General features: G+C 46.0%; 1 protein-coding gene across 2 annotated transcripts; it reads left to right on the forward strand.

Annotated features, from left to right (window-relative positions):
- The first annotated feature begins 41,081 nt into the window (after nt 1–41,081).
- On the forward strand, nt 41,082–119,110 carry SUB1 (SUB1 regulator of transcription). Of its 2 annotated transcripts, none has more exons than XM_085630716.1 (5): nt 41,082–41,285; nt 64,179–64,251; nt 92,438–92,560; nt 93,662–93,770; nt 117,446–119,110. In XM_085630716.1, the coding sequence occupies exons 2-5, from the start codon at nt 64,180–64,182 to the stop codon at nt 117,523–117,525; spliced, it is 384 nt and encodes a 127-aa protein (XP_085486842.1). In that variant the 5' UTR covers nt 41,082–41,285; nt 64,179; the 3' UTR covers nt 117,526–119,110. The 2 variants fall into 2 exon arrangements, with proteins under 2 accessions (XP_085486842.1, XP_085486851.1); XM_085630725.1 differs by having other exon boundaries at nt 41,127–41,292.
- The last annotated feature ends 25,069 nt before the right edge of the window (nt 119,111–144,179 follow it).

The following is a 144,179-nucleotide window of genomic DNA, read 5'->3' on the forward strand; positions in this document are numbered from 1 at the left end:
TCGAGGGGTTTCTTGGGGTCCCTCCCTCATTTGTCTTAGTTTCCGCCGATACGTCTCATCATCCACTCCCAGCCGTTCCATAATACAGCGTTTGATGTCCGAGTAGGGAACCACCCCCTGTACCGTCGCAGCCTGGTATGAGGCCTGTAGGTCTCCTGATAGGAGGGGACCCAGGTATTGACCCCACTTGTCGACTGGCCATGAGGCCGCAGTAGCCATCCGTTCAAAATTAGTAAAGAAATAATCCAGATCTTCTCCTGCTACATAGCGTTGTAGAACCACAGAGGGAAGGGTGGTAGGGCCCCTCTGGTGTCCGAGTACCTCTGTGATTTTATCCATAGCTGCCCCATGTGTCTGGTTTTGACCCGTAAGTACTTGTTGTAACTTGCCATGGTCCTCTTCTACCACAGTCAGGAAGCGTTCCATTACTTTCCCTAGATGTTCCTGGTTTTCTGCCATCTTGGCTAGGGCAGCCTCCATTTTGCCTTTCAATCCCACTTCTGACACCACTTGTGGGAGGGCAGGTTTGATATGCAGACGAGGAGGCTGTATATATTTTCCAAATGAGGTAGTTTTATTTTCTTTAGTGGCAATAAGAGGTAGTGAATAAACAGTTCCTTTTGGTTCTCCTCCTGTTGCTCCCTGAGCTGGACCCAAAGGTGATGTCGAACCCGCAGGGTGGGACTCTTCGTCGTCGCTAGTATCGAGGTCTCCCCGGAGGCTCATAGGAGGAAAGAGAAAAAGGAGCCGTCAGTTCTGTGCTTGTTTATAATCTTTTGGGTAGTTTTATTCTAACCGTCACCACACCCGGAAGTGCTCTCTGGGAATCTCTTGTCTTTAAGGGTGCGCGGGATGCGAGCGTGCATAAAAGAAAAGAAAAACAACAAAAAACAACTGTGACCTTATCCGGTCTGATAGTTAAGGGAATTCTTTCGTCTCAGGAGAATCAGTAACACCAAGAGAGGTTTTTAGGGTCACGCTGAGAACGGTCGTCTTTATGGCCAAGGCACGTTCTACTCAATAAGAGGCTAAGGAGAAATATCTATGGGTCATACGGGTCAGGCACTTTCTTTTACCCCCCCTCCCTCTCTCCTCTTCCCCCTTGAATCCCTGGGGACGGTTGTACTCACAGGCTCCGCCACAACTCTCCAGAGTTGCGGCCGCTCTCCAGCATCCTCTGTCGGACACCACCACTCCTCACACCACTGCTCGTCCGGGTCTCCGACGTCGCCGCCTTCTCTCCACGCGTCCTGGTGTTCGTCTCCGCCATCCGCCGCTGTCGTCGTACCGGGTCCGCTTTCTCTCTCTTGCTCTTCGCGTTGTTCTTCGTCTTCTCTACCGCTGTTCTGCCACACACGCTCTCTGCTACCGCCCTCTTTCATTGGCTCGGGGAGACAACTTCCTGGGTCGACCCCGCCTACTTTCGACGGCTCCCGGATCTCCTTCTGTTGAGAGACAGGGGGGTTGTATGGGTAATGCAGTCTTTGGCAGTCCCGTTTTCCTGTAAGACCGGGAGGATGGCGTGGACTACGAAATGTTCCCTCCCCGGGTGTTCTATGGGTATGTCCGTCCTGCAATCTCTCACATCCCCTTTCCCTTGCTGTCCTTCTACTAAGAGATTGTTCTTGGGGAAACCTGGATAAAAAGTCTACGTTTCCTTGTTCGCTTCCTTTTCGGTGCTTGGTGTGGAATCGGTAGGGTTGAAGGGACAGGAACCACCTAAGGACTCTTTCGTTGTGGCCCTTGTTCCGGGCTAACCATTCAAGGGGGGCGTGGTCGGTATACAAGGTGAATTCGCGACCATCTAGATAATAGCGTAAAGTATCTATGGCCCATTTGATGGCCAGGGCTTCTTTTTCGATCGTAGCGTAATTTTTTTCTCTTGGGAAGAGTTTTCGGCTGAGGTACAGAATGGGCTTTTCTCCTTGTGGGGTCTCTTGGAACAGCACAGCCCCTAATCCCTGGTCCGAAGCATCGGTTTGAAGGATGAAGGGAAGCGAGTAATCCGGACTGATCAAAAGGGTGTCGGAGTTAAGTGTGGTTTTTAAGGCATGGAAGGCCCGTAGAACATCAGTAGGGGGATTCCGTAATATCTCTTCGGTTTTGACGTTTTTCTGGAGCAAATTAGTTAAAGGGGCTGCCAGGTGGGGAAACTGAGGTATAAATCGGCGATAATATCCCAATAACCCTAGGAATGCTCGGAGATCTTTCTTAGTTTTGGGTAGGGATATTTGAGAGATTGCAGCTAATTTAGACGATTGTGGTCTAATAACCCCCTCTCCCAATAGATATCCCAGATACTGAACGGTCTGGGCGGCAAGATGGCTTTTGGCAGGATTTATTTTAAGACCGTATTGTCCTAAGGTTTGGATGACTTGGAAAAGATGTGATAGGTTTTGTTCCCACGTGTCGCTATATATGATTATATCATCTATGTAGGCACCTGCATAGGACTCATGGGGCTGTAAGGCTATATTCATTGCTCTTTGGAAAGTTGCTGGTGCCCCATGAAGGCCAAAGAGTAAAACCTTGAATTGATACAATCCTTCCGGGGTGGAAAACGCAGTTTTCTCCCTATCCTGTTTTCTCAGGGGGACCTGCCAATAGCCTTTGCATAAATCCAAAGTGCTGATATATTTTGCTTTACCTATTCGTTCCACCATCTCATCGACTCTTGGCAGGGGGTACGTGTCAAACTCCGATATTTTATTGACTTCTCTGAAGTCGATGCAAAATCGTACCGATCCGTCCGGTTTCGGTACGAGGACAATGGGTGAATTCCATTCACTTATGGAAGGTTCAATGATGTCCATTTGTAGCATCTTTTGAACCTCTTCTTTTATGACTTGACGCTGGGCCTCGGGAATGCGATAAGGTTTCAAGCGAACCCGTTTTCCTTGGGGAGTTTTCAGGGTGTGCTCGATAAGGGTAGTTCGGCCCGGAGTGTTAGAGAAGGTCTCTTTCAGGGGTTGTAAGACTCGTGAAAGGTCATTAATGCAAGGTAAGAGGCAGGTCGGGGTCGATGCATTGGTCGAACAAGGGAGACTGTTCACCCACTGTACACATCGAGACGGGCAAGGGACCCTCCCATTTCTTTAGCACATTAATATGGTATATTTGGGTCGTATGTCTAGCGGGATCAAGTTCAAGACGGTAGGTCACAGGGGTTACCTTTTCTACTATTCCATAGGGACCCTGCCATTGTCCTAACATTTTCTGATCCGAGGAGGCCATCATGAGTAACACTAAGTCACCCACTTGGAATGACCTGGCTTTGGTTCTCTTATCGTACTGGGTTTTTTGTGACCTCTGGGTGTCTTCCAAATTGTTGCGCACTATAGCCCTAATCTGACTTAAGTGAGTACGTAATGCGGCTACATACTCGGAAAGGGGTTTAGAATTGTCTTTTTCTCGTTCCCACCCTTCTTGGGCCATGTCTAAGAAGGTACGGGGTTTATGGCCATACAGCAACTCAAACGGAGAATAGCCGGTGCTTTTCTGTTCCTTGCACCGAATGGCGAATAAGGCCAGAGGCAACATGTCTTCCCATTTCCGGGTTTCAAGTGCTAACAGCTTCTTAAGTGTGGTCTTAATGGTGGCATTGTACCTTTCCACTAAACCATCGGTTTGTGGATGGTACGCCGCTGTTCTAATCTGTTTGACCCCCAGCTGGGAACAGACCTGTCTCATTAAGCAAGATACAAAAGGGGTCCCTTGGTCGGTCAATATTTCTTTGGGGAAACCCACCCTTGTGAAGACTGTGATCATGGCTTTTGAGATATTAGAGGCATCGGGTCGACGTAAGGGTATGGCCTCTGGGAATCGAGTGGCATAGTCTACTATGACCAGAACATACCGACAACCACTACGAGAGGGTAACAAGGGACCTATGATGTCCATGCCGACGCGATGGAAAGGCTCGTCTATTATGGGGAGAGGTTGAAGCGGAGCTCGGGGAGGATGTTATCTACTGTTCTTTTGACACACTGTACATTCCCTACAATATTTTTGTACCTGCTGGTAGATACCTGGCCAGTAGAACTGCTCCGTTATCATTTTTTCCGTTTTCTCAGCCCCAAAATGACCCCCTAACAAGTGGCTGTGGGCAAGAAATAGTACTTTGTCTTTGAATGGACCTGGAATCAATAACTGGGCCTTCTGGTTGGGGGATCCCTTTCTGTATAGCAAACCCTGTTTCTTAAAGAAGTAAGGACCTACATGTTGTGGATCTTCTTGGTCTAAGGCTTGGTTCCATGCTTCCTGTAATACTGGATCCTCTTGCTGGGCAGCATGGAAATTTCTATCGGCTACCCACTGATTTTCCTCCAGAAGGACGGGTAATGCTACGGGGCTCCTGGATTTTTCGGCTCTCCATTGTTTTCTACTTTTCCTCTCTTTGGAAGGGGGCCACTCTTTATCTGTGTCTTGAGAAAAGGGAGCGGAGGACCACCAATCGTCCTCCCGGGAACTGGTCCTGTGTAATAACTGGGACAATTTAGGGTAATCATTCCCGAGTATTGCTTGTTCTGGCAAGCGTGGTATCAACCCTACAGTAAGGGTTGTTCCTGAATCGTGTGGGTGTTGAATTTGTACTCTAGCCGTGGGATACGGCTTGGTATCTCCATGAACACACCGAATGGAGACAGCTCCGTCAATGGGGCCAAGTCGGTCCCCCAGTTCTTGAGGACGTATTACGCTGTGTAAGCACCCAGTATCAGCTAGTGCAGTCATTGATTTACCATTCACGGATACATTGCATCGATAGGGGCCTTTTCCTTTTTCCAAGGGAGAGCAGTAATAATTTCGCGCCATCCCTATTTCCATTGGTTCCTCTTTCAGGGGACAAAAACGGGCGATGTGTCCCATCCCTCCACACTGGAAACACTGGGGTCCTATTGTCGGAGCCCGAGGGGCTACTCCTCCAGGAACAATGGTTATGGGGTCCGGTCTTTTTACCAACGGAGGCCGCAGAGGACGTTGGGCCCCATGAGCCACAGGTTTCCCGGTAGCTTCCTCGCGACCCTTCTGTACCTCCTGAGCCCTGTTAAAGGCGCTAGCGATTTCTACTGCTGTTTCGAGTGTGAAGTTGGCCTGTTGTCGTACCCACTTTTGGATAGGAGGGTGAAGAGAGGACAAATATTGTTCCAAGTATATTTTTGCCATGATCTCCTCCTTATTTGAGGTGGCTGGCTTTAACCATCGATCGGCCATATCTTTTACCCTAAAATATAAGGCTCGAGGGGTTTCTTGGGGTCCCTCCCTCATTTGTCTTAGTTTCCGCCGATACGTCTCATCATCCACTCCCAGCCGTTCCATAATACAGCGTTTGATGTCCGAGTAGGGAACCACCCCCTGTACCGTCGCAGCCTGGTATGCGGCCTGTAGGTCTCCTGATAGGAGGGGACCCAGGTATTGACCCCACTTGTCGACTGGCCATGAGGCCGCAGTAGCCATCCGTTCAAAATTAGTACAGAAATAGTCCGGATCTTCTCCTGCTACATAGCGTTGTAGAACCACAGAGGGAAGGGTGGTAGGGCCCCTCTGGTGTCCGAGTACCTCTGTGATTTTATCCATAGCTGCCCCATGTGTCTGGTTTTGACCCGTAAGTACTTGTTGTAACTTGCCATGGTCCTCTTCTACCACAGTCAGGAAGCGTTCCATTACTTTCCCTAGATGTTCCTGGTTTTCTGCCATCTTGGCTAGGGCAGCCTCCATTTTGCCTTTCTATCCCACTTCTGACACCACTTGTGGGAGGGCAGGTTTGATATGCAGACGAGGAGGCTGTATATATTTTCCAAATGAGGTAGTTTTATTTTCTTTAGTGGCAATAAGAGGTAGTGAATAAACAGTTCCTTTTGGTTCTCCTCCTGTTGCTCCCTGAGCTGGACCCAAAGGTGATGTCAAACCCGCAGGGTGGGACTCTTCGTCGTCGCTAGTATCGAGGTCTCCCCGGAGGCTCATAGGAGGAAAGAGAAAAAGGAGCCGTCAGTTCTGTGCTTGTTTATACTCTTTTGGGTAGTTTTATTCAAACCGTCACCACACCCGGAAGTGCTCTCTGGGATTCTCTTGTCTTTAAGGGTGCGCGGGATGCGAGCGTGCATAAAAGAAAAGAAAAACAACAAAAAACAACTGTGACCTTATCCGGTCTGATAGTTAAGTGAATTCTTTCGTCTCAGGGGAATCAGTAACACCAAGAGAGGTTTTTAGGGTCACGCTGAGAACGGTCGTCTTTATGGCCAAGGCACGTTCTACTCAATAAGAGGCTAAGGAGAAATATCTATGGGTCATACGGGTCAGGCACTTTCTTTTACTCCCCCTCCCCCTCTCCTCTCCCCCCTTGAATCCCTGGGGACGGTTGTACTCACAGGCTCCGCCGCAACTCTCCAGAGTTGCCGCCGCTCTCCAGCATCCTCCGTCGGACACCACCACTCCTCGCACCACTGCTCGTCCGGGTCTCCGACGTCGCCGCCTTCTCTCCACGCGTCCTGGTGTTCGTCTCCGCCTTCCGCCGCCGTCGTCGTACTGGGTCCGCTTTCTCTCTCTTGCTCTTCGCGTTGTTCTTCGTCTTCTCTACCGCTGTTCTGCCACACACGCTCTCTGCTACCGCCCTCTTTCATTGGCTCGGGGAGACAACTTCCTGGGTCGACCCCGCCTACTTCCGACAGCTCCCGGATCTCCTTCTGTTGAGAGACAGGGAAGTTGTATGGGTAATGCAGTCTTTGGCAGTCCCGTTTTCCTGTAAGACCGGGAGGATGGCGTGGACTACGAAATGTTCCCTCCCTGGGTGTTCTATGGGTATGTCCGTCCTGCAATCTCTCACAACCCCCTTTTGTATCGCTTTGTTTGCCATAACTTGGCAGGGTATGCTCAGACGTGAGTCCCTTGCTCACTTTGCCACTGGATTCAAGCAAGCCTGGCTGAAGACGGCTGAAATGCCAGAAACCGGTCCTAGGAAGCTTGTTTCCGGTCCAGGGAAGGCATGGCTTGGCAGTTCGGGCTGGACTGTTCCCATGAGGCACAGGGTCAGACTGATTTGCATATGGCCATGTCTGAACTGGGGTGGCAGAGTGGGCTAAAGAACGGTGATGGATCAAACCCAGATCTGTTGACTGGGTGTGAGTGTCTGATTGGGTCTGATGCTCCGTCCATCACCACCCCCTTTTGTACCGCTTTGTTCGCCATAAGTTGGCAGGGTATGCTCGGACGTGAGTCCCTTGCTCACTTTGCCACTGGATTCAAGCAAGCCTGGCTGAAGATGGCTGAAATGCCAGAAACCGGTCCTAGGAAGCTTGTTTCCGGTCCAGGGAAGGCATGGCTTGGCAGTTCAGGCTGGACTGTTCCCATGAGGCACAGGGTCAGACTGATTTGCATCTGGCCATGTCTGAACTGGGGTGGCAGAGTGGGATAAAGAACGGTGATGGATCAAACCCAGATCTGTTGACTGGGTGTGAGTGTCTGATTGGTTCTGATGCTCCTTCCGTCACCACCCCCTTTTGTACCACCAACTAGATAAAGCAGACCTTTAACACCACAAGTAAAAAGTCCAGTCCTTATGGGAGGGTATAAATGCAGACATCGCGGTATCAAGAAGGGACTAGTAAGCCTATTCACCAATCAAAAGCAATGATTTTGAAAGGACAATAACAGGAGCTAATTGAAAAGATGGGCAGAGAAATGGGCGGAGCTTCTATTCCATACCTCAGTACAGCATGCCTAGCAGAGCAGTGCATGCGCTGCCCAGTCTCGACCTAAAAATATCTAGTCATGTCAGAGGTGTGTAACCTAGACTATACCAAATACTTTAAAAGAGGACTGTGTCTTGAGCGAACGACGAACTGGCAAAAGCCATAGTTTATTTTACTTTTTAGTTCCCGCCTAGCGTTGCAGCGCAAATGCGCTGTCATCGCTTTGCGAGGCATGCAGTATACACTATAGTGTGGAAGCTTTGTGGAAGCTCTGACCACTCTCCGCCCGCTCTCCGGCCCATCTTATTCACTGGTTTAGGTTCTAAATGCTGCCTTCTGATTGGTTTTAAGCTTGTTAGTCCCTCCCCGTAACAGCCATGTCAGTCATTTGTGTCGTTCCATGGTTACTGGCCCCTTTACAGCACAGGCTACTTTGTTCCTGTACCCCCCTCCCACAGTCCGATGCCTTCTCGCCGCCGCCCCCCCTCGTGCCTCGTCGCCCACACACATTGCTATTTGCAATGCAATAGGTCTCGCGTAAATGTGAGTCCTATTGGATTGCCAATGCTTGTTGGTATTTCTCTAATCTATTTCACGCAGTGCTTTAGGGTCACGACATTATATAACCTACCCTGTAGATGAGACAATATCCGCGGTTCAGCAATTAGATGAAAGAAAATGTATGCTCTCCGGCTTTCCCTTATTCGCCGCGCCAATGTCAGTGCCGACAGAGCCCACAAGAGGGCAGCAGAGCTCCAAACAAAATGACTTTGCAGCAATTTATTTTCAAGACAATCAAACTGTCCATCTCAGAACCATCCTTTCAATGTACGCTGCCGAATATGAAAATTCTCTATTTCCACACATGCGGGCTAAGTAAAATTCATCAGTTCAACACACTTAAGAACTGATTTCAGACATTTTCAATTGTGCGCCCCAGGGAGTATTGTCCTCTTGTTCCGATCACGATATTGCTTCAAGAGGAAAGGTTTATCCATTCGTTAAAAAGAGCGGCTTAATTGTTTTTTACACTGGAAAATATACATCCGGGATTCAATAAAAAGAAATCCGAGATTTAAGTACTCGAACATTCCTTGCTGAGTACAAACGTGTCCCCTACCTCTCCTGGCCCAACCAGTCTCCTGCATGTGACAATCTCTTGGGGCTATAAGAGTGAATGCGTTGTCTCCCGTGGGAGTAACGTCCTTTACTCAGCACTCCGTTGTTATCAAAATTCAAATAATGGTGATCCGATTGATGATAAGTTGTTTCGCAAAATGTTCTTTAATTCAAATTCTGAACAGTTTCTTTAACATTCACACTATTTCTGGCATAGTATAACCCATGTTGATTTTCAACGAGTTCATAACCAAGTTCAAAGAATTTCAGCCCTATGCATTTCGGGCGAACCCTTCTTCAGGGGGCTTACATTTCTGAAAGCATAAAACATTGTATTCAAATAACAAGATACAACACAAATTTCATGAAAAAAGCCAAACATATTATGCTAGCACCCATATTTGATGTTTAAAAAAGTACAATGGATTGTGAACGGAAGAGTACCGGACTATGAAGATGTAAAATTCATGCATTAAAGTAATGCCGAACTTGTGTGTTTGTGCGGGAACTGTTTCAAACAAAAAACGTGAATTACGACTGTAACGGCGTGAAACTGAGAATGGGACAAAACTCCTGTATGAACGTGATTTGTGCGAGATAAAAGTAAAAGAACACACTTGGGTGTTGTGGGTGGTAACAAAACTACCTGGTAAATCAAATCGGGGATCAAACTGACCTGTCAAAAGATGGGCGTCAAATTCTGTCAAACTGTCGTGGCGAACCATAAACATTGAAAATGATTGTCTGGAAAAGAGGTTAACGGTTCTATTTAGTAAACGAAGAGTGTGTTGAAAGTTCTAAAAGCTGTACAAACCGTGAAGACGGTTGTTTAAAGTCTTACCGCAATGGGATATCAGTCAGGTGGCACTGTGAAGCCGTTCGTTAGTAATCAGGAAGTGTTTACTTCCTTGTATATTCGCGGTACCATGAGTCACTCATCACGTGGTAATGAAAAGTGAACAAAGACTGTGCCGTCGTGAATGTAAAAATACCTGTCTAAACAATATTTTAGATAGCAAAAACGTGTGTTGGCTGAAACTGTAATTGTCTTTGCATTGACCTTTTAAATGCGTTAAAATTTAACGGTAATGAATTTCCAGAATTGTGCTCGGAGAATGAAGATGTCTGTGTGTATGTTCAATAAAGTTTTGGGATAATGAAAAGGGGAAAAAAGAGGAATGATGAATGTATCTCCTGCGTGTAGATGTGTAAGACATCTACCACACAAGGATAAATATAATGAATATATGAAAAACTTACAAAGGTACTGCAAAACAGTGATAACGTTCCCTTATCCATGAGTGGCATATAAATAAAATGCGAGAAACAGTAAGGGTGGGTACGTTAATATTTGATATGTACACAATTGTCAAATTCCATGGTGTCAGAACAACGCTAATATAACGAAGTCAAAGTGTGATTGATAGAGGGTAAAAAAACGAGTAGTAAAAAAATACTTGTATCTTGGGACCTGTAACGTCTATGTCAAACTAACAACTAGCAGTGATGGATGTTTCCGTTATACAAACGGTATGCATGAAATCATAGTTAGTTTACAAAAAACAGTGTAATTCAAAACGTTCATTTAAACCTTTCGGTTGAAGCGTATTCAGATGCGTCATCCAAAATATTTCTCTTCTCAGAAGATGTTGAGAATTGTCTCTTCCAGGGAGAATAGGTACCTGTTCTAGTATGCAGAAACGCAATTGACTGGGATTATGATGATGCTCAGTAAAATGTAAAGCAACCGTGGATTTAGTATTCCTGAGTCTGATGTTGCTTTTATGTTCAATAATCCTGGTTTTTAGTTTTCTTTGTGTTTTCCCCACGTAAGGTAGACCACACAGGCATTTTAATAAGTATATCACGTTGCTGCTGTCGCATGTACCTGATATTCGTAGTTTTATTTTTGTTCCTTTTGTGGGATGTAATATTTCACTACCCTTAATTATGGCATTGCAATTACTACAATTGTGGCACTGAATAGTTCCTCGATGCTTAACATTGGTAAATTCCTCTTTGGGTTTGAGCAATTCCTTGAGATTACGAGTACGTTTGTACGCGAATCTGGGGATGTTGTGAAATATTCCTCTAAAATCTTCTTCTTGCGTGAGTAGTGGCCAGTGTTTCAAAATAATTTTCTTAATATTAAAACTTCTGGTGGAAAATTTAGAGATGAATACTGGTCTTTGTGATTCATTTTTGAGTTGAGCTGTCAGTAACTGTTTGCGTTCAAGTTTCCGGACTCTTTCCTGTGCTTGATTTAAGATGGTTTCAGGATATCCTCTATGTCTGAATTTCTGAATGGTAGTGGTTTTGGATTGATTGTAATAATCTGAATTAGAAGAAATTCTTTTGAGGCGTAGCAGTTGTGAAAATGGTAGATGTTGCTTTAGTGAAGGCTGATGAAAACTTGAAAAATGTAAAAAGTTGTTTTTGTCAGTTGGTTTGGTGAATACTTTAGTTTCAAGGTTACCTTCATTGTTAATGACCAAGACGTCCAAAAATGGTATTTCCCTTTTGTTAATGTTATACGTAAAGCCAATTCTGTCATCGACCTGATTCAATTCTTCGATAGCTGTTAACAGAAGAGTTTCTGAGCCATTCCACAGTACAAAAATGTCGTCAATGTACCTTCCATACATAATGATGTGTCTGTGCCAATTTTGATTGGATAAAATATACTCTTGTTCGAATTTGTACATGAAAAGATTGGCATATGCCGGTGCGGCACAGTTTCCCATAGATGTTCCTGATGATTGGATGAAATATTGGTCTCCCCATTTAAAATAACTGTGGTATAGCGTGAAGTGTAATAGTTCCATTAGGAATACTTTGAACATTTCCTCATGGTCGCTTGTGGTTAGGTAATATTCCCCCGCTACCATTCAGAAATTCAGACATAGAGGATATCCTGAAACCATCTTAAATCAAGCACAGGAAAGAGTCCGGAAACTTGAACGCAAACAGTTACTGACAGCTCAACTCAAAAATTAATCACAAAGACCAGTATTCATCTCTAAATTTTCCACCAGAAGTTTTAATATTAAGAAAATTATTTTGAAACACTGGCCACTACTCACGCAAGAAGAAGATTTTAGAGGAATATTTCACAACATCCCCAGATTTGCGTACAAACGTACTCGTAATCTCAAGGAATTGCTCAAACCCAAAGAGGAAGTTACCAATGTTAAGCATCGAGGAACTATTCCGTGCCACAATTGTAGTAATTGCAATGCCATAATTAAGGGTAGTGAAATATTACATCCCACAAAAGGAACAAAAATAAAACTACGAGTATCAGGTACATGCGACAGCAGCAACGTGATATACTTATTAAAATGCCCGTGTGGTCTACCTTACGTGGGGAAAACACAAAGAAAACTAAAAAACAGGATTATTGAACATAAAAGCAACATCAGACTCAGGAATACTAAATCCACGGTTGCTTTACATTTTACTGAGCATCATCATAATCCCAGTCAATTGCGTTTCTGCATACTAGAACAGGTACCTATTCTCCCTGGAAGAGACAATTCTCAACATCTTCTGAGAAGAGAAATATTTTGGATGACGCATCTGAATACGCTTCAACCGAAAGGTTTAAATGAACGTTTTGAATTACACTGTTTTTTGTAAACTAACTATGATTTCATGCATACCGTTTGTATAACGGAAACATCCATCACTGCCAGTTGTTAGTTTGACATAGACGTTACAGGTCCCAAGATACAAGTATTTTTTTATTACTCGTTTTTTTTACCCTCTATCAATCACACTTTGACTTCGTTATATTAGCGTTGTTCTGACACCATGGAATTTGACAATTGTGTACATATCAAATATTAACGTACCCACCCTTACTGTTTCTCGCATTTTATTTATATGCCACTCATGGATAAGGGAACGTTATCACTGTTTTGCAGTACCTTTGTAAGTTTTTCATATATTCATTATATATATCCTTGTGTGGTAGATGTCTTACACATCTACACGCAGGAGATACATTCATCATTCCTCTTTTTTCCCCTTTTCATTATCCCAAAACTTTATTGAACATACACACAGACATCTTCATTCTCCGAGCACAATTCTGGAAATTCATTACCGTTAAATTTTAACGCATTTAAAAGGTCAATGCAAAGACAATTACAGTTTTAGCCAACACACGTTTTTGCTATCTAAACTATTGTTTAGACAGGCATTTTCACATTCACGACGGCACAGTCTTTTTTCACTTTTCATTACCACGTGATGAGTGACTCATGGTACCGCGAATATACAAGGAAGTAAACACTTCCTGATTACTAACGAACGGCTTCACAATGCCACCTGACTGATATCCCATTGCGGTAAGACTTTAAACAACCGTCTTCACGGTTTGTACAGCTTTTAGAACTTTCAACGCACTCTTCGTTTACTAAATAGAACCGTTAACCTCTTTTCCAGACAATCATTTTCAATGTTTATGGTTCGCCACGACAGTTTGACAGAATTTGACGCCCATCTTTTGACAGGTCAGTTTGATCCCCAATTTGATTTACCCGGTAGTTTTGTTACCACCCACAACACCCAAGTGTGTTCTTTTACTTTTATCTCGCACAAATCACGTTCATACAGGAGTTTTGTCCCATTCTCAGTTTCACGCCGTTACAGTCGTAATTCACGTTTTTTGTTTGAAACAGTTCCCGCACAAACACACAAGTTCGCCATTACTTTAATGCATGAATTTTACATCTTCATAGTCCGGTACTCTTCCGTTCACAATCCATTGTACTTTTTTAAACATCAAATATGGGTGCTAGCATAATATGTTTGACTTTTTTCATGAAATTTGTGTTGTATCTTGTTATTTGAATACAATGTTTTATGCTTTCAGAAATGTAAGCCCCCTGAAGAAGGGTTCGCCCGAAATGCATAGGGCTGAAATACTTTGAACTTGGTTATGAACTCGTTGAAAATCAACATGGGTTATACTATGCCAGAAATAGTATGAATGTTAAAGAAACTGTTCAGAATTTGAATTAAAGAACATTTTGCGAAACAACTTATCATCAATCGGATCACCATTATTTGAATTTTGATAACAACGGAGTGCTGAGTAAAGGACGTTACTCCCACGGGAGACAACGCATTCACTCTTATTGTCTTCACCTCCTGGCTCAGGAGGTCATTTACCAGGCACCCTAAATAAATCTAACATCATCTACCATATACACAAGGAGTGCGACGTTCCACAATCCAATTGGAGTTTCACAATCTCTTGGGGCTCCCAGACATTTCCCAGGTCACAGCGCGGGCAAGAAGTACTCTGCAGGAGGAAGAGAGGCTCTGCTGCAGGGTGAACCGTGCGCAGCTTGTTCTAAACCCCACGGCATAGCAAATATGCTGTAAGTATGTTTTAAAAATGACTTAAAAGGTTTCTCTTTGCTACAGAGAACATGCAGTTCTCTTAGTTTATTGACTTGTTCAAGTAAGTGAATTGTGTAGCTGTGGTGCACCAGACCCCTGGACTGCTCACTTCACTGGTGTTACATTTTGAAATAATACAGCCTGCTGTGACCGCTGTGTGTATCTCCCAGCCTCTCCTGAGGCTTGCCCAGCACCATGCTGTCATGACACTGCTAACTGCGCCAGCCGGAGTCCGCGAGTCAGCTGACTCTAATTAATGTACGCTATAGGCTCCAAGGCAGCTGGGCTCTGTGTTAGGGCCTCTCACACCCTGTTAGGTGGTTCTGCAGTATAAACTCAAGTCCTTGCTCCTTTTAGTGTTAATTCTTAGCGGAGCCATGTGACCTGCTTTCTGGCTGTCCGCTTTTTTTTTCCTAGTGGTGACATCTGAGGCTCATATTAGTAGTAAGTCTTACTTTTCTGCTGGCCCCTGCAGTGACAGCTTTAGCGACTTAGTTCATCCCACTCTAAGTGAAAAACCTGTTGTGTTTCGATTTAGATATCCGTACATAGGTTTTCCTAAATCATGTCCTTATATAGGCACAATTCGCATTGCTCTTATCTAGGCATAGAATCCCAGTCCATATTTAGGCATTAGCCATGCTATCCAAATACAGGCATGGTCACCTACATCCGTCCATCCCAACGTCACAACGAGTTCTTAGAAACCAGACCCTTAAGCCTTTGGGACTTTCCCTAGCTAGGATTATTGATTACTCCAAGAACTCATCTATTATGCATGAACTACTATTCCTTGGGGGTTCATTCATGACGTCTTCCTCTGCCCAACTTTACGTCAATGCTAACATTCCTAAGCACCTTCCAGGTATAAATATAACTTCCCTTACCATGGCAAACCACGGCTCGGCTGCACAGCTCAATACGGCTCGCCACGGCAAGTTCGGAAGAATTCGAGTCCCCGCCTGACGCATTGACCAGACGCTGTCATCCCTGCTCGCAGAGAATCCAGCTTCCAGTGTTCTGACTCCCTTTGCGCGGTGTTAGAGTTTGAGACCCGGAAAGAGATTCCCACCTCTCTCATTCTAAGGTATGGAGCTGACTAGAACCAAGAGGGAGTCTTGGCATATCAGACTTGGCATACGCAAAACTATAGCTTACCATACTATAGAATACAGCACCTACTTCTTACCTTGTACTACACCTAGGTTAGGTACACTGGGGTAGAACTATTTGGAAGCATCAGAGTAGTATCCACTTTTTAGCCCATGTTATTTATGTATGTGTATATGAATATATGTCATAGCTAGAAGACAATGCTGTTGCAGTATTATTTCTTCTTACTGCTTACACTGTACGTATTATATCTTGCATACTGTCTTTTGTAACAGCTCATATCTCTTGCATTAGAAACAAGACTGTTCAATAAATCCTTTTATTGAAACACCCGTCTATCTATTTCTGTGTAACTCTGAAGAAACTACGCATGCACGATTGACTGAGTGAAACTGTTATCTTTTGTTTCCACGATTCTGAGACATGTTCCGATTCTAAGGGAAACAAAGTTGTCATGTTTATGCGGTTGCCAGAAACTACTCCCTTCTTGTTTATTCAAGGAGTTTCTAGTGGCCTCTGAGTTAGCTGTCACACAAAGTAATTAAGTTTAATGTACTCGATAGAGGCATACTGACCTCAGTCCTATGCCACAACTATAGTGTATAATATTCCAATGCGCAGAGCCTAGAAGGGAAATAGGAACTACACTACATGGCGCCCAACATGTTTGGTAAGGCACTCATTTAATACTAGATACTGAAGTAACTCAGTCGTGCTTTTCTCAGAGACCCCTACTCATATTACTCCATAAGACGTCTGGAATGGGTAGGGTTAATATCCATATTATATAAATCAAAGAGAGAGAGAGGAAAAAAGGAAGCTTGTTCAATTCCCCTGAGTACAAATGTAGAAAATCAAAAGGAACTAGCCCCACGGTCGAGGGGGATATGTGTATGTAGATATGAAGAAACAGAATAGTCTCTTTAGTCAAGGGAAACCATTTAGGTTTTTAAGAAAGGCCTCACCCACCAACATAGTTGGTGGCATGCTTCATCATTGGCCCCCACTAGGGGACTCATGGAGCCTGTCCCTTTAATCTTTGGTGTAAGCATTCATGGGTTCATTCTAGTTTTTTTGTTCACCATGTTTTTACCATGTCCTTGAGCCACTTGACACATTACCGCGTATTTTTAGCGTGCACCGCCACTTATAGCACCCTTTTGACGCTGCCTCACGTGCCGTACCGATCTGCACCTCTACCGCGGTATACCATGTCACTCATGTTACTTGATATTGCTTGAGGCTAACATTATATGTGGTATGTTTTGTGTATGTTTGTCTTTTCCCTCCCACAGGATTGGAAATAAGAGGAATACCCCCTCTGCCAGTTAAGGCGCCTTAGCGTGCGCCGCACATAGACGGCTATACACACTCTGTTAGACCTGTCCTCTCACCTTCCACTTTCTTGGTCCTGATGAAAGCCAGCCCCAGTTTTCAGGCACTGGCTGAAACATGTTGACCCCACTGGATGGTGGCGGCCATTGATACCTCCTTAGCCATCCCCTGCCTCCTTTTAATGCTGCCCATGGCGCATTATTAAATAATTCTAATTGGTTTTTGGGACCAGAGGGACAGCTTTTAAATATACACGCACTACACCATCACTGGACACTCACCTTGACAATAAACCAGTTCCGCTGCAATTGCAGGCGTCGCAGCACACTTGGGGTACATTCGGTACCCCTAGTGGGGGCCGATGATGAAGCATGCCACCAACTAGGTTGGTGGGTGAGGCCTTTCTTAAAAACCTAAATGGTTTCCCTTGACTAAAGAGACTATTCTGTTTCTTCATATCTACATACACATATCCCCCTCGACCGTGGGGCTAGTTCCTTTTGATTTTCTACATAGGGTTAATATCCGCGATAGCTGAGTAGGACAAAAATCCTATGTATTAGCTGTTTGGTTTGTTCAATGTTGAAGGATACAGTGTTCCAAAATATTGTGCACCTTATCTTTGTTTCCTTGAAACTTGTTCTACATTTTTAAAAAACAATGTCCCAAAACGGGGATAATAATACCGTGACCGGTGAGGCTGCGACTGACCAAGTCGTAATAGCTTTTAATCTTACAGGTTTAAATGAAACAGATGAGGGTGTTATAAACATCCATCCAAATTTAATGAGAGCCATCCCTCTAAAACTTATAAAACATGGCCTAACACCAAGAGGTGGTAGAGCAGTTTTCGTGATAGAGGCACATGAATCTTTTCAAACAGAGGTATTCTATTCATGGATAGTATTCCCAGAATCAAATCCAGTAACAAAAGTGTTTCACTTCTATAAAGAAGATGAACCACCTGAATATAGTCTCTTTGAGGATGTTGAAATTCCACTCACATACCACGAACATAATCTCTGGTTTAAAGGTGCCCTAAAACATTAAAATCACATTACCAGGCTCGGTCCACTAGGTAGCAACATGGCCGATTTTAGCCAGCTACACACCTCATCCTGACATCGAAGAGATGTCAGATGATGAATTACTCACTCAACTTAAAGAGTTAATAAAAATTTACAGACAGTTAGTCCAATATGTCATGCGGACTTTCACAGTCCAACCACCATTAACCATTCCAAATCAAACCCCTCACAAGTGGAGTACATTAAAAATTACTCCACAGAATTTACATGCAGTCATGGGTAAAATGCCCACAAAATGTGAACAAATTCAATTCTGGATAGCTCAAAAAATTACTCAAATCGAAGCAGTATTTCCTAATACTAACCCTTATGAACAATCTGTTTACCAATGGGGATCACACCACTTCTGGAAGACTGCGCCTCTTGGGGCACAGTCTTTGCTGCAATCTATACTAAAACACATGGTGTTCCGTCTAGTGCGGTAATACCCGATGTCCGGAAACAAATTTAAAATGAATACGGGGCAGAGCCTGCTCTGAATTTAGGTATGAAATGACTGAAAAACTTCGACCAGGTCTCAACAATAATATTATCTAATATTAAAGGGGAGGCAGCATCAGTGGCGATCCGCCAATGCTTAAGGGAACTACCCAGAATACTAGAAAAATCCTATGAAGAATTAGGCAGAGAAAGTTTGGGTGGGAAACCAGTTAAATCACAACTGTCTGAAGGTCCTGAGAAGGACTCTATTAAACACAATCCTACATCTTCTAAAAAGAAGTGGGAAAATAACAAACAACATTCAAAAGAGAAACCTTCTCAATCCCGAGGTAGGTCTCCTCAAAAGGAGCCCTCTAAAAGGAGGTATAACCTCAGAAATAGGTATAATTTGAGAAAACCTGACAGGTATTAAGATACTGATACACGTTCCTCTCGTACCTTTCAGATATCGTCACAGACATCCGAAAGAAGAGGACGGTCAGATCACAAAGAAGAACGTGTAAAGTCCAAAGATGAACAACACGTTCAGAAAAACAAATCAAAACCTCAATTCACTAAGAAAAAGGTAGCAGGTCTGAAGATCAGACATTCCGAGAATTCTGAGAACACAACTCAAGAACGGAGAATGGGCTCAGACAATTCTGGACAGTACAGCAGAAGTAACAATAGCTCACCAGAACCTGAAGGAACTTCTGGAGATAGTGGACTTGAATGAGTACATCACAGTTGAGACTGTAGACACCAGGGTTAGTACTCCATAAAGGTTATATGAAATAACACTCAGGATGGAGGGAGACATACCAAGAAAAGTGAGAGCACTCTTTTGGGAGAAACTTTCAAGGCGTTATGATATACTTCTAGCAGAACAGGACTGGCCACCTGAATTTGTCAGGGAGTACCCACAGGGCGAAGACATCATTATGCCAGCCTTCTCCAACCATGTTCCAATATACCTAAAATATACATTTGCCAGGAAATGGGCAGTTGCCCAGGCCCCAGCATTATACAAAAATCATGTAGGATGGGATGAGGACTCACCTCACCACAAGTTACAGTTAAAAAATCAACCTACTGCACATAGGCAGTACCCAATTAAGCAAGAAGCTAAACAAACAGGTCAGGGAGATCCTAGATCAACTTGACTACCAAGAGGTGATTGAAACATGCACCTCATCAATGAACAATCCTTTGTTTCCTATCTCCAAACCAGACAATATATATTGTCTAGTTTTGGATTATAGACACCTGAACACTTGTTCTAAGACATTTGCAGTGCAAAATGCACACAGTACAGCATTAATGAATAACATTGTGCGTAAAAAATATAAAACCACATTAGACATTTCAAATGGTTTCTTTTGTCAAAACATAGCACCTGAAAGTAGGTACTTGACAGCTTTCTCAATAATGGGGACTCCCTCAAGGGTTCAAGAACAGCCAGGGGTTATTCTCAGCAAGAGTAACAGAGTTAGTACAAATTTATGATGAAGAGGCATTGTCATGTGTCGATGATATCTATCTGACAGACGATGACCTAGATAGGCACTTGAACAGGGTGAATACCATTATACTGGGCTCGCCTCTGAGGGCTATAAATTCAACTTTAAAAAATCCAGAATTGCCCATCTCAAAGTCCTTTTCCTAGGATATGAGCTTTCAAGTGAAGGCAAAAGCCTGGCAGCTAACTTTTTTAGAAAAGTGTGCGCTGCTCCAACCTCCAAAAACGCTGAAAAACTTACAGTCGATTCTAGGTTTCCTGAATTTTGGAAGAACTTACATTCTAAATTACGCAGAAAAGGTTAAACCTTTCTACGAATTAATCAAACCTGATTTCAAAATCAAAAATTGGACACAGGAACACACAGATATCCTGCGTTCATTTCAAGCTGACATGTTAGCAACAAATCACTTACAAGCATGCGTGAATACGCACAATTTAGTGACCCGAATATTTTCGGGTCAATGCGGATTCATATACTTAACTTTTAATGAAGGTGAAAAAGTACCATTTGCATACAAATCACATTTGTATACACAAGCGTAAATGCGCTTCACTTCGACAGAAAAAAATCTGACAGCAGTTCAAACTGCTGTAGCAAAAGAAAGAGCTCTAGCTCAGGGAAAACACATTATTGTCGTGACTCCAGTACCAGCCTTAGAGGCAGTTACAAAAACGAGCATTCCAAATGCAAAAGCTTTACATCCAAGATGGAAACAATGGGTTAATTCTCTTGCTGCAACAGATGTTTGAATATGTTTTTAATTCTTATTTAAAAACACAAGCATTCCTACAATATGAACATGAATGTCCTCTGCCTATTGAGATTCTCCCTCTTGATCAATACAAATTTATAATTTATACTGACGGATCCGCACAACCCGCTACGTGAAGTAAGCAAGCTTACAGTGCAGTGTGCGCAATTGTTAAAGGTCGCATGCGCGATGGTAAGTTCCGACCAATGATCACTAAAACACAATCTCTAGGAGATTTTACAGCTCAGCGAGATGAACTACAAGCATTCGAATTGGCACTTGAAAATAAAGATCGCGAATTCCCCACACTTATAGTGTGCGGTTCTTTTTACTGTGTTCAATTATATAATGAATATTTACAGAATTGGCTTCAAAATGGTTTCAAAGATGCAAAAGGTGGCACAATCAAGCATAAAACGCTTTGGGAACAAGTAGTTCAGTTGCGAGACGGACTACAAAACATTCACGTGATACACACGCTGAGTCATCACCGTGATGGCGTTCACGTTACAGGGAATTCATTGGCTGACGAAGCCCCGAAGGGTGCTGTGCAAACGGCATCCGTAGCTGCGATCACTCGGTCAAAAACGAGAATACACAGTGTGATATTATTGGCTGTCAATGCTACAAGCAAAGGCAGTGGTGCAGCGTTGCCTAAAACATTTCCACTCAAATACTCGTCTATAATTGATGCGAACAACGTTCCATTTGCTCGAATCCCTGGAGTGGGGGATAGGGTCATTCCAAACATGGGACGTAGATTAGGACTAATCCTAGCAGCACATGAAGGGATAGCCTCTGCCCATGCAGGTGTTTCTGCCACAGTATCGTTATTAAAACAGAGATATTGGTGGCCCGGCATTAGGAAACAGACCAAGAACTATGTTTTTGAATGTGAAATATGCCAACAGATGAAAGTCTCTACAGTGAAACTTCCTGCGCAGACACCCCTGTTAATTTCAGATAAACCATTAGCTTGTGTTTACCTGGATCACTGCGGTCCCTTGCTAAGGGATGGTAACTATAAACATATCATGGACGCAGTGGATACGTGATCAAGGTTCCTATGGATGTGGCCTCAGCGCTCGGCTGACGCTCGAACTGTTGTTAAAGATTTGCGAGTCTTTATCGGCACATACGCAAATGGCACACTACATTCTGACCAGGGCCCTGTGTTTAACTCTGAAGCTTACAAAGAAGCCATGGCCAGTTTGGGCGTAGCATTGCGGTACTCCTCTCCGTTTCATCCTGAGGGAATTTCTGTTGTGAAAAGTAAAAACCGGGACATAAAGCAGTCCATAACAGCTAGAGTATTAGGATCGGGTGATGGGTGGGTCAAACATCTTTATGGGGTCCAACTCTAATTAAACAATTTGCCAAGAAGTTCTCTAGGGGGGGGGGTCACTCTATATGAGGTTCAATTTGGGACAAGAATGTGGGTTCCTGATCTCGACTGTAAAGGCACAGTGGTGGAAAATAAACTATTTGATATCAAAGATCGTTTGGTTGTTTTACAGGACTTAAATGAACTAAGATCGAAACAAAGCAATGTGTTCCTGAAGCCAACCACCACTGGGGAACTTCCAGCCGTTCCAGCAAGGCCTGTCTGGATCCCAAAGCTTGGGGATCTAGTCAGAGAGAAGATCGCGGACAAGAAGGAATTTGAGCCTTCATACAGACAATCTGTACCCTAGCCATCTACGGAACAAGAACAGTACTTCTGCCACCCCTTGCTGGAAAAAAGGAGAAAAGTTTTTTGTCAATCGACCTCATCAAACCACACTATGTGGCCAATACTAAGCAGTAGGCCTTGTGGACTCCGACCAAGTAGCAGACGCACTCCTCTAGCTACCATTCAAGAGGTTCAAACTGGAAGACTCATCACCATTGAGGAGTCAGCAGTAAGAAATGAAGGACTAAGCAACAATGCTATGGAACTCATTCCTCTTGAAACCAAATAACAGTTTGTCCTGATACACCTGTCTACACCTGGTGCCAACGATTTCAACAAATCCTGAAGCAATTTCAACCATTGACAGAACTGCCTCTGGCTATTTCATTAACTTTGATATGTTTTCTGAGGATCCAAGCGAACCAGAAATGATGCCAGCCAAAAGAACTTTCAAAGAACGAGCACAATACTTTTTTCATCTCCTGAAAAAGATTTATCTGGTTTCACCATGGATTGAACTATGGATTATTTCTGGAATACTTTTCTTTCTGCTTTGGCTAGCTTTAGTAATGACTGAGCATGCTGATAAATGGAAGATATATTCACTTGGACACAGAAAGTAAAAATGTGAACTTACTTTTGAAACCACACAAATCATCCCATTGTGAAGCATCAGCAGTGAACATCACAGCCGTTCTTATACAAGATGATATAATTTGGGACAAAACGTATTATGATATATTCGGCCCGTCTGAACTTTTGAAGATTCCACACTTATTTAAGATTTCATTAAGTGACTTTATTTCCCCCAAGGACCTATTCTGATGATTGGTACTTTGAGACTGTTAATAACATGATGTCTGATCTAGAAAGGTCTGCTGCATTCTCTAACCATGAATACTTAGAGGGTTTAACTGACTATGAACAGCTTTATTGTTACAACCACTATGGTAATCATTTCTTGCATAAATCTGCAACACCTAGAAATGTATTTATGTATAACCAATGGGAACATTGTCCTACACCACCAAGGGGTAGCTCAAAAGTGATTGCAATGAAGTTTCCATATTTTTCAGGGTACAATACATCTAACGTTATGTTCAAAGACAGCATCCAGGGGTAGTAACAACATACAGTGTGGGAAAATTATGCCTTGATTGGCTACAGAAATCTACACTAGAGGATGTGAAACAACACTTATCTTTACTTAAAAAAGACGCAGACCTTAGGGATTTCTTGCTAGGTCCAAGAAAACCGCGTCAAAAACGTTTCATATATTCTGGCATCTAAACTGCTTATAATGAAATATGGAAGGTTACCCAAGCAGATGCCACAGAAAGAATACGAGAAATTGATCGTATTAATTTAGAGAAATTTCTTGCTGTGGTCGACAATTGGTTAACGACTCTGTCATCCAGGATATATTCACTGGGCAACATTGTATCCTCTGCTATAGACATTGTGGAACAAGATTTCGTCCTGCGGCGACAAGGCCAGTCTCAATTACGTTCTATTCTGTTGTTAGGCTGGAAGCTACAAAACCTGTGTGCAGGCTATGTGCCTTGGCTCTTCATCAACACGTCGTCTCTGTTTTCAGAATACAATCTCACTGATAAACAGATCGAACTAGCACAAAGGGGAGCAAAGTATACAGTGCTGAGCATTGAAAAACTGGAAAAATTGCCATTTACAGTAGCAGAAAAACTAGCTACAGAATGGATCATTCATGGCACAATAACTCTGCCTGTTACAACTTTCCATTTTCAGTATTGCCTCAAACAAATGCAAGCAGGCAAATATGAAAGGTTGGGTAAAGAATACATCAAGACATCCTGGGATTACCTTACACACACAGATGTTGGAGTGGGGGCGTGAAGTGTTTCTTAGCAGGACACACTGTGAAATGCACTGAGCGGTTCACTCATATGTCGGGATATTAGTTTACACGGGGCCTGTAGCGGTTCTACTGCAAATTTATCCTGCCACCTGCAAGGTTCACCAGCTGCTGTGATTGATCCAATGTTTGGCCACCTTTCAAATGGGAGTTATTATTTATTTATTTATCAAATTTATAAGGCGCAACAGCTACCCAAAAAGGGTTTCCCGGCGCCTGGACAGTGCTGGAAGAAAAGCATGAAAACAGCGAAAATTAATGATTCTGAAAAATTATTGGTTAAATAGTCAGGTTTTTAGTGAGCGACGAAACTGGGAGTACAAGGTTTCCTTGGGTATAGCAAGAGGAATGGAGTTCCAAAGAGTGGGGCCTAGAACCGAAAAAGATCTACCACCCATTCTGGACAATTTAAATCTAGGAACTAAGAATTTTTCAAGTGAAGCAGAGCGGAGATGATGGGTAGGAAATTCGACCCGCTTTTCAATTCTGAGCCAATGTAGATCCCGAAGATGTCCAGAGATAGAAGAACATCTGGGGACCCTACAGAGGAGTCTTGCAGCAGAATTTTGTACAAGTTGCAATCTGCGGGACACGGCCTTGTTTGCACCCAGAAAAAGAACATTCCCGTAGTCCGGCCGTGATGTAATAAGAGCATGGACCACGGTTTTCTGGGTGGCATTGGGCAACATCCAAAGGATTTTGTACAGCCATTTTAAAATGGTAAAACAAGTAGCAGCGACCTTAACTACTTGGTGGTGCATCGTCAAAGAGTCGTCAATATAAAAATCCAGGTTGCGGACATGGTCAACTGGCCGCGGAAGAACACCCATCTCGTCCGGCCAATGAGAGGAGCCCCAGAGATCTTTCTTTTTACCTAAAATAAGGACCTCGGTTTTATTAGCATTGAGTTTCAAATAATTTTGGCTCATCCAAATTGCGATTTGTCGTAAGCCCAACTGGAGGCCAGAGGAGGAGCATGGGTCAGAATTGGAAAGCGAGAAGATGATTTGAGAATCATCAGCATATGTAAAAAGGGTCAGCCCAACACTGTCAGCAATGTCTGCTAGCGGCCTGACATAAAATTGAAAAGCAAAGGACTCAAAATGGAGCCCTGAGGAACTCCAAAAGTCTATGGAAAAACATTTGAGCTGTCAGAGGCAGAGAAAACCTGAAAAGTGCGGTCGGCTAGGAAAGAAATCAACCAATCCAGAGCTGAACCGGAGATGCCAAAAGATCTCAGTGTATTTATTAATATAGGGTGGGAGATAGTGTCAAACGCCGCGCTCAGATCCAATAATATGAGCGCGACTGTATCTCCTGCATCCAGGTGAAGTCGTAATCTTTCCGTGACCCCTAAGACAGTGGTCTCGGTCGAGAAGCCTGCTCTAAAACCGGATTCTGAGGAATGAAGTATTTGGTTTGTTTCAACAAACTTGGAAAGGTATAAGTGAATATGTCTTTCCAAAATCTTAGAAAAAATAGGCAGAAGGGAAATAGGTCGAAAGTTAGCAAGAACTTTAGGGTCTGCAGTAGGCTTCTTTAGCAACGGGACAACCATTGAATGCTTCCAGGCAGACGGAACTCTGGACTCTTGCAGAGAAGAATTAAGGGCTTTCAGAATAACCTGAAGATGAAGGGGATCAAGTTGTTTTATAATGGAAATGGGTAGGGGATCGTTAGGGGAGCCAGATTTTATTGTATCAAGAATAGGACAGAGATAGGCCAGATCCAAAAGAGGCCAAGAAGCTAACAAAGAAGGATCATTAAGATGTTTCATAGAAATGCTAGCAGAATTTAAAGACGACACCATGCAGGTCGTGGTGGTCGATTGTTGTTGAGAAGAACAAAACAGAGAGGAATTATTTCAGAGTGAATTTTATCTATTTTACATGAAAAAAAGGGAGCAAGATCCTCACACTGGTTCTTATTTAATGGCAGTGGCTTAGCTATGGTTTCAGAACCAGCAAGATTTTTTACTAAACTAAAGAGTTTCTTGGGACAGTTAGTAGCAGTAGTGATGGTATTAAAAATATACGCAGCTCTCGCGGATTTACATAGGTCATGATACATTTTTGGGGATTTTTTATAGACTGCTTTCAAGTCAGGAGCATAGTTTCTTCGCCATTTCCTTTCTAGTGCTTTACATTTAGATTTTTCAGCTTTAAGGGTATCATTGTACCATGGAGCTGGGGGACGATGGTGAATCAATTTTTTCTTAGTCAGAGGAAGGCATTCATCAACAGCATGGAAAAGCCAATTATGAATGTTTTTAGAAAATACATTGACCTGAGGATCGACGATGGGGGTATTTTCATTAAGCAGATTGTTCAAGGCAGTTATGTCAATTTTTTCCCAGTCCCTTTTAGAAAACATGGACAAAGGAAATACAGTTGTAAGACTTACAGGAACAGAAATTATAAACTTTAATAAAAAATGATCCGACCAGAGAATAGGTGTTGCTGGTTCACATTCAATGGAGGAAAGACTAGAAAAGATAGGATCTAGAAAGTGTCCAGCCTTATGTGTGGGGCCAGAGTTACAAAGATTAATATTCATGGCTAAAAGATCTGCAATAAAATTAGTACATGTAGGATTTGAACTGTCCTCCAAATGTAAATTCAGAGCACCAATTAACGAAAAATTAGTGGAACTCAAAAGTAGAGGGGATAACAAACCAGGCAAAGTGGCTGACCACGAAGTAAAAGGGCCTGGAGGGCGATAAACCAATAAGCCCGAGAAAGTAAATTTAGGGGTAAGTGTGAGTTTAAAAAACGCAGCTTCGCAATTTGGAAGGTTTACAGGGTCCAGTTTGCATTGAAAATGTTGTTTAAAAATGATAGCAATCCCCCCACCTTTCCCAATGGCTCTATCCATTCGAAGAATGGCATAATTAGATGGAAGGGCAATAGCAATATCAGGCCCAGAACTTTCATGAAGCCAGGTCTCGGTGAGAAAGAAAGCATTCTGTAACTCATCCAGAAGGAGTTCAAAAATATATCTTTTGTGCTGAGGAAGGGAGCGGCAATTTAAACTAAAAAACCGAAACTTAGAAGGGGGGGGAATCATTTGACATCGTAATGGATCTACGTTCATTATCCAAGGACAAATAAGACTGGGGCAGAACGAAAGGATAGTTAACGCCCGAGCAGGTATGAGTAGCTGCATTGTCAACAGCCAATTGAATGCAATCAGCACTACTGATCGGGCGTAAGGCAAGGAGTTGTGTAGTAGAGTATACTAACATTGAAAAGGACAGCGGGGCATGGGTCATGGCCACGGACGGGCGCAGACGGGCTTGCCTTTGGCGTGCCACCGGCACGCCCGCTGCGCGGAGCGTGATGCATGGAAGTTAAAGCCTCCGCTAGGTCAGATGACCGAGCGCACGCAATTCCCCGCCTCCCCACCTCTAGCCCAACCAAACTGTACCGCGATCTCCCTCACAACAAACGGGAAAGCCCGTGGTGGAACGGGGAGTAAGCGTAGCGATGGAAACGTCCAGGAGCTAAGGATGAGTGAGAGGTAGCAGTACAATGGCAGCAATACAATGTTAAAATAAAGCATCCAAGACAGATTTTTAAAATAAAATTTACACGAGAGGACTAACTTCCAGCGCGCGTACCTCATGTTGAATGATCAGAGCTGTTGTGGCATGTTACCAGGCATCCCATATCTGGTAACGGTTGGCTCCAGGGTCACTTGCTATATGTAAGTTTTGTTCCCCCAAATAGACACAGTCAGGGAGTCGCCTTTATGGCCTTCACTGAACATCTCTTCTATACGAATTGATACTTTAAGCAGAATGAAAGCCATTCTGTTACAACAGACCATGCCTTTGACCTCGGCCAAAGAAACCTATGATCTACAAATTACAAGGACTTCAGCTGAGATACAGGCTTTGTTACGTACAAAACTGCCCTACACATTTCACCGAAAGGTTGGGACGTATCTTAAACATGTCTGATACGAGTGGTATTGTGCATGTATTTAAGACCATATGTTCAGGACTGTTAACACCTTTTCAAGCAGTCCTCGGAATCATTCCAAACTTTGTGCACTCAGTATTTGGTGGTCTGCCGCTAATTCTAGCACTCGTTGCAGGAAACCTGTTTTAATTCCTACTACTACGCTATGGCAAGCCAATCCACCAGCGTCACTCACAGCACCTTGGTGAAAGCTCTCCTGGAAAGGAAGTGTTGTGAGTGCATAGTACAACTTTTGGGCTTACCTTGTCTACGAGAATTAAATACCACGTGGCTTCTGTCATTTAGAACAATCTGGTAAGATAACATCTTACCTGTTCTATGATGCCTGCTTTGCGGTGAAGAATCTGTGCTAAATATCTGTCTAACACTCCCATCAGTTATGCCAATGGATATCGATACTCTGCTGGACCCGATAACGGCCCATGCTCTGTGTTGTCCCCAGAGGCTACCAATCCTGATGACGGCATTCGTTGAGATCTCACAGACACAACATGCTACTGCTGAGGTACGAGATGGATCAACGGGCACACAGGTAACATCGGAATTGAACATTGCTACTGGCGATGCTCCACATCTATGTATAGTCAATCTTCTAAATGAGGTATTCCAACTATCACTGACATCGGTAGACGATCTTTTGTCTACAGGAGTAGAGGATTTCATGTTTCACCAGCTCCTTACACTGACTTTTGATTTGGCTCACAGTGTACCGGGAGAGCTACGAATTTGGCCTTCATTTTTCAAAACAAAGACAAAACCTTGGAACTTTTTCATCCAATTTGTTTTTTTTTCTAAATTTGAATTTTTCTTAACATGGCAAATTAATATGCTTAAAGTAGAACTATTCATAGAGAACAGACTTCGTTGAACACTTCCAGGGACACATTGTCATCTTTATTCACCACAATTTCCTTTATGTACCATGACATAAAATGGCTTTGACCTTTTCTTCTGTAATCGTGAGCTATTTCATCATATGTGTATATATTTCTGTTCATTCACTTAGCATTCACTGTAAACATATGCTTAGAATGAAACATTACTTTAATATGTACAGTATCCTTTGTATTTCATGTCTAGCAAAAACGTTTTTTAACATAAACTTATTTTAGTATGCTTTTACAAATGTTTTTAGCAACATGCGGTTCTCAGTTTTAAATGTTTAGCATTTCATGTTTAGCATTTAGTATTATCATTCATTCGAAAGAGGAGTGGGTGTTGTGTTTCGATTTAGATGTCCTAAATCATGTTCTTATATAGGCACAATTCGCATTGCCCTTATTTAGGCATAGAATCCCAGTCCTTATTTAGGCATTAGCCATGCTATCCAAATACAGGCATGGTCACCTACATCAGTCCATTTCAACGTCACAACGAGTTCTTAGAAACCAGACCCTTAAGCCTTTGGGACTTTCCCTAGCTAGGATTATTGATTTCTCCAAGAACACATCTATTATGCATGAACTACTATTCCTTGGGGATTCATTCATGACGTCTTCCTCTGCCCGACTTTACGTCAATGCTAACATTCCTAAGCACCTTCCAGATATAAATATACCTTGCCTTACCATGGCAAACCACGGCTCGGATGCACAGCTCGATACGGCTCGCCTCTGCATTTTTGGAGGAATTCGAGTCCCCGCCTGACGCACTGACCAGACGCTGTCATCCCTGCTCGTAGAGAATCCAGCTTCCAGTATTCTGACTCCCTTTGCGGGGTGTTAGAGTTTGAGACCCGGAAAGAGAGTCCCACCTCTCTCATTCTAAGGTATGGAGCTGACTAAACCTAGAGGGACTCTTGGCATATCAGCCTTGGCATATCAGACTTGGCATATGCAAAACTGTTAGATTTGGGGTCTCTAGTTGGCACAGGTAGGCACTTGTGACAAATAGGGGCCCTTGCCTCTAGTCAGGGTAAGGGGGTACACTCCTAAAATAACCCCTGCTCACCCCCTTGGTAGCTTGGCACGAGCAGACAGGCTTATCTCAGAGGCAGTGTGTAAAGCATTTGTGAACACATACAGTAATCAAGTGACAACAATACAGATGGACACCACATAAGTTTTATATCAAAAATAAGTATTCTTTATATAGATTTAACACAAGACCATAAACAACAAAAAATCCACAATACTGTACTTAAAATGATAGAATTTAGCTTAGTTCTCTTTAGATTTTAAAATGCGACACTTTGAGTCAATGTACCTTTAGATGCGACACACAGGGCAACAAAAGTGTTGCAAAGATGGTGATGCGTTGATTCCTTACTGCGCTTCCGGGGCGATGCGGCGAGCAACTCCGTGATGCGATGAAATTTTGGTGCAAAGAAATAAAGATGTCGTCTTCTTCTTGATGCGGCTCGCTTCTTTGATGTTGCGAGAAGTCTCGACTCGATGCGTCAGCTGCAGCGTCGACACCCTTGTTCCGTGAGGCGACGACAGCGGCTTTGGTGGCGACACTCTTCTCTGACGATGCGAGGCGCTTCCGCTCGATGCGACAGCTGCAGCGGCGACACCCTTGTTCAGTGAAGCGACGACAGCGGCTCCGACAGCGGCACGCTTCTCCATGGATGCAAGGTGCTTCTGCGGTGCAATGCGACAGCTACAGCGGCGACACCCTTGTTCCGTGATGCGACGGCAGCAGCTGCGACACGCTTCTTCTTCGTTGCGAGATGCTTCTTGTGATGCGGTGCAATGCGACAGCTACAGCGGCGACATCCTCGATGCGACGGCAGCGGCTGCGACGGCGACACACAGTCCCTCAGAAGGCCCCAAAACAACTGCAGGCCCTTCCAAAGAACTCTTGGGGAGCTAGGGGTTGAAGTCGGTTGTTCCTGAGACTTCAGCAGGAGGCAAGCTCTTCTCTCAAGCCCTTGGAGATCCTATACAAGTTGAAATAAAGCACCCAAAGTTCCTTTCTCCTTTCTTTGGCAGTCAGGCAACCACTGCAGGCCAATCCCCCAAGCAGCACTTCAGCTTAGGGATAGTCTCTCCTCTGTTTCTTCTGGTTCCTCTCCTCAGCAAAGGTTTCCTCTTGTTGTCCAAAAGTGATCTAAAGTTCTTGGGTTTGGGTCCCAATATTTATACCAAGTTTCTCTTTATTCTCTGAAGGCAGAGAGGCTTTGCCTAGCCCACACCAGTTCTGGTCAGTCCTGAAGCACTTTGTTTACATGACTCCTTCTTTCCTTCCAGAGTGCACGGCAGAGACATCAGATGCACCATAGGAGGTGGAGCAAGCATTGTGGAGGGAAGGCACAGCCCTATTCAGGTCCCAGATGCAACTCCTCCCACCCATCCAGATGCAGATCTCTCTATTCAGCCCTGTGCTGACTAACCCTGTCTCCTGGAATCCCCCAGCCTGTCACTCAAACTCCAGACAAGGAATACACAGCCTAGCAGAGGCAGGTTTGAATGGTTAGACAAGAAAATACCTATTTCTAAAAGTGGTATTTTCAAACACAGAATGTTAAAACCAACTTCACTAAAAGATGTATTTTATCAGTCAGTCAGTCAAAAAAGTCTTTATTCGATTCACATCATAAAAGACATTCTACACATATAAAATTTCGACTACAGTAATTCATATACAATACAAAACAGACTCTAAAACCTTTAAAATATTACATAAAATAATACATTAAAAATAATCACTGCAAGTTAAAAAAATCCAATAAAGTGCAAATAGGGACGCGCCTTTTAGTCCAGGGACCAAAGAGAATACTAGTTTATGACAGCTAACAACGCAGATCACGATTTAAGTTTCCTAGCCCTAAGGATCCATGCCCAACTGATAAATTTTGCAACACCAATTACTATAGGTTTTGAGGTATCTGTTTTCAAGATTCTACTAGCAACCTGTGCAGAGCGGGTACTCATTAATCTGCAGGCAGGTCGAAGCCAGATACGTCTAGGGAGGTGGTAAATTGGGCAACAAAAAAGGAAGTGATCCATAGTTTCCGTCATGTCTGGACAAAAGGGGCATTTGTCACTACCAAGAGGACTCCAACTTTTGGTGAGTCCTCGCAGTGGTAGGGCACCCACTCTGAACTGGTGATACAGTTTGCGATCGAGAAACTTCAGGATAGTATCCCAGTAGTTTTCGTAGACAGGCTCGTCCTTAAAAACTAGGAAAGTAACAGTCATCGTGGGACCTATAGAGGAAGCACATCTCCTGTTCTTAATATAGCTCCAGTACGCATCCTTAAGGACCTTTTTTGCCGGGAAAACTTCAGTATCGGGGTTAGCCCATAGGTTACGCATCCCGAGATCAGACAACAGAGTTTTGATGCTAGACAACCAGGGAATCCTATGCGACCCCTCTAACCCTTTGATCTCCAAGAGGGCTTTTGCATAGTTAGTTAGATCTGGTGTCGTCCACAGACGGCGCCAAAACGCCAGGGGTCTATACCCTGCCCGGTCCTCTATAGGCTGAATTCCCAGATCATATAGTAGGGGGATACGCGGGGTGGATTGGGGAAGCCCGATAGCTGACCGGAGGAATTTATTCTGGGCGGTCATTAGTTTAGACAAGTTATTGAAACCCCAAATTTCGGCTCCATATAGAATTGCAGGTAAAATCTTGGAGTCATAAATCTTCATGAGAGGAGCTATTGGTTTTGTTAATGAGTGTTTGTGCTCTTTCAGCAAAGCTCCTCCCAATTGAGCATGCTTGAGAGCGAGGAGATCCAGCTGGTGAGACCAGCTGCATGTCTCGCTAAAAGTGACCCCAAGATAAGTAAACACTGCCGTTTGGGATAAGTTGACACCACCCAGACATACCTCCGCCTTAACCCGCCGGGGCCCACGAAACACCATAAACTTGGTCTTCCCAACGTTTATCTCCAGCTCATGCTCACGGCAAAAGGTCTCGAAGCGAGACAGGGCCAGCTGCAGACCCTGTCTCGTCTTCGAGACCAAAAGGGTGTCATCCGCGAACATGAGCAGGGGAATCTTCATTCCTGCCAAGGTAGGTGCATCAGTAGGGCTGTTTAAGAAGTAGTCTACAACCCCATTGATAAATAATGAAAACAAGGTGGGAGCGAGTACGCACCCTTGTCGGACACCTTTGGAAACTTTGAATCTATCAGTCAGCTCCCCGGGTTTACCCCAACGGACACGGGCATACGTATTTTTGTGAATGGTGACAAGAAAAGAAACCAGTTCTTTTGGCATGCCCATATCCAAGAGTACTTTCCATAACTTGTCCCTCGGCACAAGGTCAAACGCAGACCTTAGGTCTACGAAAGCCGCATACAGCTTTCCTCCCCCCAGAAAAACAACCTTCCAGTACAGAAGTACTACCCTGAATACTTGGTCCAGGGTCCCAGTGTGTGATCGAAACCCTGCCTGAAGAGGAGACAACACATCCGAATCGGACATCCAGATTTGGATACGACCCAGGACGAGTCGAGCTATAATTTTTTGTACTGCGTCTATTAAACTAATAGGTCTATAATTGCCCGGGGCAGAGCGATCGCCTTTCTTATAGATCGGCAATATCTCTGCCCCGAGCCACGAATCAGGGACAGCAGCACCACCCGCAAGGGCATTAGCCAGCAGGGTCAGATAAGGGATCCATGCATCTTGCTCCTGAATAAATAAATCGGCAGGGATACAGTCTGGTCCTGGGGCTTTGGCACTCTTGATTGATCGTAAGACTAGCTTAACTTCACCAGGGGAGAATTTTAATGTGTTTTCAACACCTGGGGGACAGAAGATCTGCTTGTCCAACGAATTACCAACCTTAAACTGTTCCTCAAAATACGCTACCCACTGCTGAGGTTCTACTTGATTAGAGGGGCGGATATCTGAGGGGGAATTACCCCATTTAAGGAGATGCCAAAATTGGACCATGTTACGATTGTGGCATGCTTGATATAAATCCCTCCAACGATCTTCATCCCAGTTTTGCTTGGCCTTAAATTGGGCGGTTTTGTAAGCAAGTCTACATTTTTGGATAGTAGAAAGAGAGCCAGATTTAATGGCCTCTTTCAGAGCACTTTGGGCCAGTCTACAATCCTTGTTGTACCACGTACATGGCTTCAACTCTTTACCCCTGCCAGTGGCAGGAGGACTTTTCACAAAAAAGGCTTTAAGCTCAGCAAAGAGTTTGTTATGGGTGTCCCGGATGTTATCCTTGATCAGATTTTGAGATTCCATTTGATTAAGTGAGGCCAGGGTACTGTTAATTAATTTTCTAATGGCCGCTCGTGAAAATTCACAAGTGGCAATTTTCGGCCATCTCACCCTTCTGAGATCATTGGTAAGGATGACATCTATAGGGGAACAACCATCCGAGGGGGAGGGGGAGACTGCAAAGCTGTTATCCTTGATACACAGTGCAAGGGGGTTGTGGTCGCTCTCGACTCTACTTACTACCACCATGTCGTCTATGAGCGGCCACAAATCCAAACCGACTAATATGTAGTCAATTCGGCTCCCTGATCTCCCATTGTCAAATGTCATCTTCCCCATCCTATCGGATTTAGTTCGACCATTGACTGCTCTCATACCCTGATTTAAACATAAGCCCTTCATAAAGAGGGCAGCATGAGACCATTTACTTACTGGTTCCAACTCCAACATGGGAACACCCCAAGTTGAGTCTTCTTCCTCGGTGAAGTCCCCATCGTCGACCCCCAAAGGCTCGAAACATACATTAAAATCACCAGCCACAATCTTATTGGTGAGCATAGGAGCGGTCTCTAAATAATTTTCCAATAGATGGCATGTGGGAGAGCATTTGCCTCCCGGGAGACCTCTTACATAGATATTAATAATAAGGAGGTTGAGGCCGCTACGGGATTTAACCCTGATAATCAGAATATCGGGACTATCAATTGGAACCTCTGTCACGGTGACACCTTCACATTGCCGGACCCAGGTGGTTAAGCCCCCCATGGGTCTGCCTCTGTGACTCTTGCCAGCAGGTTTGTGAAAGTTCAGGAACCCTGTACGAAAGTGGGGAGACAATGCCCAGGTCTCCTGAAATGCCCATATTCCAAACTCATCAACAAAATCGGCCCAATCGGGAATATCAAGCCTTGACCCCAGCCCTGCAATGTTCCAGGAGCCCATTTTTAGTAAAGACTTTTCAGCCCTGGTTCCAGCTGTTTGACCTGGGACAGACTGGGGGACAATCGTTTCAACAGATGGTAACAAATTAAGACCAGATGAATTAATCAAACAGGAGCAATCTTTAGGGGAGGGTGACTTAATGATTATATCCTGGCTCAGATGACAAATCGAACCCATCAACCCTGGAGCAGGCACTGAGGTGTGTAAGGAACCATCCATATGTCAATCATTATCCTCCAATGTAGAAAGAATTTCAAAGCGATTAAAGGACGCAATAGGCTTATCTAACCTAACGGGAAATGTTGTAAAGTTACAGTTATCCCGTAAGGGTTGTATAAAGCCTGGCCTATAAAAAAAAACCAGTGGAAGGATCTTAATTGAGTTAGGAGCTGGGGGAAGGTGATGGGCTACTTCCAGTATGTATTTAACTAGAGCAGGAGACTTAAAACTTAACACAACACAATCCCCTGGAAAAGACTTATAGGACTGACCAATCCATTTAATGCGCCTGACCATATTAAATTCGTCAAATAGGGCCTTGCTATTTCCAATTTTGGAGCTCAGATAATGAAGGGATTTGTTCTTAAGGTTGGACCAGTGTTCGTAAGACCCTTCCAAGAGGGGTGGAACGTTTGCCAAGATAATCGTATAAGGGGTGGCTTGGGGGGGAAGATGCAGGCTGATGGACTGTGGGGAAGGTCCTGCTCCCTCCCCCTCAGTACCATCCTTGTTAACTAGCGAAGGGCGTCTTTGTCGGTCATGATGAGAATTGATACCCCTATCTGTAACAACTCCATGGCCAAGGACGGTATCATTCTCTTCCCCTATAGATGGTAGCAAAGGCACAGCCCCTACAGGCCTTGGTAATTTAGTACACACGCCCGCATTAGGCACCTCCACTGGCGTCACTCCGTTCGACGATATAGGGGGCCCAGGGACTAAAAGCTTGTTGCCTGGGAATCTAGCTTCCAAATGGTCCAACCTATTAGCTACGAGGTCCAATTTTTGATGTACAGGGACAAGGAGACTAGTTAAATGATCTTTGAGGCCAACAAGAAGTAAATCCAGAAGAGGTTGTATCTGGGCCTGACTGGAGGGAATAGTAATATGGTCCAAGTGGCGCCCTTCCACAATGGGCCCACTAGGCTTGGAGGGAAGCGGCTCTACTGTGGAGTTCCTCTTCCCTTGGCCTCTCTGTGATTTGTTCATAGCTTCCTTTTTATTGCCTTTAGCTTTGTGGGCTAACCTCCCTCTTGTTATAACCCTGGAAGGACTCTGGATGGAGACACAATCCTGAACAGGAACCAAAGTCTCCTGCACAGGGGGAGTGTGTGCGGGCGGGGAAATGTTACCATCTATTAGGCTTGAGTGAACAGAGGTAGGCGAGCCAGTCTGTAACTGGGCACATGGGAGGGAAGAGTTGGTAGGATCTAGGGAGAGTCTACGTTCCACCGCTAGAATCTCTAGGTTCAATGCTGACTCTGCTCTTATTAAATAATCGTCAAGTGTCCCCCCCGGCTTATCACCAGCCCTCCTTTTAGACATGCTGCTGGGGCGAATGGGGCCAAACCACTATATGAGCACCCCGCCTTCCCTTGGATTAACACAGCAACTTGGTACAGTACACAACTAACAAGTGGTAGCAAATCTCTCTTGCAACTCACAGTTCTTGAATTGGGCCACTCAGACGCCAAACCCCTCACAGCAACATTGAAGGCAGTGAGGCTGAACAAGGTCCCACCACAAGTGTTAGGGGGTAGGCCCAGCCCAGCCTTATCCGGGCTTTGACGGGCGGTGAGCGTCCTGGGTTTAAAAGGGATTCCCCTCAGCTGTTCACGATTGCGCTGAGTGCGCTAGGCCTTCTGGGGATTGTAGTCTGGGTAGAACAGCCTGCCACTGCTGTTGCCTTCGAGACCCCTGAGGCACCAGCACGAACAAACCAAGAGCAAGGGCAGCAGCACAAGAAAGAACCGTTCCCCTCACGGTATGCCTGGAGACTCCTTCGCGCGTCCCGCGCTGCGGTGAGCGTCCTGGGTTTAAAAGGGATTCCCCTCAGCTGTTCACGATTGCGCTGAGTGCGCTAGGCCTTCTGGGGATTGTAGTCTGGGTAGAACAGCCTGCCACTGCTGTTGCCTTCGAGACCCCTGAGGCACCAGCACGAACAAACCAAGAGCAAGGGCAGCAGCACAAGAAAGAACCGTTCCCCTCACGGTATGCCTGGAGACTCCTTCGCGCGTCCCGCGCTGCGGTGAGCGTCCTGGGTTTAAAAGGGATTCCCCTCAGCTGTTCACGATTGCGCTGAGTGCGCTAGGCCTTCTGGGGATTGTAGTCTGGGTAGAACAGCCTGCCACTGCTGTTGCCTTCGAGACCCCTGAGGCACCAGCACGAACAAACCAAGAGCAAGGGCAGCAGCACAAGAAAGAACCGTTCCCCTCACGGTATGCCTGGAAACTCCTTCGCGCGTCCCGCGCTGCGGTGAGCGTCCTGGGTTTAAAAGGGATTCCCCTCAGCTGTTCACGATTGCGCTGAGTGCGCTAGGCCTTCTGGGGATTGTAGTCTGGGTAGAACAGCCTGCCACTGCTGTTGCCTTCGTGACCCCTGAGGCACCAGCACGAACAAACCAAGAGCAAGGGCAGCAGCACAAGAAAGAACCGTTCCCCTCACGGTATGCCAGGAGACTCCTTCGCGCGTGTATTTTATCATTCTGAGTTCAGGCATACTAAATTCGAATTTCTACCATGTTCCCTGAGTCAGTTAGGATTATAAGATGTAATAATCAAACTGCCCATTCTGGCCTATGGAGAACAGGTAGCCTTGCAATATTGAAAATCGAAAATGGCTGTAATTCACTATTAGGACATGCCACACACATCAGGGCTTGTCCTACCTTATACTTTCAATGCACCCTGCCCTTGGGCGTACCATAGGGGTGTCTGATATGAAGAAAAGGGAAGGTTTAGGGACTGGCAAGTGGGTGCACTTGCCCAGTCAGCATGACAGTACCAGACTGCACGCAGGCTTTGCAATGGCAAGCCTTAGACACACTTTTACATGCTGCTTCTGTGGGTGGCACAACCAGTGCTGCAAGCCCACCTGCAGCATTTGGATAACCAGCCCTAGGCACCCCTGGTGCACGGTACTAGGGTCTGACAGGTAAACCAAACCAACCAATCATGGAATCACTAATTCATACATTAATTTACAATAGGGAGCACTTGCACTGTGGCACTGGACAGCAGTGGCACAGTGCCCAAAGCATCTAACACCAGCGAAAACACATGAGGCAACAGCAAAAATGGAAGGGAGACCCACGCCAAGGTGCCAGGTCTAACAAAAACTATAGCTTACCATACTATAGAATACAGCACCTACTTCTTACCTTGTACTACACTTAGGTTAGGTACACTGGGGTAGAACTTTTTAGAAGCATCAGACGAGTATCCACTTTTTAGCCCATGTTATTTATGTATGTGTATATGAATATATGTCATAGCTAGAAGACAATGCTGTTGCAGTATTATTTCTTCTTACTGCTTACACCGTACGTATTATATCTGGCATACTGTCTTGCGATTGTAACAGCTCATATCTCTTACACGAGAAACAAGACTGTTCAATAAATCCTTTTATTGAAACGCCCGTCTATCTATTTTTGTGTAACTCTGAAGAAACTAAGCATGCACGATTGACTGAGTGAAACTGTTATCTGTTGTTTCCACGATTCTGAGACATGTTCCGATTCTAAGGGAAACAAAGTTGTCATGTTTATGCGGATGCCAGAAACTACTCCCTTCTTGTTTATTCAAGAAGTTTCTAGTGGCCTCTGAGTTAGCTGGCACACAAAGTAATTAAGTTTGATGTACTCGATAGAGGCATACTGACCTTAGTCCTTTGCCACAACTATAGTGTATATTATTCCAATACGCAGAGCCTATAAGGGAAATAGGAACTACACAACAAACCTTTTTTTCCCATCACATTAATTTTTTGCATGGCCTCGTCTTGGACAGCAAACACCACCTGGTAAAAGTGATTTGTTTTATTCTCCTTGTTTTACCATGCTCCTTTTTTTTGTCTAATTGGCATTGCTTCTGCCTTTTTATTCTGCCAACCAAAATTCACAAGTTTATTATATGATCAGCATTGTACAAGAGAAGCAATAAAATAGCAATAGAATAAAACACATACTTCCTACCACTTTTATGAAATATTTAAGTAAACAAGACTCGGTGTCAAGAACAGAAGTATGGGCATGGTCTTCAATGCTATGTCATGTGAAGTAATGCTCGCCCTCTTTCATATCTGCCAAGGTTTCAGATTGCTATGTATGATATTTTGATAACTTTGTTGTAATTATGACTCAGCCACCTCATGAATTTGCAGCAGTTTTAAGATCTTAGAGTTTCTTGTTGCTCAAATGGGTCAGATTTCTGATATTTATGGTTCCCTGATCTTTTATTGGTTGATTTTGCTGGCGAGAAAAGTGTTACCTATAGTGGTTCTAATGGCACTCATAATTACACAGATATTATGTAAATGTCACACATAGCAATCTAAAACCTTGGCAGCTATGCTCTCTGGTAATTTCCGCGTTTCCTGGCTTGTGCTTCAGCTGCTCGGTGTTTCTCCCACCGGGGCACCGGAGCACCGGAGCAGTAAACCCCAAGCCCTGCACCGCACAAGGAACTTCACTTCCATTACAGTCCATTAAAGGAGCAAGTTGGTCATAGCACGAGACCGAAGCACTTCCACACGCGGGGTGCGGGAGCCTGCGAGTGGAATGTGAATAGGAAAGCACTGCGCCACAGTGGGATGAGTGCTGTGTGCATCGTCGAAGGAAAAGTATTTTTCAGATGCGTCAGTGCTTAATTTGTCAAATAATGAGTACCGGTGCCCAAAGCTCTGCTCGGAAGCCCTATTAAATAAATGTCGGCGGGCCGAATACCAGGGCTCTCTAGAATTGAAAGCACCCCAGGCTTCTTTAATCCAGTACCTGACACCCTTGGATCGTTTATTCCTGGTTCCTGCTGTCTCCCTTTGTGACGGTACTTAAGTCTTTCTCATCCTCCTCCTTTCCCCTTTGTCTGTTTAGGTTGAGCATTCGAGACCTCTTGTATATACTTTAGTATATACTTATTATATACTTATATGTGTATGTGTACTGGAGATCACCCCTAGGACTTGTCTGCTTCCGCTTAAGGACTTTTTTTTCTGTTCAACTGCTGCTATTTGTCTCGATAGAAAACGACCAGCAGAGGTCAGTAAAATACCAGAATCACTTTAGCATGCTCTAGATTCCAGTCCATAGAAATTGTCTTCCACAAGCACCCGTAGACAAAAATATTTTTTTCAAATCTTGTATTTTCAGTGATATGACCACCGAAGGCCCTGATTTTATATAAAAAACAGAGCTTTGAACTATACCATTTCCCGCTGAAAGGCAATATTTCTCTCCATGTGTTAACATTCCTGGCATGTCACACAGTTTGTTGCTTACTCTCCCTCCATTTTAAAGAACAGTAGATGTTCAGCCCCCAGGAAACCAGGGTTCAAGCCTCGAGGTCGCGTCCACATCCTGTGATTCTGGGCAAATCACTTAATCTCCCCGTGCCTGAATATGTAATGTAAATACGGTGCTCATGTACAGCACTCCAATACCTTCGGGTCGAGTTTGCGCTATATAAAAGATGCACACAAAAAAAAGGCGAGACCGATTGCATTGCAAATGCTTGTTCTTCTTTCTCGTTTGTATAATCTGTAACATTTAAATATGCAACATTTTCCTCATGTAACATACTTGGTTCTATTGTGAAGCGCTCTGACACCTTTGAATAAAGTTCGCGCTATATAAAAATGCATTGAATAAAAATTAAATAAAAGGGCCATCTGCGATTCTTTTCTAGTGTAGTAGAAGTACAACTTTTCTGCCAATCACAAGATGGTCTTCTGTCTCAGGGCTCCAAAGCCAGCCACAACATGTCCATTACGCTGCTCAGCAGGGCTACGTCCTGACGCACTACGTTACTTCTATAGTTCTGAGTCAGGGCCGCTAGGTGGCCCGTTCTTCCGTTTCGAAAAAAGTTACTTCCGGTTAAAAATTCAATTCTTAAGGAGAAAGAAGGAAAAATAGGCAAAACAAGCTAAACCAAGCCGGGACTTCGGATTACGGTTATCTGTGCTGGTTCCGCAGCAGGTGATCACTGCAGCGCAGGAGGTGAGAGGTGCGCGGCATATACTGCGTCTCTGAATGTTAGTAAGGGGGCTTAGGTTGGTGCTGCGCCTTTTTTTTCCCCGGATACTTCTGCCCTCGACATACGACCACAACTACGGTTAGCGCGCTGGGAGCTAAGGCCTCACTGCGGCTAACACCATGTTGGAAGGAGTCGGGAGAAGAGCTGGTCGTCTCGCAGTGTTCATGTATCCGCATCTTGAGGAAGCAATCCCTGCGGTAGTGTTCGCGTTTACGGCAGCATGTACCTTGCCTAGCTTGCTGTAATCGGCGGCCTTCCCAAGCTCATCCGTTTGCTCTTTTGGAGACAGAAGATTATTAGTCTGCCACCACTTTACTTCTTTTATAACCCGTTTCGTTTATTCATTGGAACTAGACAGTGGAGTAGCTTGTCGCCCAGACACAATGGTCCCCTCTTAAGATTCTTAACACTGAGGGGCACACTGCTTTGTGTAGCAGTGCACGAACAAAGAGTACTTATTAAAAGCATGGAAGATCATATGGAAATGTACTGTAAAATGAACGCCATGGGTTTCGCTGATGGTGAGAACTAGACACCCTATACTCCTTAATCCGGTTTAGATCCGTGTTTATGTGCAAATTTAGATTAGAATACTAGCTACGGCTCCTTATTAGGGTGTGAGGAGCGTTGCAGCCTCCAGTCTCTGCACTAGGAGGCAAGGAATATTTCTGGTGGTTTGTATTTCTCTTGTTGAAATTGTGACTTTTACCCCGGTTTCACCCCGAGCTGAAAATGTTACTTCTATCACTTTGGTCTTTTGTATGGTGCATTTCAACTAATCTCCGGTGCAGAACTCTAATGTTACCAGCTGATAGACCCCAGCTGCTGTAGGAGATGGGGATACCCACATGACTCGAATGACTAAATTTGAGCAGATGGGATACCGAAGTGCACAATGTTGAGAGTGGGACTTTTTACTTAAATTATTTCTTTGTGCACATGCTGTTTGTGGTATCTAGGATACCTGGGGGTTCCAGTATAGACTGGGTAGGATGGTTAGGCATTTGGTGGAGACTTCTGCACTGTAGGATCACTACCTGTTTCCCCAAATTACCACCTTAGCTGGTGTACGACGTCTTCCTACAATTTGGTGAGGAGAATGGGATCTGAATCCACACATGTTAAGGACGTGGTTGGGGAACAGGCAGACAAGGTGTAGCGGAAGAGGCCGGCAGTTGCTGCTGGAGGAAAGTAGTGTGGACAGCTGACTCTCCTGTGGCGAGACACAGCAGCAGAGAGGGACCTTCTTCTGTGCATGTCGGGGGCCATGGTGTGGTGAGGTGTACAGGTCTTATTGGCAGCAATTATATCTGGGCACAACAGGAGGGCACGGGCCGAAGGAGAGTCATTGCGCAAAGGCAACTACATCACTACGCTATGTGCATGCTGCCATCTTGAAGGGACTTTCTCGCCTTTATGCACATCAGTAATATGCACTCCTGCCTCCAGTACAACTTCTGCTGGTGGTTGTTCTTCGGATGCGTGGGACGGTGGCAAGTGCGAGGTCGGCGGAGCGGAGCTGGTGGTTGGGGATGTAGAGGGAAAGTAGTTTGTTGAGGTAGGCTGGGCTGGTCTTGTGGAGTGCCTTGTGTGCGTGGATGAGGAGCTTGAAGAATATCCTCTTGTTGACGGGCAGCCAGTGCAGGTTTCTCAGGTGGAGGGTGATGTGGCCGTGGCATGGTACGTTGAGGATCAGTCGTGCCGAGGCGTTTTGAATGCGTTGCAGTCGTTTGAGCATGGTCAGGGCTCCCGCGTAGAGGGCGTTTCTGTAGTCGAGTCTTCTGTTGACGAGTTCCTGGGTGACTGTTCTTCTTGTATCTATCGGGATCCACCTGTAGATCTTGCGGAGGATGTTGAAGCAGGAAGAGGAGATGGTGTTGGCTTGCTTGGTCATGGAGAGCGTTAAGTCGAGGATGATTCCCAGGTTGCGGGTGTGGTTGGTGGGTGTCAGAGCTGGCCCCAGTGCCGTCGGCCACCAGGAGTCGTCCCAGGCTGAAGGCTTGGAGCCGAAGATGAGGACCTCCGCTTTGTCTGTGTTAAGCTTCAGTCGGCTGGTCTTCATCCAGTCGGTGACGGCCTTCATTCCTTCGTGGAGGTTGGCTTTGGCGGTGATGGGGTCCTTGGTGAGGGAGAGGATCAGTTGTGTCGTCGACGTAGGAGATTATGTTGAGGTCGTGGTGTCGGGCGACGCGTGCGAGCGGGGCCATGTAAATGTTGAACAGTGTCGGGCTGAGGGAGGAACCCTGAGTTAGGCCGCAGATGATCTTTGAGGCTCCGGACCGGAATGGGGGGAGGCAGACACTCTGGGCTCTGCTGGAGAGGAAGGAGGTGGTCCATTCCAGGGCTTTGTCTCTGATCCCTACGGTGTGGAGGCGTGCGAGTGGTGTGCGGTGGCAAACTGTGTTGAAGGCGGCGGAGAGGTCCAGGAGGATGAGGGCTGCGGTCTCACTGTTGTCCAGCAGTATCCTGATGTCGGTGGCGGCGATGAGGGCGGTCTCGGTGCTGTGTTTGCTGTGGAACCCTGAATGGGAAGGGTCCAGGATTCTGTTTTCTTCGAGGTATCGGGTTAGCTGTCTGTTGACTATCTTCTCGATGACCTGGGCCGGGAACGGGAGCAGTGAGATGGGCCGGAAGTTCTTGAGGTCTCTAGGGTCTGCCTTGAGTTTTTTGAGTAGGGCATTGATCTCGGCGTGCTTCCAGCTCTCTGGGAAAGTTGCGTTCTCGAGGGAGAGATTGATAACGTCGTGCAGGTGGGGTGCGATGGAGCTGCTGGCTTTGTTGAAGATGTGGTGCGGGAATGGGTCTGACGGGGAGCTGGAGTGGATTGTGCTCATGGTCTTGATGGCGTCATCGATGCTCACGCTGGTCCAGGCTAGCAGGTGGTCGATGGTGTGCGGAGAGTCTGTTGTGTTGCTGTCTGGGTGTTGAAGCTGTCGTGGATATCTGCTATCTTGTGGTGGAAGAAAGTGGCGAGGGAGTCGCACAGGGCTTGCAACGGCGGGATGTAGTTTGTGTTGGAGCTGGGGTTGGAAAGTTCCTTCACGATGTTGAAGAGCTCCTTGCTATTGTGTTCTTTGTTGTCGAGGTGGTCTTTGAAGGAGGTCCTCTTGGCCGTCCTGATGAGGTGATGGTGGTTGCGGGTGGCGTCCTTGTGGGCTGCTTGGCTGTTCGGAGTCTGTTCACTGTGCTACTTCTTCTCTAGCTTCTGGCAGGCTCGCTTGGAGGCTAGGAGTTCTGGGGTGAACCAGCTGGCCCTCTTGCTGGTGTCTCTGTGGGGGGGTTTCTTCGGCGGGGCGAGGGTGTTGGCGCAGTCGTTGATCCAGCATCTGAGTTTGTGGGAAGCGTCGTCGGTGTTGGAGGATTCGGTGGGTGGGCTGAGCACGAGGTTTGCGTGTAGTTGGTCTTCGTGATTTTTCTCCAGCAGCGGCGAGGGATCTGTTGGGTGCGGTGGTGTGTAGTGGGTTTCTGGAAGGAGAAGTGGATGCAGCGGTGGTCGGTCCAGAGGAGTTTGGTGGTGTGGCTGAAGGCGACGTGGGGGCTTGCGGAGAAGATGGTCAAGCGTGTGGCCTGCAGAGTGGGTAGGCGTTGTGATGAGTTGCCTCAGTCCTAGGTTGGCGAGGTTATCGATCAGGGTTGTCGAGTTGCTGTCGTTGTTCTCCAGGTGAAAGTTCAGGTCTCCGAAGAGGATGTAGTCGGTGGAGGTCAGGGCGTGCATGCTGATGAAGTCGGCGATGGAGTCGCTGAACTGGGGTCAGGGTCCGGGGGTCTGTAGATGAGGGTGGAGTTGGGATGTGTGTGGATCTGGAAATGCATGTGTTCGGCGGTGCTGAGCGTGTCGGCGGTGCTGGTCGAGACCCTGATGCTGTTCTTGTGGACGATGTTGATTCCTCCTCCGACTCCGTTGGTGCGGTCGCTGCGGGTGATCTTGTAGCCGTCTGGGATAGCTATGGCGATGTCTGGTGCGAAGGAGTCGTTCATCCAGGTCATTGTTTGGAAGGCGATGTCCGGGGATGATGTGTCGAGCAGGTCCCAGAGCTCGACGGCGTGTTTGCGTGGGGAGCGGGTGTTCAGTAGGATGCATCGGAGGTGGTTGAGGTTTTTCTTGACGGGTTGTTCAGCGGCTCTGAGGCTGGTGTAGCTACAGTTCCGGCAGGTGAAGGGACCGTGTGTGCGTTTCGGGCGGCTTTGAAGCAGGTGTGGGTCCGTCCGGGGTTGAGAGCCTGGAGTGTGCTGGCATCGTAGCGGTGGTGGTTGTCGTGGAGGGTGCGGGGACCAGGGTTTTGACGCTGGGCGCAGTCCAGGCATGGACGAGCGCAGACAGACTTGCCTTGGGCAGTGAGGGGGGCAGGCCGCAGGGGAAGCAGCGGCTGGAACAGGAGCGGTGAGGGCACCTGAAGGCAATCGGGGGCAGCGAGGGGGATACAGAAGGCAAAACTGGCACAAATCAGGGGCAGCGAGGGGGAACAGAAGGTAAGAGGGCACAGAATGAAGGGGGCAACGAGTCAAGCAAAACGGGCACAGATAAAATGCAGGCAGTACAGGGAAGACAGACAGCGACAGAGACAAACCTAAGGCCTACCACTGGCCACCAGGAATGAGGCGCAGGTGGTAGCCTGCGGGTGCAGGAGGGCCTCCACTTCTACAGCAGTGGCAGCGTCAGGACACACAGGCGGAGCTGTGTTGTGGTTGAGCGACCTACCAGCAAGGTCAAGGGTCGCTCCATACCAGACCCCTTCATTCAAATATTCGGCTATTGTCTGTATTGGTGATGCGCACACCTACAGTGGCGTCAGTTGGCAGTGCCCACTATATTTACCCCTCCAACTTAATTCAAGCCAAGCCAGTAGGCGAATTGAGCGGATTCTCCCACAGGATTGTATTAAAGGAGGTGGGCCATACCAGTTAGCCGTAAGGCCATGCATACACATTTAGGTGTCAGGACTAGTGTCATGGATGATTTGGAAAACGACGGGGTAAAATTGAACCAATAAAAAGTGCAGAATGGTTGGCTCCTGTGGTGGTAGTACAGAAACCCAATGGCAATATTAGACTCTGCATTGATCTGAGAAATCTGAATATTGTTGTGGATTTCCCCTTCACAGAATTGATTATCTTTTTTCCTAATCTAAGGGCTGTGAGTGATTTTCTACAATAGATTTGACCTCGGTTTATCATCAGGTGTTGTTACATCCTTCCAGTAGGAGGTTGACTTTTGTCACTCCTTTCGGTTGCTCTAGGTTTTTGTGCATGCCATTCAATTTAGCGCCAGCGGCTGCCGCTTTCAATGCCTTATGCACAAACTTCAAAAGCACGACGGCAGTGACATATTTCCCGGATGACATTCTGGTGATGGGCCGAGACAGACACGAACACAATTCTAGGTTGAATCTGGTGTTGCATAAATCGGCTTCCATGCTAGTGATATGGGACCAATGCGGACAAAACCAATTCTACATTTCACTCTCCATTGGGGGGACAAGAGGTGCCACAAAAGGTATTGGGAGGATCATAGCATAGACATACTGGGTCCCATTCTGGATATGTGGGGAGAATCCATGTATGTAATTGTTGTTTAGGATCACTATTCGAAATGGCCAGAATAGGAAGTGCCTACAAACATTGATGCTGGCACCATAATAATCTTCTTGGAGAAACATTTTAACGGGAAGACGTACCAAAATCCATTTGAGTGACAATAGGCCACAAGTTAGTGCAGAAAAAAATGGAATATTTTTAGCAAGGAATGGTAAAAAAGAAAGGCAATTATTATATATGATTAACAAATGGCATGTGCAGATGTATCACAAATAGAAAAATTCTGAAAATATATATTCGAGCCTGGAGATAGCGACTGTATAGCAGTATGGTTAATGTAACACTTGCATTGTGATAATTGTACACACATGCTTATGCATCAAAATGGGTGTGAATTGTATTAGCAAGATTACTTAAAATAGTTTGTTTAGAAGAAAAAAAAGAACGGCACATGCCTATTGTCATCCAGCTGGTAATGGAATTGTGGAGCGTTTCAACAGGGAGCTAATAGGAAGTGTACACGCAGCTGTTAGTGCTGGCAAGGATTGAAAATAAGTAATGGGAAAGACTATTTGGGCATATCGACATATGGAGTAATGCACACTGTAACAGGGTACAGCCCCTTCAGAATCCTAAGGGGGAGAGACCCTTTCAAAAAAGTTAGTAGAGCCTGGATGCATTTAACATTGTGCAGTTGATGTCCCCAGCTGTTGTGAAAAAGAATTTGCCAAAGATGCAAGAGATGTGCAAAGAATATTATGACAAAAACGTGCTGTGAAGGAAGTATATTTGGAACCAGGTGATTGGGTAAAGGTGAAATTGGGATGCAAGGTCGGGAAAGGTAACAGCAAATTTTCAGAACGCTTGCAGGTAGAAGTGTGCGAAAGATCAGCACTGTTGAGTGATTGGAAGGTGTGGCATTTTGCCAGGATGTCAAGATGCAACAAAGTGCTAAATTGGAGCCATGAAAAACATGAGGTGAACTTGCCCCCTATCTTATGAGTGGATGTGGGATGAGAGTGCACCTATGCTAAATGCTCCTGGTTCCAATGGTGCATCTAGTAATGAACCAGTTCAATGTCCTAGGGCTGAGAATTCTGGACCGAGTTGTTGGGGGGTAAAGCTACTCGCACAGGCCGATCAGTCATGTTGCCTTCAAAATGTAATGATTTTGTAATGGTATGATAATTTGTATTATTCCAGATTCAGTTTTTCAACCTGTTGTGTGGAAAAGGGAGTGGGTTGAGGTACTTAGATGATCAAATAATATTAATGTTGTACTTTAGTATCCGCTCTTGAAGTTGTTAACCCCTTCAGTGCCCCGCCCTTTCCCCCTCCTGTGCCGGGCGTTACATTAGCGGGCGGGGTCCATGACGAGACTATCTCGTCATGGGCATAGAAGAGGTTAATTGCAGGTTAAACTGTAGTATTGTTGTTATACTGTCCCTTTCTTGTCGTAATATGCGGGTGACCTCTGTATCGAACACCTTTTATGTAAAGAAGGGAGATGTGATATCTAAGTTTCCTGGCAGTTCTGCTTTGGAAACCGGGAAGGATGGTTAGGCAAGATCAGGAGCATAGAGATCTCTGGGCTGTACGGTCGCTACCTACCACCTTACTCGGTGCACCTGGTGTATGGCGTCTTCCTACACTAATTTTCTTTGCATTAATTAAACACATATTCAGAGGGGGAACTTTGCTTGCAGTACACATTTGTATCTGACTCTCAGGATTTCAGTTAAACTATGAACAATACATGTAATGGCAGATAGGAAAAACTCCTTTTAACAATTTTTACTTGCATCTTCATCAGACGTTACTGGAGGGAGCATCTTGAGGATGATAGCTACTGAGTAAATCCTATAACACTTTACATTTTCTGCTCGTGAACACAGGCATTGCCCACTTGCGTGATCTGCACTTAGGGCTGTTCAAATATTTTGTTAAGGACCCTTTATCACAGGTCACACATGAGTTTAATTTGCACGTCTTTTGGGGGAAGGTACTTACTCGTTAAACAAATTACATGCCTGACTTCGCAATAATACTTTCTTAAACCACATTTGCATCCTCCTTAAAGTGCTTTGGTGTTCAGCTGGGACCACTGGGACATGTCTTTAAATGCAAATACAGGAAAGCATTTCGATATTAGTTTCCAGATATTTGTTTTCCATGCACCTTGTTCCTTTTTGTAATACAACCAAAAGCAGATTTTTTTGTGTGTGTATGTGTTAATGTGTGTGTGTATGTATGTATATATAATATACTTATTTATCTACTGGTGGTCGCCAGTAGATAGTTATAGTTACAACCTAGTTTCCATAGGAAATCTCAAAATTCTATTTTGAATAACTTTGGTGCCGGTTGACGAATCCTCGCGAAATTTTCAAAACAAATGGGGCGCTCCGTTCAGCTACTACCCTGAAAGTCTCGGGGTGATTCGTCAAGCGGGGGCCGAGAAAAAGGGGGGGTCCCAAAACGCGTTTTTCCCCTGCATTTTTCCATAGGACCTTTAGTCGCAGCTACAGCCCGAACGGCTGAACAGAATTACGTGAAATTTGGCAGAGAGGTAGCCATAAGGTCAAGGAAGTGCCTTTTGCAGGTCTGGTGTAAATCTGTTCAGTATTTCCTTAGAAAATAGCATTTAAAAGCATATCAATATCTATACGCGCGCACTGTGCGCGCACCCTGCCGTGCGCGAGCGCAATTCTGATTGGTTGTTAGATGTCGGTAAACATTCGAATCGGTCGAAACCAGGAAGTGTCGGCCGCCATTTTGTCTCTCGCAGTCTGAGGGGGTGAAAAAAAAAAAGGTGGAGAACGTGAAAAGGGGGCAGAGTGGACTGTTCCAGACCCCCTAGCCTTGGTCAGGGGGTCACAGAAGAACCCCCAAGGGAGAAGAAAACACATTTTTTTTTAGTTGTTGTTTTTTAAATCGCGAGGTGCGCACGGCACGCACTTCGATCTGTGGGTGCTCGGTGCGCAAAGCGCACCGTGCGCACACGGTGAAAAACCTGAAGAAAAAAAAAATAAATACATAACTTAAACCAGATTGGTCGCACACTGCTACACCTACCAGGCGTGTTCCCCCAATGAAAATGGTCCCTGAAGGTCAGCGTAGGCGGATACACCTATGCTCGAGTGTGAATGCAAGTATGCGTGGCGTGTGCCATCCCTGGACACGTGTTTCGAGGTAGTTGCCTCTCGTCAGCAGGGAGTAGGAAAATGTGTGGGGTTGCTGTGTAAGCTGCTAAAAATCGTATCAGGTCTAGTACCTCTCGTAGAGCGCAGGTGCGTAACCATGAGTCCGTCGACTCCACCGGCTCAAGGGAGCCTGAATAAAAAGTTAAACCAGATTGGTCGCACACTGCTACACCTACCAGGCGTGTTCCCCCAATGAAAATGGTCCCTGAAGGTCAGCGTAGGCGGATACACCTATGCTCGAGTGTGAATGCAAGTATGCGTGGCGTGTGCCATCCCTGGACACGTGTTTCGAGGTAGTTGCCTCTCGTCAGCAGGGAGTAGGAAAATGTGTGGGGTTGCTGTGTAAGCTGCTAAAAATCGTATCAGGTCTAGTACCTCTCGTAGAGCGCAGGTGCGTAACCATGAGTCCGTCGACTCCACCGGCTCAAGGGAGCCTGAATAAAAAGTTAAACCAGATTGGTCGCACACTGCTACACCTACCAGGCGTGTTCCCCCAATGAAAATGGTCCCTGAAGGTCAGCGTAGGCGGATACACCTATGCTCGAGTGTGAATGCAAGTATGCGTGGCGTGTGCCATCCCTGGACACGTGTTTCGAGGTAGTTGCCTCTCGTCAGCAGGGAGTAGGAAAATGTGTGGGGTTGCTGTGTAAGCTGCTAAAAATCGTATCAGGTCTAGTACCTCTCGTAGAGCGCAGGTGCGTAACCATGAGTCCGTCGACTCCACCGGCTCAAGGGAGCCTGAATAAAAAGTTAAACCAGATTGGTCGCACACTGCTACACCTACCAGGCGTGTTCCCCCAATGAAAATGGTCCCTGAAGGTCAGCGTAGGCGGATACACCTATGCTCGAGTGTGAATGCAAGTATGCGTGGCGTGTGCCATCCCTGGACACGTGTTTCGAGGTAGTTGCCTCTCGTCAGCAGGGAGTAGGAAAATGTGTGGGGTTGCTGTGTAAGCTGCTAAAAATCGTATCAGGTCTAGTACCTCTCGTAGAGCGCAGGTGCGTAACCATGAGTCCGTCGACTCCACCGGCTCAAGGGAGCCTGAATAAAAAGTTAAACCAGATTGGTCGCACACTGCTACACCTACCAGGCGTGTTCCCCCAATGAAAATGGTCCCTGAAGGTCAGCGTAGGCGGATACACCTATGCTCGAGTGTGAATGCAAGTATGCGTGGCGTGTGCCATCCCTGGACACGTGTTTCGAGGTAGTTGCCTCTCGTCAGCAGGGAGTAGGAAAATGTGTGGGGTTGCTGTGTAAGCTGCTAAAAATCGTATCAGGTCTAGTACCTCTCGTAGAGCGCAGGTGCGTAACCATGAGTCCGTCGACTCCACCGGCTCAAGGGAGCCTGAATAAAAAGTTAAACCAGATTGGTCGCACACTGCTACACCTACCAGGCGTGTTCCCCCAATGAAAATGGTCCCTGAAGGTCAGCGTAGGCGGATACACCTATGCTCGAGTGTGAATGCAAGTATGCGTGGCGTGTGCCATCCCTGGACACGTGTTTCGAGGTAGTTGCCTCTCGTCAGCAGGGAGTAGGAAAATGTGTGGGGTTGCTGTGTAAGCTGCTAAAAATCGTATCAGGTCTAGTACCTCTCGTAGAGCGCAGGTGCGTAACCATGAGTCCGTCGACTCCACCGGCTCAAGGGAGCCTGAATAAAAAGTTAAACCAGATTGGTCGCACACTGCTACACCTACCAGGCGTGTTCCCCCAATGAAAATGGTCCCTGAAGGTCAGCGTAGGCGGATACACCTATGCTCGAGTGTGAATGCAAGTATGCGTGGCGTGTGCCATCCCTGGACACGTGTTTCGAGGTAGTTGCCTCTCGTCAGCAGGGAGTAGGAAAATGTGTGGGGTTGCTGTGTAAGCTGCTAAAAATCGTATCAGGTCTAGTACCTCTCGTAGAGCGCAGGTGCGTAACCATGAGTCCGTCGACTCCACCGGCTCAAGGGAGCCTGAATAAAAAGTTAAACCAGATTGGTCGCACACTGCTACACCTACCAGGCGTGTTCCCCCAATGAAAATGGTCCCTGAAGGTCAGCGTAGGCGGATACACCTATGCTCGAGTGTGAATGCAAGTATGCGTGGCGTGTGCCATCCCTGGACACGTGTTTCGAGGTACATAACTTAGCATTTAAAAAAAAAACTTACAAATTCACTGAAAAAACCATAGGTTTCACACACGTTATAGTTAGGAATTGGCATTTAAAAAACCTTGCAAATTCACTTAAAACCATAGGTTTCACACATGTTATAGTTAGCTGGACATTTCACTCGTAAAAAACCAATGAAATTCCCCCATTATAGTTAGTGCAGGCAACTATAACTCACGCGGCCGCAATCCTCTGCTGATGACGTCCGTTTATGAAAAATAAATATTTGTAATATATGTATAGCTAAAGATTAATGGAAGAAGACCTGGGTAAATAAGTGTCTAAATACAGTGATGTAATATCTGACGTCATCAGCAGAGGATTGCGGTCGCGTGAGTTATAGTTGCCTGCACTGACTATAACAGGGGAATTTCATTGGTTTCTCACGAGTGAAATGTCCAGCGAACTATAACGTGTGAAACCTATGTTTTTTTAAGTGAATATATATATATATATAATTAGTATACATGTAAAATTTAAACTGGCCAACCAGAAATCAAATCGCCCAGGTAGCCAATGACCCATATATGTTCAGGGTCCACCGTCCCTCTGAAAGTAATAACAGAAAGGAGAAAAAGATCAAATTGCAGGACATGTGTCAACACATCACAGTAAAATAATGTTTAGGTCCATATTTCCATGCATAATGTTCATTCACACCGTGACAAAAACTGTTCCATCTGTCACAATAATATGGGTTGCTTCAATCTTGTTAAATCCAATGCCTTACCTAGTTTAAAGGAGTGGTGTCCACCCTCCAGCAACTGGGTACATCCAGAAGCGCCCAATTTAAAGTAAAGTGTAAATGACACATAGGAACATAGAAATGTAGTGCAATTTAAGTGATAATGTTTTTTTATGTATGAGCCAACATTTGCACTGTGAGTATGGACAGGCTACTCGTATTTTAAAGGGCGGCAATCATAGTTTGACAAAATGACAATAGTCTTTGCACATGTTAGTTGTAATCCCTCCGTGGACCAAAAAGGGCTGGGAGTTAGCAACCATACTCATGTATGTTTATTATTATTATTATTATAGCTTTACAGAATAGTCCTACAGGGAAGTGTTTCAAGGTCTACACGTTGTTGGCCATGATCATGGTGAGTGCAGTAGAATATTGCTCGAACTAACCAGCACCCGTATAAAATATCTGGTGGTGTGCGTTCTGAACAGTAATCGGGCTTGCGCTCATCAGAGCACGACATCTGTTGGTAAACTTTACGGAGTGCCGTGATAGTGCATGTAAGTCAGCCTAAGCCAAGGTAGCTGATTAGCGGCATGGCTTAGCTTGTTCGTCGGTGCTACTCGAAATAGACGTCCCCACGAGGGTCGCAATGACCGCCGCCTGTCTTGCATCTCAAAGGTGAAACAGTAACATGCATTTCTAATGCGGAGTGCATGTCGCCGACGTACATGGAATCATGGGAATTGCTGTTTTTTCAACTTGCATGGGCATACAGATTGTATAGCCAGAAGGGGATCTTGAATGTATTTTGTGTGTGTGTGTGTGTGTATGTATGTATATGTGTGTGTGCATGTATGTATATGTATATGTATATATATATATATATATATATATATATATTTATTATTTTTTTTTTCACTGAAAAAACCATAGGTTTCTCACACGTTATAGGTAGGAATTAGCATTTAAAAAACCTTGCAAATTCACTGAAAAAACCATAGGTTTCACACATGTTATAGTTAGGTGGATATTTCACTCGTAAAAAAACAATGAAATTCCCCCGTTATAGTTAGTTCAAATAACTATAACTCGCGCGCCCGCAATCCACTGCTCATGACGTTACATATTACATCACTCATGACATGGTCAGTGGCATCACTCATGACGTCATCCTTGTGATAGTGGCGGTCGCGCGAGTTATAGTTATCTGAACTAACTATAACGGGGGAATTTCATTGGTTTTTTACGAGTGAAATATCCACCTAACTATAACATGTGTGAAACCTATGGTTTTTTTAAGTGAATTTGCAAGGTTTTTTTAAATGCTAATTTATTTATGTATTTTTTTATATATATTTATTTTACAATAAACTACGAATAAACATTTTTTTTTTTGTTTTTTTTTTGGTTTTTCACCGTGCGCGCACCCCCCGCGATTTAAAAAAAAAAAAAAAATGTTTCTGCCTTCGGAGTCCTTCAGGGACCCCCTGACAAAGGCTAGGGGGTCAGGAACTCTCTACCCTGCCCCCTTTTCACGTTCGCCACCTTCCTTTTTCACTCTCGCACTGAAAACAAACAAAATGGCGTCCGACACTTCCTGATTTCGACCGATTCGAACGTTGACTAACATGTAACCACCAATCAGAATTACGCTCGCACGGTGCGTGCTTATAGATATTTATATGCTTTTAAATGCTATTTTCTCAGGAACTACTGAACAGATTGACACCAGACCTGCAAAAGGCACTTCCCTGACCTGAGGACTACCTCTCTGCCAAATTTCAAGTAATTCTGTTAAGCCGTTCGGGCTGTACCTTCGACTAAAGGTCCTATGGAAAAATGCATGGGGAAAACGCGTTTTGGGACCCCCCCTTTTTTCTCGGCCCCCGCTTGACGAATCACCCCGAGACTTTCAGGGTAGGAGCTGAACGGAGCGCCCCATTAGTTTTGAAAATTTCGCGAGGATTCGTCAACCGACGCCAAAGTTATTCAAAATAGAATTTTCAGATTTCCTATGGAAACTCGGTCCTAACTAGAACTATCTACTGGCGACCGCCAGTCGATTATATAAATATATAGTGTGTGTGTGTGTATATATATATATATAGATATCATTTGAAAGAAAATGTCTAGGACTTCCAGATGTATTGTTGTCGTCCGTCGCTTTTCCAATTAATTCGTAATTGTTTCATGAGCGGCGAGTGATCAGGCCAGATCCTTGAATAGTTCATAGGTTTCACAAGGACACAGGTGTGTCCTACCTAATGTTGCTCTATCAAGGACCAAAGCTATGGTCAATATCCCAGACTTGTCCAGGGTATATCCTCATTTAACCCTTATCTGTCACTCCTAAGTCAAAAGACCCAGCGTTGTTCCCTCAAGAAAAGGACTGATTCCAGGGAGCCCATGGCTGGTGAATAATTGGGTTTGTCTAAAACCACCCATATTTGTCAGTTTCAGTGTGGGCATGTTCTAGAAAATGTCTAGTGAGTCTTGTTAGTCGTCTTACATCTCACCGAGATTCGGTGTTCAAGGATTCTCGTCCTGATCTTCTGTGTAGTCATGCCTATGTAGCTCAATCTACAGGGGCATCTAAGTAAATTACCCGTTTAGTGTTGCAGTTAGTGTGTTTGAGCAGTTGCCAAGGTGTTCGGAGGCCAAGTTCAATTTCAGATGTTGTTAGAGTATAAGGGCAAACGGAGCATGCTCCACACGGGAAGTGTCCCTTGACAGGTGGAGGGATCTACAGTGTTTGGTTTATCTGGCCCCTTTTAGAATGAGGTCTAGTGTGAAAAACCATGTCTCCTATATTCTTGTAGTGTTTTAAGGCAAATAAGGGCTTTGATAGGTTCTTCCCTCCTGTGTTCAAAATGAAAAATTTCCCAGCTAACGTAAAGGAAAGTTTACATTCTATTAAGGACTCTGAGGCGGGGATTATTCCTTCTTTCTTCACTTTATTTTCCATAGCACCCATAAACAAACTTCAACACAAACTACCATTCCCATGAAGCTTCGGGAATAGGTAGAACAAAACCAATGGGAAAACCGTCCAGTGGTGGCCAATCAGGACCCGACATGTCTATCATAGTCCCTCTTCACTGTCCCTTGAGCCTTTTTCGTCGCGTGAAGTTAGCTGTCGGACCACCTTCATGAATCTTGATTGTTCGTATCCGTCCTTACAACATAAAGTGGGAGTTAGCAGTATAAGAACAAGTTGAGAACCTGGTTCACATCCCAAAGTGGTGAGTACCGAGGCACCGGAGAAAGAGAAAACCGAATTCCCAGCAAAAGGCGACTCACGAGATGGTGCTCCCCAATCGCTGCAACGTTGACTGGGACGTGGCGGACCGGAAGGTGTACACCGATTTATAGGCCAGGCCATTCACAGCCAAGGGAGCCAAATAGTTGAGGCCATGCACTACATCTGCAGCCATGGGATCAAGACTCAGTCACACATACCAAGTCCCTCTACCCCAGGCAGAACGGTACCTCTTGACTGTGCTGTCGGCCCAGGCCTTAGGCATGAAGCCCTCAGCTTTGTCCGAAAGGCCCAGGACCGACCATCGTCTCCTGTAATCCGCCATGAGCATCAACGACCCATCCTGATCTAACTGATGTGGAATCTGATCGAGATTGAGGATTAGTTCTCGACGTAGTGGGAGAGGGATTGGAGACTCCCAGGAAAGTTCCAGCAGAACTGGAAACCAAACTTGTGGTCTCCAAACGTGGTTAATCAAAACCAACTCCGCTCTCAGGCTCCGGACCTGAGCTGAGGTTCTTGTGATCATTGTGAAGGGGGGGGAGGCATACCCTATCTCACGGCTCTAATTCTGGAGGAACGCATCCGTGGCCACCGTCGGGGATTCCGGCCTCTAGCTGAAAAAGCGAGGCAGCTGGTAGTCCAGTCTGGAGTCAAAAAGATCAACCGACACAGGACCCCATTGTTCCTGGAGGGGGACAAAGACTTCTGGGTGCAATTTCCAAAGGCTCGATTCCCGGAAGTTGCAAGACTGGAAGTTGGCAACCTAGTTATGCTGTCCCGGCCTGTATTCCGCTGTGACCGATGTCTGTCCAGGCAATACCGCCAACAGCTGGAGGACAGCAAGCGTGTTTTGGAGCGAGTGCCCCCAAGTTGCTTGATATACCGGACCGCCGATAAGTTGTCCATCCTGAGAAGGACACCGAAATTCATGGAATCTTACGTCCAGCAGCGTACTGCGAAAGAGCCTGCCAGAAGTTTCAGACAGTTGATATGTAACTTCTGTTCTTGTGGGGACCATAATCCTCCCGTGGGGAACTCGAAGCACCTGGCACCCCAGCCTGTTCTGCTGGCATCTGACTCTATAATAATGTCTGGTGCAGAGTCGAGAATAGCTTGCCTGTTCCAGACGTCCATATGCGCGAGCCACCATCGTAGCTCTTCTTGGGCCTCCTTGACGAGAAAGCAAAAGACACACAATTGATGGACGGAGGCAGACTAAATCAAAACATTCACCCCCAGTCAGGAGATCTGGGTTAAATCCATCATTCTTTTGCTCACCATTCCATTCCACCCCAGTTTAGACCTGGCCATATGCAAATCAGTCTTGACCCTGTGCCTCATGGGAACAGTCCAGCCCGAACTGCCAAGCCAAGTCATCCCTGGACCGGAAACAAGCATCCTAGGACCGGTTTCGGGGTTTCACCCCTCTTCAGCCAGGATAGCTTGATTCCAGTGGCACAGTGACCTGGCTTGGCAGTTTGGTCTGGACTGTTCCTATGGGGCACATGGTCACGACTGATTTGCATATGGCTGGGTCCAAACTGGAATGGCAAGCAAAAAAACGATGTATTTAGGCCCAGATCTCTGTACTGGGGTGAATGTATGACATTGTTCTGCATTCTGTCCATCAACTGTTTTTGCATTTGTCTCCTCGATTAGAGGCACCATATGTGAATAAAAAAGGATTCTGCACAAGTACAAGGCTTTCAGGTGTTAGAGAGCCCGATAATGAAGAGGACCCAGGAAGATGGATGAATAGATGAAGGTAGCAGGACCATCACCCGAGCCAACTGCTTGAGCGAGACATGCCGTTTGGAGAGAGTGCGTCTCAACGCGTGCCAAATCTTCGGCACCTTCTTGGAGGGTAGACTCTGTGTTGACGAGGTCGAGTTTTTGACAAAACCGAGAAAAGTCACCTTCTGCGCTGGAATCAAGAGGGACTTGGTCTCATTTATTACAAACCCCAGGGCCTGTGAAAGTCCGCCGCTGTTTAGAGATGAAGGAACCCCTTCTGTGGTCACTGGCCCATGAAGAGCATATTGTCCAGATATAGTATAAAACATATTCACCGAGCTCTGAGGTATTCCACGACTGGTTTGAGAACCTTTGTGAAACACCACGGAGCCAAGGAGAGGCCGAAAAAAGAACAACCCAGTGAACTCGAACGTCTGACGCCAACAAACTGGAAGAACCTCCTGTGGGGTGGAAAAATCGGAATGGCGAGGTAGGCATCCTTTAGGTCCAAACCATCCAACCCAGTGGTCGGAGGACATCTTGCAGAAGATGAATTTCTTCCATTTTAAAGTGGCGATAAACTAGCCACTTGTTAAATTCATGGAGGTTGATGACTGGTTGCTGCCCTCGGTCAGCTGTGTCGACCAGAAAGAGGTTGCTGATGATGCCCCAAGGATGGGGCATAGTGGCCATGAGGGCTCCCTTTGCGAGAAGGGAAGATATTTCCTCGTCTAGAAGAGCGGCCTCCTGACCTGAGAACTGATTAGGTTGCGGCCTAGTGGCCAGATTGGGGGGTGGGGGGGGTGCTCCGAATAACTCTGTGGAACTCTGTCGGTTTGGAGTACCCAGCATCCCCTGTGATGGAAGTCCAAGCCTGGAAACAACTCGCCAGACACCCCCCCCATATTCTTATTTGGGAAGAATGGAGAACACTCGCCTCTGCCTGTTGGATAGAAGTTCCCAATCAGGTCTGATCTTAATACTGGCCTTTCCGGGAGCCTTGCACTCTGGGAGGATATTGATTGGTTGAGCCTGCCCCTACCAGTGATGTGGAAAACACGCGATGGAAACACCTTTTTGATTGAGGATTGGGCTTTATCTAGGGAGGTGAATGTGTTAAACTTTCCTAATTCTTTCACAAATGGCTCACCAAAGAGCCCGCCTTGTGCAATGGCACTTGCCTCCGAGTCCGCGAGCTTGGGGTCCACCTTATTCAAGGGGAACTGCGGCGCTCGCTGGACAGTGCACAATTTGCGTTACCCAAAAAAATAATCTCTCTCTGTGCCCATCCAGAAAGGGTGTCCGGTGATATCAGGGAGCCCGAGAGCTTGGCCTCCTCTGCAATGGATGTCTAGGAGTTTGTCCTGGCATGCTCTCCGTGGCCTGTCAATCCCCTTTTTTGTGTCCTTAATAAACGTTTGAAGAAAAGTGGCCATACTCTTATCAATCTCCAGGGTAACTGCCACCTTCAATAAGGGGCGCGTACACTCTGCCCGGAGACAGTTGCAAGATTCTTTATCCGGAGGCCTCCAAATGCGCACTGCCACATAGTTCGCGACCTTCTCGGGGGTGGGGTCCACCCTGGGCAGCCCGGGAGGGAAGCCAAAGCCAAGAATTGCCGGATTCGTGGTCCGCATCCCCATTGGGATCGGTGACTGACCCCGCTGTGTCCCTTCAGGGTGGGAAGGAAGGAGAGTTGCTAGCCAGGAAGGCCTGCTTAAGTAGATCAAAGGCATCTAGGTCCACCGCAGCTTTGCGGCGATGCTTCACCAGAGTTGGCTTCTGGTCAGTAGGAGTGGGAGCCCCCAGGGAATCGAGTGGGGGACCAGGGGTCGGGAGGGAACTTGCCAATTGAGCATATATTTTCTTCTGCTTAGATGGGTAGTGTTAATGTCCAAAATGGTGACTTTAATTGCATATTAAATATGACCATGACCATATTAATTGATCTTGATGAATTAAGGATTTTTAGGATCTAGTTTATATCAATTGTTTTTTAGGTCTCGCCTGACTCAGCGCATGCCCTGGTCTGGCGACAAAAAGTGCTACCAGGCCAGCCTAGAGCTACAGTGCATGTGCCCGGGCGCGCGCGCGCCACTTTTACCGCGAGTACTTTTACTTTAGCGGCCGCTTGGCATAGCCAATAGGTCTCGCCTTTGGGACCTTATAAGTGTTTAGTTATGCAACTGCTGCATGGCCCAAAGGCGAGACCTATTAGCTATGCCAATGCTTGTTCCCCTCGCCGTCCAGACTCAGAGGGTCTGCCAGTTGCTGATCCTCCAAGTCGCTGCCAATGCCCGACTCTGCTTTCCTTGTGGCTGCGATCGATGCATGCCTTTCCGGCCTGTGCTGCGGTTGCCTGGCATCCTGTACCGCCTCTCCGGGGCTACTGACTGGGTGCCTTTGCTGACTTTTCCCTGGACTATTGACGATCCGCGATGGATCGATGACTTCCAGCCATTCCTCCTTCCAGATCGTGTGACTGCCCCCCCCTTTCAGACCTGCTCTTAGATGTACGGAGAAGAATGCAGCGTGAATGCCTTGACACCGCTGCCCTGTGTAATAGAGCTTGTTTTCTTCCTTTGTGTTTTTTCTGTGAGCGCGTCCTCATGACCCTTCAGCCACCCCCCTCTTCCGGGGCTGCCGCCTGGGTGGGCACCCGAGCGGACTTCTCCTACCAACATTGCATATGTAATGTTGCCCATGCTTCTCCTGATTGTTCGCCTGTGACGAACTGTGATAGATCGGCATTCGCCAGCCTTTGACCCGCCTGTTCTTGTGGCTCCATGGGGTTGTTTACCTTTGTGACTTTTCTGATCTGAGTTTTGTTTATCTGCAACACTGCCATTTTGCTGTGATGTTGCTGGGTCTCTAACCTGATCCTACTTCATGGCGGCTTCGAGGGATTTTCTGGCTCAGATGGATTTACTGGTCGATGCGTACCCCTGGACTGCGCTTTGTGCCCCCCCCTCCCCCCCCCCCAAAATCCATTTTCCATGTCCTAGATCTGGTGCAGCGAGTGCACCCGACTCTGGACTTTTTGATTACTGGTCCTCAGCCGGTTTGTTCACTTTCCCTCTAACTTTGTTTCCCTTTAGTTCTTCCACCCTTGCCAGTCTGACAGATCCTAAACGCATTCCAACCCTTTTTTCCTTACCCTGCTTCCTTTTATGCCCCATTGGTCTTCTGTCATGTACTTATGTAACATTGTTTTTTTCCCTGTGTTCTGCTATGCTCCAGTAACTGATGTAAACAGTACCTCGTTGATCCTTATGTAAAGCGCGCTGATACCTCTGGGTCTAGCCAGCGCTATATAAAACTCTTCAAATAAATAAAATAAACACAGAACCAAGACCTGTGGTACATAATCTTTAAGGGTAGTGTTGACATATGGACTTCATGTGAACTAGAGGTGCCATTATATAGAACAATGGTGCAACCTTTGAGACCTAGAAGGAAGCAAGATTTGACCTGTGGGATTTCAGATGAGAAATGGGCCAGAGTGCAAGAATATACCAGAAAGAATCCTACATTGCCTGGTACGAGCTAATTCATTTTTCTGCAGCAGACTTATTTATCACTAAGGAAATTACATCGCATAACTGAGAATATTAAAGAGGAGTTCCCCCAAGTGGTCAGATGCTAGTATTTAGGTCCAGCCTGGGCAGCACATGCGATGCTCTGCGAGCCATGCTGTATTGGAGTATGTACTTGAAGCCCTGCCCACTCTTCGCTCATATTTGTCATTGGCTTGTCATTGTCCTTCGTAAATGCTGGCTTCTGATTCATTATTAAGCTCCTTAGTACTGCCTTGTCTTCCATTGTAACCTCCCACGAGGACTGGCCCGTTCACTACTGTTACACGGTATGTCTTCTTTAGTCTGTAAGCACCATTTTCTTTAATGAGTTTCTCTAACAGCAGTAGGATCTCTTGTGCACAGTTGTGACCACAGGCTTGTTTATTTATCTCGAAGCAAAGTGGGGGCCCTTCAGGGGCCATGGGAGACAGAGGGGCAATTCAGTGATGCCTTCAAGCATTTGAAATGCAGTGGGTCTTGCATTTGCAAGAGTTTAAGCTATTGGCATTATAAACGACCATGCCATTTTTTTTATTTATGTTTTAAAAACCAAAACCTAAATAAAAGGCATTGCCATATTGATGGGAGTAGTTTAGTTTGTAAAAACTCTTAACCCCTTCCATGCTCATGACGGAACGGTTCCGTCATGAGCATCGGTTGAGCTGTGCTCATGACGGAACCGTTCCGTCATGGCCCCGCCCGCGCTCGAACCCTTCAGCACCGCGGGGGAATCCGCGCAACGCTGAAGGGGTTAAAGAAAATGATTGACTGTGAGCCCAGTGCTTGTTTATCTTCATGCCTAGACCCATGTCCTGGAAATATGAAAGTAAATTTGCAGATTTAGCATTACTACTTACCCTGTCCTGGAAGTCGACTAAGGGTCCTGATTGGAGAATACGATTGAGAAAGACCTGGAGGTAGACTGGAGCAATCTGTAAGGCTGTAGGACTGGCATCAAGGAGAGAGTGGAATCGAGGGATGTTGGCAATATTGAAACCACTAATATTGGCTCTTGAATGAGTCACACCTCCCCAAAATTCTCTATTAGTTACCTAATGCTACACCTGACCAAAAGAGACGAAGAGAGTAACAAGGTTAAATGGTTTTGTTTTGATTGTGTGACCCATATTTTAAACGATATGCCACAATACATGTTTAATGAACTAAATTTAAATCATTTTGCTATGCATATACATTGGAATGATATTAATAACTAGTAAAAACGAAATAAAGTGGTCTGAAATCAAAAAAGGGTTGGAGGTGGAGCAAGAACCAATTGGTTAGAGAGACATGGATTTCAAGGGCGCCAGAAACTGCCTGAATGAGGTCTCTGATTCTCAGATGCTCTTAATCAAAGCACAGATTGTCATGCCACAGATGGCTAGTGGTTCATGTTGGGTCCAGCTCAACTCCCCATTAGGGAATGTTAACTACCCCTATCTCGTCTCTATATTGTTTGGCAATCTATTGGCTCAGAGTGGCAGCACCCCTTTTGCGGTCTGGCGCGCATCAGGACCTTCTGATTTCAGTAAAAAAATATATATACTTTATATACAGGGGCTTTCAGTCATCCCTTTTCATTCATTGGTCTTTTGTCATTCACATTTGCTCTCCCGCCGCCCCCTCCCCAGCCCCCATACAGCATGGGGTAGTAGGCCAGCCCACTTCAGCCATCCGTTCCCCTCTTTGTGAGTGACTGCACTCTGCTGTAGCACAAAATGTCATCACCCACTCAGCCGACATTATTTAGTGGAAGAGATGGTAACTGGAATCTCCTGAACTCAGTGAGTCTCCAGCTTGTCTTTGGAGGCTCTGAACAGCTGATGTTCATTACAGTTTTTGAAAACACCCCATGACAGTGACAACAGTCTCAGTAAGCTTGTGGGAGAGTAGTTGGTGGGTGGAGGGAACAAAAGTCTCTCGCGTTCGCAGTTCTTGGCATGAAGCCTTGCAGAGCCCAATTCCCTCCTCACAGGGAGGCAATGTTTCTTAAGTTGGCAGGTCTGGTTTGTATGGTCACACATAAGTAGCCATATTTAAGAAACTTTGTAAAGGTCACTACAAACCAGTTTCTGAATGGACGCACAAGTGGGCACACACGCATGGCCATTTTTGGCTTCTTTTTATAATGTAGTTTGCAAAAACCATTTCAGTGAAGAAAAAAGCATTGGCAAAGCTGAAAGGTCGTCAGCCAATGCTAGACCTTTTAGCGTTGTCAATGGTTTATCAAGAATGGTCCTGGGCAGAAACTGAAAGCAAATGCTTCAGGTTTTAGGGTAGATTTTTTTTTCTGTTTTTTTTCTTTTCTTTTCTTTTTTAATAAAGCATTCTTAATCAGTTTATGTGGTGGTGGAAGCATCACTCTTTCCAGCCCCTCTCGCTTTATATTTGAGGTTAAGTGTTGCACTAAAGGTACTGTTCTCACGGGGCTGCTCTGACTTTATCCATGTATTTTTATGATGCACAGCAAAGCGGTCAGAAGGCAACATACAAAGCACAAATTGTTTCAGATCTAATGGGTGTTTTATCAGATTTGCAGTGTTTCTAGTTTGAAACGTGCTCCTTTTTTTAGGAAAAATATATTTTTAAGAGGCAATATTGCAAATTGCTCTAAAAAGATTATTATTGGAATTGTCAGTTGTGTAATTTAATGTGATTGTTTTATGGATTAATCATGTGTAATTATTTATTTTTTCCTCCTCAGAATGCCTAAATCAAAAGAAATTCTTACTTCAAGCTCATCTGGAAGCGACTCTGACAGTGAAGCCGATAAGAAGGTGAATATTGTATATTGCGCTGTGTACACTAATGCATGGGTTGTACAAACCAATGTGCGCCAATGTGATTACTTTTTGTACATATGCATATTATTCTGTGTAGCTTATCTTGCAAATTTTGAATGATGTAAGTATTAGACACTGCTAGTGGAAAAGAGTAGGCAGGTGTAAGGGAAGTTACCATATGCTTCTAAGGCCTCCCCTACTAACTGATGTAGTTGTCACAGACCTTTAATGTTCTGTACATAGCGTGAATCTTAGGCCAGCCTTTTACTCGTCATTGGATTTTTTTTTTGTCCATTTCAGCTCCCTACGCTTAAATGAATGGTGTTCCTCCCTGTTCTTGTTAGTCTCGTCCCTCAAGCATTGCTGCTTTACAAGGTTTCTGATTTTGAGCTGTATCCCTCCATTTCTGACATTAGGCAGTTTCTTTTTTTCTTTTTTTTAATTTGAGTTTTATATAGCGCTGGCTAGACCCGGAGGTTTCAGAGCACTTTACATGAGGATCAGAGTTACAGGCTAAGAAACTGTGCCCAATGTCCGGCTGGGTAGGTGAAGGGCGAGGGTATGAACCAGGGCCGATCTCCTCAATAGCTGAACCGAGAAGCTCCACCAGGCGTCGGACAAAATGCTCGGACTCCGCTGTCAGGATAGTGATCAGGTGAACTAAGAGAATGTCAAGAGTAGCGCGGGGTGGGTTGGGGGGGTGAGAAACCATGGACCAAATGAAATCCAGACGGCATCTTTTTCATGTGTGTTTCAGCACTCCATGGGAGTGTGTGCAATCCATCTTGTATTGAGGTACCATTTTGTGGCACTTAATATGAGCTTGAACGTCTAAAGGCTTCTTGGCCTGTTGTGAACTCGCAGTAACTGCAAGGCTTGACAACCTAAGGAAATATTTCCACAATGGTGTGTAGGTGACGGACTGTTGCTTTGCTTCGGTTGCGGAACATTTCACAGGTCCATATCCAAATATAGCTCTATGCATGTTATCGATTAATGATTGAATACATTTTGGGAATTCCCAACCCCCCATAATTATTGACTGTCTTAATAGTTCAAGATGTATTATCCATATCAGTCATTGTGCTATGCACCTGCTGTGTGTCTCCACACAGCTGTTTAATAAAGCCCCTCCCAAACTCCCATCTGTTCCCCTACACCACTACTCTTCCTTTAAACTCCCATCCTGTGCCCCTGTTCATCCGCAGCCCATTAGCATTTTCTCTCACTGCCTCTCATCAGTCACTCACTTTTCTGCTATACATTGCTATTTCCCGCAGTGAATGCCCCTCCATTGGTGAAACTCAGTCACCAGCATTCTCTCCCACTGCATGGCAGTACAGTGTGCGCGCTTTGGTGAGTGGCCTATTCAGTATATCAAGCATTCACTTCCCCACTATAAATTGCAGATATAGGGAGGAGGTGAAAGGAGGCAGGGCACTCGGGAGCCTAGTAGAGTTGCTATTGTCCAAGGCATAGTGCCTGGATGATTGGAAAAACAATGAGAGATGTGAGTCTGGTTGGTTTATGTTTCATTACTCTGTCCTCTCTTGTTGATTTACGCTGAGTGAGCATTGGGAATAGTCTGAGAACAGAGGGGCAAAGGCTTTACTCTCTGGAGACACTGCAGCAGTCTTGGAAATTGCATCTCTACCAAGTGTCAGACACTGGCTTTTTAGGTCTCGCCTAGGCCGCACTTGCACTGTCTCTTCGAGACATGCTGTATTTAGATATGGCCTTTAAGCGTCTCCCATTTCCCCCCCTTGCCCCCCCCACATCTTTTAAATTGGCTCCTGTTACTGTCCTTTGTAAATAGTGGCTTTTGATTTGAGAATAGGCTTAGTAGTCCCTCCTTAGTAGCTCCTTTTCACCTTTTGTAACCTCCCATGAGGACTGTCCTTGTTACATGTGTTACTCTGTATGTTTTATTTACAGTCATTGAGCACTGTTTTCTTAAAGGACTTTCTCCTACCTGCTGTTGCAGGCAGGATATGCTCTCCCTGCAACCGCTTGTTTTGCAGTTGTAACGTGAACCCAACCGGAAGGTATTGTAGTGCTCTGTTAGCACCAGTTCTCCATTTCCAAAGTAGCAGCTCGCCTCTATCAAGGACATCTGAGTCATTAGGTTTACTCCTCGGCTCACTTGCTAAAAACCATGACTTTAACAAATGGCTTTTACTCTCTCTCTCTCCATTTTCTTCTTCTGTGAAATTAATTAAAAAAAAAAAAAAAAAACACTTTAGCTGCAAATGTTGTCTTCTGACATTTTTCTATTCCAAAGTGCAGCATTGAAACAGAGACCCTGGGCATACGAGACTCTGATATCCTGCAGCCCTCTGGTTTTAAAAGCGTAGAAAGCACAAAACTAGGGTCCACCCGGTACCACAGCATGTATACACATGTTCCAAATAATCAGTATCATTGGGCCACATCTATTTTCACCAACGTTGCCTAAACCTACTTAGTTAGTTAAAGCCGGCCACGAAACGCAGGGTACAATAGATATCTTTGAAGATGTCTCTTCAATCCGGCAAAGTGAATGTTTTTAATATACTGAATTAAGGATGCAACAAAGTTACTGCTTTAAGCTTGAAAGCAGACATTTTGGTATTTGGGCAGGTTTGCCTTTATTGCTTCATCTATGTGAGCACAGTGGAGAATATTGGTGTGCTTGTATATAAGCACTGCGCTCTGGAATGCCCAGTGAATATTTTAATGTGTCCATTGTAAAGGCACTGCTGTTAATGTAGAGTGCATTGGTGATTTTTCTTGTGTTTGGGCTTTCTGCTCTTTAGCAAGAGATTTATTAATGGTTTTCTTTATTTTACTTTATAAAATGTGCACCGCTGCTCTTTGTTCAGAGATGTCGTCTTTTTTAAACCATACTGCTTACGTTTTGTAGAGATGCAAGCAGTGGACATTGAAACGGGTCCCTTTCAGCCCTGTAGTTGTTTTCTTAACTTTTCAGCCAAAAACACTCCATGATTTCTCAATAAGTGTAAAAACGTTAATGTAACTGTTATTCCTGCTTACATTTCCCATGCTTTACTTAATCTTCTATTCCCTGTGGGTGTTTGCTGTTTCCAGGGTGTTGTTACTTTTTAGATCGATTCTGGGCAGCACTGCGCTGCGAGGCATACTGTATTCAGGTAGGAAGTTGAAGCCCTGCCCAGCTTTTCAATTGGCTCCTGTTACTGTCCTTTCTAAATCGTTGCATTTGATTCATTAATAGGCTTAGTAGTTCCTCTGTGGTACCGCCTTGTCTGCATTTGTAACCTCCCATGAGGACTAGACTTTTTTTAGGTCTCGCCTGGCGTTGCAGCGCGCATGCGCGGCTCGCTCAGTCGAGGGCTTCTTAGAATCAATACAGTTTCAGAAGTGGTGTTTCGGCTCCGCCTGTTATTTTGGTTGGTTTGCGTCATAAGTTATGCTAAACGGAGTGTGATGATTGTACCGGGGGCTTTTAGTCCCTCCTGGTTACCACCCTGTCCTCTTTTGGCCCCGCCCACCAGAACTGGATCGTTTACTTGCGGCTTCACGCACTCTCCTTTAAAATGCTGTAAGCAGTCTTTTATTTTCATTTTGAGCGCGGTCTGCTTTGGCTGAGCTTGTTTCTTTAAGCGAGGTCCGCTTTGGCTGGGCTTGTTTCTGTAAGGCGCCTCTTTCAGTGCAGGACACACTGATTTCAGTGGCCGCAGCGCTCCGCTCACCCGACATCTCCTATCCGGCGCACCAGTTATGACACAGGCAGTCTCCCATTGAATTTTTTAAACGGCGTGGTACACCGCGCTTTATCTTTAACAATAGCCCTCGTCTTCCAAGCCTGTCTCTAAGAGCCAGGAATGCAGGCTCTAAATATGTCTCGCTTTAAGCCTGCACAGTAGCCGCCACCCTTCATTTTCTCAAGATCCCGAACGAGCCATTGTTATGAGGCTTTTAGAGAGGTCACTGGATTGTTGACTTCACCACCTGGCTGGCCCTTTAACACACTTCCGGGTGACAGATAAATGGCATCGATATTATGATTTTAAACACTGGAAATATGTAAGAGATTAGGGGACCAGGCGCTGACAGGCTATGTCAAATTAAAGCGTGTGCACGTGCAGCGAGCTTACATTTGTCCTTTATTTTTGTGTGTTTTCACTTTCATTTTCTTTGTTCCGTGCTCTATTGCCATCTTATTCTTCCTCCCCTCGTAACTGATAATTTAGATTCTGTTTTTCGTTCTTTTCCAATCCATCTTTTCTTTTGTTTTCCTTCCCCTTCGCCCCCCCCCCCCCCCCCGCACCCTGCCCCACTCGGTTTTCACCCTTATCGCTCTTTGTTTTGGACCTTGTTTGTTCAGTAGAAATTGCCTAATTCACGCTCGCGTTATTACTTGGGTTACTTTAGGTCTCCAAAGTTCACTCACTGGCCCAGAGGGACTGGGCTTAAGATGAGGCATTCCAGAGTGAACTACTTCACACAGCAGCGCACTTTCCCTTGTCTCGCCCCGCGATCCCTTCAGTACATCGAGCCGGAAGGAAGGGACTTCCCTTTCCTGCTCTGACTCGGGGGGGCTGCTCATCTGAAGTGAGTCAGTCCCATACTCCCGCCCAGGCAAGGCCAGTGCGCTGGCTCAGGCCTGTGAGAGGGACCAGTGGGAGGAAGATGAGGTAGGTGGCAGTGTGTGACTGGGGGAGGCGGTAAGTAGGTGGAATAGAGATAGAGGTGCACGTGAATAACCGAGGCGAAGGGAGATGGGGTGTAGAAGTAAGAGTCCAGATGGATAAGCTGAGTCACCAATGGCTTTTGACAGGAGTCAGAACATCGCCACACTAGGCTCCCAGGAGTGCAGAAATGTATACAATTTACGCATGGGAACATTCTGCATGCAGGAATAAATGCAAGTGTGCATTTGCACAGTGAAAGTTATTCTCTTTGGGGAAAATGTGGCCCGTTCCCTACACCTTTCATTAATATCAGAGGTGTTACCCCCTCATTCTCATTATGGAAATGCACTTACCCCTGTACTTGAAAGGAGTAAACTTGCCTAGGTTTTTCTTTTGGAACTCTCATCTGTGAGCAGTCCGTTAATTCCCACAAACTTGCACGTTTTTTACGGGTACACCTACATTTGCAGTGAAATACACAAAAAAACACCTCTTCCATTAAAATGTTCCCTACAGAAACTCCACCGTAATGTTTTCTACTCCACAAATAAACAGTAGCATCCCTTCTCAGTGACCTAGAAACCCTTCCACCATCACTAAACTCTGCAAAATGGAAGATTGTAAAATCGCCTCTCTTCTCTGCAGCCGGCACTACAAACACTTTTCTAGCGAATCCCTTTCCCCAAACACTGTTTCTGAGCACAGCGGCCCCTACCCACACCTGTGTGGAGGCAGCAGTGGGGTTTTGTTACAAGTGGTAGCTTGCAATAGGTCTCGCATTTACGCGAGTTTGAGCTATTGGCATTGTAGATGACAACACCTTTTATTTATGTTTTGGTTTTTAAAACCTAAATAAAAGGCATTGTCATTTACAATATCAATAGCTCAAAACCCGCGTAAATGCGAGACCTATTTGCATTGCAAATGCTTGTTAGTTGTGTTACACGTTCTGCTTTATCTAGTCTGTGAACATTATTTTCTTCAATGATTTTCCCCTATTCCACCCATGGCGTGGTTTCCTACAATGCAGCACGCCGCACGCTTTTATATTTAATTAGTAATGATGGTCCGCTTTAACTATAGCAGCCGTACTTCTTTATTTATTTTGCCAGCGCGCTCTGCTGTAACTATTGCGGCCGTGCTTCGTTATTGTATTTGTCAGCGCAGTCCGCTTTAACTTTAGCAGCAACGATATTTTACCTTTTTCTTTTTTCCCAGTAAAAGCTTCCCATTCCGTGCTTTCACTTTATTGGTGGCTGCCCCCCTTTCTTTAGGCGTGGTTCGCTGTAACCTGAATACAGCAAGACGTGTAAAAAAAAAAAGGGTTGCAGCCACCATTAAAGTGGTTTCGTATTTTCAAGAGTTTGAGTTATTGGCATTAAAAATTACAATGCCTTCAATGTGTGTTGGTTTGCAAAACAAATAAATAAAAGGCATTGTCATTTACAATGCCAATAGCTTTAAACTCTCGCAAATGCGAGACCTGTTGCATTGCAAATGCTTGTTTTTTCCAGGCAGCAGATTACTCGTCTCGCCTCACTCATAAGCTATTTCCCATTTTGTGATTCTCCAGCAATAGCGCTATGCAGTATCATCACTCCACAACAAAAAAAAAGTAAAAAATCATTACCATTTTCAACCCCAAGAGCTTTAGCTTTCACAAATGCGAGACCTATTGCATTGCAAATGCTTGTTTTTTTTTTTTTATGGTCCGTCCTGACAGCTCAACAGTCTTCATACAATTGTGACCAACACCATAAGAGGGGCTTTTGATTATATATGTTCCCTGACCCTATTAATACAGGTGCCTTGCCCAGGTCGAATTGTGCAGAGTTACTCCTACTGTCCGCCCCCTCCTGCAAGGAGGCTAAAAACAAATTAAAACAATGAACTATATAAAGGAATGTACCTCCAAAATAGAGCATCAGGGGAGTGGCCCAATCCAGCCCAGCCTCCGCTGGGCTCCGAGGGTTGTGGACGGGTTACTGCATACGCTTTATAGCGCCAAGTCAGGGCAGTTGTGAACAGATTGTACAGCTCTCCTCCTTTGCCTGGTGGTTCCTGGGACCTGGAGACCCACAAGACAGCCACTGTTTACATCCAGCGGAGAGCTTGAGAGTCTATGAGCCATTCGAGTGAGACAAATTAGAACAGTATATGGGGCACATACTGTTGGAGCGCTACTGACATGGGTGCCCTCCCACCGAGGGATGTTATTTTGTGGTTGTACAGAGTCTGAATGTCTGGACAGGATCTGGCTCAAGCCACAGATCATGCTAGTGGGCTTCCTGTTCTCACATGCAGCCCATGTAGCCAGGACCTCTGGGACAATGGAGTGTATGGACCAAAAAGCGCTGCCGCCCTGTTTGGGTGGCTGGGGCTATTTGCGGACTAGCAGCACTAATACTGCTTAGCCATGCTCGCGCCCTTGTATGGCATTGTCGATGCAGGGTTTCTTTAAAGAGATAGCATGGAACCCTGCTTCCCTTCTCTGCTCTTGCATACATGCTGCAGATTCCCTTCTTCCAGAGCATACATTGTGTCCCAGCATAACAAAAGGATGCTTCCTTGCTGGCCAGGTGAGATTGCCCATAGTGCGGAGGCCAAGTGTGACACAACAGTTTAGGACCCAGTGGAGCTTGGGGTGTGGACAGCCATGATATCGTTGCTGGAGATGCAAAGCGGAAAAGCATACGTGGGTCAGGTTCAAGAAGACTAGTTACAAGAAAAACGCATCTGAGGATACCTGGCCTCGGGCACGTGAAATATGTTGGATGGTGTGCAGTAGTTACTAGAGAGAGGCGATTTACGTCTAGGTGGTTACCTTTCGCCATTAAAGGGAACCATTTTGGGCTATGGTTTTCTTGTCGAGGCAGTGGTTATCGGCACATGGCAGCTTTGACCCTACAGATTCAATTACTTTTCTCGCGGGGTGAACTGCAGAGGCGTTGATCCTTCAGTGGAAGAAAGACAAACATGTTGGTAGGAAAAAGTTTGCTAAAAGTAAAGGGACAATATCATACTCCCAATAACTCCCCAAAGTTGGTTTTTCGAAGGGCTTCGTTATGCTGTAGTGTACAGTGGGAGAAATGGAAATATTCCCTTAGTACAAGGGCTGTCCTGCTTGTGTCCTATGCTCAACAAGAACTCCCTCAATAAGATTGCGTGTTTAGAAACTTTTTCAAGTTACTGCCCCCACTTCTAACTATTCGCTACCTGACGTAATTGGTATTGTTTTAGCAGACTGCAGTGTGTGTGGGAAAACCAGCCAATAAGTGTTATCATTTTTACCGACTGGGTTTGCCGATGCTGCACAGCACCCGCAACAAAAAAAGTACAATTATGTGCATGCGTCATGATGCTGGTGGCAGCGTTATTCTGAATATACACGCTACCGAATTTGAGGGGGACATTTTTGTTTTAAAAAAGTTTAACAAAATAGTTTGAGGACTGGAGGGGTGGACGGGGTGGTAACAGGAAGTTGTCCAGGGAGTAGCGGATGAGCTTTAGGCCAAGAGGTGGGAGAATGAAATAATAAATACCTGGAGGTGAGGAAAGCAATGAAAAGATTGGCAGAGGCGGTAGCGTCATGGAGCTATAGCTCCCAAGTTTCCCAGGTTGAGCTGCTTCAGTCAAGATGTTTTTCTATGAATTCTGGTCCTGGTGGTATAATGAAATGAGCAAGACTACAAGCCCCTCAATTCAAAGAAAACACCTGGACCTGGGAAACTCGACAGGGTTTTGGAGAAGTTCGGGAAAAGCAGCAGACAATGGTGGGAACAAGTGGGGGAAGCGATGAGCTGGTGTGAGGGGAGGATGGAGCAACATGGAATGCACGGTGTATTTGAGTAGGGAGCATGAAATGAGGGAAAGGTCAAGAAACAAATGCACTTGCCGGGAGTGCCTGAAGAAAACAAGCATTTGCAATGTAGTAGGTCTCGCATTTACGAGAGTTTGAGCTATTGACATTGCAAACAACAATGCCTTTTATTTATGTTTTTAAAACCGATAAATGAAAGGCATTGTCATTTAATACAAGACCTATTGCTATTTGTAAAACTAGTGCTCGAAGGCTGTAATTAAGGCCTATAGAGTAACAACACTCGTAACGGGGGTTGTCACCATAGGAGGTTACCAAATGAGACCAGGCGGTACTAAGGAGGGACAACTAAGCCTATTGACTAATGAACAGCCATAGTTCACAATGGACAATGACACAAGCCAATAAAAAATATGGGCGGGGAGTGGGCAGAGCTTCAGGTCCGTACCTGAATACACCATGCATCGCAGAGCAGCGCATGTGCTGCCCAGGCTCGACCTAAAAAATTATTCACAAAATGCAAGAGCTCAAAATGGACCGCCAGATCAACTCCGTCTCGTCGTCCTGCTTCCAAACCCTCCACCTCCTACTTAAGACCTTCAAATGGATCCCCCTCGAACACAGAAAGACAGTCGCTCACGCCCTGGTCACCAGCAGGCTCGACTACGGCAACGCACTCTATGCCGGAATAAACAAACCTCACCCGCAAGCTACAGAACATCCAAAACGCTGCCACAAGACTGGTCCTCAACCTGCCAAGACACTGCCACATCTCCCAGCACCTGCGCACACTCCACTGGCCCCCCATCGAAGCTAGAGTCGCTTTCAAGATGCTAACCCACACTCACAAGGCCCTCCACGACACCGGACCAGCATACCTGAATAGCCGACTCAAATTCCACGCACCCCAAAGGACCCTACGATCAGCTCAGCTCTCCTACGCCGTGGTCCCCCGCACCAAAAAGACCAGATCGGGAGGCCACTCCTCCGCGACCAGAGCCTGGAACGACCTTCCGCTCCACCTCAGACAGATAACATCGCTCCCCATCCTCGCAAGAAACCTCAACCTGGCTCTTTGACAGACCCCCTCCTTGATTGACTAGAACCTGGGACCCCACCTCCCCGGCGCATTCAGACCCTTACAGGTGAGTATTCGTGCTTAACACCCGATTTGATTTGAAGGGGTGAGTAGGGTACAAGCTATCCAATCAGAAGGACGGTAAATAATCTATTGGGTGCAGGGGCTGGTTCTGTGTCCCAAAAAATGCAATGATTTTGCTTTGTTTGTTTCAAACTGATGGGGGTGATGTCCTGTGAGTCATCTATGGTTTGCTTGCCTGTTATGTTTCCACGAATGCTGGGTTCTTGTCAGTGGGTACAGATGGTAGCAGCAGGATTCCATCCGCCCTCCGTCCGCTTTCCTTTTTTAGGTCTCGCCTAGCGTTGCAGCGCATGCGCTGCTTGCTCGGCGAGACCTAAAGTGAGAGAGGAGATTTCAGAAGGGGACTTGAAGCCCCGCCCATCGTTTTCATTGGGTCGCATCAGTGTTTATGCTAAACGCTGGGTTCCCATTGAAAAGGATGATTTTGGGCCACTGCCCTCTCTCCCGTTTGGACGGCCCATCAGGACTGGGTCGTCTGCTTCACGGCTGTCGTGAAGCACTTTCTTATCTTTATGGGGGCCATCTGTTTTTAATTAGCACATCTGTTTCACTCAGCCGCGTGTTTATTTTTGCATCGTGCTTTCACTTAAAGTGAAAACGCGATGCAAATATAAACAAGCGGCTGCCTTTCCGCAATGGTGAGTGCTTGTTTTACGCCTGTTAGGTTTTACTTTTCAATCTAAGAGTGTTTATTGTTTCAAGTTCATCTATGCCAACTTTTGGATGTGGGGATCTATTTGAAATTCACATTTTCGGTGCACAAAATGGGTGTGCGCGACCGTATCGGTGGATAAAAGTGCAAAAACTGTTTCATGCACATCCGCCGAGGAATACCCATGAACGGCTTGTATAATTGTTGCAGTATTCTTAAAAATGCGATGGATTCCAGCTCCAGTAGGCGGCGCTGTATGTCTTCGGATACATCCATGTCGCACGCATCAGGTCCCAGTTACATACTAGTCACTTAAAAAAAAAAAACTCTTATCAACAATATAATTGTTTTCTTTTCAAATAAGCGCCGCACCTAAAAGCGACTGAGCGATCATCATTGGTGGTAAGATGAAACTCGCTAACGTGTCTGTCCTTGGCAGAGGAACCCGTTACTAATGTCTTTATTTTTGCAGATTTATATAGAGCGAACTCGACCTGATGGTATTCGAGCGCTTTACACAAGCACTAGATGTTACACATGGACACATTCTTTTTTTGGGGGAGGCACGGGGAGAATAAGTAATTTGTCCAGAATCACAGGCGATGCGGAGACTTGAACCTGGTTTCCCATCTCCAAGGTCAGCAGCTCTGGCCGTAAGGCCACATCCTCTCCATCCTATCCAGTCCCATTGTATGCACGTTTTTCGACCTTAGACTAAAATGCGCTGCCGAAAAATCGCTAGAACTATATAGTTTGTAAACTATAATGAACGAAACCAATATACAGTATACACCAATTGCCGCCTATACAGCCATGGGAGCATCTGGAATTTACTTAACAGCAGGGAGAAATACCCACCCTGTTCTTAAGGAGTAAGCCACTAGAAGCATTTACGAGTCATCTGTAAAACTGCATGTGGTGAACGGGAACCAGCAGGCCTTACACGATGTGGCTGTCACAGTTACACTGCCTGATCGATCAGTGAGAAAATCAGAGTATTAGGGGGAAGTGCTCAGAAGTTTGTGCTCAGAGCCAGAGGTCAGTTTCTGCTTTGACGTGTGCATGACCCGTAAATGCAAAATGTCCAGGCCTCTGGTAGTCCTCCGATAGAAAGCCATCGCGGTTGAGTTAACCTCATTCTTCTAAACCTAGACAGTGTCACGTGTAATGAACTGCTTGTGAGAAACAAGGCCCTACCACTGTACAATAGAGGACTATTTTAGATAAGATACTTCACTGGACTGATGTTAACAGCAATCCAAATTCAGTGTAGTGGCTTGTATTAATATAGCACTGAGAAACTCCATTATGCCTACCAGAGTTATTATCTGAAAAAAACACTGCTGATTGGTGCCTTGAGCACTATATACAGATTGAAGGGGAAACATTTCTTAGCATCTTTCGGTCTGGATTTAAGTCTGTAAGATTTTTAAGTCTCGCCTAAGAGTGCGTGCACTGCCTGAGGCAAGACATTTTGTTACTTTACAATAAGCTTAGACCCCCACCTATTGTTTACCATTGGTCACCTTATTGTCACTCATTTGCTTGCATGTTAAAAGATCAAGTGACAGTTGCACTGTTAAGCCAGACCTAAAATCGATGAAGGGTAACTCTAATCAATGAAATAGCCCAACAGGTCTATGCATCTGCTGCTGAGATCATTGTGCATCATGCACGTGTGAAACCGGAGCTGGGCTAACCAAACACTCATCCTTCTGAAATCGATAACCTGTGCATCACTGTGTTGTTGTTCAATAGCACCTACGAATAACTGCGCTGTGAAGCTGCAAGGCCATGACAGAAATAACTTTATAAAGCAAGTCATTTTTAGTCCCCTTTAGCACTTCACATCCGCTTATTGCAAAACACCACGCTGGTTTTTGTAGCCTCGCCAGCCTGCTGCAACCCTCCATGCAGGGCAGAACGTGGGCAGTGCGTTGTGGGGTGCAGCTTCATCCCAGGTGCACCATGAAGGAGTGAGGTAAAGGCCAGGAGAGAGAGGGCTGCCTAATTTTGCTAGTGAGCCATCATTTTCAGGCCATGTAATTTTTACATACTGCCTTGGCAGCTGACTGGTGTTGGTGTTTTTTTTTCTCCTTCTCTTCTTGGCAAAGACTCCTTTTCTCTGAATCACAAAATAGCTGTGAAGAGTGAGAGGTAAATATGGGGAAAGAGGGAGAGGCCGTCTCTGGGAGCTTTCTACTCACTGCTGCTAATACTAGGCAAACCATACGTTACAAAAATAAGTTTTAAACTAAAGTACTCGCCAAACCCATAAACCGAGTAAACAAAAACATCAAGCGTTCGTCTTCTGATCTAATTGGGCAGTAATATTGATCTCACACCTATATGTGCAGACATCGTGATCTCGCACCTATCTAAAGTAATGGTAACCTCACACCTATATTTGTAATAATACTGATCTCACACCTATATCTGCAGTGATATTAATCTCGCACCTATCCAAAAGTAATGGTAACATCACAACTATAGCTGCAGTGACAGTAATCTCACACCTATATCTGCAATGATAATGATCTCACACCAGTATCTACAGTAATAGTAAGTTCACACCTATCTAAACTAATAATGATCGCACACCTATATCTGCAGTAATACTGATCTCTCACCTATATCTGCAGTGATATTAGTCTCACACCTATATCTGCAGGAATACTAATCTACCACCTATATATGAAGTGATAGTAATATAACACCTGTATCTGTACTTATTGTAATATCCACTCAAAGTACTTATTCAAAATGAGTAGGTGTTACCATTTTGGATGCATTAGATCAATGTGATAAATAAAAACATTACTAAAAGCCACTACCATTTACAATACAAAACTCACACTAGTACAAATGCAATGCAATAGATTTCGCAATTACAACAAAGTGAACTATTGCCATTTTGCATTACACCATTTAATTAATGCTTCACAAAGGGGGAAAAAAACAATAACATTTACAGTGCCAATAGCTCAATACATTGTCATTGCGAGACCTATGGCATTGTAAATGCTTGTTTTGTATTAGTGCAAGACCGTCTGCGCCCTTCCTGACACTTCTTTGTGTTCGGCAGGTTTTATACACAAATTTCCGTATGACTGTTAGTCCACATGATGCATCAACTGTGCCATATTTGCCGGGTACATATTTACTTAAATGCATGTAATTGACAGGAAGGACTACATTGCAGTTTGTGAGAGATGGTGATGTAGCTCTTCAGGGATACGCATGTCACACAACATCGCATCATCCCCACTTGAGCACATGTATGATCCTGGGGAGATCGCCTGCATTTTTTATTTCACTGAGTACTTCTTGCTCTCGACTTATCACCGCAGGATGTTCTGGATTACTCTTGCTGTATCCTAAACTGTTGCACCTCCTGGGCACCTAATGCCCACCCGGAAACTCTTGTTGCAAGCATCGCACATGCAATGGCATGTTGGGAAGGTTGGTCTGCTGTGAGGCGTAAGGTAACTTTGTCGGTGAATGCACATCTTGGAGAAATCTGTGGTGTTTACTGTATGATATATACCCATGTACCCCTCCCCGAGCTCGAGGCTTCCAGAGGCACAGTAACGTTTATCAAGTTTTGGGGGATAGTGCTAGCAGATCCTGGCTATGAAGAGCACAATATGTGAGCAGTAAGATAGATCTGTCTCTGAATGCAACTGCTGTGTGAACTTGTGGTCCTGTTTATCATCTCCATCTGCCAATGCCTTAGAAAGGCATTAGCATCGTGGTGCCAGTACTTGGCATGTCCCTAATTGTTCTCCTGATCCACAGTGAACATGGTAACCTACATCGCCATAGCAACTGTAGGTGGGTGGAAAGTAGTGCACGTGCTAGCGAGATGTCGTGCGCTGATTCTTTCGTCATCTAGGGTGTAAGAACGTGGAACCCCTCTAATGCGATATTCTGATGCTCGTTGGCACCGAGTATTTCTCACAAAACTGATTGGAAGTTACCACGCTTTCAGAGGCTGGCTATGCAAGCGCATACAGTAGAAGTCTCTAGATAGCTCCTCAGGAGAAGGCACCTGCTAAAAAAACAAAATGAGGGCTTTCCCCTATAGGCCACAAACATCTCCTCTTCTTCTAAGAGCCCCACAGAAGCATATTTGCCTTCCTTAATGTAAACACCTTGTGGTTCCCCTCCACGGTCTCTGTTTTCCTGCTCGTGTCAGTTCAACCTTCTGAAGTTGAAGGCGACAGACACCTACAGGAACAGCCTAAAAATTAGCAAATAACATGGAATAATAGTTTAGTGGCCCAACACACCTGCTGTAATATCTGGGGTGGCAATACTCTGAGGCATATACTACCACATTCGAATACAAGAGCCCAGGAGAGTAACCTGTCACCCTACTATCAGGCATGCCCCTACTCTTTCTCTTTGGCGCACACTGATTTCCCCCATAGCAATCAAGAAACTTAGAATGTGGACAAACAGTCATATCTCCACATATGAACCATTAAGGTAACTAAAGTGGTTAAAGCCCCGGATAAAGACTAGCATTCTGCCTCCACGTCACAGGTCCTAATCCCAGACGTGCTGCTAACCTGGGATGTATAAAGGCATTGGATGCATTTCCCCTATGGCTAGCGGCAGCTACCTGTAGACCACGTAAACGCAAGACTGCACCAACAAGCACTATATAAAGACTTGTTTTAGTAAACTTCCCCTTCTTAGACCTCGTAACAGCCTAATCCAATTTTCTGTGAAGATGCAGTGAAGCACACCCTTTCAGCCCTCCTGCATACCCTTGTCCAGTAGCACCCAGGGAAAAGCCTGTGCAGACTCCTCTAGGTAGTTCCAGGTACCCCTGCCTCTTGAGCACTGCCTGTTTTACTCTTGCAATGCTTCTATCTCAAAACTGTGCATTTAATGGCAAGTTTGGTTGCTCACTCAGCAGAATACGTTCAAAGCTTACCCTGGTAGGTTAATTGAAGCACTATGTCAGATGTTCCAAACCGTTGTATGCTGCCATTCATATTTTGATAAGCTCATCCTACCACTATTGGTTGTTGTAATTCTGTTTCATGACACAAGAAGTCTTTTTTTTCCTGTACATAGATTGGTGCAATGAGTAACCGTGCTGTCCTTGTAGAGTATGGACAGCGAAGTACGTCATATCACACGTTTATATGTACACGCTCCCACATACGCACGTTCAATTCAACAAGTTGGCATCCATGTTGTACCCTTAACTAATAACACCTTTACTTTCTCGAAGAATCCGGCACCCCAGCAATAATGCATCCAGCCTGGGATGTAAGTTGCTTAGGATTAAGGAGCTTTGCTGCCCTTTACCTCCTGCTGTTTCTCAGCCAAATATCTAAGCGTGTCTGGCTAAAGTGAAGGCTTTGTCCAAGTATTGGAGTTCTGCTATGTTGTGCTTCTTTTGAAGTGGGTGGACATTGAAGCATCCATGCACCACAAGAGAGAATGGATTAAAGGTGCCACACATGACATGGGACGACTGGGCAGATTTACCTGTGCTCTCTGAATTAGGCCGGTTAGGTCAGCAACTGTAATTGCAGCTCGTACAAGAAAAAACACACGCCTAATATAGGACTGACCTAGTGACTTTGCTAGTGCCTGTTTTTAGGTCTCGTCTAGCGATGCAGCGCAAAGCGCCGTCGCTAGCGAGATCTATTGTTGTCGACTTTAGTTTGGAAGGGGGAGAGGACCTGTTCATGCAAGACAGGAGATGTGCATGCGTACTGCTCACGGATGTTCTCACAACTCCTGCTCGCACCATACGCGTGCACATCTCACGGCTCCCAGACAGCCCATGTGCATGCTCATGGCGTGTCCTTTAGCGTGCGCCTTACAGACACGTCTCACCGGGGCTCAGCAAGTAGACTAAATTGCCCCTCTGATGAAGCGGGTCGCTCTCTGGCGGGTTTGCTAAGAGAATGGGCGCCGGCAATGCACCCAGCCAAGCCCTCACTCACAGGCTGGTTCAGGACTCTGGCGTCTCTGCTTGGTCTGCAGGTTCCCTGGCCATCTCCTCGGCACGCCGCGGGGCTCTACTCACCACTCTGGAGCCCCGTCTTGCCTCTGGTGCCATGCAGTCTTACTTGCTCTTCGCCCGGTCCCTCTGATGGGGGCGGGACTTCAGCATGGAGCCTGCGGGGTTCCGGACATCCTCTCCGGCGGTTCCTTCCTGTTTCTTTGGCAGGCCCCGCCTGCGTCCCAACGAAGGCTGCCTGACTTCCGGTTTCGCCGCCATCTGCACTGGACTCTGTGAGTTCGCCCTGCGATGTCGCCTCCATTGTTCAGCAGACTCGATTCACGGTAAGCTGTTAACGTTACAGGGGCTCTGAAGGATTCTAGTGTTGTCCGGGAGGGAGGGGGGATGTTAGAGCATTCATTGGAGCGTAAGGACGGAGACAATTTACCAATCGCCCTGACGGAATACACTGAAACTGACGGAAAATTTAATTTGCAGCTATGTCTATTTCCATCAACGAGATTGAGGTTCAGCTTCAGCCAGGAATTTTATTTTAGCCAGTAACACTTTGCATGCTGGGAAATGTAGTAGATTTAAATGCGATCCAATGGTGGTGGTGTTTTGGGATTACCGTGCAGCGCAATTTTGAAAACCATCTGTTGAACCACCCTTGAGAGGCAACAGGGCATTAATGGCAATGGGTGGTTACAGAGTAGCCCTATATGGTAAAACAAGCATTTGTAATGCAGTTGGTCTCACATTTGCGAGAGTTTGAGCTATTATTGTAAATGACAATCCCTCTTATTTATGTTTTTAAAAGCCTGCAAGCGGTGCCTATGTACTATAAGTACAAAGTGCGTGTTTTCGCACCACTTGTAGGTTTTCAAAACACATAAATAAAAGACATTGTCATTTACAATGCGAACTCTTGCAAATGCGAGACCTATTGCATTGCAAATGCTTGGTTTTTTTTCTCGCCTCAGTCCGTTTTTGTGTGAAGACCTTGTTAACCTCACAAAAAACTTGCTGTGGGCTTATATCCATCAACTGCTTGCATTCAGAGTACTACTCTTTCTTAGTTTCAGCACTCCTTGATAGTGCAAGTATTCTAGCTCCCTCTTTCGCGTGCAGTTCCCCCCCCAAATATTTACCCCACATGTCTTCCATGTTGTTCCCTTATGTATCACTAGCCCCTTCTCTTCCAGGGGAATCCTCATCCAAGTCATAAGCACTGAATATTCCCGCCCATGTGCGGGGACCCCGGAAATAATAAAATTGTATATGAAAAACACATATATATATATATATACACAGCTCTGTATATGTATAAACATATATTATTTTTTCCAAGCAAATGCAGCCCCCATAGTAGGCTAGACAATGTAGATATAAATATCCAATAACACACTATAGGTATAATAATGCACCTAAATCTTTTTTTTTTTTTTTGAGGTAAAAACTCATGAGAAAGAGAAGAAAAAACACTGTGCAAAACACAGATCCACAAAACATTGTTGGCCTGCAGGCTGCATTGCAATACAGTACCACAGAGACTGAAAAAGCCTTGTACAGGTAAAAACTGGCACCGTGCCTTTAAGGCAGCCCTGATTCCAATATCCCATCATGCCTCAGGGGTGACAGTTGGGTCAGTTGTTCTTTCCGGCTCCTTCAGTTAGGACCCTGGAATTCAGCTCTCTTCAGTTTTGACTTTCTAGTCAAGATTTGCTACTTTTCTAGTGAAATTTTTGCTTCATCTTTATTATTTCTTTTTGGTGAAGCATTTTTCCTGTTTTGCTGACAGATTTCAAAACTTTTTTTCTGTCAGAAAATGCCTTCTTTGTTCATGCCCTGTCCATCCTGTGGCAAAAAGAAGGCTGCTTCAGATACTCACAATGTGTGGATCATCTGTCTACCGGACACTCATTCTCCTGCTTCCTGTCGACATTGTAAGGACCTTTCTAAGAGAACTTTGAAAGACAGGGAGAGGATTAGGCTTTATGGCCTTTCTGAAATGCGGTCGACGTCGAAGCAGTTGATCCCTGTGTGTTCTCCATCGGCGTCTGGCTCGGCGTCGAAGACTTCAGCGGCGGGATCGTCGTTGAGAGGTGAGGAGACCAGGGATGCTCATGCTTCCAAGAGAAAATCAATGTCTATGCAGGATCTGGCGGCAAAACGCATTCGTTCGTCGTCGAAGACTTCGCCGTCAGACATCATTCGGCGTCGAAGGAGAAACATCATCGTTCGACGTCGAAGTCAACATCTAGGAGGACGTCGAAGGAAAGAAGGTCGACGTCGAAATCTACTTCACGAAGATTGTCGTCAAAAGACCATGGGCGATCGACGTCGAGACTTGGTTCGCCGTCGACTGAGAAGCGATCGTCGTCGAAGACCTTGCCGACGTCGAGGCGGTTGCCTCCGTCTGGATAGACGTCGAGGCAGGAGCCTCCGTCTGGATCGACGTCGAGGCAGGCGCCTCCGTCGTTGGAGATGTCCATGACGTCGGCGATGAAACAGACGTCGAGGCGAAGTTCCCCGTTGGGATCTAGGCCTCCGTCCAGGAGAAGCCCTCAATCGACAAGGCTCTCGACGTCAAGGCATGACTCGTCGCTGGTTATCCACTCGGTGTCGAGGTCCAGATCTCCGGCGATAGGCCTATCACCGTCGAGACAGTCCTCCGCTGTGGGGTATCAGGAGCGCCAACTGACATCCAGGTCAGCGTCGAGACGCAAGTCTCTACATAAAGTAAAGTATACTCCGGATGTGGCATCGGAGCATGATTCAGCTTCTGGCTCACCGCCGATTTCTATTCCTCCTTCAGCTTGATCAGGATCTCCTCCTTCAAGATCTAGATCACCTGAAGTGATTTCATCTCCAGCTCCTATTTCACCTATAGAGCATCCTGGGCCGACCAGTCCTCGATTGACAGTGTCACCGGCACGAAGAGCATCATCCTCCGGAACAAAGCCCTACCGGAGTGCTACCTCAGTCCATACCACCAAGTATGCCTTCCATGGCGCATGCAGTAAGCATCTCCTTAACTAGATTGAGGAATCTTACCCAGCCTAGGAGACCAACAAGCCCTCGCTCTCGGGAAAGAGAGTATGATCGGCGCTCACGTTCGCCCAGGAGAAGATCGAGGTCCAGCTCTTGCAGAAGAGTCGGGGCGATCTGAGAGAAGACGGCGTAGGTCTCCTATATCTTCTTCTTCAAGACGTTCTTCTAAGAGAGATTACTCTCCCACGCTTTCAGATACGGCATCTCGTCCACTGTTGCCCCTGGTCCCTGTGTTGCTTAAACCAGTGATGGACGTCTTCCTCACGCCGGCTACCATCAAGTCCGCTCCGGCGCGAATACTTAAAAAAAATCGTCCTGCTCCGGAGGATCCTCTGTTCCTCAAGGCGGACTCTCCTCCTGACTCTAATCACTGCAGCCGCCAGGAAGACCCATTCGGTGGCTTTGTCATCCACAGTGCCACCAGATAAAGAAAGCAAGACGCAAGACTCTTGGGGAAGAAGAGTGTGCGGATCGGCTGCCTCCAGTTACAAAGTGGCCAGTGCCTCGGCGCTCTTGGGGCGCTACGACAGATCGCTGTGGGATTCTCTTCAAAGATTCGTAGAGAAACTTCCACAGGAGGATAGGAAAGACTTTGAGGAGATCTTGCAGGAGGGCAGTCTGGTCTCTAATCAAGTCATTAGTGCGGCACCAGATGGAGCAACACTGGCAGCTCACTCCTACGCCCATGGTATTTCAGCCAGACGATCTTCCTGGCTACGATTAACGGCTTTGAAACCTGAAGCACAAGCCAGAATTGTCAATCTGCCTTTTTCTGGGAGTTCGCTTTTTGGTTCGCATACCGACGAGATGGCTCGGATGAAGTCTGCACTCGAGACCATGAAAGCCGTGGGGCTAGAGAAAAGGAAAGAGTTCCGTTGTCATAGGGGAACTGACAGGCGTGCCTTCCAGCAGAGGGTTCAAACCCCTCACTGGCAGAAGAATCAAGACCAGCAAGGTCAGAAAAAACAACAATTTCAGTCCCGCAGGTCAACTAGAGGTCGAGGAAACAACCGCCAGTCCAACAGTGGCAACAAGGCTCAAGGCAAGCAATGAGCTATCGCTTCCTCCAAAACCGTCCACCGCTCCGGTGGGAGGAAGTATTTAGTTACATCTTCCAGAGTGGCAAAACATCACCAGAGACAAGTGGGTTCTGACTATACTGCAACACGGATACTCTCTTCATTTCCGGAGTCCTCCTCCATCTGTCCACCCGGTACATTTGTCTCATCAACTCAAGATGCTAAGAGAAGAGGTGGCAACCCTCCTACTCAAATCGGCCATAGAAAGGGTTCCGAGAGCGCAGAGAGGGAGAGGAGTCTACTCCAGATATTTTCTAATTCAGAAGAGAAGTACAAAAAAAGAGTTCAGACCCATCTTGGATTTACGAACACTCAACAAACCTATCAAGAGGGAGAAGTTTTGCATGCTTGCACTTCACCAAATATATCCACATCTCCGTCGAGGCGATTGGATGTGCTCGCTGGACCTGCAAGACGCATATTTTCATATACCCATCTGTCAGCGTCATCGGAAATTCCTAAGATTCGTGGTAGGAACCTACCACTACCAGTTCAAGGTTCTACCATTTGGCCTGAAATCAGCACCTCGAGTGTTCACAAAGTGCATGGCGGTGGTAGCTGCTGCCCTGAGGCACGCAGGAGTCTTCGTCTATCCCTATCTAGACGACTGGTTACTAAAAGGCCCATCGCCTCAGGCTGTACGTTCACAACTGACACGTTGCCTGGATCTGTGTCACCGATTGGGGCTCCAGGTGAATCGCAAAAAAATCCACCTTCACACCAACGCAAAGGATACACTACCTGGGAGCGATTGTAGATTCCGAACTAGGAAAAGTGTTTCCTTCGGAGGAGAGACAGTTATCCCTCGCTCAAAAAGGCAGGCATGCGATAACCAACAGGCTGTCTACAGCGCGACAGATATCATCCCTGCTAGGGGCCATGGCATCTTGCATGTTCCAAGTGCCCAACGCCAGGTTGCGGATGCGTCCTCCAACAGGATCTAGAGGACAAATGGGACCAAAAGTCTTCTCTGTAGGAGGACAAAGTGAGCCTTTCGACAACGGCCAGGCAGTCGATCAAGTGGATCGTTGAAGTCGAGCAATCTACAGGTGGGGATTCCTTTCCATCAGGAACCTCCATCGCGAACGCTGATCACCGACGCATCGCTACAAGGTTGGGGTGCGCTTCTGGGGTCTCTAAAGACTCTAGGGCTGTGATCCAGCAGCGAGCAGCTATATCACATCAACATGCTAGAGCTCAGGGTGGTACATCACGCCCTCAAGGCGTTCCTGCCCTCAATCAGCACGAGTTCCATTTTAGTACAAACGGACAACACCACCTCAATGTACTACCTGAACAAACGGGGGTACTCATTCCAGGACACTCGCTGGAGACTCAATCCCTGTGGCACTGGATCCTGGCAAGGAACATTTCCATAACGGCGGCGCACCTTCCAGGCGCGCTCAACGTTCAAGCGGACTCACTCAGTCGACATTTTCAAGACCCAGAGGACTGGGTCCTCAACGATGAGGTGCTAGAGAACATTTTCGAGGAGTGGGGCCGTTCGCAAGTAGACCTCTTCGCGGATGAAAACGACACAAAATGCCGAGGCTTCGCCTCCAGGTACTATTGACCAGGGTCTCTGGGGAATGCCCTTTTGATCGACTGGTCAATGACAAGCTAAGAAAGTGGCAGGGACCTGCTTCGGTCTCTTAAAATCTCTGAGGAAAGTCCTGCCCCTTCTTCCCCCTAAATCCCAAAAACTATTAGTCCAAGGTCTCATAGTATCGAGGCTGGACTATAGTAATGTGATTTACCTGGGTGCCCCCGAAGCGACCCTTACGAAACTGCAGACAATTCAGAACACGGCCGCCCGGATCATCACCAACACCCCGGCCAGATCATCTGCTAAGCCCGCTCTTAAACTCCTTCACTGGCTCCCCATAAGGGAGAGAGTCAAATTTAAAGCCCTATGTCTCGTTCACAAAACACTGCAGAACCAAGGTCCTCCTGTTCTCAGCAATTTTGTCATCCCCTACAGAAACTCTAGGTCCCTCCGCTCCAATGCAGAAAACCTTATCAACATCCCTAGATTCAGGAAAACCCGAGCAGGAGGAAGACGTTTCTCGGTACAAGTCTCCCGCCTTTGGAACTCACTTCCCCGTAACCTACGCCTTGAATCTCAATACCTGCGTTTCAGGAAACTGTTAAAAACCCATCTCTTTCCCTAACCCGTACATCCCCTCCCCCCCCCCCTTTTTGCCTTGACCTTCCATCCTTCCATCCTCGTATCTCAGTCTCTTGCTCCGCTGACTTGGTGAATTCAGGGCTCCTCAGCGCTGGGATACCTCCGGGTGACTATCGCGCTTTACAAAAATAAATTAAATTAAATTTGTGTACGCCTTTCCTCCTCTCCCACTAATCCCGAAAGTGGTGACCAAGCTGCAACATTCGACCACCAAGATGATCTTGATAGCACCGGACTGGCCGAGGCAGTGGTGGTACCCTGATCTCCTTCACCTATCGATCCGGCCGCACAAGCGTCTGCCGTGCAGGCCGGACTTGCTAACCAAGATGCAGGGGGGGATTTACCATCCCAACCTTCCCTCGCTGAGCTTAACAGCATGGCTCCTGAAGTCCTCCAGTATGGCCATTTAAACCTTCCCCGGGAATGCATGACCATATTGAAGGAAGCTAGGAGGCCTTCTACGAGACTCTCGTACTTCTGTAAGTGGAAGAGATTTTATTTATGGTGTATTCAAAATCAACACAATCCTACGAAATGTCAAGAGGAAGTGATATTACCCTATCTGCTTCACTTAGCCAGGGTGGAGTTAAAATTCTCCTCCATCAAAGTGCACCTGGCGCCCATTACGGCCTATAGGCGCTCTCCATCTCAGCATTCATTCTTTAAGATTCAAGTGGTAAAAGATTTTTTGCAGGGACTTAAAAAGGTCTACCCCCCAGCGAGGCCTCCTTGGGAGCTGAACCTGGTTCTTTCAAAGCTTATGAGTCCACCTTTCGAACCCATACATAAGGCTACATTACAGCACCTTACGTGGAAAGCAGCCTTCTTGGTAGCTATCACCTCAGCACGTAAGGTGAGTGAAATACAGGCCCTCTGCTCAAAAGAACCCTACACATTTTTTCACCTTAATAGGGTGGTGATGAGAACTCGTCCTTCATTTTTACCTAAGGTGGTATCCGACTTTCATGTGAATCAGTCTATTTCACTGCCAACTTTCTTTCCCAACCCCTCTTCGCCAGCTGAGAGGGCGTTGCATTCTTTGGATGTTAAACGAGTTCTGCAATTTTACCTAGATAAAACTAAGGCTGTCAGGAAGTCTGACCAATTGTTTGTGAACTATGGTGCTGTCTGTACAGGTTTTGCAGCATCTAAACGTTTTATTGCCAGATGGATTGTGTCAAGCATTAAATTAGCTTACCAGCTAGCTCAGAAACCTTTATGGCCTCTACCGAAGGCACATTCCACACGAGGGAAAGCGGCTACTGCTGCGTTTCTCAATAATGTCCCACTCTCCGAGATCTGTAAAGCAGCTACTTGGAGATCTGTCCATACATTCACGAGACATTATTGTCTGGACTCGGACTCCAGAGCAGACACTCAAGTAGGGCAAGCCTCCTTGAGGAATCTGTTCAACAACTGATTTCGGTTGTTCAACAACTGATTTCGGTTGTTATCTTCAATGTATAGTGCAGTTCTCATTTGCCTGCGGTGGAAGATGGGCTTGCTATTCTATTCAGTGCTTATGACTATTGGTGAGGATCCCCTGGAAGAGAAGGATAAGTTACTTACCTGTAATCCTAGTTCTCTTCAAGGGGTATCCTCATCAAAGTCATAAGCAACCCACCCGCCTCCCCAGGCAAATGAGATGACTGTATTATTAAATATGGAAGAAGTATATCTTTGTGTTTAGGACTACGGGTTCCGCAAAGAACTGACCCAACTGTCACCCCTGAGGCATGATGGGATATTGGAATCAGGGCTGCCTTAAAGGCACGGTGCCAGTTTTTACCTGTACAAGGCTTTTTCAGTCTATGGTATTGTAGTGCAATGCAGCCTGCAGGCTAACAATGTTTTGTGGATCGGTGTTTTGCACAGTGTTTTTTCTTCTCTTTCTCATGAGTTTTTACCTCATTTAGGTGTATTATTATACCTATAGTGTGTTATTGGATATTTATATCTACATTGTCTAGCCTACTATGGGGCTGCATTTGCTTGGAAAAAATAATATATGTTTATACAGATATATGTGTTTTTCATATATAATTTAATTATTTCCGGGGTCCCCGCACATGGACGGGAATATTCAGTGCTTATGACTTTGATGAGGATACCCCTTGAAGAGAACTAGGATTACAGGTAAGAAACTTATCCTACCCATCCACTGATTAATTACTTTCCCCCACCTTCCCCATGCTTTCTATGGTCTGGCTTGAAAGCGCAGCAGTCGCCAGACAATTATGTGGGAACCACCAGGAGAGGGGCTTTGGCTCCGTCCACACGTTGAGACCAGGAGTACCTGTTTTGATTAGGCAGAATCCACACAAAAAAGAGCTTGTCCTTCACACAGGTGAGATTGTTTAATTTTTAATTATCCATCTGCCTGTACTTGATCGTTAAAGGGCCCATTACAATGCTATTAAAACATCTTGGATAACTGGATCATTTATGGCGTTTTTCTCTGACAGCAGCACAGATGGGAGTAGGCAATTAACATATATGGATTTGTAGGTCTTGCTTGATAGTGCATTCATAGGACTTGACCTACTGGCACTGCCACTGCACGTTTATTTTATTTATTTATTATTTTTTTCAGCAATTTTTATTGAAAGAAAAACAAAACTCGCAGCAGAGCAATAATAATGTCACATTAAGTAACCCCATCCCCGGCAGAGTATACAAACGGGCACTGGGGACTACAGACCTCTCATGCGGGGCAGTCCACCTCCTGTCAAACCCATTGCACGTTTATTTTTAAATGTATTTTGTTTTCCCCCAGCCTCAAGTGCCTTTGTTGCTCCCCTGCCCACTCATTGTTTCCGACCTGGCTACCCTACATTGCATCCCACCCCTTGCACTCCTTTAAATAATATTTTCTCTTTCATTTTTAGGTATTGCCAGAGAGAGCACATGGGCTGTTACTTGCAAGAGTGTTCCAAGTCTCTGGCTAGAAATTGTTAGACCGCAGTTTTTTAATGGCTTTCCTCAGCACAGCTGAAATACAATGAGGATCAGTCCGAAATCCTTCTCTATGGGTCGTTCCACTGCGCCCCCCCCCCCCCCCCCCCCCCCCCAATTTAGAGACATTCTTTGGCCTGCGGAATTTCCCATGCCAGCCTCAACGGGGCAACCCACCAAGAATTTGGGAGTTTGGTTCTAGGAGAACCTTTCTTTTTCAACTCTGATCAAGAAGCGTGCAGTAATTCTTTTTTGGGGTACTCTAAACACTTAGAAAATTTCTCCCGCTTCTTCCCAGAGTAGCGAAGGAAACTGACTTGGGCCCTGATTTTCTCTCAGATCGATTATGCAAAAGCGCTATACGCCGGCCTGCCGGGCTATCTTCCTAATAGGCTTCAGGTGCTCCAAAATGCGGCTGCAAGACTCTTCTTTAACATCCCGATAAGAAACCTCGTCGGACAGCATTTGCGTTCACTCCATTGGCTTCCTGTGGCTGAACGAGTCAAGTTTAAAGCTCTGACCCTGGCCCATTGGGCTTTGCATGCCTATGGTCCTGGGTATCTACGGAAGCGGTTTAGGTTCTATACCCCCGCCAGACACCTCCGGTCATCATCCCAGCTCCTGGCCCACATCCCTCGCTTCCGGCTTGCGAGAATGGGGGGGGGGCAGCTCACTTGCTGTCACAGCTGCCATTGACTGGAATTCCCTTCTTGTTCTTCGCAGCATTCAAGACCTCTGCTTATTCAAAAAAAAAAAAAAAAATGAAGACCCATCTTTTTGTCTGATCTTATCCCAGGCTTCCCCTCTCTAGGCTCGCGCCGGGACACTGAGTATCTGTGCGCGCTATAAGTGCAAATAACATAACCTAACTCTCATTTGCTTGCTTCACAGCCTCCTGTGTTGACCCTTGCCTGCAGTATAGCCATAATACTTGTGTGCTTCCGCTGCTTTCTTGCAGGAGCTGCCTTTTTTTTTTCTTCATTGATGCACTCAGATTGCCTGAGTTTGGAAGATTTCTATCTCGTATAACCCCCCTTTCAGTGCCGCTCTCACCCACATGCTTTTGTCCTCCCACACACGGTCATGTTGCTGTTTCTCGCCTGTGTTCTTCTGCATTCCGTAGTCATTGCCCGGCCCTGCTACTTCGGGCCTGCATCCTTTGTATTTAGTTTTTCTCTTTCCAAGGCCTCATTCTTCTTAATGCTTGCCATCATCCGTCACCTGCATGTCTGCTTTCTTAGTGTTCTATTCTTTGTCTCCCCCAAGAGCGTGTTATTTGTCTTTATTGCTCCCAACTGTTCCCTCCATTTCAGGACCCTTCTTTTTTGCTTGCTCGATATGTTCTCTCACTGTTGCAGAACAGCATCAGCAACAAGTAAAACATGTAAACTGACAGGCCCAGTGTTGTGGCGTGTGTGATCATTGTATTACTTTTAATTTACCGTTCCAAGAGCACAACACCAATCTTGGCGTGGAAAATTAAAAAAGAAAAAAAGTGGGTTAAGGTGCACAATAGAGAAAGGGACAGCCTTGCAAAAAATTGTAGCTGACACGCCCTACGAAAAGGGGGTAAAGACAGGGTAGGGAGCAACTGAATAGCTGAAGGTGAATAAAAAGTGGGCTGGAGAAAGCAATAGACCAGCTGGGGCGAGGAACAGACAGCGGGTCGGTGAGCACTAATAGGAGAAGCAACACAAGTTGTTTTGGGTGGGGGGGGGGGGGGGCAGAAGGGTAAGAGCAAGACCACAAAGTCTGCCACAGAATGCTAGAACAAAATGAAAAAAGTTGTTCGCCGAGGTCAGTCGTGAAAGGATGCAACTCATCCATTCAAAAGGAGGATAAGGAATCTATGTTCCAGACCAGGGGCACACCAAAGCTGAGGAAGGAATGGCAAGCAAGCAAACGAGATTGTCAAGACAAACAACCACCAATAAGCAATTGACTGATGCATAGCCCACTAGAAGTATTCTTTTTTTACATAGGAGTTCCTTGAACAGAGAGTTTAAAGTTGTCTGTAGTTTAGACCTAAAACCGGTGTCATGGTGGTATTGGAAATTTCTGTAAGCTTGCAGATAAGTAGGGTAATGTGTTGCCCCTCCCCCACATGAAAATCCTGAAGCACGTTTTTTCTTAGAAAATATTGCCATGTACTTCTCATTACACCAGAGCACGTTTTGCGACTTTAGTGGATTCAGATTGCAGCCACTTGCCTGTTCCTCGGTTTTGTTAATCGGAGCCGATCTCACCCAGTCTAGGAGCATGTGGTCTGTGCATCGTACATTAGTCCTAACATGTTAGATGTTAATGCTCACTAGCGGACTAATTGAACAACTGGAACGCACATACCAGAAAATTGACCAAATGTTTATCTTGTAAAAATGTTTAAAGCTAGCCGGTAGCCAGGCAGCTCCCTCCCCTTTTTCCTTTTTTGAAGCATGGATCCTGGATAATGGATTTAGCACGTTTTTCTTTTTCAATTTTTGCCTCACAGAATCTGAATGATGGGTGGATAAGAGAGGGTTGCATCTTAATAGTGGTTCAAAATGGCGATAGTCTCTACTTGCAATAATTTGATTCTGCTTTAAATTGTTCTTTTGCTTTTGTTTACGAATTTGCATTGCAGCCTCACAATTTATTACTTTTTTAGGCAAAGCGAAAAAAGCAAGCACCCCCAGAGAAGCCAGCTAAGAAACAGAAGACTGGGGAAAGTTCTAAAGGATCATCTGCTTCGTCCAAACAGAGCAATAAAGTAGATGATAATATGTTCCAAGTAAGTTGGTGGTAGTGTACAAGACACTTTGATTTAATATTTAGAAGATTAGATATGCCATTGTATCCTCTGTAGAACTAACACTCCAGAGTACATGCAGTTCCCTATGGATATTGCCAGTGCCGGATTTCAGTTATGTGATTCTCGACTGTCAATAGCATGCAGTTTGATTAGATTTCTGATGCTAGTTTAGGCATTGTCTCACCCTTTAGAGTTGGTGACATACTTGGGGTATTTGGGCAGTGACGCTGCCAACTTAGAATCCTGCATGGTGGTCTCTTAGATGAGCATATGTTTGCCCTATAGTATTTGCTCTAGCTGTGAAGCTGTAGCGTCTACCAGATTGTAGGGAATCTGATGTGGAATACATGGTGCTCAGTTTATTGTACACATTTGTATTACTGATAATGACCTTAGTGTGTGGAATATACTTTTTTTTGACGAAAGAACATAACCTAAAACCATACACTTTCTGTCCAGTCCTTTGGCATTCAATATCCTTTTTCAAAGGCTTGTTGTCTGTACCTTAAAGCAGGACAAAGTAAGTGCCTTAAAGTTCTGTTAGAGCCAGAAAAGCAAAAACCAAAGGAAATGATGGACGGAGTGTTGAACATTGCAAGCACTCACCCCCAGTCAACTGATCTGGGTTTAATCCATCACCCTTCTTTAGCCCACTCTGCCTCCCCAGTTCAGACATGGCCATATGCAAATCAGTCTGACCCTGTGCCTCATGGCAACAGTCCAGCCCGAACTGCCAAGCCATGTCTTCACTGAACCGGAAACAAGCTTCCTAGGACCGGTTTCTGGCATTTCAGTCGTCGGCTGATGGACGGCTTGGCAGTTCGGGCTGGACTGTACCCATGAGGCACAGGGTCAGACTGATTTGCTGTTATCTGTTATTGATCTACAGAGCGATTGTTGAAGACTTAAGTTTGTTTTGATTAAATGGGGTATCCCCTGGGAAATGTGTTTAGGATCAGATCTGTAACAAACACCAATGATAATTCAGTTGAGTTTGAAGCTGGATTTAATTTGTTTCCCATACTTTTTGTCTTGGTGAACGTACTTGAGTTTTTCCAACAACTTTTGTTTTTTGCACAGATTGGAAAAATGAGGTATGTCAGCGTTCGAGACTTTAAAGGGAAGGTACTAATTGACATTCGAGAGTACTGGATGGATCAAGAAGGAGAAATGAAACCTGGAAGAAAAGGTGAATGTGATCACTCTATAGGACTCTGTCTGTTTCTTTTACTTGCTAGATTACAAAGGGATAGTGACTAAAGTAAACATCTGAACGTACAATAGAAGTACTTTTGGGATCTCTTTTCGCCCGAATTGGAAAGATTTTTGTTAAGTAAAACTGGCATGGTTTTTAAAATCCTTATTGGTTCTTTTGGAGATGACTATTATAGTATATTTTTTTTTAAACCCTGATACTGGGTAAACCTCCAATAGGAGGGCAAGGAAGCTGTACTTTTGTGAAGATTCACAGTCTTGTGCTTAATTAGATGTTGCAAAATGTTTGATTTAATTGCCTTGAAGCAATTAGATGTGTGGTTTAGATGGGAGCACTGACGGAGGAGAGGTGTAATCGTGGGAGTTCTGTTGGCAGTCATTTGTACATCAATTGGGCCATCTCGCTGAGTCGATCATTTGGTCCTGTGTCTTGTCATACTACATTTGCTTTTCATCAAGTGTAGTTTTTTCATTAATTCACTACCAATGCTCAAACTATGTTTGTCTTTATCTGTTTTTATTCTTTATTTTGATATAGAATGTCTTATCAATAACCAGTGCAACAGGTAATGTACAATGGAAATAAGTTATTGCAGTTCATTCAGCTGCATGTAAGAATGGAAGGGATGGTTTCCTTCCGTCTTCAGTGTTTTCCCTCATCACTGCAGTCTTTTGCGCTACTTTACATTTACCCCCTCTCCATCAGAGATAGTTATCCCATCTGCAGTCAATTCGATGGCCAAAATCGCCGGATTCCACCGGAGTTACCGAAGAAAACTGAAACCCTTCCTCGACGCCTCTGACCTAAAAACTGCAATCCAGGCTCTAGTCCTTTCCAGACTAACATATGGATGCTCTACTCTCGCAGGGCTACCCATGAACTCTCTGGCCCCATTGAAAGCCTGCCTCAACGCCACCGCCAGACTTCTAACTGGCTCAAAGAAATTCAACCACATCTCTCCCCACCTCAAAGCTCTGAACTGGCTTCCCCTAGAGGCCAGAATCCAACTTAAACTGGCCTGCATTCCTCACAAAGCTCTCTACTCCAATTCCCCTGCATTTCTCGCCCAGAAACTAGTGATATCCGAAGGAGCCAGAAACTCCCGATCTGCCAGAGTCCTTTTGCTTCAACCAGCTCGCTTACGGAAGAAAAAAACCTACAATCTGCCTTCTCTTGGGCCGCTCCAAGAATCTGGAAAACTCCTCCCGACCGCCATCAGAAGACTTCCGTGCCTGGCACGCTTTAAAAAGGAGACCAAAACTTTACTAATGGGCAAATTCCTCGCATAACGATCACATTGCAATCGCCTCATCGACCTGTTCCACCCACCACCTCTGCATTATCCATCGCTTTACAGATGATACCTACCCTGCACTCTGGGCATTTCCACCCAAGAGTTGCCTCTGTCCGTGCCTTCTGTTATAATGTATCTACCTGTTTTTTATCCCAATTGTATCTGGGACTTCAAACTGCGTGCTATTTCTTTATAATGTATCTACCTATTTTACCCAATTGGTTCCCTCCCCTCCTAATTATTTTGTATACCACCCTCAATCCTGTAAAGCGCTCTGATACCCTCACGAGTCTGGTTCGCGCTCTATAAAACTATAAATTAAATAAATAAATAGTCGTATAGGCTTAATGGACTCCCTCTACATCCTTCAGGCACAGCTTCACCTGTTCCAGCTACCTGTATCATTCCTCTTTCCATTGTTGCAAGATATAGCACTCGCGCCTCATGACTAGTCGTTCTTGCTGCATTCATAGTACTGCAGTCAGTTTTTTAGATAAAATCAGTACTAGATTCACAAAACAGATTTGTGTAGTCGGAAGATTTGCTACTTTATAATGTATCAGTGGAAGGGTTCAGGGCAAGCGATACCTAATCATGGTCTGTATGTCTCCTAGAACATTAGGCCAGACAGCAGTTAAACAAGACATTCTTATACCAAATGAAAAACTCCAGTGCAATTAGAGATTTTGGAATTATAATCCAACTTTATTTATGGATCATAATTGACGTGCTATAACTTTTGAGTAATTTATTGTTGGTGATCAGGAACCTGGCATCAAGTTATAACATTTGTAGTGTGCTTACTGAGTTTGGCCCATAGATTGTTGTCAAACTGCTTGTCCACGTCCTCCGGCACATTTTACCAATACATTGATTTCTCTTATTTCTTGGCTTCTCTCACCCTGTCCCCAGAACTAAAGTATGTAAGTATGTATTACTAAATGGTGAGATTTTAATGTTCTTCATACTACTTTAATAAAAGTATATGGCAAAAAATGCCCTTTTGAAAGATTCTCTAGAAGCTCTCCACTTAACTAGGACAGTGTGGTTTGTGTGCCTTTTTCATCCACCCCTGGGACGATGGATCACTTGTGTATGCTCTTTTGAAGACAACCCTTTTTGTTTCAATGCATTTTATGAGTTCTGGATTACTGATTTAAGCTTTCCTTTAGATTTGTTTGAAGGACAGGTAATTTTACTGTACAGAGATGGTGTCTTGTTTTAGATAATTTGTTGTATATTAAAATATATTGCCAATCACTGAGGCGCCTAATATAGTTGTGCAGTAGCGTGACTTAGTGTTTAGATTTGGTAGAAGTGGTATGAGGTCACCATCTAGGATCTAAAATAACATTTGCACCAAAAGGTTTGTTAAAGCTTTGGTCACAGAGGACACAATCAATCGGCATTTGTAAAGTGCAACGCTGTCACCCCTACGGGTGTTTGGGTGCTGTCTCTGTCGAAGAGCCAGGTCTTGAGTCTTTTTCTGAAGTCTGCCAGCAAGGGGGCTGCATGGAGCTGGAGGGGAAAGTTGTTCCAGGTCTTGGCTGCGATGCATGAGGAGGAGCGCCCACCACTGCAGCTTTGACTGATGCGGGGGGGGGGGGGGGGGGGAGTGAAAAGTGCACGTGTCTACAAGGTTAGTGGAAGTTCAGTCGATGGTTGATGTAGGCAGGTCCTAGGTCGTGGAGGATTTGTAGGTGTGTGTGTGTGTGTGTGAGAGTGAGGATCTAGAACTGGCATATCTTTTGGATGAGGAGCCAGTGGCGGTCTCAGGTGGTAGGGCAATGTGGTTTCGTCTTGGGTGGTCCACGATGAGTCTGGCTGCAGCGTTCTGTATGGTCTAGAGCAGTGGTACTCCTAGTATGGCCCGCGAGCGGCCCGGCAAGCCTTCCTTGGCGGCCCGCGGACCTTGCAGACATTGTTTTGCACTGATGCCCCTGTTTACTGTTTACATCCGTGTGTTCTGGGGTCCCTCCAGAGTCCTGTCTCAATCTCCACAGCTATCTGTCACAAGGAGCCGGGTGAGCATGTGCTGCAGCTCAGCCAGCTTCAGAGGACAAGGCTGCATTTTCACAGAGAGAGGACAGTATTCACGTGCCAGGCTGCCTGCAAAGCAGAGGCGATGATGCACATCACCGTGACTGCACTGCTGGAGGGAGCTGGCTCGAGGAAGAAGTACACCCGAGGCACGCCGGCAGGAGCCAGCAGCGGCTTGTGCTCTGAGGGAGAACAGGACACAAAACACGAGGACTACGTACATTACGTTTCCTTACCAATACAGTGGCAAATATCTGCATGTGTGCATGTTGTATATGTACATTGCAAACCTAGCTGAAAAGCGCAGAAACCTTGTTTACATAATTTCAGAGGCACAACTAGAGCCACATTTCGGGAGGTGCGACTGAAAATTTGGGGGGGGGAAGGCTGACTCTACCAGCAATATGGAGAGTGGAGATGCAGGGGCTCTAAGAAGGGCTGAAAAACAACAAAGCCTCGTTAACATGCAAATGGTCTTTTAAAGACCTGTGAAGTGCTCGGGTGCGGCTGTTTGTGTGCCTGGGAAGCTGTCTCAACCCCGGCTGCCACACACGACGGGAGGGGGAGCTGAAGCTCTTTGAGCTCAATGGGCGTTGTGGAGTCTGGGCTGGCGTAGGTGCACACTTACAAGTGCAGGACTACGCACATATGCCAGTAGGGCTGTCACCTTTCCACAAGAAAAAACGCTATTTGTTGTTATTTTAAGTCTTCAAAGGCCCATTTGTGATGCTAAACAGGACTGTAAACAAAATCATATGTATGCCTCTGATATTTATAGGTTTCATGTTGCTTCATTTTGCTAGCGAGAAAGTGTCCGTCATAGTTGTTGCAAAGTTACAGTACCACTTTGATTTGTTTGGGAAATATATATATATATATATATATATATATATATATATATATTTTCCTCTAGTCCTGCCCCCAACTAACCCCACTCCCACTAGTGCGGCCCTCAGCCACAAACCACACCATCATTTTGGCCCTCGAGAGAAAGTTTGTGAGTACCCATGGTCTAGAGTCTTCTGAGAAGCTGGGTAGAGATGCCGGCGTAGAGGGCATTGCCGTAGTAGAGACGGCTGGTGACGAGGGCCTGAGTGACGGTCTTTCTGATGTTGGTTGGGATCCATCTGAAGATTCTGCGAAGTGTGTGGAAGCAGAAGGAGGCAACTGCATTGACTTGTTGTTTCATGGGCATTTGGCCATCAAAGATGATGCAGAGGTTGCGTTCATGGTCTATTTGTGTGGGTGTAGGTCTGAGTTCTGCCAGCCACCAGCTGTGTTCCCATGCAGAAGTCTTGTTCCCGAAGATCAGTACTTCAGTTTTGTCGGAATTGATTTGGAGGCAGTTGGCTCTCATCCATTTGGCTATGTTGAGCATGGTGCTGCAGAAGTTGGTTTTGGCATTGGAGGGGTCCTCTGTGAGCAAGAGGAACACAAAACACTTACCATGCAAAACAGATGGTTAGTTTAATGCAGGCATTTCCACTGTAAATTAACTAAATGTGTTTGACCCCTATTGGTTTATCAGCGTTTCCAATCAGAAGTCGGGTATGCGTTCCTGTGTGGCTGCTTGCTCCTTTTAAATCTTCTTATCTTCTGATGTAGCAGTCAAGGCCTAGAAGTTTGAGGTTCCATTGTAGTTCTCAGATCTGGAAATACTTTGAGTTAATTTTAAATAGCCAAATAATTTATTTTTGTGTTCATTCAGGACCCTAAATTCACGTGCTGAGCATTACTGTAGAGTACTTGGATCTGGAATTCTGTGTAGAAAAGGTTTACTAAATTGTAGCTATTGACAATCGTAGGATGGCAGTTCAAACTACTCTTTCCCATATATTCCTCATACCCATAGCAACTTCTTCAGATGTAGTTGTTAAAATACATTCCATAATATTTGGATACACAGCCCAATTAACAGTAGCATTTGAATGGTCAGTATGCAAAACAGAGAAACACGAGATCCACATTCAGGCAGCCCTACTAGGATGCGGTCCATGAGAGGTAATTTGGTTACCCAGAAAATCTGGACCACAAGTGGGGTGTGTTTCAGAGTCCACTTACCCAGCACCAGAGGTATGAGAACTTAAGAAACCATTGTCTCAATCTTCCATCCCATTCAAGCCCCTTCTCCACCATGGAAATGGAGTATTGTACTGTCAAAGTTGATGGGTCCCCCTTTTGAACCTTTACACAAGGTGACTGCAGACTTTATAATGGAAGACCGCTCTCCTTGTAGCTATTACTCCTGTGTGCAGAGTCCGTGAAATGCAGGCATTGTATTCACACAAGCTTTACACAGTTTTTCATGGAAACAGAGTGGCAATGAGAACTCATCCTAGTTTTCTTTTGAAGGTGGTGTTGGATTTTGATGACTTGCAGTATTTCCTTGGCAACCTTCCTCCCAAACCTTTCAGCCCAGCGGAAAGGGCTCATAATACATTAGCCTTGCAAAAGGCTCTGAAATTCTATCTAGACAAAACAAAAGACAATCTGGTCCGCTAGTTATTTTATGATCACTATGGCTCATTTATAATTCTTTCCTCCTCAAAGTAGTCCATTTCTAGATGCATAATTGCTTGTTACCCGTGTAATTTCTTGTTACTAGTTAGGAAATGAAGTCTCCCTGCTAAACTCTACTGCAAACAACAAGATGAAAAGCAGGCACAATGGCTGTGTTTGGAAATATGCCCCTCTAAGAGATTTGTAAAGCTACTACTTGGAGATCAATACCGTTACTATAGAGCAGATGTCCAAGTGCTTAAAGCCTCTTTGAGGAATCTTTTTGGGTAACAGAGCGTTTATTTTTTTTTCTTGTGTGCAGGATTTATTGGGATGAGCTTGCTTTTCTGTTCGTACCTATTGATGAGACCCCCCCCTGCAAGAGAAAGAAAAGGTTCTTACCAGTAATCCTAGTTTTGCAGCATGAATCTTTTTCTGGATTCGCATGCTGTGCAACATTCCGCCATCTAGTGGTTGGTTCTGGAATTGTCGTTTTTTTTTTTCTCTTTCTCCGAGGGCTTCAACCACCATTTGGTGCTAGGTCCAGCCTATGACGCATTTACGAGAGACGAGGACCACCCTACTCTCATGGGACCGGGGTACATAATGTATTGCAAGGAAGCAGTGGTACCTGTGGAATTGGTATTAGAATAAACAGTATATTTATAATAATACTACAAATTAAGCACAATGGCGATTAGTCTAGGAGAAGATGGACGGGTTTTCAAGAAAGCCCAGGAGGTAAAATGCATTGTGATTTGTATTGAATCAAAAAAAAAAATCCTAACTGCGGGTTAAAAAAACGTGTTCGGTTCTTAACAGAACCTTTCGGATCAATGCACAAAGCAGCACCCCGGCTTATCATAAAGACTGCAATTTTTATTGCAATAACATCACTAGAGAGAGTAAGTGAACTACAAGCATTAACTATTGAGGAAGCATACATTCAAATCCACAAGGACAAAATTGTCCTATGGACCAATTCTCAGTTCCTATCTAAAGTAGTAGGCAAATTCCACATGAATCAAAGCAGAGCTTTCTTCAGAAAGCCCTCAAACACGACTGGAAAGAAGTCTTAATACCTTGGATGTAAGAAGAGCCTTACTATGCTATCTACAGGAGACAAAACTATTCCATAAAGGGAATAACTGTTTGTCTCTTGCACGAAGTCCAACAAGGGTGTGCTTGTTACAAAGGGGACAATTGCATGTTGGATTGTAGAAGCAATTCAGATGTTATTACTCAACTGTAAAAACATTAAATTCCCGGCCAAGAGTGTGTTCCACAAGGAAAAAGGGGGCAGCTAGCCTTTATGGCCAATGTGCCAATAGACCCTAGATGTACAGCCGCTACATGGGCAGCTCCACACACCTTTACCCAGCATTATTGTGTGGATCTACAAATGGTAAAGGAAGTATTTCAACACCTGTTCGCAAATTTCACATCTTACCCCAACCATCCCAAGGAAGGGGAAACCACTACATAATCTAATGCACAGCATGTGAATCCAGAAAAGGATTCATGCTGTAAAACAAAATTAGTACTTACCAGTAGAAGTAGTTTTGCAGCTTTAAGAGTTTTCTGAATTTACATGTGACCCACCCGCCTCCCCAGATATGAGGAAAGCAAACTGGTGGGAGAAAAAATTACATTAAAGAAAGAGAAGGAACTTAAAATGGGAAAAGTAAATACATAACCTTAGTTACAAAAGGAAGGAGGAAAAAAGAATTTGAAGATAGCTACCACACACAGTAATTTCCGGGGCGCCGTCTGTCATACAATGGATAGACCTAGCACCAAATGGTGATTGACGATGCCCATGAAAAAAGAGACCATTCCAGACTCGACCACTAGATGGCAGAATAATACACAGCATGTGAATCCAGCAAACTCTGCAAGCTGCAAAACTACTACTGGTAAGTAACCATTTCGTTCTCCTCCAGCATAATCTTCATCAGTCATACGCAACTCTCCTCCCTAGACAAGATGCATTCTAGCTCTATTTTAGCTTTTTCTGGTCAAACTCTTTATTACATTTTTCTGGGCACAATATCATATTGAAAACATACAAAGGATGTAAGCTATAAACAGGATAGTGTAGTGCGAAGTATGGATACAGTGGCTAGAGACATGGCTTAGTAAACAGCTCAAACAAAGTCTAATGTAACATGGTCAACTGTTTAGGCAAATAAAGCAAGTCTACTACCCTATAGTTCCCCTCCACCCCTTAACGAACTGTAAACAAAAATCCATACAGTAAGACATAACGAAAAAGGGCTCATGTAATGTGCCATGTAGAAGGGTGATTGATAGGGCTACGGATTCAAAGACAAGACCAATAAGCTGGTGAAGTGGTCCCCAGGTTCTCGACGAGGATCAGAGCATAAAGAAATGTAATACTCTTGTACGGGTTAAGCAGACGCTGAGCTGTAGGCCCTTTGAGAGAAAGGTGACCAGTGGCCCCATTTGTATTAAAAAAAAATTATATACATCTTGCGGAATGTCTGTCATACTTTCCATCGTTAATGCTTGCCAAAGCCTGGCACGCCATTGTTTAAGGGAGGGTGAGGGGTTCTTTTTCCAGGCGGCTGACAAGGTCGTCTTGGCAGCTCCCAAGCAAAGCCACATAATGGAGCGATCACTCAATGTTTGATGTTTTAAGGAGTCATCATGCAGCCCTAATAGTGCAAAGCTGTAGGAAGAGGGAATGGAATAGCCCTGTATAGTGTTAATTTGTGCCAAGATTTCTGTCCAGAATGGTTGTATGATCGGTCTGACCCACAATATGTGTCGGAAGTCTCCTTTTAGACCACACCCCCTCCAGCAAAGATCTGTTGTGTTAGGGAATATTGTTTTCAGTTTAGTGGGATAAAGATACCAGTCAAGCAAAATCTTGTAGTTGGCTTTTCTAAGTCCCAGGAAATGGTTGTATTGGGAAATAATTTCTGCCACTGTTTTTTGGTTATTAGGCCGCCAAGAACATTCGCCCCTAATAGCGTGGTGTAGTCGAGTGGAAAGTATTAAGCAGATTATGCCCTTGGCTCGCCCTGCCTGCTGTACACATTTCTCAGTAAGAGAAAGCTTTCGAGTGGCTGCCTGGCATACTTCAGGCTGTAGGACCCAATGTTTCAGATGAGTCTAGTGATATTTTTCAGAATTAGGCAACCAAAATCCTGTTGACAGTGTTCAAAAGTGAGATGGTCCCACCCATAGAAGAGGTCTGAGACGACCTGACATCCACCTCTCTCCAGGGATCAAAGGGTCCCAGTATGAGACTTTGGGGGGGGGGGGACAGGATTGAAGTGGGGGGGGGCAGGATTGAAGTGATTAGGGGTGTAGGGGGAGATAAAGGAGGTCCAACCTGGCACCTGAGTGACTGTGATCCGCACCTTAAGGGTTGTTCAGCTAGGCGTGCTCAGATAGGTGTTAAAGGAAACATCCCAGACATATCGACCCACCACTACCCTGTCCATATAGAGCCAATGTTTGCAGTTACCTCAGGGATTCATTTGCTATAGCTCTCAGTTGTGCTGCTTTGTAGTAGTGGTAAGTCTGGAAGGTAAAGGCCCCCTGCTTCCCTTGGGAGCCGTAAGTGTTTGTAGGGGAGCCATGCTCTGTAGTCATGCCAAATGAAGCGTATTACCATGGATTGGAGCTCAGAAAATTTCTCTGTGCACCTCGATGGGCAGGCCTTGGAAGAGATATAAAATGCATGGCAGCACGGTCATTTTGTTGGTGTTTAAAAGCCCTAGCCATGAAAGGTAGAAGGTGGCCCAGTGTCTGAGATCCAATTTGAGCTGGTAAAGCAATGGGGGAAAGTCAGCCCAGTAGACTGCTGAGATCTTGGGGGTAGTTTTAATACCCAGGTAGGTGATAACTTTTCTCATCCATTGGAAAGGGGTTGTAGACACCGGCCGCTCGATATCGTGTGTGGGGAGGGTGAGGTTTAAAAGAAAGGAGTTATGTAAGTTTATGCGGTATCCTGTCTCTGTTTCTTAAAGAGACGATTCTTATTGCAGAGCATTTAATGAGGTGGTGGGTGCAGTGAGAGAGAGAGCAGCACATCTGTAAATAGAGAGATATTCTGATCCACAGAACGAAAAGGAATGCCTTTGATCTCTGGTGTTCACAGCGGAGGGTTCCATGCTGAGTGCAAATAAGTGGCGAATGCAGGTATCTGTTTTGGGTGCCATGACTGAAACTAAACAATTCCGAGCCTACCTCGTTGACTACAACCTGTGAGGCTTTGCAAAACATGCCCAGATCACGGCAATGAACCTCTCATGGAAGCCAAATTTATATAGAGGGTTTGGAAGAAGGGCCATTCCACCCGGTCGAAAGCTTTCTCAGCTTTTTGGTAGCTTTTTCGGCCAGGTGGACTATTCTCCTTAAGTTGTCACGTGTTTGTCTCCGGCGACTAAAACCTTATTGGTCCGGGTGAATCTGTTTGTTCAGAATCTTTTCTAATTGTGTGGCTAGGATCTTAGGGTAGAGTTTTGCATCCAAATCAAGTAAGGCTATAGGCTGTAGGAAGGGAAATAGTGTGGGTCTTTCCTCATTGAGGGAGTTACCATTTTGGTAGTTGCCATATGGTTTAATAGGAGTGTATGAGCTCTGCACTGAAGGTCTTCTAGAATAACGTTGTTATTCCGTCGGGTCCAGGGGATTTGTGTCTTGAGGGGTACCACTCTAGCCACACCTCTTCCTCATTTATCGGGCTGCTCAACTCCTAATTCTGGACTGCTGACACCTGATGTAGTTTCACCTTTGACAATTATTCTCATTGGGCCTCTTCACTGGGTGGATCAGAGGTATAGAGATTCCTCTTAAAATCATGAAGGCCTGAGCCTTATCCTGCTCAGAGGTAGCATGTTCACCGGTATCTTTGTAAATTCAAATAATAAAGTATTTTTCATGTTTTACTCTTCAGTTGGTTTGCTAGATAGGTGCCCACTTTATTTCCCTTATCGTATGTTCGGTGTTTAAGGCGAAATAGGGGGAATTTGGCTCTATGGTTATTAAATGGCATTTAAGTTCCCTTTCAGGGCTCCCTTGCAATGCAAGTGTGGGCGTTTCTTTGAGTTTTCTCCATAGGATTAAAGTTCTGCTTCATTTTGAAAGAGTGTAACTTCGCCAAGACATCTCTTGGTCGCTTCCCTTCACCCTGTGTCCGTAGACCTACTCTGTGGACAAGTTCCAGCTTAACCTTAGGGCCCCCAGTAGTTCTGAAAACAGATCCACCACTAAGTCCGGACCCTCCGATCCCTTCTCTAGGCCTCTCAGCCTGATGTTTCCACATTGAAAGTGATTTTCAAGGTCTTCACATTTCAGAAGTGTTGCACGTAGGTGTGGTTTAAGACTGGTGGTATATGTGAGAAAGTGGCTCTGTACATACTGTTCCCAAATAGGTACAGTGTGTACAGAGTCCACAGAGGTTTGACAGAGGTTAACGTTAGATATAACCTTACTCCCTAAAGTGGTAGCTTGGTCTAGCAGTAAGGCAGTATCAGAGGACAGTGTAAAGCATTTGTTGTACACACTCAGTCAGCAAATAGTCTCGCACACTCAAGAACTGAACTCTAGGCCAATGGTTTATATAAAAAATATATGGTTTTATTTTAGAACCAACAATAGGTATACTTTCTCAGAATGAGATTCTTTAGTTAAATACTTTGCAATAGGCAATTGACTTTTGCAGATAATAATTTGTTGCAATAGGCAACACCATTTCAAACACAATAATACATTGAGCTCAATGGGAATTTTAAGTTATGTGCAATTGATTTCCGGATTACTTTTCTAACTCCAGGACTGGATCCTAGATTCAGTCCTCGACAGTTCTTGGAAACAAGTGGGTAAATTCGTTTTAGTTACTGTTGTGATTTTTAAGCAACATTTTGCTATTTTAAAAGTTGACACAAACTTTTCCTAATCAAATTACCAATGTTATCCTATGGAAGGAAGTTCACTTAGCAGGTAAGTGAGGTTAGGGTTACTTTTTCGAGGTCCGTGTTGGATCCTAGGTCCAGCACTAGTGTACCACCTGTAAGCAGTTGAGAAACTGTGTTTAAGTTACACAGGCGATTTTTAAGGAATATTTATAAGTTTGTAAAATCGACAGAAGAAATTTCACAGAAAAACAGTCAATGGTTTCCTATGGGAGAAAATTGAGTTAGTGGTAAGTACGGTCGTGAGTACTTTTCAGGGTCAGTGCTGGGCACCAAGATCCAGCACTGTGATCTCTCCTAATAGCAGGTGAGTATTTCTGTTTTCGTTACTCGGTTGATTTTAGGTGAATATTTTAAAGTTTAGAGACTTCACACTTAGAAGAAATTTCAAGAGGAACCAGTCAATGTTACCCTATGGAAGAAAAGTGAGTTAGCGGCTTTTGTGCAAGTACTTGACTGGCAGAGTGAAGGTTCTGGTCATAGACTCGGGGGTCTCCCAGGGTCCGGTAAGTACAGTTGCTCCCTCAGCGGCACAGGGGCAGTCGGGTGCAGAGTGAGTTAGGCCCAATGTTATCCTAGAGGATTCAGGGGGGCGCTTGGTTGGTGGTTGCTGACTAGCAGGCCACGCGGCTGTGGGAGCTGGGCTCCTGGTCACTTGCTCAGGGCAAATGGGGAAGTACATAGGAGTAGAAGTTGCACTGCCAGGGCCACTCGGGTGGCTGGGTGCAGGGTGCTTTTGAGCCTTTGGGCGCTCAATGGATTGCCTTGGAAAAGCTCAAGGACTAACAAAGGCTGCAAGCTCAGGGACGAAGATTTTCAGGTGCCACCACCACTTCGAGAGGTAAGTTGGGTAGTTGGAGGATAGGTAGGTACCCAGGAGTCGGGCACAGGGGGGCGCAGGGTGCAGGGGTGCCTTTTGGCAGGGTGCAGGGGTGCCTTTTGGTGTCTGGAAATCTTGGTTGATCGTGGTTGGGGAGTGGGGGTCCCTGGTTCTGAGGCTGCAGGCGTCTGGAGCGTCGAGGTGGGTCCTTGGGTGCCGGATTCGGGGTCACAGTTGCCGGGGGGACGTCCTCTGGGTCTTTGTCCACTCCGGCACAGGCCAGGCTTGGCGGGTGCAGGGTTCGCGGTTCCGGGCTGATGCCAGGGGTTAGATACTTGCTTTGAGCAGTCACACTGCTCGTGGGAGTCCCAGGTGCTCAGAGTCACAAGGTAGCCAGGTCCTCCGGGGTTTGTGAGGTTGCTGGCCACAGGAGGTGCTGGGATTTAGCAGGAGCAGGTTCGAGGGTCAACAGGCCGGTAGGGCTTGGGCCAAAGTAGTTGGTGTCTTCCTCTTCTTAGCAGCTGCACGGCAGGTCTTCTTTTTTCTTGATCATCTTTGCTGGTTTAGAATCTGGAATCTAATGAAGGTTCAGGGTGCCCCTAAATCCTAAATTTAGGGGCGTTACATATGGGTAAAGGGCAGGGACCACTGGGTCCCTGTCCTGGGGTGGGTACATACCCTATCCTGCCACTCTCCTGTGGGAGGGGGGCAGTGGCTTAGTCCTGATTGTGTAGGGCTCCCCATCTTCAAGATGGTGAGGGCCCGGAGATTGGATGGATTGAATTGGATGTACATTTGTAGAGCGCGAATTGCTGCCCGGAGGCGTCCAAGCGCTGAGAATGCCAGTGACCCGCACAGAAGCCCAGGGGGGGAGAGAAGGGGGTAAATTAGACTGGATGAAATAAAAAGGTTTTTAGCTGTTTGCGGAAGGCCGTAAGATTGGAGTTGGCTCTGAGATGCAACGGGAGGCCGTTCCAGGCTCTGGCAGCATTATGGGAGAATGTTCTACCTCCGGATCTGGCTCTTTTAATTCTGGGGGCCAATGCAAGGAAAGTCTGACTAGAGCGTAGGCTTCTGCTGGGCGTGTAGTGGGTAATTAGGTCTCGCGTAATCCTGGGGCCAATGTTCCAGAAAGCCTGGTGCGCTATGCACATAGCTTTAAACATAACTCTCTGGCGCACCGGTAGCCAGTGAAGGGATACCAGTCCGGACCTCACTGAGTGTCTGCGGGGAAGGTCGAGAAAGATGTGTGCTGCGCAGTTCTGGACTGTCTGAAGCCTTCTCAGAGTGGAATCAGGAGCACCCAGATAAAGTGCGTTGTTAAAATCAAGGCGTGACTGAATTAGACCTTGTACGGCTGCTTGTTTAGCTTCCAGAGAGAGGAGAGGGAGAATTTTCTTTAACATCCTCATGATGCCAAAACAAGTGGCTGAGAGTTTTGTGGATTGTACATTAAAGGACAGAGATCTGTCCAGCCAGACTCCGAGACTCTTGATACTGTTTTTGGGAGTTGGGGGGGATCCCAAGCTAGGCGGCCACAGGGAGGCGGGGAGACTAAGATCAGAGGGGCCTAGAAGCATAAGCTCAGTTTTGTCCCCATTCAATTTTAAGCACGATAGGGACATCCAGGTCTTCACTTCCTCCAGGCACTCTCTGAGCCCGCCCCGAACAGATGGATTGGCTGCCTGCGACATGGAGACCACCAGCTGCGTGTCGTCCGCATAGGAGATGATCTTAATCCCGAATGGGCGGACGACATCAGCCAGCGGCCTCATGTACAGATTGAAGAGAGCAGGGCTCAGAGAAGAGCCCTGGGGGACTCCGCACTTCAAAGGTCTGCTGGTGGACACAGACTCTCCTTCGAACACACAAAAAGATCTATCCTTTAAGAAGGACTGGAACCAAGACCAGGCTTTATCCTTAATCCCGGCCTGGGATATACGGTCCAGCAGAATGTCATGGCAGACCGTGTCAAAGGCCGCGCTGAGATCAAGGAGGATCACTGCCACTGATCCTCCTTGATCCAGGATTTTTCTGGCTTCCTCGGTGACCATGAGGAGGGCGGTCTCGGTCCCATGTTTTGGTCTAAAACCCGTCTGGGTGGGGTCCAATAGGTGGTGATCTTCCAGGAAGTTTATAAGTTGTAGATTTATATATTTCTCCAGGATCTTGCTTGCCCATGGGAGCAGGGAAATGGGGCGAAAGTTGCTCAGATTGGTAGAGTCCAAATTAGGCTTTTTTAATAAGGCTCTGACCATAGCCTGCTTCTATACGGTAGGAACTGTGCCAGAAGAAATGGAGGCATTTAAGACCTCCCTAATAATAGGTAGGGTGGTCTGCGAAGCTGCCATCATTATATCTGGTGGGGCAGGGTCATCAGGGGATCCGGATTTTACTTTTCGTGCTAAGGGTTCAAGAGTGGCGAGATCCAGAGGGGGGGAAGTGAGTCAATGTGGGTGGCTGTTTACTGGGGGGTGGGGATAGCGGGAAGGAGAAAGGGGGTTGGGGGGGTAGGGTTTTTCGAGGGAAAGGCAGAGTAGATAGAGCTTATTTTCTGATGAAAAAATTCAACGATATTATTGCAGTGGGTAGTGGACTTGTCCACCTGCAGACTAGGGGGCTGTTTAGTTAGTTTTTTAATGATTTGGAAAATTTCCTTGGGTTTTGATTTAGCAAGCAGGATTTTCGTGGAGAAGTATGAGGCTTGTGCCGCTTTTATCAGTGTTTTATATTCACTGATGGCTTCTCGATAGAGGGTTTTATTGTCTATAGAGTAGTCAGATCGCCAACGTCTTTCCGATTTCCGGCAGAGTCCTTTCTTGTCTCTGAGTCTCCGTATACCACGGGGCAGTTTTATGGGAACGTTTGAGCGTGATTTTCTTTTTGGGCAGAACAACATCAAGAGATTGAGTGATCCAGTTGACATAGGCCTGATTAGCTAGGACGGGGTTGTCATTAATCAAAGGTGGATTCTCAGCAAGTTTGCTGGTCCACTTGTCAACTGCTAGGTGGGACCAAGCTCTCGTGAGTCTAGTGGTAGGTGTTGGTTCAGGGTTTTTGAACGCAGTCCAGTTAATGGGAATCAGGAAATGGTCCGTCCAGTGCAGGGGAATTGGTGGACTGGTAAGAAGGCCAGGGCAATTGCTGAAGACCGGGTCCAGCAAATGGCCCTTCACATGGGTGGCAGAGGTGACCCGTTGGGAGAGTTGCAGAGCTGCTAAATCCTCTGCTAAGGTCAAGGCTATGTGGTCTGACGATGACTCGAAATGAAAATTAAAGTCACCTAGCAGGATGAAATTGGATGTGATAATAAGACGTTCAGCCACGCTAAGTGGTAGACTGACATGGAACTGCTTCGGAGGGCCAGGAGGGCGGTAGATAAGAGTGCCGGAAGGGCAACAGTTGGGTGATAATTCAATGGTGAAGGTAAGACTTTCACAGTCCGTAATAGTTTCGGAGACCACTCGGCAGTGGACTTGTTCTTTATGAATTATCGCCACGCCTCCTCCTCTCCCTGTAAGTCGGTCTTGGCGGGATATTTGGAAGCCTGGTGGGAGGGCTTCTATGACCGCTGGATCGGCCTCAGGGGATAACCAGGTTTCTGTTAGAAACAGAATGTCTGGTGTGTGTTCCTCTATTAGAAGTGCGATTTCAGCCGTATGTTTGGGGAGAGCGGCAGTTCAATAAGAACATACGGAAGTCTCTTAGCGGGTCCATGATTAATTTGGGTTTGAAGGAGTAGTGGCATTTAGGACAAGTATGCGGCAGGGTGTCAGCTTGATAGCTGTGTCGACCACAGTTGCTGTTGGGTGTCCTAAGACTGTGGAGGGTTTCAGCACTGTAGTGTATAGGTTCTGAGGACTGGGAGGCAGAGGGACTGGCCCTAGGCCCTGACTCGGCGCAGACGAGCTTGCCTTATGCGCGCCTTTGGCGCGCATTCGTCGCGCCCGCTGCGCTCGTCCGCTGCGCTTCCGGGGCATACACATTGTTATAGGGCTGGGAGGGGGCGTGTCCTCGAGGGGGGCGTGTCCCTCGCTTCAGCGTGGCCGATGGCGCCTGCCAAGACTCCCGCGAGCTCTCCCTCTCAGCGCTAGGTCAGCTGCTGGGGATGCTTTCAGGCAGGGGAACCAGGAAGGCAGATACTGGACAGTATAGCAGCAAAAGGTTACAGGTATTTTAAAACCATGAATGTGCAAAACACGCAAAGGCTATCTCCTGGCTGTGCCTCAGGAGGGGTGAAAGGTATTCTGACGCGCTCGCAAGTCAGCGCTCAGTGTATATGCACAAGGGGGCGTGGCCTCGAGGGGGGCGTGTCCCTCGCTTCAGCGTGGCCGATGGCGCCTGCCAAGACTCCCGCGAGCTCTCCCTCTGAGCGCTAGGTCAGCTGCTGGGGATGCTTTCAGGCAGGGGAACCAGGAAGGCAGATACTGGACAGTATAGCAGCAAAAGGTTACAGGTATTTTAAAACAATGAATGTGCAAAATACGCAAAGGCTATCTCCCGGCTGTGCCTCAGGAGGGGTGAAAGGTATTCTGACGCGCTCGCAAGTCAGCGCTCAGTGTATACGCACAAGGGGGCGTGGCCTCGATGGGGGCGTGTCCCTCGCTTCAGTGTGGCCGATGGCGCCTGCCAAGACTCCCGCGAGCTCTCCCTCTCAGCGCTAGGTCAGCTGCTGGGGATGCTTTCAGGCAGGGGAACCAGGAAGGCAGATACTGGACAGTATAGCAGCAAAAGGTTACAGGTATTTTAAAACCATGAATGTGCAAAATACGCAAAGGCTATCTCCCGGCTGTACCTCAGGAGGGGTGAAAGATGTGCTTCACCTCGCCTCCCCCACCTGAGGGTTGGGGTTGGCAGGGCTGGCACATCCCCTGTCCTTACTTGTAGATTCCGGCCAGTCTTCCTGCCAGAGTGGGGGTTTAGAACCGGTAGGGGCCAGCTGCTGATTACAGCAAGTGGCCTGGAAAAGCTCACAAAGGCTTTGAAGCTTCCCCCTGCCCATCCTGGGGGGAGGAGACCTAGCACCTCGCCCAGGATGTGCATTGTTGTAGGCTCAGAAGAGCGGGGGGGCTCTCCACCCAGGGGTCCAGCAACATGTCTGCTGTGTGGCAGCCTCTCAGACAAGACGTGGATTGTAGGTTAGGTTTCAGGGGGCATCTCTAAGATGCCCTCTTTAGCGCTTTGTACATTAAATCCCACACTGGCATCAGTGCGGGTTTAATGTGCTGAGACATTTGATACCAAACTTCTCGGTCTTCAATGTTGCCATTATGGTGCTGTGGAGTTCGTGTTTGACGAGCTCCCGGCACCATATACTCTTTTTTTTTTTTTTTTAAACTGTTTATTACAAAGTTCAAAGAATATACAAAGATGGGCCTACAACCTTCAGGCCGGCCGCTAGCAAACAAGAGGAGCATAAGATACACACAGTAGAACGCAGGCTGCGGCAAAGGGAAACGTACAGGAGTTAGCCGCGTTGATGGCCACACCATCCGGACCCCACATGACGGTTTCTTTTTAACATAAATAACAACAAACAAAATCAAACCACAAGGCAACCCAGAATCGAAAACAGCAGCATGTGCTCCCCTAGAAGGGGGACCCTACCAATCCATAGGAGTATCAATGGGGGGGAGAAGGTCAGAACAGGGACTGGGTGGACTCAGTGGCCGGTACCGTAGAGCTAAACCGGCACCATATACTCTTAAATGGCAGCACTGCACTTAGTGCCCAGGAATGGACCTGGGTACTGTAGGGGCACAGGGCCCATGCTCCTGTGCCCACACCACTGGCATAGGGCACCCAGCTAGAGGGGTGGCTGATGTATGCCAGGGCAGTGTAGGTTGTGGGCATGGCACACATGGATGTGTGCCATGTCGACTTTGTTTTGTCTTGTACCCAGACACTCAGCATGCAAGGGCAGTGTGTTTGCATTAGGGTACAGGGCCTCTAAGGGTGGCAAAATAAGTGCTGCAGCCCTTAGAGGCCTTCCCTGGTCACAAGGCCCTGGGTACCTAGGGTACCATTTACCAGGGGCTGACATGTGGCCAGGGTTTGCAATTTGGGTTTTAGGGAAGGAACATAGGCCCTGGGCAACTGATTGGCAGGAGTCCAGGGTACACTCAGTCAAAGTACATTTAGCAATTCAGCAAAAAGTGTGGGCATACCATGCAAGAAAGATGGCACTTTCTCACAGTAGAGCTCTCCAGATGGTCTACCTACTGGATGAGGGTTTGGCAGGCTGTCTAGGTCAAGTGTCAGATCAAAAGATGCCCAATGAGGGGGTCTGTTCTTTTTTTAGTTCTTCACACAAGTATTTTTTTTAAGTCTGGAAGGGAGGTTAGGAGGTCCTCCTTAGTCAAGCCCATGTAGTCCTTTCTATGAGCGAGAGGTCTGTGTCAGTTGGCTGAAATTAACTCGAGACCCTGTTCGTTTGGGATTTTTTGGGAGGCATGTAGAGCGTGGTAGTTGATGGATAGGCAATGGCTGTGGCACGTCGCTGTCAAGTCAATATCTCTATTACGTAACAAGGGGGTGAGTATTTGATTGGCCATGCGAACCACCTAAGAACATCAGGTGAGAGTTTCAACCGCTCGTATTCTGTAGTACACACAGTATGATCTGACTTGCAGCTAGAAATTTGGTTTGAGCCTGGGGCTGAAGATACATCTTGGTAGCTACTAGTAGCGCGCCATGGCCATCTGTTCTACAGAATGACTGAAGGAGGCAATGAAGGCCGAAGGAAAGTCATCCCCTTGAAGAAGATTTTATAGCTGGTTAGCATTCCATCGTGGAGTAGCATTCAGGATTCAGAAATTATTTCACCTGGACATAATAGTGACCTCGTTGGTGGCATGAAGAAGTAATGGACTGATAAGTCCACCACCTTGGTGGTGTCATGAGGCGGCCGCCATCTTTGAGGAGCACGATAGGCCTGGTCTTTGCAGTTGATAAGAAGCTCCAAACAGGTGTCTCCGGGGCCCCATCAGTCTCCCACTAGTCTCTCCAGAAGCAGGAGCAAGGTCATAGAGGATCTGGCAGGCGAGATTTAAAGCAGGGGCTGTTGGGGCAGCTGGACACTTTGGAATCTGGCTCTGTATATACTATACCAAAATGAGGTATAGTGTGCACAGAGTCCAGTGGAACCCCAAAGGTAGGCAGAGGTAAAACTAGATAGCACAGGGAGAAAGATGCACTCTTGAAACCCCCTCAGCAGCGCACAAAGGTGACTAGGTGCAGAGTGTTGAGTCCCAATGTTATCCAATGGGGAATACAGGGCCTCTGGTTGGTGGCTGCTCACGAGCAGGCCACAAGGTTGTGTGAGCAAAGCTCCTGCTGTTAGGCTCAGGGGGATCCGTGTTAGCACCCAAAGTACACCTGTAGCGGCGCAGTGGTGGCTGGGTGCAGGGTGGTGACTTCGGGTGCCCTGTTGGTTTTAATGGGGATTCTCCTGTTGCGTCAAAGACTGCAGGCTCGGGGACGAAGATCTTCTGGAGGTGACCACTGGTTGGTGAGGTAAGTTGGGATGCTAGGATACAGTCAGTTAGGCCACCCAAGACTGTGGGACTTCGGGTGCAGGGGTGTCTTTAGGCGTTGGTTTTCCTACCAGCTCCGGTCGCGGTCATGGGGGTTCTCCAGAAAGAGGCTACAGGCTTTGCTTGGAGATTCAAGGCAGGTCAGAGATCACAATATCCCGGGTCAGGATCGCGGGGGGGACCTCCTCGTGGTGTTGGGCCACATGCGACAGGTGCAGACTCTCTAATTTGGCCAGAGCCACAGCCTGTGGGTGAGCAAATCCGGTGCTCACAGGACAGTTTTTCTTGTGGAAGGCAGGGCAGGTTCTCGGGGTCCTTGAGGTTGCTGGCTGAAGGACACTCCGGGATTGTGAGGTGGGGGCAGACCAGTAGGTATAGGGCCAAGTCAGTGGGCGTCCTCCTCATCTTCGTTTCACCACGTCTCTTCGGTCCTTCTTCTTCTCCTCTTCTTGGTCGGTTCTTGTCTTAGGAGGCAAGGTTCAGGGTTTCCCCTAGAGACTAAATTCAGGGTGCGTTACAGGTAAGTAACGGTTGGGACCAATGGGTCCCTTCCCTGGGGTGGGTACAACCCCTATTATGCCACCCTCTAGTGGGAGGGGGGCATATGCCTCACTTTGGTTGGCTGGATCCCCCCTGACCTCACCCCCCCCCCCCCCCCCCCCATCTGCTTCACCTCGCCTCCCCCACCTGAGGGGTGAGGTTGGCAAAGGTGGGAACACCTCCCTTCCTCACCATATACTCTTAATGGCATTACTGCACTTACAATGTCTAAATATGGACTTGGACACTGTAGGGGTGCACCTGTACCCTCACCACTGGTATAGTGCACCCAGCTAGAGGGGTGGCGACCTATGTCGGGGCAGTGGTTTGTAGGCATGGCACACTTGCATGGGTGCCAAGTCCTCTCTTCACTTTGTTCTGCACCAGAACACGCAGCCTGCAATTGGGGGTGGGGGGGTGCAAAAAGTGGGGGCAACCATGCAAAAAGAGGGTACTTTCTTACAGGCACCCCCTGCAGCAAAATCAGAGCTACAGTCGCACTAGTGTGCGTACAGGCTCGTCTGGGAGTGCACTCACTCCATGGCGAGCCGAGCCTCATTGTTTCTCTCTGGCCCCCTGGTAGGTGTGTGTGCGCCAGTATGCCTGGTTCGCAGACTGTATAAGGCCTCAAAGCGGACTTTACAGGGGGGATGCGAGAGTGCCAATGGGGAGATTCTTGGCACTCACCTCTGCTCTGGTTGGTCGATCGCTCCTTACTGACCTGGGATACTCCCCAGGCAGGGAGGTCATCATCAGACTTGCTTTTCATTATGCCTCATGGTAGAGTCCTGGGTTGTGCCGGTACAGGTTTTGAAGCGTTGGCGCCTGCTAGGGAAGTGCCAATCTTCTCCGGAGGTGAAGAGGCTGACCTTGTCATCTGCAACCTAGATGGTGTACCGACAGCTATTCCATAGCGGAATGTGGTGAGCCCAAACCTCCCATGCAGGCCTCGCTGCGACCCGTCCTCAGGCAGCATCCATGTAAATGTTCTGTAGGGCTCTGAGGAGGGGCATTCTGGCTTCATCCTTTCACCTTTGTCCCCTTGTGTCTGATTGTTATGGAGTGAGGGATCGCCTGCAGAAGCACGTTACCATTGATTTAAAAGATTAAGGTAGTGGAGCTCGTACCGATCACGTCCGTGAGGCCACGTTGGCTGACTATGCCTCCCCCTTTATTTATTTAATAAAGGGTAATGAGATTTCCTAGGCACTTCAAGTGTAGTGACTATTTTGTACAATTGGGGTTATTAAACAAATTATACTTAAATGAAATGTGGCCATTTCTAGTCTATATTTGGTTTCTAATACAATTATTTTTAGGTCTATGGGCAGTTTTTCCTACAAAAATACCTTGATCATATACTTATGTATGTTCGTAAAGTGCTCTGGGATCCTGCGTGTGAGCACAACATTTCTGTGTTTAGGGCATTGATAAAGATTCCTCTGGAAGAGAACTGAGATTACAGTTAAACATTTCCTTTGACTAGTACCAAGCTCCCAGCAAAATTGAACACCATGTTAATTAATTGCGAGGGGGGTATGTTTGCTTGTTGGGACAGATGTGGAGAACAGGGAGACGTGCAGCATATTTAGTGGTCATATCCTGAAATTCAGATCTTTTGGATAGAAGTGCCATGTAATATTTTTTGGAACCTTGGGATTCCTATTCTTGAGAACCTTTCACTGATTATTTTAGGTTGGGCAGTCAAACAGTTTATTACTTTACTATGGAAAAGTGCTACTTAATCTATCATTCGATAATGGTCTGGAAGTCTGTGGTCAGTTTTGGCGATGGAAGGTCTGGCATAGGGCTTGCCGGGCAAAGGACAAACTCAGGAATCGGTGGGAACCACTTCTGAACTACCTGACTGAAGGACTGCCACCTCTGCCTTGCCCATGTTCACTATGGTTCCTACGTGTATTGGATACATTAGAAGGAAAGAACTGTGGATACCCCAAGAGTAGGGATACTCCCTACTCTTTAACAAATGGATATCTTTGGTTAACAATTAATGGATAGCATCATGATTAGAATACTTGTAAAGCGCATGGCTGCCTCAACAATGAGGCGTCCCTGCGCTGAAGCAAGACGAAGTGGGGGACAGAAGAGGGATTAAAGTTGAGAAAAAAAACAAGTCTTCACAAGCCGTCTGAAGGCCTGGTGATCAGAGATGCTGCGGATGTGTAGGGGAAGGGAGTTCCATAAGGCAGGGGCCAGTCGCCTGAAGGAACGACCACCAGATCTGGTCCTTCGGATGCGAGGATAAGATTCGCCGAACGCAGCGCACGCGGTGGGGAGTAGAGGGTGCACATGTCGCTCAGAATATCTGGGCCGATGCCGGTCAAAATCTTGTGCATGGTGCAGAGCGCCTTAAAGTGTACTCTGTGTACAAGGGGCAGCCAATGCAGGCGGAAAAGATTAGAAACATGGCTGTACTTAGGAAGGGCAAAAATGCCGCGTGCTGCAGAGCTCTGGACCCGCTGCAGTCGGTTCAGCACAGACTTATTAGAGCCAAGGAGAAGCACATTACAGTAATCCAATCGGGCCAATATAGAGGCTTGGATGATCAGCTGCCGATTTTGAGCGTTATATAGACCCTCTGCAATGGCCAGGATGTCTTTAAATTTCGTTCTGTCCTGTCTGGGATTGTTAGACAGACAGGGTGATCACCAATTGGGTGTCGTCAGCGTATGACACAAAGGAGATTCCCCTTCCCCTAGAGGCTATTACGTTAATGGGTGCTTGCATTCTATCAAATTGCTTATGTTCATAATATAATCAATAAAATATTAGGGCAAAACATTTAGTTAATGAGAATTTAAGAATCAGCCTGCATTCATTACACCAGCATGAGGCGTGTTGTTTTTTTAAACTGTTACTTGTTAGATACTGCTCTGTCCAGTGGAGAGTACTGTATGAATGTGTACACACCTCATTTTTTAAACATAACTGACTTCTCTGTTGTGTTGCAGGGATTTCTCTGAACCCAGAGCAGTGGAATCAACTGAAGGAACAAATTTCTGAGATTGACGATGCAGTAAAAAACCTGTAAACCTTGCAACATTCAAATCCTATTTGTTTTAGTAGTTTTAAGAGCTCTTTTACATTGGTGTTTGTTTTCTATAATTACTATTTCCGTGTTGTGGTACATTGGGATGTTCCAACAGTTTGAAAGGTTAATAATTTTTAGGTGAATTACGTGTAAACTGAGCGAATCTTCCTGGTGTATAACCTTTTGTTACCTCCATGGTTGTGTAACCAGCTTCCCCACCCAGCTGCTCCTCCATCCAAATAAAATCTTACAAGGATTTGTGCGCAGTAATTTAACGCTTGCAGGTTATTTTCTTAGTAATGTTTGGCAAACTCAAGCTGACTGTTCATACAGCCACCCCAGTATGTGGTAGTGCAGGATATCATTAATTTAAAACCTGTGTTGCCAAAAGACAACATGATTTTGTGCCCTAGCATTCCAAGATGCTGTTTTCCAAACCTATTTTGTACTGTAGTTGGATGTAGTTTGATCAAGAACTTTCAATCCATCAAACATCTTGTAAGAAGATACATAAATTCACAGTATAACTACATATTTATACATCAAACGTTTGACACAGCCTAGTTCCCATGATTGTGGGTTTCAAAAGTATGGTATGCGTATGTGGCTCTCATTAAACCCCTGGTCTGAGTGTTTTTCTTTGTGCCCTTAACAATGGTGAGAAGGGACTGAGAGCAAACAGAAGATGGATGTAAATTGTCAACTAAAACTTCTTTCTGGCTTATTAGTCTGGGTTTTGGAATTTGCTTTAGGTATACCATGGAAAATGTTTCCCATTCGAACAGCCATGCCTGTAACCTTTATAAATGAATATTAATAAAGTGAATCAAGCCAGGAATAACCAAGATGAATGATAAGGGATTGGGGCGAGGAGGCGACTCAAAATTGTGCACAGCGAATGAGAGTTAGGGAGTTAATATTCAGTCAAGCATGAGGAGGGCAGCACCACATAACTGTCTGGATCTGTAAAATAAAAGAGAATGAGCAGTTGGTAATCTTACAGTATTTGTGGTTGGACCGTCATCACACTTTGGTGCGTGAGCTGAAATTGGACACACATTCTATATCAAGACTGCCAGCTCAGTGTTAAACGATTAAACTGCTGTAAAGGTACCTTTTTAGTTTGTTTTGGGTATGAAAAAATCCATTGTTTTTCTGTATGCCTCTGTTGTCAGTGTAAAATATATAAATGTCTTTTGTACTAATTTGCAAAATGAAGATGATGAAACAGATTTTGTTGGAAAATATTGCTTTAACAAATGATTTTGTAATCTTGCATCTATTTCATGCAGGTTATATTTTTTCTAAAAATTGAAAGTGTTAAAATTGGCAGTCATGTCAATTTTACTAAGGAGTTTTGTCCCGTAACATTGGCCTAGTTCAGAGTTATGGCCAATCAGTATAATTTAATGTTGAAACAGCCTTTGATGTCAAATGTAACTTTTTCTGTTTTTGGTTGGAAGCCGTGATGGGGAGATGGAGATTAAGCACGTAAAGTGTGAATGCACTTTCAAATCTGTCTACTGAATGTACCTGAATGTACTATTATTTTGACTTGAAGTAATAAAACTCTTACAATTCCAAAGGTGGCTGTGTGAATCTTATTATTTTTAGCTTTGATATAATGTATTTTACTTTATGGAGCAGTTGTGGTTAGAAGTAGAAAATTAACACCAGCATATATAAACCATTTTCTATGTTCACTGCATTTTTTATGTCTATTCGGAGTGTCACTTTCACACAGCGTACCTCGTACCATCGTTTGATAAATGTATACTTGTTTTTCTAGATACTGCAATAGCCACCAGGTCAGTTGTCTGCTGTGTTTAATCAAAATCCAGTCAGTTTGTAAAAGCACCCACCCTCCACAGCTTGAAGCCATACATCGAACAAGTACACAGTCGCCTGGAACATATACTCCTTGCTGAGTGGCCATTTCTCAGACACCGAATACAATCCTACAAGTATTGCAGATTTGTTACATTTCCCAAAAGAGGTGCTGCTCTGCGCTAAAAAGCCTTGAAATAGAGATAGACTTGTAAGTAGGTTGAGGAGTGCACATGGGTTGCCTTTCACAAGTGTATAAAGCGGTTTGTGCACAGAGGGTTAGAGCTCCAACATTTGTGCTATGTTGCAGAGACTCTCAAACCTGAGCTGGATAGTTTGAAAATCTGAGAGCATTTGTCTTCATTCCTAAGCGGAGTCTACTGTGCTTCACATTATCATAAGGTGCAGACTTAGTCAAGTGAGACCTTCCAGTGACAGCTGACCTCATGCCAATGATCAACCTGGTTTATTCAGATTTTAAGCACTCTCACAAGGAGAATCCATATGCAGTCTCGTAAGACAACAGGATTGATATATATAGTGGGAAGGATTTGTGTGAATCTGTTCCCTGGGAGCACACTATATGAAGAGAGCATGCCAAACAGAAACCTCAGGTGAGTGTTGCACATTGCTTTGTTGCCTAAAAGTACCATTCGCTGTGTCCACAAAGCAGACTCCAAAATGTGACTCGGAGGCTCCTTTTCATTCAACTCCAGAAAAAATACAAGAAATTGTGCAAAAATGTTTACATAGATTGGGTGGTCCAGTCATATGGATGGATATGTCCTCTGTTCCTGAAAGACTAGGAAGAGCACATAATGGAAGTATTACATACTGCCCACCCAACTTATTAAAAAAAAAAAAAATCCAATGATCATTCAGACTGTGTTTTTGCCCATTGCATACAAGATGAAAAAAATGAGTTGGTACTAACAGCAAGCCAAGTATTAAAACAACAATAGTGAAATAGAAGATGCAGCTGCATTGTCATGCATATAATATAAAAACATTTATACCAATATAATGAGATGTCGATGCAAGAAACAATGGTGTAATATTGTTAATTGATTAACAGTCAGAGATAAGTTCACATGGTAAGCACGGGGTGGAGTCGCATTACTGGATAGTGGTACAGTAAAGACAATGGTAACGTGCTTGTATGCAACAACCGATAATGTACATCATGACATTGCAGGGCATATATCGGCCCACCACATGAATCACTCATCAAAGTCCTATCAGTTTTATTGGGAACCAAATTAAAATTTCATACCGAAGTGGTGACCATGGGGAAACAAAATTTGCTTGGGGAAAAAGATATGAGACCTCCCAATCTTGTGGCTATGTCTGATATAATTATATGGCAGTGGCCACAGGGTACACCGCAAGACCATTTCACAATGCCATCACAAACTTGGTTATGAATGATTCTATCCACCCGCTCCTACAACCACTACAAACAAGTGATTCCTAACCATCCTTACGACATACAGTCCCGTTATGAGTACTAACAAAATGGATACAGGCAGGGTCAAAGTACAGAGTAAGATACTGAGAGATCCAGTGCAAAAATATGACCCCATTCCTAGAGCCACCATTAGTCCTGATGATCCTAACTTGAAAGGATCGAAACGCCCTCGACCCTCTCTCACCAGCACAATTTTTTGCGCACACCGTGCTTTGATTCTCTAAATCGCTGAAAAAAATTATAGCTAACCCACTTGAAATAACTATTGTGTGAACCAACAATCCTGTATATATTGTATATTACGTTTCACCTTGCGCCCTGCTCTGTATTTCTCACGTTGTCACTTGCGCCGTCACGTCCTGAGCACAATGTGCACTTAGTTCTTTTGGGTTGCCTCTGCATCCATGCTTAACAGTGCTGTTACAACTGTTGTGTATAATCCAGTCTTCTAAATATATGATGCCAGGAGCACATTTAACAAATAATTTGTAGTCTCTCGCCTTTGTTCCTCTACTGTAATGTCTTGCACATAAAAGTATATTTATTTTCAATAAATCCAGTTGAGATATTGTATATTTGTACTGTACCTACCCAGATCTCAACTAGGTTTATGGGTTATACTCCTGTGGCTTTTCCCTACTTATTATTGTCCTCTGTATGGCCTATAGTCTGGAAATGTTCACAATGCAGATTGTAACTCCAAACACCTGATATATGCCATAAAGTGTCCATGTGGACTGCTTTATATAGGTAAAACTGAACGCAAAATAAAAATTCGCATTTCCGAGCATAAAAGTACTATTCGGAACTGTAACCTCAAAAGCAGCTTAGCTGCACATTGGATGAAATGCAGGCATTCCATAGCACAAATCAAATTCCAAGTAATTGAGATTGTTGTCCCAACCCCTGGTAGGAATCTCACTAAAACTCTGTTACAGAGGGAGGTTTATTGGATAAGGAGGTTGGATACCCAAGATCCCAAAGGGATCAATGATAAAGTTGACTTAGGATGTTATCTTTAATAAGAAGTAATCTGTAAATATGGCCTCATGGGCGTTGCTTCATTTCGTCCGTCCAATCAAAATGTAATATATACGTGACGCATGGATTTGCAAAATATGAGAATACTGCCTTTTTGCTTTCAGTATTTTTCCGTTTATTATAATTTTTTTTATCTTTCCTGTTAACCATGATTTTCTATTTCTAAGCACGAGGTGGGATTCCACTGTTATAGGTTGCGTTGCAGTTGGCGGCTTCATCGTAGCCGGTGGATTTATGTTGTACGAAGAATGCACTTCGAGCAGATTTTGAAACCTACATGTGAGTTGTTGGCCCTGTTTAACTAAGGGTTCTTTTTCGTTTTGTGCTTATGTTAGTGTGGTATATAGTTCAATTATAGTCTGTTTCTGATTTTCAACGAAGGCGTTTATACGTTTGACACGTAAGACTCAGCATGTCACTAGTAATGTATGTAGCTCAAAGAAAGATTTCATATCATTGCTGTACAAGTGTAAGTGGTCCTGTTTATATGAGGATGGCATAGAATGTTCAGATTAGATTAAATGCTGTTTCTCATTGTCGTTGCTGGCCCCGTTTAGATAGTTTCATGTAGTTTCAATATGGCGCCTATTTTGGAGTGGTGTAGAGTTCAGTTATAGTCAGTTTTCAATTTCAGTGAAGGCGTTTTAACGTCGGACGCGGAACACTCGGTATCACACTGGCGGTGCAAGTCAGTCTAAGAAATATTTCTCGTAACTGTTATATGGGCGAAAGCGGTTCCGTTAAGGTGAGGACGGCACAGGAAATCTAGATTTGATTTAACGAGGCTACTTGTGATAATTACATCGTGTTTTGCCATGATTCTTTTAGGCGTTTGAAGACTGAAGCGTACTCTTGAACTCTGTGAATTTTTTGGATCTTTAAGAGCCACTTGAGGTGGGTGACATAGTGTGTTTGTGGTTTAGAAATACTATGATAAATGTTGCTTTGGGAGAACTGAAGTAGCAGTGATTCATGCTTGCTCATTTTTTTAGGATATTAGTTCAAACAGATCATTTATCAGGTACAAATTTTTATCAGGTGATTTAGTAGGGACACGGTAGGCGGTTCTTCTTTTTTCACTATGGTTAGAAGTATTCACTTAAGTCACTCGTTCTTCATTGCACTACCTTGGGAACATGGTCTCTATTCTATATTATTTCTTGGAACATTTTTTGGCAGTAGCATAATTGTCTCTAGAATGATTGGAACTGTTTTATCATAGCTCTGTGTTGCTTTTTGTGTAATTAAGACAAATGTTACCCTGTGATTTCATATACGAATGTTTTATATTTTCAGAAATCATCCCCTGAAGAAGGGCCGAGAGGGCCAGAAATGCATTGGGCGCACAAAAGAAAAATGACTATTTTGTGGATTGGATCTTATTTGTTTATGATACAGTTTCTGTTTGGAACATGTTTTGAATTTTTCCCTGACATGTATTGCAATTATATGAAAAAATCTTCAAGATAATCCTTTTGTATGTTTATTTAATTATTATTCTGATTTATTTTAAGAAATGAGTTCAAAGATTGTGTAACTTGAGTTTTGCAACTGCAAATAAGGTTTAGGTGCACAGTGGGCAAGTCTTTTGAAGTTGCAAAAGGATTATATTGGAAATGTTCAACCAGAGGGGCATTTGGTGTGTTGCATCGTAGCCTGCTCATGTGTTGACAAATCCTGATCCTGAGTTTTTGTGTCGTCTGGCTGATGTAGATCTTGTTGCAAGGGCATAGGATGACCTAAATCACGTTGCAGGTGTTGCAATTAGAGAATTCTTTCAGTACAAATTTGTTATTTCCAAATACAAATTCTCAGTGGTGAATTTACAGTGTACAATTTCCACATTTGGCATGCCCTGTCAGTGGTGGTAGACCCCAATGATCGTGAAGTGTACCTGTGCATGTGGTGCTAGGTAGCACAGCCCTGACAAGATGGTCCTTAATGTTTTTGCTTTTATTAAAAGCAAAAAGAGGGCAATCCAAGTTTAGGATACCAGCGGTGATGACATTCCAATGCTGGAGTATGCTCTTGCGTAACTTGTGAGACGCTGGGGAGAAAGTGGTTACGCATACTATGCGGTTTTGGGTTCAAGGAGGCAATCTCTAGGACAATACCATGCTCTTTTTTTAGAGCATTCCGTACTAATCTACGGGGTATGCCCTGGCGGTGAGTTTAGTGCTGAGGATCTTTGCTTCAGAGAAAGTCATCCTTTAATGTGCATTTCCATCTGATACGGAGGAATTGGGAGTTGGGGAGTGAATCCCTAAGTGCTCGTGGATGATTACTGTCGCATTTCAGCAGTATGTTGTGCTCTGTGGGCTTCATAAAGAGACTGGTAATCAGGGCACCCTGTTTATGCTGGATGTTAAGGTCAAGGAAGGGGATGGTCGCCCTGCTATGTGATGGTGTGAATTTGAGACCGCCACAGTTATTTAGCCAATGCCGAAATTGTTCAATGAGAGTTTGTGAGTCGCGTCAGATCATAAAGATATCAATGTATCTCTTCCATATTGTGATGGCAATGTGTAAGGGATTCAGAGGTGAAAGAATGGAGTTATAATATACAGTATCCCTCGAGACCTAAATTGCTTTAATTTTTTTGGGGTTTACATGGAAAAAGATCACCAGTTATGCATGTGTATTTTGTCTGATTTGTTTATTTTTTAATTTATTTTACAAGAGGTGTGACTGGTGTGGGGATTTGTCTTAAATAAAAGTTAAGACTTGTATGTTTTTGTTAAAACCTTTTTTCAATTTTTGTATAACTTTTTGCTTTCTCATTCCAAAACCCTTGTAAAAACTGGCTATACTTGTATACATTATGAAAATAGGTTTGTGCATGTATAGCGAAATATTAATTAATTGTGCATAGCTTGGTTTTTGCAACAAGAAATGAATTTTATGCAGACAAAAGAACAATGTATGAATGAAAGTTTATAAAAAAAGTAAAATAAATTAAAAAATAAACAAATCAGACAAAATACACATGCATAACTGGTGATCTTTTTCCATGTAAACCCCAAAAAAATTAAAGCAATTTAGGTCTCGAGGGATACTGTATATTATAGTTCTTGTTTTTTGTTCCCCCTGTTCCCTGACCTCAAATCAAATCATTAGGGGGTACCTCATCTAATTGAAAGAATGGAGTTAGTCTCAAGGGCATCCATGTAAACTATTGCCAAATTGGGAGCAAAAACTGCTCCCATGGATGTACCTTTGGTTTGTTAGTATTGACTGTCAAAAAGGAAAAAATTCCTAGTGAGGCAAGAGTTGCAGTATGAAGATCGTGGGGGCTGCATGTGGACGTGAGCGTGTGTTGAGAATGCCTTCAATGAGTCAATTTGGGGAATGTTCGTGTACAACGATTCTACGTCGAGGGCTCACAAGATGTCTGTTAGTGGATTGAAGGGATGGTTTTCCACAAGGTTGATCATTGCCATGCTGTCGCGTACACAGCAGGCAGTGACCGGGACAAATTCTCAAGGCAGAACGTTGCGGTCATGTTCAGCCTATCTTTTGAGAGTTCCTCCCTTCAGACTCGTCACTTGGGTGGGGGTGGACAGGGGAGTTCAGAATTACGGCTCTCCATTGGAACAGTCTGCCGCTTGAACTGAAAACGGCACCTTCACTTGCGGGCTTAAGGAAGAGCTTTAAAAACGATTATTTAATCGTAGATCTCTATTGATTCTACTCAGCTTGTTCTGCTCCTTTTTGCTCTCTATAGCGCCAAGACTCCTCCGGGTGTTCATGCGCTTTAGAAGTTGCATCATTCCTTCATTCATTACTGAGAACCCAATACAGTTCTGGCCTCTATGGCACATATATTGGCTGCTTTGACTGAATTTGTTGCCAAGATTAGCCACAGTATACTCTTCACTGGATTTTGGAAATGGATTGTAAGTTGTCCCCTCATTGAAAGTAGCAGAGAGTATATCCCCTTCCACTTCTGCCGTTATCTGTATGTATTTAATGTGTTTCCCCTTGGTCTGAGAACGTCACCAATCGTTTGTCAATATCACCTGACACAAGTGTCAATCCGTATGTGAATGATATCCTGATAGGCAGTAAAAATGAAGTACAGCACCTGTCTGATGTTGCTGAGATGTGCCAGGTGTTACAGCAAGGTGGGCTACTAACAAACAAATTGACACTGGAAAGCTCCTCTGTAAAGATTTTGGACCTCACAATACACCAGAACAGGATATCTGTTGCTCAAGACCAGTTTACAGCTTCTAATGATGCTGCACCTACCCACCTGTCTTTGTGAACTTCAGTAACTATTAGGAATATTGGGTTTTTCAAGAACATTCATACCTTTGTGAGCTAAACCCCTGTATGACTTATTTCGTGCCAGGACATGGATGTGGATAGAAGAACATACCAATGCAGTTGCTATATTAAAACTTTGTGTTCGAGGCATATGAGCTGCCGATCACACACTTGCATTAGATAGCCATCTGGTGTTGGGCTTGGATGCTTGCACGTTGTTGTTGTCTTGGAAGAAGTCTTTGTAGTCTCGAGATAGGTGACTCCTCCCTTGAACGATGGTGCGCATGGGCATCGACTCCATCCTTACATTGTTTTTTTCCGCCATTGGGTTTAGATGCAACTTTTGCGCTCCGGTTCGAAATCTCCATTTCAAACTTTTTCGACGCGCAAAACTTCCACAAACTCTTCGGGTTCACTTTGAGCATCTTCATCTTCGACGCGCCTTTCATCGGCTCGATTCCGGCGTGGATAGGCCGGCGGGCCGCTGGGCCTATCCACGCCATAAGGCCTACGGCTCCTGGGAAGGACGCCATTCAAGAAATTCCCCCAGTGTGGAGCAAAATTCCCGCACAGTGACCATCACAGGGTCTGCAACCTGTGAATCTCACCTGAACACGAGTCTTGCTGTCCAGCCTGCGCATCCTTTCGATCGAAGAAGACTATTCGAGATCGAAGGGCTCACCATCACAGCATGGTGCAGAGATCAGCTCCGGAACCAGAGGACATCTTCGAAAACCTGGATGTTCCAGAAGATGATTTCGAAGCTCTCGAAATCATCGTCTGAGGCAGACGACTCAGACGACCCCATCACTCCTGGTCAACAAGTGAGTACTACTGCCCTACCCCAACCACACCACCAAAACCAAAGGCACTGGTCAAGACTTCGCCTTTTGGCCCCAGTCGCAACCGAAAATACACTTCAGAAGCCCCGGCTCCGAAGAAAAAAGACAAGCCTTCTGGTAGCTCGAGATCGAGCAAACCTCACTTAATCGTCCCACTGGCGCCTTTGGCACCGAAGCCAAAGGAACACTCTGCTCCAAAATCGGTTCCCACACCTTCCACCTCCAAAGACAAAACGGCCCCTAAAAAATCGGTCAGTGGAGAAGCCGGCTTCGAACGCTTCCAAGCCTAAAGATCCCGCTTCGGCTCCGAAACCATGACCCTCGAAACCAAAAGACAAGCCTAAGGACTCTCACGCCTCCTAAGGCCAAACACCATAAAACTCAACACCAGCCAAGTTCGGAACTGAAAAAATCGACACTGTAGGCGGTTCCCGATAAAAGTAACTTTTTTTCACCCGGATCCTGTTGATCCTAGGCAGAAAAAGATTTATATTAATCCTGAAACAGGACATGTCACAGCTGTACCATGTAAGAAGAGTAAGTTGGACACAGCACCTGCCACTCCAGTGCCTGTGAAAAGGACTCTGCTACATCACCTATGCCTCCTTCTCCTGTACTTCCTTCTAACCCACCTCCTCTCCCTAAATCTATTACACCACCTCTGCCTGTAACTTCTCCACCACATACACCACCTCCACGTGATGATGATTATGACCAAGGGGTCGGTGGTGACCCAAATGACCCGTTCACATATCCAGACGGCACCACAAGATGATTGGGAGTACCCTGTCCCAACAGATCTACCAGACCTCTCAAGCCCCCAACCATACCCCTCAAAACCATCTCCCCCAGACGATAATATTGGTTTTGGTCAACTGCTTAATAGGGCTGCAGTTTATCACGGTGTCGCAGTGCACTCAGACACATCAGAGGAGGACTTCCTTTTGGATACATTCGAACAGTCCCAAAAGACCGTGCAAATATTGCCAATGATCAAGGGAGTCATTAAGCATGCCCCTGAAGTGTTCAAAGATCCCGTACGTGCCATGATTCTTAACCCTAGAATCGGTAAGAAATATAGACCTGCCCCTGAAGACCCTGCTTACATTGAGGGACAGATGCCTTTGGATTCTCTCGTAGTTTCCAACACTAGAAAGCGCACCAACTCACAAACCTCTGGGGATGCGCCAACCCCTGATGGAGAATCCAAATTACCAGACGCTTCTGGCAAAAGGGTAGCTGTGCAGGCAGCCAATCACTGGTGCATAGCCAACACGCAAGCACTGCTGGCTAGATATGATAGGGCCCACTATGACCAACTGGAAACCCTATTACAACATTTTCCTGACCAATATAAAAACAAAGCAAATGATCTCATCCAAGAGGGCAAGCTAATTTCAAACGCGTCAAATGCGCACTTGACGCGGCAGACACTGCCTCTAGATCCATCAATACCAGTGTACTCCTTAGACGACATGCCTGGCTCGCATTTCAGGCTTTAAGCAGGAGGTCCAGACTACCATCCTCAACCAGCCGTTCAACCAAGAATAACTTTTTGGCCCGGCTGTAGACACTGCACTTGAAAAGATGAAGAAAGACACTGACACTGCTAAGTCCATAGGAGTGTTACAGTCTCCACAAACACGTGGCTCCTTTCGTCGCTCCTTCTATAGAGGAGCCTCCAGAAACATGGGCGCAGACACCTCATCTTAGTTTAAATCCACCACACAAACATCCCCCAATAGAGGATATTTTAGAGGCGGATACAGAGGGAATAACAATAAAGGAAGAGGCTGAGGTAATAACACTCGTGCCTCCCCCACTACAAGACTTTCTTCCGCTTCCCCCAGACCATTCTACTCCGGTCGGGGAAAGATTATCACAGTTCCTACCTGTCTGGAATTCCATCACAACAGACAAGTGGGTAAGACAGATTATCCAGTATGGTTACTGCCTGGAACTTACACACATACCACCCAAGCAGCGTCCAATGTCGACAGATCATCTCGCGCTCCTAAAACAAGAGGTTCTCTCACGGCTTCAAAAACACGCAATAGAGCCTGTTCCCTTACAATATCAAGGAACAGGGGTTTACTCACTGTACTTCCTAATACCCAAAAAAGACGGGACTCTAAGACCGATACTTGACCTCAGACTCCTCAACCTATATATACACTCGGATAATTTTCATATGATCACTCTCTAACAGGTGCTCCCGCTGCTGCAACAAGCCGATTTCCTTGCCACACTAGATCTCAAGGACTCTTACTTCCACATTCCCATACACCCTGCTCACAGGAAGTATCTAAGGTTTGCAGTGGACGGACAACACAATCAGTTTAAAGTCCTTCCATTCGGAGTCACCACCGCACCCAGAGTATTCACAAAATGTCTTGTGGTATTGTGGTATTAGCAGCACATCTGAGAAGACAACAGATCCATGTCTTCCCATATCTAGACGACTGGCTAATAAAAGCCAAGTCATTCAACCAATGTGTTCCACACTCACCAGACCATCCAAACATTACACAACTTGGGGTTCACAGTCAGCTACACCAAGTCTCATCTCCAGCCCTCTCATATACACCAATATCTGGGGACCACAATAAACACCTCCACAGCTCTAGCATATCCCAGTCCAGCCAGGATAGCCAGCATGCAAACCCTCATCACAAAATTTCAAGCCCAACACACTCTGCCAGCCAGAGTGTTCATGTAACTCATAGACATGATGGCATCTTGCATTTTTATTGTACCTTATGCAAGACTTCAAATGCACCCCTTATAGGAATATCTAGCACATCAGTGGAATCAGGCTCAAGGACACCTTACAGATCAGGTGTTGGTTGACAGCCGCACACATCGCTCTCTGCAGGGGTGGAACACAAAAAACTTGTCCAAAGGACGGCTGTTCCTCGAACCTGTTCCACAGATAGTGTTCACAACAGATGCATCACTCACAGAATGGGTAGCTCATCTCCTTGGACATTCAACCCAAGGCAAGTGGACCACTCAACAAAGTGTTCCATATCAATCACCTGGAACTACTAGCAATATTTCTAGCTTTAAAATCATTTCAAGTACATGTACAAAACAAAGCTGTCCTGATCCGGACGGACAACATGACAGCCATGTACTACATACAAAAACAAGGAGGCACACACTCTCTGCAGCTGTCCCAGCTCGCACAGAACACTTGGAGATGGGCCATCCCACAAAATATATATCTACTTGCCGGATACTTTCCAGGAGTTCACAATCAGATTGCGGATCTGTTAAGTCGACAAACACAACAGATTCACGAATGGGAACTGCATCCCCAAGTTCTTCTACCATTATTCCAGATGTGGGGCCCACCAGACATAGATCTGTTCGCCACACGCAAAATGCCCAACCTCCGCCGCCAGGTTGCCACACCCATTGTCCAAGGGCAATGCGATGTGGATGAACTTGTCAGGCAGATTTGCGTACGCTTTTCCGCCACTCCCACTGATTTCACTAGTGGTATGCAAGCTCTGACAACAGCCTCTCAAACTAATCTTAGTAACTTCCACATGGGCACGCCAACTGTGGTTTACAACACTGTTGAAACTCTCACTAGTTTGGCACCAAAACCTACGACTGTCCCCATCCCTGCTAACGCAGAACCATGGAGAGATCAGACATCCAGATCCAGGTCCGCTGAATCTGGCGATCTGGCTCCGGAAATCCTAGAGTTCGGTTACCTTAACCTACCCCGGACTTTATGAACATCATTAAAGAAGCCAGACTCCCTACTACAAGAGCTTGCTATGCTGCAAAATGGAAAAGATTTGCCATTTACTGTACCAACAACCATATTGATCCACTGGATGCCTCCATCCAGAATATCATTTGCTACCTACTGCACTTGCAAAGATGTAAGCTAGCATACTCGTCCATACGTTTACATCTAGCAGCACTGGATGCTTATCTGCAAAACAGTCAACACTTGTCACCTCTGCAATTAAAGCCTTCATTGAAGGCCTGAAAAGAATCATTCCTCCTAGGTTACCACCCTCTCCAGTGTGGAATCTAAATATTGTTCTTACCAGGCTCATGGGACCCCCATTTGAACCTTTACATAAATGCGAACTGCAGTTCCTCACATGGAAAGTAGCTTTCCTTATTGCCATCACCTCTCTTAGAAGGGTAAGTGAGATCCAGGGTTTAACCCTACAAGAACCATTCTTACAATTACATCGTAACAAGGTGGTTCTCAGAACAAACCCCAAATTCCTCCCTAAAGTCATCTCTTCATTTCATCTTAACCAATCAGTTACCAGTGTTTTTTCTAAACCTGGACACCGTAGCGGAGAACGCTCTACACACCCTAGATGTAAAAAGAACCCTGCTTTATTACGTTGACAGAACCAAATCCTTTCGCAAAACAAAACTGTTCGTAGCGTTCTCCCCACCACATAAGGGTAATCCCATCTCCAAGGCTGGGATTGCAAGGTGGATCGTCAAATATATCCAAATATGCTACCAGAAAGCGAAACGGACATCGACATTCCCCCTATGGCGCATTCCACATGCAAACTAGGGGCCTCTATGGCATTCTTAGGGAACATTCCCCTAGAAGACATTTGTAAGGCAGCAACATGGTCTACAACACACACCTTCAATAAACACTATTGTGTTGACGTGCAAGCCAAGCAGCAAGCTTCTGTGGGCCAAGCTTTTCTTAAAACTCTTTCAAACTACTGCAACCGATACAGATGACCACCGCTAGGGGAGATACTGCTGTACAGTCTATGCATGTGTGTGATCTGCAGCTCATATGCCTCGAACGGAGAATGCTACTTACCAGTATGCATCTGTTCTTGGCATGTAGAGCTGCAGATCCTCACACGCCCACCCACCTCCCCGAGACCTGTATCTGTTCCAGTTCTATCTTACTTAGATATACACACATGGACATCTTTTTCTTTCTACTAACTCCATTTCCCTTCATGGCGAAAAACAATCTAAGGATGGAGACGATGCCCATGCGCACTATCGTCCAAGAGAGGAGTCTCCTATCTTGTGACTAAAAAGACTTCTTCCAAGACAACCACAACGTGCAAGCATCCGAGCCAAACACCAGATGGCAATCTAATGCAAGTGTGAGGATCTGCAGCTCTACACGCCAAGAACAGATGCATACTTGTAAGTAGCATTTTCCTTACAGGATGCACCTGCATTAGTCAGTCCCATCCCTGAACTCCCAAATTATTTATGGATCATTTCAACAGTAGACACTGTGGTGGTGATCAGTGGCGGCTCCTCCTTTCAAGCAGTGTGACAAGAGGAAACGTAACATGATAATAACTTTCAGTTATTATCATGTTACGTTTCCTTTGTGGGCGGGAGGGTGGGCGTGGCTGCTCTGCTCACAAAGCAGAGCAGGGCAGAGGCAGAGTGGTTTGCCCGCTCAAGTGTGCGATGACTGTTTGGTCTGCCTGCTTTGGGCGGCCCAAGAGGTCATGCGCACTTCACTGTTCTCCATGCCGGCTCCATTACAGCCTGCATGGAGAACATGCCCATCCCTACAGCCCCTCGCTGAGCGCCGTGCCACTGCACTCAGACCAGTGCTCCATTAGAGCGTTGTGATTGGCTTAGGGGTGGGAGCCTTGCTGCCTTCTTCCTGTTCCTAGCGGACTCAAGAGAGCAGAAGCACAGTAGGCGCGGGACCCGGCCGCGAGGTGTTTTTTAATTTTTTTATTTTATTTCTAAACCGTGATCCCCTACCCCCTCCTCCCCCCCTCCCGTGATGCTTTCCATGACCCCTGCACTCTCCTCCCCACCCACCCGCGAGCCATGCCAGCTGCCCCTGGTGATAATATCACACTTGATCGGAGACAAACATGTTACCATTATGTTTGCTCCTCCCAGTGCTATCCTCAGTAGAATAGCACTATACCATCTGTAAGCGGAATGTATTATGATTGATGTAAACCACAGGAGTTGCCCATAGACCCAAAGGAACAAGGGTGTAACACATTCAGATTCTACCATGTCCTATCGGGTATCATTAGAGGTTATACTTCATGATGTATTTAAGTGCAGCATACATATTCATTAAAAGAAGTGACATAAGTTCTCAGTATAGTGTGAACACACAGTGCTCAATAGTTTGTACAAACGGCACAAAAAAGGGGATCAACAGAACGAACAAAAAAAAAACAATAACGTGCAGATTCTGCAGTATTGAAATCAAAGTCAAAGATTTAACAAACTGATTTCTGCACATAGAGGTCATTAAAAGAAAAGTCTCTAAGCTGGATGGTTATCAACAGTGTTTTGACCTGTATCTTAATGAAGGATCATCAGAACAAAGGTGAGGTTAGACTGAGCACAACCAATCGGAGACGCTGCATCAAAGGGAGAATCAGATTGGACCAAATTATTCCATCAAGCAAAATCAATACATGGTTAATCTATGAATCCAAATCAAAAATTACTTTATTCGATCAGGCTCATACCAATCATAAATGTTCAAACCTACATAATTAGTTTCATATATAAGAAAACATATTCAGTTAAACAATCATTAAACCAGACTTAATAATTCATTAAAAACCAATGTGCAATTTCCTTGTCTTAAAAGATACCCGAAAAGGCACTGTAGGAAGCTGGCTCTTTATATACTATACCAAAGTGAGGCATATTGTGCACAGAGTCCAGTGGAACTCCAAAGGTAGGCTGTGGTAAAAGTAGATAGCAGCTTACTCTCTATTTGTGGTAGTGTAGTCGAGCAGTAAGGCTTTATCAGAGGGTAGTGTTAAACATTTGTTGTACACACTCAATCAGCAAATGATTGTCACATACTCAAAGACTGAACTTCAGACCAATTGGTTTTGTATAAAAATATTCTTTGTTGTTTTATTTTTCTAGAACCAAGCAAGCCTGGTAGAGGTAAGTGATAAATACTTTGCAGTAATAATACAGTTTTGAATTGCAGTTGTGTGTGTGTGTGTGTATATATATACTTGGGTTTGGTTACAGTTTGAATTAATGGTAATGCAATACTGTACATATACTTTGTATTGACTTTTCACTAGCAGGTCATGTAAATTACTTTTCAGACTACTTTTCTTACGCAGTGTAGTATACCTGGCTACTACACTGGGACATTTCCTGTAAACAGGTAACTAAAAGCGTTTTAGTTATTAGATTTCAGTTTTAAAGATTTTCATAGGTTTTCCAACTCCACACTTAGAAACGTTTCACAGAACAGTCAATGTTATCCTATGGAGGAAAATAGGGTTATCGGTTCAAAGGTAAGTATTCGGTTGTGGGAGTTGGTGTTCTGGGGGTAGACTCAGGGGTCCCCCAGGGTCAGGAATGCACTCTTGTTACACCCTCAGCGGCACTAGGGTGGCCGGGTGCAGAGTGATGAGGCCCAACGTTATCCAATGGGGGATAGGGGCGTCCGGTTGGTGGTTGCTTACGAGCAGGCCACAAGGTTTGTGGGAGCAAAGCTCCAGGACTTCAGCTCAAGGCAAATGAGGGTTCACGCAGGTACAAAAGGTGCACCCTCTGTGGGACTGGGGCGGCCAGGTGCAGAGTGCTGTTTTGGCGTCGGATGCCCAGTAGCTTTCAATGGGGAGTCTACGGTTAGCAAACGCACTGCAGGCTCGGGGACGAAGGTCTTCTGGGTGTGACCACCACTTGGAGAGGTAAGTTTGGGATGCTGGGGGTTGGTTGGTTAGACAGTCGGTTGGGCCACCCAAGGCCGTGGGGTATTGGATGCAGGGGTGTCTTTTGGTCGTATCTTATTACCAGCTCCTGGTCGCGGTTGGGGGGGGACCTTCCGGTTTGAGGCTGCAGGCGTGGGCTGGAGTCTTGAGACAGGTGAGGGTTCACTGGATCTCTGGTCCGGATCGCCTGGGAGACCACCTCATGATGTTGGGCCACTCGGGCGTTGGGTGCAGAGTGGTGCAGACTCGTGGACTTTTCTGGACCTGGAGTCTGTGGGTGAACAAATCCGGTGTTTACGTGAGACAGTCTTTTCTTTTGAAGGCACGGCAGGTCCTCTGGTTTTCTTGAGGCTGCTGGCTGCAGGACCCAGAGTTTCGCTTCTGCAGGTTGGATGTGGGGACAGGCCGGTAGGGCTGTGGCCAAGTAAGTGGGTGTCCTCCTCTTAGCTTCGGCACGGCTGTTCAGACGTCCTTCTTTTCTACTTGGTTTATTGTCTGTGGAAGCAAGGTTCAGGGGTGACCCTAAATACTAGATTTAGGGGTGTTACAGGTAGGTAAAGCAATGGGACCAATGGCTCCCTTCCCTTGGGTGGGTAAACCCACTATTATGCCACCCTAAAGTGGGAGGGGGCGTAAGCCTCACCCTGGTTGGCTGAGTTGTTTCACCTTGCCTCCCCCACCTGTGAGTGATGGGGTTGGCAGAGGTGAGCACACCTCCCTTCCTCACTTGGTTTTCCTGCCTTTTCTCCCGCCCAAAGTGAGGGTCAGAACCGGTGGTGACAAGTTGCTAGAAGCAGTAAAAGGCCTGGGTAAGCTCACAAAGGCGTCTAGGGGGAGGAGGCTTGGAACCTCGTTCCAGGATGTGCATTGTTTCAGACCCCCAAGAGCAGCAGCCTCTCGACCTAGGGGTCCAGAAACATGTCTGGTGGTAGCAGCTGGCGAGCAGCCACTCAGCATAGACACTAGTGGTAGATCGTTTTTTTAGGGGCATCCCTAAGATGCCCTCTGTGTGCATTTTTCATTAAATCCCACACTGGCAACATTGATAAGGCCTTTGCTTCCCTCAACTGGGAATATCTATTTTAACTCCTGGAGGCTGTCAACTTGTACGCCTCCTATACACGGACCCGGAGGCCACGGTGCGAATAGCTGGGCACCGTTCCTCCTTTTTCCCGGTTGGTCGGGGCACACGACCGGGCTGCCCGCTTTCCTCCCTCCTTTTTGCCTTGGCGGTATGGGTACGTAAGGATCCAGTCCTTGGAGGATTTGATTGGTCACGCTCTGTCGGACCGCATCGCTCTATGCGGACGACGTACTGTTCTTTATTACTGACCCATGGATCTCACGGCCCTGTATCATGCAGATCCTCCGGGTCTTTGTCCAAAACTCAGGGCTCCATACTAACCCAGCCAACTTGATACTGTTTCCGGTTTGTGGCCAGCAGGGTAGTGGCAGGTGGGCATCTCGGCTACAACATGCGACTGACTGGTTTCAATATTTGGGCATATTTGTGTCCCCTTGCCATCTTTCTTGCATGGTATGCCCCCACTTTTTGCTGAATTGCTGAATGTACTTTGAGTGTGCCCTGGAGTCCTGCCAATCAGGTGCCCAGGGCCTATGTTCCTTCCCTAAAAACCTAAAACCCAAATTGGGAAACCCTGGCCACATGTCATTACCTGGTAAATGGTACCCTAGGTACCTAGGGCCTTGTGACCAGGGAAGGCCTCTAAGGGCTGCAGCACTCATTGTGCCACCCTTAGAGGCCCCATACCCTAACACACACACACTGCCCTTGCAGGCTGAGTGTCTGGGTACAAGACAAAACCAAAAGTCGACATGGCACACATCCCTGTGTACCATGCCCACCACCTACACTGCCCTGGCATACATCAGCCACCCCTCTAGCTGGGAAGTTTGGTATCCAACTTCTCCGCACATTAAACCCGCACTGATGCCAGTGTGGGATTTAATGTACCAAGGACCCCAGAGGGCATCTTAGAGATGCCCCCTGAAACCTAACCTACAGTCCACGTCTGGTCTGAGGCTGCCTAGGCTGCCACACAGCAGACATGTTGCTGGACCCCTGGGTAGGAGAGCCCCTGCTCTCCTGGTCCTGCAACAATGCACATCCTGGGCGAGGTGCTAAATCTCTTCCCCCAGGATGGGCAGGGGGGAGCTTCAAAGGCATGCCGCCTTTGTGAGTTTCCCCAGGCCCCTGCAACCCCCCACTCTGGCGGGAAGCTTTGGCCGGAAACCCCAAATAAGGACCGGGGATGTGCCAGCCTGCCAACCCCACCCCTCAGGTGGGGGAGGCGAAGTGAAGCACAGCTCCGGGCTCTTGCCATCTTGAAGATGGGGAGCCCTACCCAATCAGGACTAGGCTTCTGCCCCCCACCCACAGGAGAGAGGCAGGAAAGGGGGTGTACCCACCCCAGGACAGGGACCGATTGGTCCCTGCCCTTCACCTAGCTGTAACGCCCCTATATCTAGTATTTAGGGGCACCCTGAACCTTCCTTCCCCAGATTCCAGATTCCAAAATACCAAGAAGAGCAAGAAGAAAGACCTGCCCTGCAGCTGCTAAGAAGAGGAAGACGGATACAAGATCACCCACAGAGACGGCGCCAACGGAGCCGGCGGTGGAATCACCATTGTCCACAAGAACACCATCGGGGTCTCAACAAACACCAACGACACTCTCGGCACCGCCGAACACATGCACTTCCAGATCCACACGGAACCCAAGACCACCCTAAGAGGCACCCTTGTCTACAGACCGCCCGGACCCCGACCACAATTCTGCAACTCCATCGCAGACTTAATCAGCACGCACGCGCTGACCTCCACCGACTACATCCTCCTCGGAGACCTGAACCACCATCTGGAGAACAACAACGACAGCAACTCCTCCATCCTGATCGACAACCTCGCCAACCTCTGACTAAAACAGCTCGTCCCGACGCTGACCCACATCGCCGGTCACACGCTCGATGCCATCTTCTCCTCAAGCCCCCACATCGCCTTCAGGCATGCCTCTGAACTCACCTGGACAGACCACTACTGCATCCACTTCACCTTCTGAAAACCCCTCACACACAACCGCACCCTACAGATCCCCCGCCGCTGCTGGGCCAAAGTCACTGAAGAACAACTACAGACAAACCTCGCACTCAACCCACCGACCAACCCCACCAACCCAGACGATGGTGCAGGCATCCTCAGACGCTGGATGGACAACTGCGCCAACACCTTAGCCTCGCTGAAAAGGCCAACCAACAGAGACACCAGCAAGAGAGCCAGCTGGTTCACCCCGGAACTCCTAGCATCAAAGCGCACCTGCCGGAAATTGGAGAACAAATGGCACAGCGAGAAGACGCCGAACAGCCGTGCTGCCCACAAAGACGCCATCCGCAACCACCACCACCTCATCAGGACCGCCAAAAGGACCTCCTTCAAAGACCTCCTCGACAACAACGCACACAACAGCAAGGAGCTCTTGAACATCGTGAAGGAACTCTCCAACCCCAGCTCCAGCGCCAACGACATTCCGCCATCGCAAGCCCTGTGTGACTCCCTCGCCACCTTCTTTCACCGCAAAATCACCGACATCCATGACGGCTTCAACCCCCGGACGACCCCTACAGGCCTCGACACGCCGGACCCACCGCACCCCATCGACCATAACTGCCTGACAACCTGTGCCAATGTGAGCATCGAGGACACAATCAAGACCATGGGCACAATCCACTCCGGCTCCCTGTCTGACCCTCTTCCACACCACATCTTCAACAAAGCAGGCAGCTCCATCGCACCCTACCTGCGCAATGTCATCAACCTCTCCTTCGAGACCGCTACCTTCCCTGAGAGCTGGAAGCACGCCGAGATAAACACCCTACTGAAGAAACCCCAGGTGGATCCGAGCGACCTCAAGAACTTCCGGCCCATCTCCCTGCTTCCGTTCCCAGCAAAGGTCATCGAGAAGATAGTTAACATCCAGCTCACCCGTCACCTCGGAGACAACTGCATCCTGGACCCCTCCCAATCAGGATTCCTCGGCAACCACAGCACCGAGACCACCCTCATCGCCGCCACAGACGACATCAGGATCCTGCTAGAAAACGGCGATACGGCGGCCCTCATCCTCCTGGACCTCTCCGCCGCCTTTGACACCGTCTGCCACCACACACTATGCACGTGCCTCCATGATGCAGGGATCCGAGACAAGGATGGACTGGACCACCTCCTTCCTCTCCGGCAGAACTCAGAGTCCGCCTCCCCCCGTTCCAGTCCGAAGCCTCCTACATCATCTGCGGCGTCCCGCAGGGATCCTCCCTCAGCACGACTCTGTTCAACGTTTCCATGGCACCACTCGCACAAATCGCCCAACAGCACGACCTCAACATAATCTCCTACGCCGACGACACGCAGCTGATCCTCTCCCTCACCAAGGACCCCCTCACTGCCAAATCCAACCTCCACCAGGGAATGAAGGCTGTCGCCGACTGGATGGAGGGAAGCCGACTTAAGCTGAACAGACAAGACGGAGATCCTCATCGTCGGGGCCCAACCCCTCAGCATGGGATGACTCCTGGTGGCCCGCATCACTGGGGACACCCCCGGCTCCTGCCAACCACGCTCGCAACCTGGGAGTCATCCTTGACTCGAAACTCACTATGACCAAACAAGTCCCGACAGACACGAGGAAAACAGTCACCCAGGTCCTAGACCGCAGCAGACTCGACTAGGGAAACGCCCTCTACGCCGGAGCCCCGACCAAGCTCATCAACAGACTGCAAAGAATCCGGAATGCCTCTGCACGCCTGATCCTCGACGTCCCGCGCCACGACCACATCACCCCCCACCTGAGGAACCTGCACTGGCTCCCCGTCGACAGAAGAATCTCCTTCAAGCTCCTGATCCACGCACACAAGGCACTCCACAAAACCGGCCCAGCCTATCTCAACAGTCGACTCTCCTTCTACGTACCCAACAGGAAACTCAGCTCCGCCGACCACGCCCTGGCCACGGTCCCGCGCATCCGTAGAACCACATCCAGAGGCAGTCCTTCTCCCACCGCGCCGCCAAGACCTGGAACACACTCCCCCTCAACCTACGACAAACCGAAGACCTGCTGACCTTCAGGAGACGACTCAAGACCTGGCTTTTTGACCAGTAGCAGCAGCACCCCCCCTCAGCGCCTTGAAACCCTTATGGGTAAGTAGTGCGCTTTACAAATTAACTAATTGATTGAGACACCAACTGCTTTGGCCCCAGCCCTACCGGCCTGTCAACCCTCGAACCTGCTCCTGCTCCAACCCGGCATCTCTTGTGGCCAGCAACCTCACAAACCCCCGGAGGACCTGGCTACCTTCTGGCTCTAAGCCCCTGGGACTCCCATGAGCAGAGGCTGTGCTCAAACTCAGCATCTAATCCCTGGCATCAGCCCGGAACCGCGAACCCTTCACACTCTGCACCCGCCAAGCCTGGCCTGTGCCGGAGTGAACAAAGACCACGAGGACGACCCCCCGGCGACTGTGACCCCGAGTCCGGCACCCAAGGACTTCTCTCGACGCTCCTGACTACGCCTGCAGCCTCGGAACCACGTGCTCCTCCAACCGCGATCAACCGAGGGTAAAACACCGACACCAAAAGGCACCCCGGCGCCCTGTGACCCCCTGTGCCCAACTCCGGGGTACCTACCTATCCTCAACTACCCAACTTACCTCTCGAAGTGGTGGTGGCACCTGAAGAATCTTCGTCCCCGAGCTTGCAGTCTTGTTCTAAACAGGAGCTTTCCCATTGAAATCAATTGAGCGCCCGATGGCTCAAAAGCACCCTGCACCCAGCCGCCCGAGTGGCCCTGGCAGTGTAACCTTTGCTCCTATCTACTTCCCCATTTGCCCTGAGCAAGTGACCAGGAGCCCAGCTCCCACAGCCGCGTGGCCTGCTAGCCAGCAGCCACCAACCAAGGCCCCCCTGCCTCCCATAGGATAACATTGGGCCCAACTCACTCTGCACCCGGCTGCCCCTGTGCCGCTGAGTGTGGAACAACTGTACCTACCTGACCCTGGGAGACCCCTGAGTCTATGCCCAGAACCTTAACTCTGCCAGTCGAGTACTTACCTTAAAGCCGATAACTCAATTTTCCCCATAGGGTAACATTGACTGGTTTCTCCTGAAATTTCTTTAAGTGTGGACTTTTCAAAACTTAAAATATTCACCAAAAATCAGCCGAGTAACGAAAACAAAAATACTCGCCTGCTATTAGGTGAGCTCCCAGTGCTGGATCTTGGTACCCAGCACGGACTCTGAAAAACATTCACAACCGTACTTACCAGTAACCCAATTTTCTTCCATAGGAAACCATTGATTGTTTTTCTGTGAAATTTCTTCTGTGTCAATTTCTGCAAACATTAAATATTCTTTAAAAATCGTGAAAACGTAATTACTTACCTGTTTTGGATAAAGGTCCGAGTACTGAGTCTAGGCACCCAGTACTGGATTACAAAACTTGAATTTTCTTCCATAGGGAATCATTGACTGTTTTCTATGAAATATTTTGTCAACTTTTAAAATAGCAAAATATTGTCTAAAAATCATAACGGTAACTAAGTCGACTTTTATCACTTGATTCTAAGAACTGACCCAGGACTGAATTTAGGATCCAGCCCTGGAATCCCAAATGTAATCCCAATAGTAATCGGTTGCAAATAACTTGAAACTTCCTTTGAACTCAATGCATGATTGTGTTTAAAATTGTGTTGCCTATTGCAACCACTTGTAACTTTCTACAAAAGTCAATTGCATATTGCAGAAGTATTTATATAAAGCATCTCATTCTGAGAAAGTATATTTTAATACCTATTGTTGGTTCTAAAATAAAACAAGCATATATATATATATATATATATATATATATATATATATATATACCATTGGCCTAGAGTTCAGTTATTGAGTGTGTGAGACCATTTGCTGATTGAGTGTGTGCAACAAATGCTTTACACTGTCCTCTGATACTGCCTTACTGCTCGACCAAGCTACCACTTTAGAGAGTAAGGTTATATCTAACTTTAGCCTCTGCCAAACCTCTGGGGACGGTGGACTCTGTACACACTGTACCTATTTGGGAACAGTATATACAGAGCCACTTTCTCACACTTGCAAGCAAGTTTCGTGGACGCGCAACGTGCTCCCACTTATGGCCAACATTCGCGAAGATACTGCGGTTTGGTCTTCCTTACCTCTCTTGTTATATTGGCGGTCCGCCATCTTTAAGATGGTCACTCTTCCCATGGTTCTATATCGTCTGCAGAACTTCCCATACTGTATACCATGGGCATGGTTCGAGCAGGTCAACGCCCTACTTAACAACTTCTTATGGGGGAAGGGGAGCCGTCCGTGTTGCACTTCAGACATGCACACAGTCCACGTACTGTGGGGGTAATGCCGCTGCAGACATCTATTCATACTACGTGGCGGCGCATTTGTTAATTATCAATGATTGGTGGTACAACTCACCTATGGACCCGGCATTCGCACTTTAACATAGGGCCATGGATAGTACTTCCCTCTTGCACTTACTTCATAGCACACAGAGATTGGATTCTTTCCCACAGGCCACTCAAACTACGGTTAGGCTGTGGAGGTATTTGGTACATCGGATGGGATGGCACGGGCAGCTGACACAGGCAACGCCCCTATTGCATGGACCTAATAGCTATTTCCTCCGTGGGGGGACATTATGCGGGGTACCGTTCTCAAATAATTTCAAAACCTTCAAGATGAGTTTCAGCTGCACAAAACTCAATTTTACAGATCTCTCTAACTGAGGCATGCGTTGTCCCCTTCGCTGGCGCACATTCCTGATCTCCCTGAATACCACCCATTGGAGGGCCGCCTGCTCATGGTGGACTTGGGTGGGCATAAGATAAGACAAATATATCAGACCCTGACAACACACTCACCTACAACTCTGCACAAGACGAGAAGGGCATGGCAGGATGACATACCAGACTTAACAGACGATGACTGGGCTGAGGCCATATGTGTATACTATACCTGGTTGCGCCTCTGGACATAGGTGGCAACCGGTACAAACAGCATTTGCTCTTTCTTGCACTTATCACCAAACGGGATATCAACCAAATATGGAAAAACACCTCCCCTCCGACAATAGGGAAATGGCGGAGAGAACTAGATGAGTGCATGGGCGCTGAACTGGCTGTCTTTCAGGTGAGGGGATGTCATCCTAAGCATAGGAAGATCTGGTCCAGATGGGCTGCATATAGGGGTATTGACCTCCCTCCCCTTCCAGCACAATCCCCATAGTGGTGACCCACTGGGTTGTTTCCCAGTTGTTATCCACAACATGTCTTTGTATCTTCCTGGGTTTATAAAAGTATCAACTTATGTTTGCCAATGTAGATGGGGTGGGGTATGCCTGCGTACAGTTTCAAAAGTTTAATTGTTATATGTGCAACTTACACACATGGATGGTTCCGGCTATTGTAATCATTTGCCATTGTACTCGTATGTTGGAATTGTCGGGCCCTCGCCCATGTGGTATTCTCAAAAACTCAATAAAATATGTTTAAAAAAAACAAAAACACTTAGCCAGCAAAGGCAGTGTGTGTGTGTGTGTGTGTAAAGGTACAGGGTCTCTTAAGGGTGGTACAATGTGCTGCAGCCCGTAGGGGCCTTCACTGGCCACAGTGCCCTTGGTACCATGTACAAGGGACTGCCCTGTGGCCAAAGAGTGCCAATTGGGTTTTGGTTTCAATGCAGTTTAGGGAAAGAACATAGGCCTTGTGTACCTGTATGGCAGGAGCCCAGGGCACACTCAAAGTACATCAGAGTCTAGCAAAAAGTGGTGGCAACCATGCAAAAAGATGGCACTTTCTTACAGGAGGCCATGAGAGCATGCAATGCAAAACGTTGTGGCCACGCTGGGACTGCTTCAGGTCAAAGGCTTGATCATGCTCCAGGAGTAGACTGAGCCACTCTAGAGACCTGACCTCATCGCAGTCCAAGTTCTCCAGTAAGCTCAAAAACATAGGCAGTCAAAGTGAAGTTACATTCCTTCATGGCATTCCCACAAACCCAACAAAGCGGGTGGGTGGCATCAGTAATCCTGCTCCCAAAGTGAGATGACTTTTGAGCCGATTCTGCTGCTAGTCCTGGCACAACCAGAGGTTCTGGGACCTTCAGCCACAGCGAGCCAGATTGAAAAGCTCCCACAGCTATGCATCAGCTCTTCAGATCTTTACTGACTCCCTCTGGCATGCCTTCGGACTCCACAGACCAAAGAGGCCTTTCACCTGAATTACTGTCTGTGGGTTCACCCTTGTCACCAGTTTGACCCTCTGAGTCACTTCTGCCCACTGCTCCAGCACTGATGCCGCCACCGGGTGCCACGACCACACCAGACTGGGTACGCTGGCTTATGCCGCTTGATCAGCTGGCCCGGTTGTCCTCTGTAACGCTGGTCCAACTTCGACTGACAT

This window comes from Triturus cristatus, chromosome 2_1 (genome assembly GCF_964204655.1).
Source record: "Triturus cristatus chromosome 2_1, aTriCri1.1, whole genome shotgun sequence".
Classification (NCBI taxonomy): domain Eukaryota; kingdom Metazoa; phylum Chordata; class Amphibia; order Caudata; family Salamandridae; genus Triturus; species Triturus cristatus.

Coding starts and splice junctions, on each gene's coding strand:
- SUB1 (XM_085630716.1), top strand. CDS start 64,180: ATGCCTAAATCAAAAGAAATTCTTACTTCAAGCTCATCTGGAAGCGAC. Junction 92,561..93,661: donor TAGATGATAATATGTTCCAA/GTAAGTTGGTGG, acceptor TTTTTTGCACAG/ATTGGAAAAATGAGGTATGT. Junction 93,771..117,445: donor AATGAAACCTGGAAGAAAAG/GTGAATGTGATC, acceptor GTTGTGTTGCAG/GGATTTCTCTGAACCCAGAG.